The 144179-nt window shown below is 44.5% G+C and overlaps 4 protein-coding genes and 1 long non-coding RNA gene across 21 annotated transcripts in view; 3 read left to right on the top strand and 2 right to left on the bottom strand.

Moving 5' to 3' along the window:
- The first annotated feature begins 34302 nt into the window (after window positions 1–34302).
- Window positions 34303–38242, top strand: LOC125449342 (zinc finger protein 436-like). The gene is made up of 2 exons (XM_048525059.2): window positions 34303–34364; window positions 35035–38242. The coding sequence occupies exon 2, from the start codon at window positions 35144–35146 to the stop codon at window positions 36020–36022; it is 879 nt and encodes a 292-aa protein (XP_048381016.1). The 5' UTR covers window positions 34303–34364; window positions 35035–35143; the 3' UTR covers window positions 36023–38242.
- Window positions 38243–72953: 34711 nt separating this feature from the next.
- Window positions 72954–89239, bottom strand: LOC125449334 (zinc finger protein 239-like). 10 transcript variants are annotated; one of them, XM_048525036.2, is made up of 3 exons: window positions 83492–83755; window positions 75985–76180; window positions 72954–74803 (listed from the first exon to the last, which is right to left on the bottom strand). In XM_048525036.2, the coding sequence occupies exon 3, from the start codon at window positions 74529–74531 to the stop codon at window positions 73515–73517; it is 1017 nt and encodes a 338-aa protein (XP_048380993.1). In that variant the 5' UTR covers window positions 74532–74803; window positions 75985–76180; window positions 83492–83755; the 3' UTR covers window positions 72954–73514. The 10 variants fall into 10 exon arrangements, with proteins under 10 accessions (XP_048380993.1, XP_059497514.1, XP_048380994.1 ...); XM_059641531.1 differs by lacking the exon at window positions 83492–83755 and adding an exon at window positions 80253–83437 and having other exon boundaries at window positions 75985–79107; XM_048525037.2 differs by lacking the exon at window positions 83492–83755 and adding an exon at window positions 80253–83437.
- On the top strand, window positions 88607–100890 carry LOC125449345 (uncharacterized). 2 transcript variants are annotated; one of them, XR_009443121.1, is made up of 3 exons: window positions 88607–89068; window positions 95778–96009; window positions 99530–100890. It is a non-coding gene; the product is annotated as an uncharacterized LOC125449345 (long non-coding RNA). The 2 variants fall into 2 exon arrangements; XR_007246890.2 differs by having other exon boundaries at window positions 88607–89262.
- Window positions 99830–118281, bottom strand: LOC125449332 (zinc finger protein 239-like). 6 transcript variants are annotated; one of them, XR_009443118.1, is made up of 4 exons: window positions 118253–118280; window positions 114175–116216; window positions 104444–104589; window positions 99830–103912 (listed from the first exon to the last, which is right to left on the bottom strand). XR_009443118.1 is itself a non-coding variant. In XM_059641530.1 (2 exons), exon 2 carries the CDS (start codon window positions 116128–116130, stop codon window positions 115084–115086), a length of 1047 nt encoding a protein of 348 aa, XP_059497513.1. In that variant the 5' UTR covers window positions 116131–116216; window positions 118253–118280; the 3' UTR covers window positions 113247–115083. The 6 variants fall into 6 exon arrangements, 1 of the variants encoding a protein (XP_059497513.1); XR_007246888.2 differs by lacking the exon at window positions 114175–116216 and having other exon boundaries at window positions 118253–118281; XR_009443119.1 differs by lacking the exon at window positions 104444–104589.
- Window positions 118282–136373: 18092 nt separating this feature from the next.
- The window catches only part of LOC125449336 (zinc finger protein 239-like), a 22840-nt gene continuing 15034 nt past the window's right edge, over window positions 136374–144179 (top strand). The window contains exons 1-2 of one of the 2 annotated variants that reach the window (XM_048525043.2): window positions 136375–136594; window positions 136782–137107. The gene's annotated coding sequence lies outside the window, so the exon portion shown is untranslated. Of the gene's footprint in view, window positions 136595–136781; window positions 137108–144179 lie in introns of both variants that reach the window. The other variant, XM_048525045.2, reaches the window with a different exon arrangement.

Raw genomic sequence — 144179 nt, 5'->3', positions numbered from 1 at the left:
TTTTACGATAGTTAAGTTATTCTAAATTCCTCATTCTCTTGTTGTATCTTAACTATAGTGCTTAAATAAATGTTTTTCTTAACGTCAAGTAGTTTGACAAATTGATTGCCTTTGGAACACAGCACATTAAGTTTGCCTTTAAAATAAGAAAAAGTAGGGTCTAAGTTACGTTCTTAGAATATTGTGAAGGGGTCTGGTTTGGTCCATAATGTAGGGACAGCATAAAAGCAGGGGTAAAAAACTGAGAATGTGGTGAAGATTAGTGTGAAGCCAGAGGGTTAGGAAGCCTTAAAAAAAAAACTAGCAGAGGAAAACTAAGAAAGCAAGTTAGAGTAAACCAGTTTGTAAAATAAAAGAAGATTGCAAGAGTTTTTTTTAGATTTCAAAAAGGTAAGCGAGAGGAACAGGTGGAAATTGGACTGGAGGAAAATGAGGCTGGAGAAGTAGCAATAGTGAACAAAAAATGGAGGATGAACTGAATAGGCAAAGTCTATTTTGCATCCGTTTTCCCCATAGAAGACATCAGCAACATACTAGACCTTCAAGAGAGTCGGGCACAGGGTTGAGTGTAATGACCATCAGTAAAGAGAAGGTGGATAGATCATGTGGACAGGGTGCATTACACCCCAGAGTTCTGAAGGAGATAGCTGAGGAAGTTATGGAGGCATAAAGTAGTGATCTTTCAGGATCATGAGTCAGGCAGACTATGAGGACTGAAAATGGCTAATGTAATATCTTTGTTTCAGAAGGGAGGGAGGTAAAAGACAAGATACTGCAGGCTGGTTAGCCTGGCCTCAATCGGTTTTTAGTGTACATTAAAGGTGAAATTACTGAGCACTTTGAAGTGCATGGTAAAATAGGGCAGAGTCATCATGGAATCATCAAGGTCATGCCTAACAAACCTGTTAGAATTCTTTGAGGAGGTAATGAACAATCAAGAGAAAGGAAAGCCAATGGACGTGACCAATTTGGATTTCCAGAAAGTCTTTGACAAGGTGCTATGCAGGAGGCTGCTAAATAAGATAAGAGGCCATGGTGCTCGGAGCAAGGTCCTGGCATGGATAAAGGATTTGCCAACTAACAGAAAGCAGAGTGTCTTTTTCAGGATGGCAGCTGATGATGAGGAGTTCGGGAGGAGTGGGTGTTGGGACCTCAACTCTTCACATTATATATTAACTATTTGGATGAAGGAACTGAAGGCATTGTTGCCAAGTTTGCTGATGACACAAAGATAAGTGAAGGGACAGGTAGTGTTGAGGAAGAGGGGAGGTGCCAGTAATATGTGGACACGCTCAGAAAGTGGACAAAGAAGTGGCAGGTGGAGTCCAATGTGGGAAGAAAAAATGAGGCTTTTTTTTTCTAAACAGGGAAAGAATTTGAAGTGCAAAGGTATTTGGAAGTCACTGTTCAGGATTATATTAAGGTTAAAATGCAGGTTCAGTTGGCAGTTAGGAAGGCCAATGTAGTATTAGATTAGATTACCTACAGTGTGGAAACAGGCCCTTCGGCCCAACAAGTCCACACCGCCCCTTGAAGCATCCCACCCATGCCCATCTATAACCCACATACCCCTGAACACTGCAGGCAATTTAGCATGGCCAATCCACCTAGCATGCACATTTTTGGACTGTGGGAGGAAACCGGAGCACCTGGAGGAAACCCACGCAGACACGAGGAGAACGTTTGAACTTCACACAGACAGTCGCCTGATGCTGGAATTGAACCCAGGTCCTTGTTGCTGTGAGGCTGCAGTGCTAACCACTGAGCCACCGTGCCAACCTAAATGTTGGCATTCATTTCAACAGAACTTGAATACAACAGCAGACATGTATGCTGAGGCTTATAAGGGTCTAATCGGATTGTATTTGGAATATTGTGAGCAATTTTGGGCCCAAAATATAAGGACAGATGTGCTGGCATTAGAGGGGATCCAGTGGAGGTTTACGAGAATGATGCTGTGATGAAAGGTTGTCCTGTGAGGAGCAGTTGAGGTCTTTAGGTCTGTGTTGATGGGGCGTAGACGTTTCTGGAGGATCTGATTGAAACCTATAGAACTGAGGGGTCTGGATAGAGTGAATGTGTTTCCACTAGGAGAGAGTAGTACCTGAAGGCACAGACTCCAAGCGAAGGGATGATCCTTGAGAATGGAGATGAGGGATTTTTTCAGTCAAAGGGTGGTTAATCTGTTGAACTTGTTTTCACAGAAAGCTGTGGGGCCAAGTTATTTAGTATATTTAAGACAGATTAATAGGGGGCATCAAGGGTACAGGGAGGAGGCAGGAGAATAAGGTTGAGAAACCAATCAGCTCTGATCGATTGGAGGACCAGACTCATTGGGCTAAATGGCCTAATTCTGCTCCTATATCTTATGGAGGTACTGTACAGTTATTGCAGAAAATAAAAGCTCAGTGTCAGGGGTAACATATTGGCAACGATTAGTAAATCAGCTGGCTATTAAGAAGCAATAGACTGACAGAAATTAAGTCATTTTTTTTGTTTGGCAAGACAATGTGATGTGCCACAGGGATACAGTGATGGGTCCCTGACCTTTCACAATTGATAAAAATAGCTTGGATGATGGAACCAACAGCTTGGTTGCTAAATTTGCAGATGCCACAAAGATAGGAAAGCAAGTTGCCAAAGATAAAGGAATATTACAGATTGACAAAGAGCTACAGAGTTTAATTCTGTGGTCCGGATCTGGTAAATTAAGTATAATTTACGGTATAAAGAGAAGTTGTCTATTATGGCAGAGAGAATAAAAGATAAATGATGAGAGATTGCAGAGCTCTGAGTTACAGAAGGATCTGGGTGACTTCCTGCATGAATTGCAAAATGTTGGTTTGCAGGTACAGAAAATGACCAGGAAAGTTTAAAGAATGCTATTGTTTATTATAAAGGAAATTAAATACAAAATTGGGGAGTTTATGCTTCAGCTGTAAAAGGTTACATCTGGAATAGTGTACATTATTGGGACCCTTATTTAAGGAATTATGTAAATGCACTGGAAGCAGATCAGAAAACATTTCATCTAACAGCTGGAATGGACAGGTTGTCTTGTGAGGAAAGGTTGAGCAGGTGATATGTATATCAGCTGGAATTGAGAAAAGTTACAGGTGACGATCAAAATAATATGCAAGATCCTACATGGTTTTTACAGATGGATGTGAAGATGGTGTTTCCTCTTGTGGGAGAATTAGGTGATACTGTTTAAAAATAAAGGGTCTCCTACCTCAGACAGAACTGGTTGAAGCAGAATCTTTGAATTATTTCAAGACAGAAGTAGATTCTTGTTAAGCCAGGTAGGGAAGAAGCTATCGGGGGTAGGTGAGAATGTGGAATAAATTGAAAAGCCATTATCCTATTGAATGGTGGATCAGGCTCAAGAGATTTACTAGCCTGCTCCTGCTCTTAATTTGCATGATAGTATAAAATCACATGAAAATCAGGGCTGCTTTAATGCTGTATCTGATGACGTTTGGCATAATATTGGGATACCAGTGCAACAATACAGATGTGACGTATTACGTATATAATTAACAAGCAGAAATGTGTTTTGAAGAGTGGGTCCCAGCTGTGCTCAGTAACATGAAAACAGAATAACACTGAGAGATTCTGAGAACAGCAGAATGAAACAACATTTTAAATTATCAAGGCATTGACACTCTTTCTGTCTTAAAGTCAGTTTCTCCAATCAGGAGAGAATAAACCACATTGGTATCTACCAGAAGCTGGAAATTTCAAGAGATAACAGAATCTAGATTGTGAAAATATCCACGAAGTGTATGTAGTTGGAAAGAAAGCTGGAGAAAGACAAGCTTAAAGGCTTTGTGCCTTAATGCGCAGAGCATTTGAAATGCAGTGGATGAACTAATCAAGCAGATAGATGTAAATGAGTATGATATAATTGGGATTACGGAGACATGGCTGCAGGGTGACCAGGAATGGCAACTGAACATCCTAGGGTGTTCAGTATTTAGGAAGGACAGGCAAAAGGGAAAAGGTGGTGGAATAGCATTACTGGTTAAACAGGAAATTAACACAATAGTGAGAAAGGATATTTAGTCTGACAGTGTACAGTCTGACAGTGTACAGTCTGTATGGGTAGAGTTGAGAAATACTAAGGGGCGAAATATATTTGTGGGGGTCATACATAGATCTCCAAACCACAGTGGTGATGTTGGGAATGGCATTAAACAGAAAATTAGAGATGTATCTGATAAGGGAATATCAGTGATCATGGGTGATTTTGCTCTGTTCATTGGTCAAATCAAATTAGTCACAATCCCACAGATGAGAAATTCCTTGAGTATAGACAGGATGGTTTTCTTGACCAATATGTGGAGGAACCAACAAGACAGCAGGCCATCTTAGACTGGGTGCTGTGTAATGAGAAGGGAATCATTGCCAATCTAGCTGTGAGAGACCCCTTGGGGATGAGTAACCAGATGGAAAGTGAGGTAGTTGATTCAGAGACTAGGATTCTGAATCTTAGGAAATGAATCTATGGAGATATGAGGTGTGAGTTGGCCTTGGGAGATTGGGGAGAGTTACTGAAAGGGATGAAAATGGATAGGCAATGCCTATCTTCAAGGAACACATCTTCCACTGATCGAACCCAAGCTCTGGATCAGGTATGTGAATGACATTTTTGTAATAATGAAAAGAACAGAAATTGAGAACACCCACCAACTCATCAACACCATACTCACGGATCAAATTTACTACAAAAGTAGAAAACAACAAACTCCCCTTCCTGGACGGGATGGTGGAAAGAAAAGAAAACAGTGACTTCACTACAAAAGTGTACAGGAAAGCCACTCCTACTGACCAGATCTTAAGCTATCACAGCAACCACCCCAACTTACATAAGCAGAGCTGCATTAGGACCCTGAACAAAAGGGCTGCTACACACTGCAGCATACCCGATCTACAGAAGGAAGAAGAAGAGCACCTGTACAAGGTCTTTACTAGGAATGGATACCCCTGAAGCTTCATCCACAGACGCCTAGCTAACAGACAACACAACCAGGACACACCAAAGCCCAAAACAATAACCACCATTCCGTACATTTTTTAAAAAAACACCTCAGAACTGACAGCCAGATTTCTCAGACCACTAGGAATCATGACAGCACTAAGATAGCAGCTGACCAGAGTTAAAGACCCAACAGGTACCATGGACAGGATAGATGTGGTCGACAAGACACCATGCAGAGACTGCACAAAACACTATGTGGGACAAACAAGCAGACAATTGGCAACCTGCACCCACTGACATCGGCTAGCAACTAAACGACACTTACACGTGTCCTTGGTTTCAATGTACACAGATGAGAAAAACCACACTTTCAATTGGGATAACAGTACTACCATCGCACAAGCCAAACAGAGGGACTTCTTGGAGACTTAGCATTCATCCACGGACTCCATCAATAAACGCATTAAATTAGACCCGATATACTAACCATTACAATGCACAGCCAGAACTGGCACCTACTGGAAGCAGCAAAAAAAAAGACTATATAAATTTGAACTGGCACAAGACAACAGCGCTTGACAGGAGGGTCCACAGCACTGAGGATGTCACCTAGTAAGGGGATGAAATTTTAAACCTCCTAGCTTGGCAAACACACCAACATCAAAGACCTAGAAACTATCACTTCACTGAAAAAGAGTGTGTCGGGGAGGCTAATGGGTCTAAAGGTAGACAAATCTCCCGGGCCTGATGGAATGCGTCCCAGGGAACTAAAAGAAATGGCAATGATGACAGTAGGTGTGCAGGTGGTAATTTACAAAATTTGGTGGCAGAATGGAAAGCAGCAAATGTGATGACACTGTTTAAGAAAGGAAGTAGATAAAAGGCAGTTAAGTATAGGCTTATTAACTTAACTTGTGTAGTGGGGAAAATGCTTGAATCTGCAATCAAGGAAGAAATAGCAAGAGATATGGATAGACATTGTCCCATCAGGCAACAAAGCATGGATTCATGAAAGTCAGATCATGTTTAACTAATGTACTGAACCTCTTTGAGGACATTACAAGTGTGGTGGACACCGGGGAACCAGTGGATGTGGTGTATCTGGATTTCCAGAAGATATTCAAGCTTTTCTGATGAAGGATCTAGGCCCGAAACGTCAGCTTTTGTGCTCCTAAGAAGCTGCTTGGCCTGCTGTGTTCATCCGGCTCCACAACTTGTTATCTCGGATTCTCCAGCATCTGCAGTTCCTATTATCTCTAGAGTACTGTGTGCAATTTTGATCTCCCTGCTTAAGATTTACTGGCATTAGAGCTGGGTGCAGACGAGGTTCACTAGATTGAATCCCAATTTGAGTGGGTTGGCTTCTGAGAAGAGATTATACTCATGAGAATTTAGAAGAATGAGGAATCTTATTGAATCATAAAATTATGAAGGTAACAGATAAGACAGAAGCGGGAAGATTGTTTCCACTGATGGGTTAAACTGTAACTAGGGGGCGTAGCCTCAAAATAAGGGGGAGCAGATTTAGTACTGAGTTGGGGAGGAACTTGTTCACCCAAAGGGTTGTGAATCTGTGGAATTCTCTGCCCAGTGAAGCCATTAAGGCTGCCTGGCTGAATGTTTTAAAAACAAAGTTAGATTTTTGAACAGTAAAGGAATTAAGGGTTATGGTGAGTGGGAGGGTACCTGGGGCCTAATCCACAAAAAGATCAGCCATGATTGTACTGAATGGTGCAGCAGGCTCGACTGGCCAGGTAGCCAACCGATGCTCTTATTTCTTATTTTCTATACCACCTATAAAGAGACTGCAGCAACGTTCTCTGAAGCATTATGCCCCCTATAAATATGGCCATTGAGCATCCACCCAGTTCTATGTTGCCCTTATAAATGCGACCAATGTGCGTGTGCCTATTTGTACATTACCCCCTAACAAGATGACAGCTGTAAATGCTGGCAGAAAGCCAGGCGGTGGTCAGTGTGGCGTAAATGCAGCACCGCGACTCTCATATTGTGGTTTCAGACCTACATTGGGTTTTTTTTTTAGGGCGCCTCTCTGATCGGTCGGCTCTTTTTTGCCTCACTCACCTGATGTCTCTAGTGTTTTGCTGCTCTAATACAACCAGCCGACCCTTCCAAGGCTAGTGTCTGATACTGCCCATCATCAAGAAGAAAAGGCATTTTGCATATCCCGGTAAGAGCCTGATGCTGCGCGTGCATAATGATCCCCTACTTTTGAAGCCAGGACACTACCCCTGCTGAAAAGTTCTCTTGTTAACTCCAAAATATTTTTTCCCCACTGATCCCATTAGAATGTACGCCATAGATATAAAATGATTGAGTCAATGAATCAATCAAGTGCATGGGATTTGTGTCGCAGTCCTGTCCTGGATGTGATGCACAGAAGAGAGAAAACAAAATCCCAATATCAGATGTGAACAGACAGGAGTTTCAGCATGTAGTGGAATCAAGTGATTGTACTCCTCCATAGAGAACACTCAAATCCTTTCTCACCAGACCAATGCACCATTGGGTGTCAAATCCTTGGAAGTAAATTAATAGGAGAAAAGGGTGAACAGATCAAAGAACATAAAAATTATGTGTAAAATATAAAATTTAAAAAAAAAAGAACAGATCAAACAGAAAGAAACTAAGATGTGAGAAGTATTTGCAAGTATCATCATCCAGAAATGTCAAGGGAATGATCCACCTCAGCTTTGTGTTGATATTCTCAAATTCCCAGGTACCAGTCTTCACCCAATCAGTTTCAATCCACATGGTGTCAAGAAATAGTTGAAGGCACTAGAGACTGCAAAGGCTGTGGGCTCGAACAGAATTCCAACAATATTTCTTAAGATTAGTACTAATTGTCTCCCAGGTTAATCCATTCCAGGACAGCTACAACTCTATCATGAATAAAGGCAGCAATGTAGAAGTTCTTTAGGTTTATCCAATACACACAAAGTGGGAGAAATTCAATCTGGCCAATTTTCACCTTTTGGTCTAAATTATTTTTAATTGACCCTTTTGGATGTCTTATGACAGACCTCTGGGACAATAGGGACTTGAAATTCTGGCTCAGGTCGAGTCGCTATCAATGACCATAACACCTTTATCCTAGTGGTCAACTCTCCATCAGTAGCAAAGTATTGGAAGTTATTGGATTTCATATTTAGATCTCAAGGCTCAAAAATGCTGAAGTGGAAGTTTAGGTGTTGCTGTTATGCTAACATTCCTGTCCTCTGCCTGCTGCAATGCTCGAATGAAGTTCAGCACAAGCTTGAGTAACTAAATAGCCTTGAGGTGTAAATGTTTAATTAGGTAACTTCAGATCGCAATATGTCTGTTAAGCATTTTTCTAACATTCTGTTATCTTCCTTTCCCAACCTGTCTACCTCAGCTACTTTGTGTTAATTGTGTTTTGTTTTCTTTGTTCTTTATATTGAGGACCCACTCCCTCCCTTTCACCATTTTCACTCCACAGATTGCTTCTGGATCTGCTGAGATTTTCCAGCAATTTCTGATGTTTGTTCTATATTTCTTTCTCTTTTCTCCACCATTAACAACATAACTGACATTTGCCCTGAGCCTCTGCCTGTGTTAGAAGTATACGATACACATTTTATAATCCATATCAGCTCTGAAGAACTTAACATTAACTTTCTTTCTCTCTCCATAAACGCAGCCAGAGCTGCTGAGTTTCACCAGCATTCTCTGTTTTTATTTTGCCAGAATTTTTAAAAATTCATTTGCAGGAGGTAGGTGTCACTTGCTGACCGGCATTCATTGCCCATCCCTAGTTGCCGTTGGGAAGGTGGTGGTGAGCTGCCTTCTTGAACTGCCGCAGTTCCCCTGCTATAGGTTGGCCCACAATTCCAGGACATTGACCCAATGACAGTCAACAAATGGGGATTAAGTTTCAAGTCAGGGTGGTGAGTGACTTAGAGGGGATCTTGAAGGGGGTGGTGTTCCCATGTATATGCTGTCCTTGTCCTTCTGGATGGAAGTGGTTGCAGGTTTGGAAGGTGCTGTCCGAGGATCTTTGAATTTCTGCAATGCATGTTGTAGATAGTACATATGACTGCTGCTGAGTGGCGGTGATGAAGCAAATAGATGCTTGTGGAGTAATGCCAGTCAAATGTGTTACTTTGTCCTGGGTGGTGTCAAGCTTCTTGTGTTGTTGGAGTTGCCCCTTCCAGGCAAGTGAGGAGTATTCTATCACACACCTGACTTGTACCTTGTAGATGGAGGACGGGCTTTGGGGAATCAGGAGGAGAGTTACCCACTGCAGTATTCCTAGCCTCTGACTTGCTCTTGTAGCCTGAGTATTGCCTGAGCTGGAGTATTTGAACTATGAAGAGAGACGAGACAAGGTAGACAGCGAGCTGTTTTTCTTAGAGCAGAGAAGGAAGAGGGCAGACCAACTGAGGTGGGCAAATTTACGAGGAACATAGAAAGGGTTGATTGTAAGAAACATTTCTGCTCAGTAGAAGGATCCACTAATGGGCAAAAGTTTAAGGTTAAGGCCAGGAGGTTTAGGGGGAAAATTTTTTTTTTGCAAGATTGTGGTGGGAACCTGGCACTTGCTGTCTGAAAAGATGGTAGAGGCAGCAACGATTAGAACATTTAAGGGTTCTTAAATGATTTTTGAGGCATCATAGCACATCAGGCTACAGACTAAGTTCTGGGAAATTAGATGAGAGTGAATTGGTGCTTGATGACTGGCATTTACAAGATGGGCCAAAAGGCCTCTTTCAGTGCTGTAAATGCCCCAGTTTGAGAAACAAAGTGCACCAGCTATATAAATACAGTGGCTACAAGAGCAGATCAGAGTCCAGGATTTTTACAGCAAGTAACACACTTTGTGACTCCCCAAAACCTGACCATCATCAATAAGTTTTAAAGTCAAGAATATGATGGAATATTCCCTACTTGCCTGGATGAGTGCAGTTTCAACAACGCTGAAAAAAAAACTCCACACCATCCAGAATAGTGCAACCCAACTTATTAGGCCCATGTGGCTGACACAGCATTCACAAACATCCACTCCCTGCCTTCAACACCAACACTCGGAAATGGCAGTATGTACCATCCATAAAATGCACCAAGGCTTTTTAAACAGTATCTTCCAAACCCGTAACAACTCTCATGTAAAAGGACAAGGGCTGCAGATAGATGGGAACACCCTCCAAACCGCTTACCATCTTGACTTGGGAAATATATTGTCATTCCTTCAGTGTTACTGGGTCAAAAAATTGGAATTTCCTCCCTTATAGTATGGATCTACCTACAGCACATGGACAGTAGTGGTTCAAGAAGACTGCTCATCATCACCCTGTCAAGTCGAATTAGGAATGGGCAATGAATGCTGGCCTTGCCTGGAATGCCCATTTACCACAAAAGAATGAAAGCTAAATGCTGTGAGTGGTTTATTTTTTGAAGTTCGTTCTCATTTGTCATTTTGTTTCAATTTCAGAAATATTAAAGAGGATGATTTGCAATTGGGAAGCTGAAACCAAGCATCACATCAAAATCTAATGAATTGCTCTATTTAATGTGGCCTGAAACTCTTTAGCTTTTGAACATGAAAGGAGAAAGCTCTATTCACAGTGGAGAGAAACCATTCACATGTTCTGGCTGTGGATGAGGCCTCAGCCAATCATCGGGCTTGTCAAGACATAAATGTACTGGCATTGGAAAGAAACTGTGGAAATGTGGCGACTGCAGGAAAGGATTCAATCACTCATTTGCTGTGAAAATAGTTCGGTGCAGTCAGACTAGGGAAAGGCCATATACCTCTTTTGGGTGTGGGGTGGGATTCACTCAGTTATGCAAACTGCTGAGACACCAATGAGCTCACACAGGAGAGAAACCATTCACCTGTTCCAAATGTGTTATGGGATACACTCACTTGTCCAACTTGCTGAAACACCAGTGAGTTCACATTGGTGAGAGACCGTTTTAAATGTCCAGAAAATGGGAAATGCTTTAAAGGTTCCCAGATACAGATGCACCGTCAATGTGTTCATACTGATGAGAAACCATTCATGTGCAGTCACTGTGGGACTGGGTTCAGGACGTCATCTGAATTCACTGTACATCTGTGAACTCACACTGGAGAGAGGCCATTCACCTGCTCCCTGTGTGGGATGTGATTCACACTGTCATCCAGCCTGGTGTCACACACGTTCATACTGGGGAATGACTGTTCACCTGCTCTGCAAGTGGGTAGAAGTTCACTCAGTTATTTTGTCTTCTGAGACAGCAGTAAGCTCTCAAGTCACTTTGCAGGTAATCACATCCAGTCCCGAACCATGTTCATTGGAGTCTGTTTCTGCAAATGTTCACAAATTCATCACAGTTGCAGGGGTTAATATTCTGGACAAAAGCCAAGTAAATCAGCTTTGTGTTAAATATAGTGTCTTGAGTCTTTTATAATTGCTGACAAGAAATATCACAGGTTGATTCCTTGTGAAGAGCTCTCCCTTTCCCTATTTTCTCCATCCTCGTGTCCAGTAACGTGTGAGAGGAGCTTGTGGAGCTACTTTGTCACTGAGATTGAGACAATCTGATCAGTTGTCTCTGTTGCATGCCTCCCTTTCAATAGACCATCATTCATCCCACTGTCCTTGCAAATTCATGGAGAGAGAGAGGCATGGCATCTGACTTGCTGGCAGTCAATTATAGGCCTGTAAGCCCATCTGTCATGTCTCCGTACAGCTGTGTCAAATTGTCACTTTGAACCGGTCCAGAAGCTGTTGCTGAGCAGTTTCTTTAGTTTCAACCTAAAGAACGCTGGTGCCATTAAACTCCAGCTTCTAAAATACCCCAATAAGTGACCAGTTCCTTTTGAGCTGTAGTAAAGCAAAACTGGCTCGTTCTCTGCTCGTAATGAGAGACCAATCAAATGCCCAGACTGTGGGAAGTGCTGTAAAAGTGATGGGTCATCAGTTCCCCACAAATGTGTTCTCACTGATGGAAAACTATTCATTTACTTTTGCTGTAGAACTGGGTTCAAGCAATCATCTGACCTCACTGCACATCAGCACACTCACCACTGGGGAGAGGGTCCCAGGGTGGAATGGTAGCTCAGGTTAGTACTGTTGCCTCACCGGCAGGTAATTGGCTTCAAGCCTATGTGGAGTCTGCATTGTTGTCCCAGTGTTTGATCAGGTTTTCATCAGATGCTGTGGTTTCCTTCCACAGTCCAGAGATGTGCAGTCTGTTGGATTAACTGTGGTAAATACGGGGTTATGGAGATAGAGTAGGGCAGGTTTTGGGTGGGATGATCTCAGGAGGGTCGCTGAAGACTCGATGGGCTAAATTGCCTCTTTCCAGACTCTACGGATGCTATAAGAAGCAGTTCCCTGTTCCATGTGTGAGAAGAGATTCACTCAGATACATAACTTCCTTAGTTACCAGGTCGTTCACAGTGGGGAGAGGAAAGTTACATGCTGCAAGTGTGGGAGGATTTAATTCAGGCATGTGTCCTTCTAAGACATCAACAAAGTAACACTTGGGAGAGAGCATTCAGTTGCTCAGAATATAGATAGTTGTTTGATGGCTGCCCTTGTGACCAGAAAACTGTTTCAAGTGGTGTTCGGTAAGACTTGATGTTGGGACACATGCTGTTTGTTTTATACATTTAATGTTTTGGGCTTGAATGTGGGGGACACAATTGGGAACTTCACAGACAACACAAAAATTCCTCAGGGGTTTACTCTCAGAAAGAATAATCTGACATCTGCAGCAATGATGGGGAATGGAGTTGTCAGGGAAGGTGACACCGCACCAATGGCATTCTGCTCAAAATGAACACAGAAAGCACTGAGTACATTAGGGAGAGATGTGTTTTTGTCCACGACCTTACTCTGCTTCATTATGTATTGCATTATGTTGTGGAAGTTTCGTCACAGGTGGCAAGTGTCAGTATGGTTAGTTTGGGCCTCTAACTTGGCCCATTACTGCCTCTCGGAATCTCGATGGCTTTGCAGAGGTCATATCTGAATTTTCTGTACACAGGTCCAGATTGTCTGACTTGAATGCCACCTGCCTGGTCTTAAGTGGGCAGTGGATTTTCCAGATATACTAGGAAATGCATTGCTGGAGAATATGAGATAACAAGGTGTAGAGCTGGATGAACACAGCAGGCCATTTTCTGAAGAAGGGTCTGGGCCTGAAACGTCAGCTTTCCTGCTTCTCTGATGCTTCTTGGCCTGCTGTGTTCATCCAGTTCTACACCTTGTTATCTCAGTGGATTTTCCAGTTCATCTAAGGTTTCTAGTTGGGAAACACATGGATGACTTCTTTGGCATGCAGTCTTCTACTGCTTGCCAATGAAGTCTGTGATGGTGGTGGCATACTTGCCTAGGTTGTCCGCCAAATCCTTGAATATGGTCCGGTCCACTAATTCCAAGCAGTCCCAGAGGAGCTCATCCACTGCCTCAGACCGGCATTGAACTACTTTCTGTGAAGGATCCTCCCATTTCACCTTCTGCTTGTAAGCTGGGAGGAAGAACACAATGTTGTGACCTGATTTGCCAAAGTGCGGACAGGGTGTAGAGCTGTAGGCATCTTTGCTTGTGTGGCAGTGGTCTAGGATGTTTGGACTTCTAGTGGGGCAGGAGATGTCTTGGTGGTATTTTGGTAGCACCCTCTTGAGGTTAGTCTGGTTGAAGTCACCAGCCATGCTGCATAAGGCCTCAGGGAATTTTGTCTCCAGAGGAATTGTTGTGGTGCAAATTTTATCCAGGACATTCTTCATTTCTTGCTGGGGTGCTATATAGACCCCTATCAAAATGGCAGAGGTGAACTCACACAAGCAGGTAGTAGAGACAGCAATTCACTGTTAGAAATTCTAGGTCTGGGAGCAGTGGCTGACCAGGGTTACATTGTTTCAGTCTCACCTGCAGGCCAGTGCGTAAGCCTGAGGAAAGCAATGGGTCCAGATGGAGTCCCCAGCCATGCACTTAGATCCTACCGGCTGGCAGAGGTATTTGCTGACATCTTCAGCCTCTCCTTATTACAATCTGAAGTCCCCACCTGCTTCAAGAAGACAACCATCATCCTTAGTACAAAAGAAAACACATGCAACATGCCTTAATGACTACCACCCAGTGGCTCTGACCTGCAAAATAATGAAGTGCTTGAGAGGCTGGTCAAGGCCCACATCAGCTTTGGCCTCCCAGCCTGCCTCAATCCCTTGCAATTTGCCTATCAGCAAAATGGGTCCACAGTGGACACCATTTCCCTAGCCCTACACTCATCCCTGGAACATCTGAATAACAAGGACACTCACACCAGACTCCTGCTCATCGACCACAGCTCTGCTTCAACACCAAAATCCCTGACAGACTAATCTCAAAACTCTGACCTAGGTATTAACTCCATCCTTTGCAACTGGATCCTCAGCTTCCTGATCCACAGACCACAATCAATGAATATAGACAACAGCACCTCCTCCACGATAATATTCACCACTGCAGCCTCACAAGAATAAGTTCTCAGTCCCCTGATGTACTCCCTATACATCCATGACTATGTAGCTATATTCTGTCTGAGGCAAGTTTGCTGATGACACCATGGTCAGACAGATATTAAACAACAATGAATCAGAATTCAGGAAGGAGGTAGAGGGCTTGGTGTCATGGTGCAATGATAACAAGCTCTCTCTCAATGTTGGCAAAACAAGAGAATTGATCATTGACTTCAGCAGGAAAGGAGGAGGACACGCCACTATCTACATCAATGCAGATAAGTTGCAGAAGTTTGAGACAGTCAAGTTTCTAGGAGTGACAATAACTGACAATCTGTCCTGGACTGCCCACATAGATATGATGGTTAAGAAGGCACAACAATGCCTCTATTTCTTCAGGTGGCTTAGGAAAGTTTGCTTGTCCATAAGGACCGTCACCAACTTTTGCAGATGCACCATAGAAAGTACTCTATCTGGGTGCATAACAGTTTGGTACAGCAACTGCTCTGCCCAGGATCATTGTGTGCACAGCCCAGACAATCACGGTAGCCAACCTCCCATCCATTTACACTTCTCATTGCCACAGAAAGGCCGCCAACACCCTGGTAATGCTCACTTCCAACCTCTTCCATCAGGCAGATGATACAGCAGCTTGAACACATGCACCAACAGGTTCAAGAAGAGCTTGTTCGCTGCTGTTATTCGATTGATAATTGGGCTCTAACTTCAAATAATGTGGATCTTGCTAATGTTGACCTTGTTTTGTGCACTCCTGTGCAATTGTTCACTATGTCTAAGCACCCTATAATCTGTATGTCTTTGTTTGCCATGATCTACCCCTACTGCTGGCAACTCAAAGGTTTTCAGTACAGTTAAGTACATATGACTCCAGTAAATCAAATCAAAGCCAATTGACTGTGTTGTGAATAGTGTAGAGGATAGCTGTTAAGCTCCAAAATGATAAAGATAGGTTTGGTGGAGAGGTCAGGCAAGTGGCAGGGGTGGAGCTAAACTCTGATAAGTGTGAGATAATGCATTTACAAAGGTTAAAAAGTAAAAGGGAATACACAATAAACACTGAGAGGAACTGATGAAGTGCACAGGTCCCTAAAGGTAGCAGTTCAGGTAGTTGTAAATTAGGCATATGGAATATGAATTGGTCAGTTCTAGTCACCACATTACAGGAAGGATCAAATTTCTCTGGAGAGAGTACGGAGAAAATTTACTAGAACTTTGGCAGGGCTGGAGAGCTGTAGCTACGTTGAAAGGTTGGTGTTGTTCTCCTTGGAACAAAGAAGGCTGAGGTGTGACACGATTGAGGTATACAAAATACAATCTCCCTATTTTTCATTTCTCTCCCTTGAAAAATGAAGTCATGGTTAATGGTCTAAGTAACCTATGTTTAAACTGCTAAATGTGATTAGGTTCTTTCGATGTTGGGTTCCCTTGGTTCCTCTGCCCCATGAAGACTTGAATTTTCTGAATACTGAGTTATCTCCCTATCCTTCCTATCAAAATGTTCTCTTCACATTTATGTGTGTGTCGAGTTCTACATGAAAAAAAAATTCCTGTGCCTGTGCAACCAATTTCACAGAACTTGGTGGCCACTTCCAGGGGGTTCTTATTTTGTGTGATGAAGGGTAGAAATGTCTCATAAACACAGTTTTCCTGACAGTTATAGTAAGAGGGAGCTTGGGATACGTAATCCAAGAGAAAGTAACACAGAAAGAGCAGGTCACACAAGGTATAGTGGTATATGGTACATGTTTACATATAAAGAATATATACTATTTATATGAAAGAAATATATATATTTCTTTTGTTGAATATTTTAGCTGGAATCCCTGCTGAACATTTGTTCAGGTGCCTTTGTTCGACTGAGGTGGTCAGTCAGAAGTCACATGATACCAGGTTATAGTCCAACAGGTTTATTTGAAATCACAAGCTTTCAAAGCACTGCCCCTTCATCAGGTAAAACTTCACCTCTTGGACTATAACCTGGCATCGTGTGACTTCTGACCTTGAACATTTGCTTAGCAAACAATGTTCTTAGTGAGCTCAACAGATGAGGTTTCATCATCAAATTTGACCTTGATGTGAAGCCATAGGGTAGAGTTTGAGAAAAGTCAGTCTTAGGATATACAGTATGGCCATCTATTAGCCTTATTATAATTCAAAATAGTGGCCATGGTAACTGACATCAGAAAATAAGCACTTTCCATCAAAATTCAAAATATTAGTTCAAGGAGTAATTAATGAGTATGTCTCCTTTGAATTCTGCATGTGTTCTCTAGAGGTATATAGTGCTTCACTGATTGTTCTCAGTATTATCGGCAAGCAGCTAAACTAATAAGGTGACAATAAAGCTTAAATCTAAAACTAAGGTGATCATAATCTTAATTTGAAGCTGCAAAGCTCACGAGACAATCAGATAACTCAGATGCAATCAACTAACTACTCAGTAATACGTAAGAGGCTTTTTCCACTTTGTTAGGATTGAGCCTATCTTTTGTCAAGGAGTTTATGAGGGCATCCCTCCCAAATAATATCCACTGCTCAGACTGATATCAGCAAAAAACGATTCTTGACAATGAATATACCCAAGGCTTCCCAGATGGTTCTAGAAACCAACATTTATAAGATAGCCATAAATCAAAGTCTGCTTTCAGAAAATTGCCAGACAGCTACAAACATGGAACCTGCAAGGTTTTTAATTCATGTTTTATGGATTCCACCAGCTTTTGTGAATTCTCTGTGGCCACCCCCCAGAGATTCTATACTTACCAGAGATCGTGGCTGATATGCATGAGTTTTGGATTTCACACTCACCAAAAATCTTTTATTCCTTACCCTATAAAAATATACCTGCCTCTGCCTTAAAAATATTCAATTACCCCACTTCCTGTGTTCAAAAGTGACACAATCCTCTGCCAGAAAAAGGTACTCTCACCTCTGGATGAAAAGAGTGCCAAGAATATTAAAACTGCCTTTGGCTCTGGCTTCACCCAAAAGAAAAACAGCCTTTTTGCATTCAGAAAGCATGTTGACCCATTCAGGATCTTTTATGCTTCAATCAAATCACTTCTCACCATTCTAAAATCCAAGGGACATGAGCCCAGCCTGTACAACTTGGCCATTTGAGCACAATTAGCCTGTTTACTGCTCAATAGGCTCATAATTGCTTTGGCTCTGGTCTCAGCTGCAAGGTCTGATCTGCAACCTATAACTGATGGCTCCTTTAAGAGCATTAGACATGTCACAGTTTGTTTTCTGCTGAAACTTTTGACATTTATTTACATGTCCTGGGTCTAATTATTCAATCAATGCCAGTAGGTTGTGGATCACCTTCCAATATAGAGTCAGAGCTGTACAGCACAGGCATAGACTGGTCTAGCCAGTCCACATCAACCATAATCCTAAACTAAACTAGTCCCACCAGCCTGTACTTGGCCCATATCCCTCCAAACATTTCTTACAGAATCACAGAATACCTACAATACGAAAACAGGCCAATTGGCCCATGAGTTCTGCAATGACCCTCTGAACAGCATTCCACCCAGACTCATCTTTAATCTTTAGTCTTTAAAAACCCCATACCCATGACATGCAGAACCAATATTATGAAGTACCATGCAACGACTGCCACAAACATTACATCAGACAGACAGGAATGAAACTAACCATCAGAATACATGAACGTCGACAAGCAGCAGAACAACACAACAAACATTTCCTAATATCAATACACTTGGACAATGAAGGCCATCAGTTTAACTGGGACAACTTAACCATAGCAGCCCATGCCAAACATAGACACGCATGGAAACTCCAAGAGGCATTGTTCTCAACCCACAATGCAATCAACAAAATTATAGAATTGGACCCTGTATATGAACCCATACAGAACAGAACCACAAATGACACAACTCACCATTACAGGCCATTCAGTATCAATTCCAAGCAGAGTAGAACATCATTGCTTCATCGGAGGCCCCACTGATGATGTTACCTTACATGGTAATGAAATGTCTGAATGAAAACAAACTATCTCGGTAAGCAAGTCAACAATCTCACCAACAACACAAGCTATAATAAAAAACCTTAAATCATCTCTCAATCTCCTGCGTTGGTGAAAAATGTTTCAATCCATCTTGCCTCTCCTTACATAACTCAAACCCTCCACTCCAAGCAACATCCTGGTAAATCTCTTCTGAACCATCCAAAGAAACACCTAGCCTGACAGATGTCTTCCTTGATTCAAATGAACCACTGCTGATGACTATTGTCTACCTCAATGCCATTTCCCTGCACTATCCCCATATCCGTTGATGTTACTGGGTTGTAAAAATGGATTGATCTCTGGTCTTGAACCCGCTCAAAGATTGAGCTTCCTCAGCTTTCTTAAGGTAAAAAAATCCAAAGATTCACCACTCTCTGAGTGAAGACTTTCCTCCTCATCAGTCCTAAGTGGCCTGCCCCTAATTCGGAGGTTGTGTCCCCGAGGTCTAGACACCCCTCTTCTACTGCGTCTATCCAGTCACAACCTATAAGACAATTTTTCCCAATTTTCAAAAGGATTACCTCTTGAGTAAGTTCTAGAATTAGTTTCTATCGATGTTATCTATTGACAATGAATTGTTTATTACGGCACCCCATCAGCGATACGGGAGAGCAATGGCGGATTATGTACCCAGAGACACCTATGCTACAGAAAGCGCCCTATCAGTGAGTACGGGAGTCCTGTGTGGGGCAGCGGGTTCTACACTGAGCATGCTCAGTGTCAGTCATGGTGTCAGCCCGAGGAGGAGCCGAAGGTTCGGGCGGAGGGAGGAGATTGTGAGATAGGGTAGGAAAGGAAACCGGGTATGGCAACTTTATCAGTGTCTCGGGGAAACCTAAGACCGCCAGTAGAAGACCATAGGCATGTTTAGACCGCTGCGGAGCCTGTTCCGGGGTAGCGGCCTCACTAACCGCCATCTTGAGAACCTCCGGGAGGCGGGGCTCTTCCCCGGAGGTGGTCCCGGGTCAGCCAGGCAACCGGCACTCCCGCCATCTTAGTAAAGGAATGACTCAGACACCGATGGCTATCTTGGTAAGGGATTTCTTTTGTCTCCAGGTTTAATTGGGTAGAGTTACAGAACAGCCGTGAGCTCATTGCAGGAAAAGCTTGAGGGGCTAAATCACCACCACCCAGCATCAGAAAAACTTTTAACACAAAAGGAGGACATTCCCCTGTCTAAAGTCAGAAGTAACACTACACAAACTTAAAGTCCAACAGGTTTATTTGAAATTGCAAGCTTGCGTAGTGCAGCTCCTTCATCAGATGAAGTCAGGTGCTGGACTATAACCTGCTGTTGTGTGGCTTCTGACTTTGTCCATCCCAGTCCAACACCGCCACCCCCACACCATCCTCTATCCAACATACCCACTTTATGAATAAAAACCTGCTTTAAATCAGGAACAAAAACAAGGTTGCTGGAAACGCTCAGCAGGTCTGGAAGCTTCTGTGAGGGAGAAAACAAAGTTAATGTTTCGGGTCCGGTTCTGAGGAAGGGTCACTGGACCTGAAACATTAACACTGTTTTCTCCTTCACAGATGCTGCCAGACCCGCTGAGCTTTTCTAGCAACTTTGTTTTTGTACCAACTTTCTGCATCTTCAGCTTTAATTTGTTTCATGGATTTTTCCAGAAATTGTTTTTATCACTGATTCCCTCTATTCCTGCCACACACCCTGGCCCACTAGGTTTCTTTTTAGCCAAAGCACTGCTCACATTAGAGCTTTGCTTGTTGCTTTTCTGAATACTTTAACCATCCCTTTGCTTTCTCAGGCAATAGGTTTTTAAACAGTTTTGCCCACTCCCAGGCTGCAGGGAATGTTCACAGCCTAGAGGAGCCCTGGACCAGCCCCTGTCTAGTTATCTGATGGAGCTGCTCCTTAGCACTTGGTGACATTTCATTCTCAGGCTGCTAATCTTTGGCTCCCCATGGTAGAGGGGTCTAGGTACATTGAAGACTCAGAGAGTTATAGATCCAGGATCACTAAATCCCATGGTGAATGGAATTAGTGTGGCAATGGCCTCTTTTCCATGTCCTTTCCCATGCCCAACTCCACTTGCAGGGTGATCATATGGAGTTTTCTAGTACATTTGATATCTTTCACTTGTGAGTACCACAGTATCTTGACTTTTGGTGGGCCTTTGCTGCTGATTTGGCTCTTTTTATTTTGTTAAACCACATCTTTGGTGAAACAAGAGTGGATAGAATATTTCAAAAAAGCTAGATATATCAGTTCTGAAATTCTGTCCTCTGTAGTTCATGATACTGACACTGTCAATATCTTTTCCAGGGCATTAGAAGGAAAAGATTTACAAAAAACCAAATTCAATCCAACCATCAGATCAAGGTTTGACAGAGTCCCACGATTTACCAGGACCTGAATATTTTTGGCTTTTGAATGGGGAAGGAGAATTGTTCATCTCTTCTATCTGTAGGAAAACATTTCAAATATCAGTGTTACTGGGAAAGCATTGAGAATCTGTCACACCCAGTGAGGGTGTTCCAATGATCTATCTGGAGAAAGAACTTCAACCAGTTACACAGCCTGAAAAATCATTGCCTCACTCACAGCGGAGAGAGACCACATGTGTTCTAAGTGAATTGTACTTCATTGACCATCAAGCTGGAAGGACAAAACGAAAAGCTGTGGAGATGTGGAGATTGTGGGAAGGGATTCAAGTGCCCGTTGGACCTGAGAATTCAACACCACATTCACACTGGGGAGAGACTGTTCACCAGATCTGTGTGTGGAAAAGATCTACTCAGTTGTTTAGCCTTGTGTCACACTAGCATGTTTACTCTGATGAGGGACCTTTTAAATGCTCTGATTGTGGGAAAAGTTTAAGAGCTCTAAAGGTTTAGTTTAACATCAGTGAGTTCACACTGAGGTGAGATCATTTGGCTGTTCTGAGTGTGGGAAGGTATTCAGGCAATTATCTCACCTCACAGAACATCAATGTGTGCACACTGGGGATAGGGGCTTAACTTGCTTATCTCATCTCACTGAGCACATGCAGGTTCACACTGGAGAGAGACCATTCAACTGCACTGAGTGTGGGAAGGGATTTCCTACTTCATCTCATCTCAGTGAACACCAATGAATTCACATTAGGGAGAAAGCTTTTATCTGCTGTCTGTGTGGGAAAACATTCACATGCTTATCCTCTCAGAAGGCACAAAACTTGTACACTCCACTGAGAGATCATGTCAATGTTCAGACTGTAGGAAGAGCAGAAATGATTGGATGTTACAAGTTCACACTGGGAAGAGACCATTCACCTGCCCTGTGAGTGGAAAGGGGCTCACTCAGTATTCATAACTCAATAAAATCAACCAGTTCACACTGAAGAGAAACTGTTTTAATGTTTTGACTATGGGAAGAGCCTTAAAAGCACACATACCTGCTTAAACACCAACTCATTCACACTGGGGAGAAGCTGTTTACTTGAATTGTGTGGGACAAGGGATTTGTTCAGTTAAGCACCCTCATTTCACACATTTCAATACCTTTGAAGCTCCACAATGTGTTATCTCCGACTCCAGCATTCACAGTTCTTACTATGTCTGTACTTATACATGATGTCTTTCTCCACTAAAAACTTTTTCCTTCTACCTGGTATGTATCCCTCTATTCCCTGCCTATTCATGTGTCTGTCAAGATGCGTCTTAAATGTTGCTGTTGTATCTGTTTCCATCACCTCAAAGTATTCAAGGCATTTTCCACCTCTGTGTAAAAACCTTGCCTCTGTTGTCCCCTTTAAACTTACCCCTTCTACCTTAAACCTATGTCCCCTAGTAATTGACATTTCTATCCTGGGAAAAAGCTTCTGACTATCCATTCCATTCATGCCTCTCATTATGTTGTAAACTTCTGTCATGTTGCTCTCACGTCCTTGACATTCAAATGAAAACAACCAATTTGTCCAATCTTCCCTCATAGCTAATACACTCAAAAAACAGGTAACATCTTGTTCAATGTTTTCTATTTAATGATCTATTTAGTGATTCTATTTAATTTTCTATTTAGTGATCTATTTAATGTGTTACCTAATATTAAGTTTCAGGCCAGTCACAGGGAGATCTATGACCAGACCAGTGATGTTCCACAGGGTTCAGTGCTGGGACCTGCCAATTATTGTACTCCATGCCCTGACCACGCACGCCATATGCCTTCTTGACCATCTTATCTACTTGTGTTGCCACTTTCAGGGAACTATGGACCTGTATGCCTAGATCTCTCTGTATCCTGATGCTACTAAGGATTATGCCATTTACTGAATACTTGCCTCCTGCATTGATCTTGCAAAATGAATAACCTTGCATTTCTCCAGATTAAAGCCTGGGCATCCTGTTGCATCCTCTGGGAATCCTCAGTGTCTGCAGTTCCTCCAATCTTTGTGTTATCTGCAAACTTACTATTCAGACCACATAATTCTCCTCCAAATCATTTACATATATTCCAACACCAGAGGTCCCAGCACTGAATCCTGTGGAACATCACTCGTCATAGATCTCTCTGTGACTAGACTGAAACTTAATATTAGGAAATACATTAAATAGATCAGTACATGCCAGACATATAGCATTGAGTCCTTAATTTCTCTGCAAGAAGAGGAGACTGGCCCAGGTTAGGAGCTTGTCTTCTGTCTTCAGGACATGTATTTCATTACATCAAGATGACCCAATGCACTTTGCAGAAAATACATAATTCTTTAAAATGTCATCACTGTTGTAATGTAGAAAATGTGCCAGTGAAACACTGCTCAAATGGAAAAGTGAATCAAGATGATGAGTTAATGTGTTCATTGAGGGATAGGATCTATTCCCATTTGGAAGAAAATGGGCTTATCAGTGATAGGCAACATGGTTTTATGCAGGGAAGGTCATGTTTTACCATCTTAATAGAATTAAGGAGGACGTGACAAAGTTGATTGATGAGGGAAAGGCTGCAGATGTCAAATACATGGACTTCAGTAAGGCATTTGATAAGGTTCTCCGTGACAGGCTAATGAAGAAAGTGAAGTCACATGGTGCCCAGGGTGTGCTAGCTAGATGGATAAAAAACTGGCTAGGCAACAGGAGACAGACAGTAATAGTAGATAGGAGTTTCTCAAATTGGAGACCTGTGACTAGTGGTGTTCCACAGGGATCTGTGCTGGGACCACTGTTGTTTGTGATATACGTAAATGATTTGGAGGAAGGTGTAGGTGGTCTGACCAGCAAGTTTGCAGATGACACTAACATTGGTGGAGTAGCAGATAGTGAAGGGGACTGTCAAAGATTACAGCAGAATATAGATAGACTGGAGAGTTGGACAGATAAATGGCAGATGGAGTTCAATCCGGGCAAATGCGAGGTGATGCATTTTGGAAGATCTAATTCAAGAGCGAACTATACAGTAAATGGAAGAGTCCTGGGGAAAATTGAACAGAGAGATCTGGGTGTTCAGGTCCATTGTTCCCTGAAGGTGGCAACACAGGTCAATAGGGTGGTCAAGAAGGCATACAGCATGCTTTTCTTCATCGAATGGGGTATTGAGTACAAGAGTTGACAGGTCATGTTACAGTTGTATAAGACTTTGGTTCGGCCACATTTAGAGTACTGTGTACAGTTCTGGTCACCACATTACTAAAAGGATGTGGACGCTTTGGAGAGGGTGCAGAGGAGGTTCACCAGGATGTTGCCTGGTATGGAGGGTGCTAGCTGTGAAGAGAGGTTGAGTAGATTAGGATTATTTTCATTAGAAAGACGGAGATTGAGGGGGGGACCTGATTGAGGTCTACAAAATCAGGGGTATAGACAGGGTGGATAGCAAGATTTTTCCCAGAGTGGGGCACTCAATTACTAGGGTTCATGAATTCAAAGTGAGAGGAGGAAAATTTAAGGGAGATATGCATGGAAAGTTCTTTACGCAGAGTGTGGTGGGTGCCTGGAATGCGTTGCCAGCGGAGGTGGTAGACGCAGACATGCTAGCGTTTTTTAAGATATATGTCGACAGGTACATGGAAGGGCGGGGAGCAAATGGGCACAGACCCTTAGAAAATAGATGACAGGTTAGACAGAGGATCGTCATCAGTGCAGGCTTGGAGGGCCAAAGGGCCTGTTCCTGTGCTGTAATTTTCTTTGTTCTTTGTATTCATGTTCATAATGATGATCAAGTTTTTCCAGAACATTACACCTAGAACCAGTATAAAATAGTGAACATTATCCCTCAGACCCCAATGTAAATCCATGCACACAATCCTCCACAGCCCAATATAAAATGATGAACATTACCCCTCAGACCCCCAATGTAAAACAATGAACATTAAACTGCACATGCAAATATAAAACAATGAACATTATTCCCTAGACCCCAAAATAAAACAGTGAACATTAAACCCTAGGACCCCGCATGAAACAGTGCTCATTAACCCCCAGACCCTGGCATAGAATCGTGAACATTATTATATTATTAACCTAACATCAACAAGCCATTACTTCAAGTTGCTGCCCAGCTTGAATCAGCTAAGACTTGCTCAAAAAGATTTGCATTTCACATTGCTCCTGCAATTTGAAGCAGCAAAGAGATTCAAAGAACATTTTGTCTCCTTCCTACCGACACAGTTTTTAAAAGTCAGGCTCACTGTTAATGTGAAGATGGACTATTAGGCTCAGTTTCTGCTCCTGATATTGAATCAACATCACTTTAACTGTGTCCAGTAAGAGGAAACAAACTGCTGTTGTTTAGAAATATTTCTTTCTGCACTTACTACTGCTATAATAGGAGGAGCCGGAATTTCCTGAGAGATTGAAAAATAAAGTTGGGTGTCTATAGATTAAATAATGAAGTATGAGTATGATGTTAGTAACATCACGCTGTCACCAACTGGATGAATCATCTGAGCAGACAGAGGCAGCTATGTGTTTAAATCCCAAGATGAAAAGTTTTCTCTTTTAATTCCTAAAGCGGGGGAGGGCGTGGGGATTGGGAATTGAAATTTTACCCCAACAGTGGATTTACCACATCCCTGAAATATCCCCTCAATTAGGTCCTCCTATCTTCCCTGGAATGCCCCCACCATGGCACATCTGGCTATGTTTCCAACATGGTCATTGACCTCATTTCATCTGGTGATCTTCCTCAATGTTTCCAAGCTGATAGTCCTCCAGTCCCACACAGGTCACTTCTGCCTCCACAAGCAGGACTACCTGGGCAGACCCATTGTTTCAACCTGATCCTGCCATACAGAACTCATCTTTTCCTACCTTGATCCAGTCATTTCTCCCTGGTCCAGTCCATGCCCACATACATTCATGGTTCCTTTGATGCTTTACATCCATTTCAGAATTTCCAGTTTGCAGGCTCCAACTCTTTACCATGGATGTGCAATCCTTTTACACATCTTTCGCACACCAGGAGGGTCTCAGGGCTCTCCACTTCTTCCTGGAGCAAAGACCTAAAATGTCTCCACCCATCACCATCCTCCTCCGCTTGGCTGAGCATGTCCTCACCCTCAAAAACTTCTCTTTTAACTCCTGTCATATTCTTCAGGTCAGAAGAGTGGCAATGGGTACCTGCATGGGCCCCAGTTACGGGGTACATGGAACAGTTAGTGGGGTACATGAAACATTCCTTTGTTCCAGTCCTATTCTGGCCCCCACCTGCAAATCTTTCTCCGATATATCACTGGTATTATTGGTGCTGCTTTCCTCTATCATCCAGAATTGGAAAAGTTCATCAATTTCACTTCCAATTGCCCTCATTTTCACTTGGTCTATCTCTGACTCCTCCCTTCCCTTCCTTGACATCTGTTTCCATTTCTGCAGATAGACTAGCCACTGATATCCAGTACAAACCCATTCACTCCCACTGCTATCTGGACTGTACATTCTTGCACCCTACTTCCTGTAAGGAATCCAGCCCATTCTTTCAGATCCCCCACCTCCATCACATATGTTCCAATGAGGCCAACATCAACAAGTGAGCATCCAAAATTCTTCCCCAGCACTGTTTTCGACAGGGCCCTCAACCGGGTCCAATTCCTCTCCCATGCAGCTGCCTTCACCCCCACTGTTCTCTCCTGCAACAGAAATAAGGTTCCTCTTGTCCTTACCTACCATCACACCAGCATCCACTTCCAGAAGATCTTCAGCCACTATTTCCACCAAATCCAGCAAGATGCCACCACCAGATGAGTATTCCCTCCCCTCCCTTGTCCTTCTGCAGAGACCGTTCTGTATGGGACACGCTGGTCCACACTTCCTTCATTCCCAACATGCCTCTCCTTCCCCCTCCCCCAACCACAGCACCTTCCCCTGCAACTGCCAAAGGTGTAACACCTGCCCATTTACCTCCTCCCTCCCCAGTATCCAAGGGCCCAAATATGCCCTCCAGGTGAAGCTTCACTTTACCTGCACTTCACTACTGCATTCACTGCTCACAATGTGGTCTCCTCTATTATCGGGAAATGAAGCATAGACTCGGTCTCCACTTCATGAAACATCTACATTCTGCCTTCAAAAAAGACCGTGAGCTTTCAGTTGCCTACCACTTTAACGCACCACCCACTGCTTGCTGCAGTGTAAGCTGGAAGAACTGCATCTCATTTTCCACTTGGGGATTCTGCAGTATTCTGGATTCAATGTCAATTTTAATTTTACAGCCTGAGCACCGATCCTTACATCAACACGCACATGCCAAGCCTTGCTTCTTGTCCATTTCCAAGTTTCGGATTGTGCCACAGTGGAGGTTCCATTTGAATTCCTAATCTTTCCATTGAATCCTGGTTATTTCACTGTCTCAGAGAGGTAATGTCACCAAGAACACCAGAGTCAATGTCACAGCATATTAAAGAAGCAAAAGGTGCCTTGACTAGCTCTGATCAATTGAACAGTTCACCTTCACTCTCCCCTGAGTCTGGTACACAAAGACTTTTGAAAGATTTACAAAGCTAGAGATTGGCTTTTTGCTTTGTTTCTTTTCCATGTGTCAATCTACCAAGTGGCCTTTCTCTTCCTAAACACCACTGCAATTCTACAGTTTCATTGCCTCCAGGGAAAGAGGAATTTGATTTTTGCAGAAAGAGCCGATAGTGAGCAATTCTTCCCACAGACCAGGGTCAGTTATCTGAGTACATGGATTTAAGGACATTTAAGAAAGACGTGTTTACATTTATATCGCACTTTTCACCACAAGTGTTGAAGGTGGATTGTCATTGGCAGACATTCATTAACAGTTGATTTCTTTTTCTCCAAATGTGATATATTCACTGAAAAGTGGGGCGGCACAGCACTGAGGTGGCTCAGTGGTTAGCACTGCAGCCTCACAGTGCCAGGAACCCAGGTTCAATTCCAGTCTCGGGTAACTGTCTGTGTGAAGTTTGCATGTTCTCCCCGTGTCTGTGTGGGTTTCCTCCGGGTGCTCCAGTTTCTTCCCACAGTCCAAAGATGTGCAGGCTAGGTGGATTGGCCATGCTAAATTGCCCATAGTGTTCAGGGGTGTGTGGGTTATATGGGGATGGGTCTGGGTGGGATGCTTCAAGGGGCAATGTGGACTTGTTGGGCCAAAGGGCCTGTTTCCACACTGTAGGGAATCTAATCTAATCTAATCTAAAAGACCCAACTGGGATCTGAGACCATGGATTTCATTAAAAAAAACTTCACATGGTCTCGAGGTTCTTTTTTAGATGCACGCCAAACAATAAACAAATGACAGAGTTGGAAATAACTAGTGTTCATCTAGGATTGAACCCAGGACCTCTTGCAACTCCTACAGTCACCTGAAGCAAGGATCATACCACTAGATCAACAAACACCATTGTCAGGGCCCACTTACCAATAAACCAGGTGACACTCAGGCAGGTTCAAGTTCCATCTGTTACAGGAGTTTGTAATAACATCTCTGAACACATTGATTAGAAACAAATACTATTCCTCATTGCTGAGGGGCAGTGAAAGCAGCAATAAAACACTTCTTCCCATTTTGCCTCCCTGCTCCCAGGAGGCTGCTCTTTGTTCCCTTCCCCTGGGACTGGGTTCTCGCCATTGGCAGATTGATTAAACCATTTCTCTCCATGTGCCGGCAGTGCTGGGAGATGGTATATGCCCTGCAGCTCTCTCTCAAACACTGGAAGAAGGCAATGGCAAAATCTGGTTTGTGTAGGAAATTATAACTGGCACTTCAGAACTTTCATCAAATGACATTTATCAGAGATAGACAGAAGGTTGAAGAGCTACAAGGAAAGGGAGAAGTCGAAACCGGAACTCCTGCAGCAGAAACTCCTTAGCAATGCTGGCTGCAGACATAACAGGAGTTAATATAGAGCTATTATGCCAGGCTATGACTATCACCAATAAGAGACCGTCTAACCACCATGCCTTGACACTCAATGGTGTTACCATCACGGAATCCCCCACTATCAACATCCTGGGGGTTATCGTTGACCAGAAACTCAACTGGAATCACCATATAAACACAAAAATGGCTACAAGAGCAGGTCAGGAACTAGGAATACTGTAGTGAGTAACTCACCTCCTGACTCCTCAAAGCCTATCCACCATCTGTAAGGCACATGTCAGAAGTGCGATGGAATACTCCCCACTTGCATGGATGAGTGCAGCCCCAACAACACTCAAAAAGCTTGACACTATCCAGGACAATGCAACCTGCTTGATTGGCACTACATCCACAAGCATCCACTCCTTCCATCCCCAACACTCAGTAGCAGCAGTGCGTACTAGCTACAAGATGCTCTGCAAAAATTCACCAAAGATCCTCAGACAGCACCTTCCAAACCCAAGACAACTTCCATCTAGAAGGACAGGGGCAGCAGACATATGGGAACACCATCACCTTCAAGTTCCCCTCGAAGCCACTCATCACCGTGAATTGGAAATATATCGCCATGCCTTCATTGCTGCTGGGACAAGATCCTGAGATTCCCTCCCTAATGGCATTGTGGGTCAACCCACAGCAGGAGGACAGCAGCAGTTCAAAAAGGCAGCTCACCACCACTTTCTCAAGGGCACCTAGGGATGGGCAAGAAATGTGGCCAGCTAGCAACGCCCACATCCCACAAATGAATAGAATAAAAAAAACTGACAGCAAGAGTCCCAGATTAAAAGAATCCAAGTGAAACACTCACTGAGAGTCATTCTCATCGGCCCTGAGTTACGGGGCTGCAGATAGTACAATGGGGAAGGGAGGGTTAAAAATGATCCATTATTTCTCACTCAGCTGCTCCGTCACAGAGACAAGGGAGTGTGACGTCATAAACCCACGGCGTCACTCCTGCGCAGAAAGAAGTCGTTCAGCCCATCGACCCCACGGGGACTCACTGTCGCTTGTTTCTCTCTATGGGTTTCTTTTTTACAGTCGGTGATAACTGTCCTAATAATGGTGAAATACATGTGTCATGATGCTCTCTCCGACATGCTGATCCTCTTGTCATTCATGGCTTTTCCCTGAAAAGATGCTCCTGTCTGAAACAGCGTGGAATTACTGCAGGGGATCCTTCAACAATTTCTTATGGATGATTCATTCATTCATTCGGGTTGCGTGGGCAAACATCCTGAGACCTTTTACTTTCAACAAGCGCTTTCCTTTACCGCGTTCGCTGCAACGGTACCTCTACCTTATTCCGACTTCAAGAAGTCCGACCTCACCGAAAACAGTTTTTTCGTAAAACTAATCGGGTATTGGCAAAACTGAACACGAGAAAGCAGGGATCATTGGGGATTTGAACCCGGGACCTCACGCATGTTTGCAATGTATAATGCTTTAAATGAGAATCATACCCCCAGACCAATGAACATTTCCCAAATCAAAGGCGACTCACTCAGAGTGATGTATATTTCATGCTGCTTCAGGAATTCGAAGTAGCAAAAAGTTTCAAAAACATTTCCTCATTCTGTCTCCCTGCTTCCGGTACAGTTGATAAAATTCAGCCCCACTGTTAATATGAAGAGGGGCCATCAGATTGCGGTTTCCACTTCTGCTGTTGAATAACTGTGTATGGTGAGAGAAAAGAAATTGCTGTTGATTGGAAACATTTTTCTGATTACAGTTGATAACTCTTATAACAGTTGGAGTTGCAATGACCCGATAAATTGAAAAATACAGAGATAATGGGAACTGCAGATGCTGGAGAATTCCAAGATAATAAAGTGTGAAGCTGGATGAACACAGCAGGCCAAGTAGCATCTCAGGGGCACAAAAGCTGACGTTTCGGGCCTAGACCCTTCATCAGAGAGGATTTCGAGCGGGTAACTATCTCCACGGTCAAAGGAGTTGAGCTGCCGTGATTTGTACACGCAACATTCCGTTCGAGAGTCAGACGCGCAACAAGGCACAGCAAAACTGGGAAGTGATCGTACTGCACTGGGGTTAACTTGCGCCAAAGGAGGTCAAACGTGAGTGTCTCTTTTGTCTCTCTCCCCAGCTTTCCTCCCCTCTCTCTCTGCTTTTTCTCTCTGCCTGTCTGTCTCCCTCATTCCGCTCTTCTCCACTTTACTGTCTCAACTTCCCTCTCCTTGACCTTTCTCTTTATCCCCCGTACACTCTGGACTTGACTCTGGAAATGCTGATTCCAGAACGGATTCCAGAACATCACAGAACGGATCGGGGACTTAGTCTCCGTCTTCCGTCAGAGATGAGAGAGAAAGGATTTGGGAGGGGGAATCAAACAGGCTGGATTCCAATCCCATTTTCTGGTTAATTTTCAGTAAATTCAGGCACCAAGAGACAGACATTTCTCGAACTTCATCGTATCAGAAATAAAAAAAATTGTTGCAGAAGAGCGCTTAATTTGAGACCAGACACTGTGGTTGTAACGTACAAATGTAAATACCTAGAGACGCTGTAACATTTCATGAACGCTTCAGTACCACGTGACCCTGGACGAATTAATATTCATATTTCCGGAGCCAGCATCATTATTGCGTTCCAATAGTTGAACGCCATCACAGCTCGTGTCATATGTCCCATGGTGTAGTTGGAAGCACCAGGGACAGTTTATTAAAGATGCCTCACTGAGGATGAGATAGCCCTGCACGGGAAGGCGCTTATATGGCCAACCATAATCGTTTCGAGTGAGTGCAGATCTCCAAATCAAACAGCCAAGAGGGAAACCTTCCTTCCTTCTATTTAACGTTCAAGATACAAGAAACTAAAATCCTTCATCTATGTTTGGAAACATTTTTTCCAAGTGTTAGGTAATTATTTATGTGGGAACCGGATTGAAGGCTGAAATGGTGAGAAGCGAAGTCAGCATGATTTAAACCTAAGATAACAAGGCGTGGAGGTGGATGAACACAGCAGGCCAAGCAGCATCTTAGGAGCAGGAAAGCTGACGTTTCGGGATTAGACCCTGAAGGTCTTCATTCGTCTCAATCTGTTAGTGTTCCTAAACAGAGATTCAAGTGATTCCGCAATTGAAACCGAAGAAATGGCAGATTCGCTTTGCATGTATCCATACACACAGCTCGTTCCTGGTGACATGGATTTGTTTGTAGCAGCTGGGATCAGACTGTCCCCATTGTCTCCACAATTAATATCCCAGCCTTTATTTTAGAAGATTAAAACTGATAAAGGAAATTGCTGATACTAAAATGGCAGTCTGAAGCTTGAACTCATTGATGTTTAACAAGTTTAGGGGATCTTACAGGTTTCACATCAGACTCTGTGGTGCACTTAGTCAACGCATTCAGCTATTAAGCAAAGTATTTGAGAGTTGAAATGGCACATAATCTGAAAATTACAGCCATACCATCCAGGAGAGATGTTAGGAAGCATTTCTACACACAAAGGCTTGAATGTGTTGGAACTCTCATCCACCAGCAGCAGTGGATACAGGAGCAATTGTTAACCCGAGGTTTTTTTGTTAAGGAGATAGTAGGAACTGCAGATGCTGGAGAAACTGAGATAACATGGTGTAGAGCTGGATGAACACAGCAGGCCAAGCAGCATCATAGGAGCAGGAGAGCTGATGTTTCAGGCCTAGACCTTTTTTAAATAAAGTTATTAAGTTATTTAGCTGCCTTTGGCCCAAATCGAGTCAGGCCACAGATCACCCATGATTTCATTCAGTGGTGGAGAGGTTGAATGGCCAATTCCGGTTCTTATGTTGCTAATAATCATTACTGTTTTCTTGTCACACATTTTTGGCCAATCAATGGGGACAATGGCTGAAAGAAAATGTTCTCCAAACAGTGACCATTCTGCAAATATTCAGTATATCCACTTCCAGGCATCTTACAAACAAAATGCCAAATAAATTAATGCACCATATTCCTACACTTGAACTATTAGAAATCTGTCAGTTCTTCATTTCAAACAAATCCGATCATGATTGCATTTCCTCAGAAGTACAGTGAGCAACAAGGGGAGAAGTAGAAAATCAGCAATATTCCAGCCTGACACTCACTGCCAGTGAACAGTAATAACTGCAGCTTCAGTCAGTGGCTACCGCCCATCCATGGTACACAAGATTATGCAGACCAGGCCAAACCTACCAAAACACTGAGCACAGGCTCAGGAAATTGGAACATTATATCCTGATGACTAAACCTCTAAGCAGCATTTACAAAGTCCCCTGGTGAGTCAACTCACCAACAATCTAAATATTTTCAATTGCTTAATCCCTTCATTTCATTGAAAGACTGTTGTTAATCTGAACATCAGTACTGGGGATATGTGTTCATGAGTGGCTCATTTTCTGTTGTTTGTCCATCAGTTTTGTCATTCGTTTTGTAGGTGACTGAAGCGAACCTGAGTTCGAAATGAAGGCACACAACAGGTGAATATCAAATCCAGAAACAGATGATGGAAATAGATGTCAGTGTTGAGAAGGAGAAGCAAAGCAGCACCTCAATGATTTTACAGATTATTGAGCAGAAGGTGATGGGGCCGTGGCCTCTGGTGGACAGTTTAATTTTTGCATGGCTTTTCAGCAGTTATCTCACCTTGGGAAAAGCTATGGTTATAACCTGTGTGTTCAGCTACATCAGTTGGTAGAGGAAGTGACTATCAATCTCAGGTCGTGTGTTTCTCACATACATTGGACAATGTTCCTTTGGAACCTTGCTTTTTGAACTGAACCAGCAGTGTCATCACATTCAAAGCGAGACTTTGCTTTCTTGCTCCTCTGATGCTGCTTGACCTGCTGTGTTCATCCAGCCCTACACCTTGTTATCTCAGATTCTCCAGCATCTGCAGTTCCTACTATCTCCGAGACTTTGTCCTGTTTGGGTTTATTAATGTCCTGGTTGCTGATGCAGTACACTGAAAAACCAACATTCACCACCAGAAATTGTGTTATTTGTCATATTGCATTACCCGCGGTTCGCAATTTTCATAACAACATCTGAACCGTTGGGTGAACACAGATAGGATACAGAAGCATGAGACAAAACCTGAAAACAAAAAAATACTGATTTATTAAAGCTATTGAAATAAATTAGTCTGGCAGACGATCAGCTTCAGGATATTCGAATTACATAAATAAACTGTAAAAAACAAACTACATGACCAATTCTGCTTTATGGTATAGGTTAATGCTGAGGCAAAGGATCTGCCATCTTGTACTTATGGGCTATAATGTGATGAACAAGTGAACAGAAGCAATGGTAAGATATGTATTTTCTAATTTTATGACTTTACTCTCCATCTACAGATACGGAAAAGTAAATTCCTACAAAAGACTTCGACACTTCAACGGCGATGTTTTTACCCAGCAGAACGCGCAATTGTGAAAGGTCCCCTATCTACAAAACAGAGAAAACCAGTGCGCAGGCGTAGTATTGAAGAGTGCACGGAACATGCGCGGAAAGTGCAATGGCGACGGAGGCATGATCACTCTTCGGATCCACGAACGGTAAAGTTATGGCGCGGTGAAGAAAGCGATGAATCTGGCACGTGCGCAGCAAGCTTAGTAAACATATTGTGTCAGTCTGTTTCAAACCCCAATCGCGAATTTATCTCTCTGTCCCCCGATGTATGAAGAGCGGGGTCGCAGCTTCCAGCGTTGGGCCTGCGCTAATTGCCGCCATCTTCCTTAGGGGCAATGAGGCGCGATGAACATGTGCAGCAGCCATCTTTGTAGGGGGTGAGGTTCTCAATGGCTGAGAACTATCACGAACAATAACAGAAGTTGCTGGAAAAGCTCAGCAGGTCTGGCAGCATCTGTGAAAAAAAAAATCAGAGGTAACGTTTCGAATCCGGTGAATTCGGTGATAAGATTGTTAACATACACCTGCCGCCAGGACTGTTAGAGAAAGTTCACGACAGGAACCATGACAACTCCAACTCTCAGTCTCTTCGCCTCTCTCGAATCCAGGCCAGATTCGGTTGTGGGTCCAGAACAAGTGACGTGTTTCCCTCCCCGAAGGACATTTGTCAACCAGTCGATTGTTAACAATCAGGCAACTTTAAGGCTCACCAATTTTATCTCCAGAAATCGTTGAAATTCGTTGAGTTCAATCTAAATTTCTGTTTAGGTGGGATTTCTCTCATTCACTCCTTTCTGTTTTCAATCACTTTTGCAGGATTCTAGAAGGGGAGAATTTATCAACAGCAAATTTGAATGGAACATCACATCAGGATCTGACAGTATCACCCAGTTTCTGGTAACCTGAATGTTTTTAGATTTTGAACATGGAAACTAAAGTCACCTTTCACAGTGGGGAAAAACCATACTCGTGTTCTGTGTGTGGACGAGGCTTCAGCCGATCATCTGGCCTGTCCAGACACAAATGCAGTCACAGTGGGGAAAAACCATGGAAATGTGGGGATTGTGGAAAGGGATTCAATTATCCATCTGACCTTGAAACTCATCGGCGCAGTCACACTGGAGAGAGGCCATTCACCTGTCCTGAATGTGGGAAAGGATTCACTCAGTTTTCCAACCTCTTGTGTCATCAGAGAACTCACACTGGGGAGAGACCATTCATCTGTACAGAATGTGGGAAGGGATTCACTCAGTCATCCCACCTGATGACACATCAGAGAGTTCACACCGAGAACAGTTCATTCACTCGATCAGAGTTTGGGAAGGGAAACACTCAGTCATCACATGCACCAAAACATCAGCGAGTTCACAATGATGAGAGATCATTCATCTGTTCCGAGTGTGGGAAGGGATTCACTCAGTCATCCCACCTGCTAAAACACCAACGCGTTCACAGTGATGAAAGACCATTTCAGTGCCTGCATTGTGGGAAATCCTTTAAAAGTTCTGCAGAACTGGTCACCCATCAACGTGTTCACACTGATGAGAAACCATTCAGATGCTCTCATTGTGGGACTGGATTCAGGAAATCATCTCACCTCATTGTCCACCAACGAATTCACACTGGGGAGAGGCCATTCACCTGCCCCGAATGTAGGAAAAGGTTCAATAATTTGTCCAATCTGCTGAAGCACCAGCGTATTCACACTGGGGAGAGACCTTTCACCTGTTCTGAGTGTGGGAAAGGATTCACTCAGTCATCCAATTTGTTGAGACATAAGCAAGTTCACAAGCAACTACCATAACTGGGTTTTGCTGTTACTCACAACAAGGAATGAACTCTTTTACTGGGGTCTGTCTCTGTTGATTGATCATCACCACAAGACCAGCTATTGGTGGTTTACATTCTGGATAAAGTGAAATCAATCAGGTTAACTTATAAGCAAAGTAATGCAGATGATGAAGGTCTGAAATACAAAGTGCTGGAGAAACTCAACAGGTCTGGCAGCATCTGTAGAGATTAGCTGAAACTGGAAAAGGAAGTTCCACACAAGAGGAGCAGGCATCTCGGGCAGGACTTAGACAGAATCAAACTGTGATGCAAGGAAGCAAGTGAATAAAGGAGTATGTGTTCAACAATCAGACATTTTCTGCAGTTTTCAAGATATGGTGGCAAAAATCAGTTTTTGTCAATCTCCATTTATTTACTGAGCTGCTGCCTCATCAATTGTGACTTATTCGGATATAAACTGTCACATATTAACTGTATTAACCTCATTTCAAATGATTATAGAGAAATTAATGGGGTTAAAGGCTGACAAATCCTGAGGGGCTGATAATCTTTATCCCAGAGTACTAAAGGAAGTGGCCCTGGAAATATTGGATGCATTGGTGGGCAACTTGCAGAATTCAGTAGACTGTGTTCCTGCGTATTGTAGGGTGTCAAATCTACTCCATGATTTAAAGAAACAAAGGGACGGAAAACACAGACAATCACTGACAACTTATCTGAACATGGGTGAAATACTAGATTCTGTTATAAAAGACACAATAACAGAACACGGCCTTTGATAACTTTCCACATTTGACACTGGTGGGCAAATTTACTGGCATGGATTGAGAACTGGTTGACAGATTGAAAACAAAGTGGGAATAAATCGATCGTTTTCTGGGTGGTGGACAGTGACTAGTAGTGTACCACAGGGATCATGAGCGCTAGCTATTCATCATATATTTAAATGATGTGGCTGGGGAAAGCAAATGCAATATTACCAAGTTAGCTGAGGTCACAAAGATTTGTTAGTTAAGATTGAGTTAAGATTGAGTTGTGAGTACAATGCAAAGAGGCTTCAGGGTGATAAATTGAGTTTGTCAGAACACACGCAACAGACACTGTGCGACATGGATAAATGTGCAGTTATACACTTCAATGTGAAAAGCAGATTATTCATTAAAGGGTGATATGTTGAGAAATGTCAGTGTACAAAAGGATCTGCATGTACTACTTGTACACCAGGTGCAGCAAGCAATTTGAAAGGCAAGTGGGATACTGGCTTTCGTTGCAAGAAGAGTTGAGTTCAGAAGTAGGGGTGTCTTACTACAGTTATACAGGGCCTTGATGAGACCACACTGGGAGTATTATGTACAGTTTTGGTCTTCCCACCTAAAGTGGGGATGTACTCGCCATGGAGACAGTGCAATGAGGGTGTGAGAGCCTGATACCAGGATGTCAAGACTTTCAGATGAGGAGTGGTTGGTTCGACTGGCCCTATGTTCATGATAGTTTAGAAGAATGAGAGAGGATCTGATTGAAACGCATAAAATTATCAAAGAGATAGACAGACAAGATGCAGGGAGGATGTTTCTCCTCAACGGGGAGTCGAGAACAATAAAGTCACTGTCTCAGAATATGGGGTAGGCCATTTTGTACTGAAATGAGATAACATTTCTTAACTGAATGGTCAACCTGTAGGATCTGCTGCCACAGAAGATTGTGTCGGACGGATTACTAAGTACACTCAAGCTGTCAATGTAAATATGAGACAGTTATGATCCAAATATTTTACCATATGAATGCATGAAATAGGTGCTGAAATGAACCAGGCAGGTCCTCAAGGCTATTCTACAATTTTGAGATCATGGTTAAGCTGCTGTGTTTTGAAATCCACATTTCCACTTAGCCCTTATAACTCTGGATTTGTCTGCCTAATAACTATCTGTCCACCTCTATCTTAAAGAAAAAAACAATGACCCTGCTTCCACTGCCTTCTGGGGCAGAGTTCCAATGTTGCACAACCCTCTGACACAACAGATTTCTCCCTATTCATGTTCCAAAAGGATGACTCTTAAAATTAAAGTGTCCCCTCGTTCTGGACTCACCAAAAAGTAGAGGCTTCCTTACCAAGTCCAACTTGTAAAGACTATTCAGAGTATTTTGCACTTGAATCATGCCTCCCCTCATTTTCAGAGACAAGGATGGAAATTGTTGGAGGGGCTCGACATGTCTGTGAATGTTTGTGGGGAGAGTCGGGGTTGGCATTTTGGGTTGAGTGACCCTTCCTCAGAACTCTGTGGCGGGGGGGGGGGGGGGGGGGGGGGGGTGTTGCTTGGCCTGGGGCATTGGCTCTAATTCTCTCCATGGATGCTGCCAGGTCTGCTGAGCTTTTCCAGCTATTTCTATTTTTGTCTCTGATTTACAGCATTTGCATTTCTTTTCGTTTTTATTTATATTTAAACTCCACCCCTGCACTTCCAGTGGAAATATGGAAACAAGCTCAGCCTGTCAAACCTGTCTTCTAAAACGACCCATTCATTCCAGGCATCCTGTGAACCATCTCCAATGCATTGACATTTTTCCTTAAGTTATGGTACCAAACTGCATACTATATTCAAAATGCTTGAAGGTAGGAGACAGAGGGTGGTTGTGGAGGGTTGCTTTTCGGACTAGAAGTCTTTGTTGAGTGGTGCGCTGCAAGGATCGGTGCTGGGTCCATTGCACTATGTGTCATTCATATAAATCAATTAGACGTGAATATAGGAGGTGTGGTTAGTAAATTTGTAGATGACACCAGAATTAGTGGTGTAGTGGACAGTAAAGAAGGTTATCTCCATTCAGTGGGATCTTGATCAGATGAACCAATGCACTGAGGAGTGGCAGACGGCATTTAGATTAATATGAAATGTTCCATTTTGTTGGGACAAGTTAAGGCAGGAATTACACACTTAACAGTAAGGTCATGGGGAGTGTTGCTGAACAAAGAGATGCAAGTTCCTAGTTTCTTGAAATTGGAATTGCAAGTAGACAGGGGTGTGAAGAAGGCATCTGGCACACTTGTCTTTATTGGTGAGTGCATTGAGTATAGTAGTTGGGAGGTCATGTTGTGGCTGTACAGAACATTGGTTAGGCCACTTTTGGAATACTGCATGCAATTCTGGTACCTGCTAATGGAAAGATGTTGTGAAACTTCAAAGGGTTCAGACAAGAATGTTTCTGGAGTTGGAGAGTTTGGGCTATCTGGAGAGGCTGAATAGGCTGGGGCCATTTTCCCTGAAGCATTGGAGGCTGAGGGGTGATCGTATAGAGGTTTACGTGATGGGCATGGATTGGGTAAATAGCCAAAGTCTTTTCCCAGGGTACGGGAGTTCAAAACTAGAGAGCATAATTTTAAGGTGAGAGGGGAAAGATTTAAAAGGGACCCAAGGAGCAATTTTTTAACGCACAGGGAATGAGCTGCAGAAGAAGTGGTGGAGGCAGGTACAATTACAGCATTTAAAAGGCTTTTGGATGGGTACATGAATAGATAGGGTTTAGAGGGATATGGGCCAAATTCTGGAAAATTGGACTAGATTAATTTAGGATATCTGGTTGGCATGAGTGAGTTGGACAAAAGGTCTGTTTCCATGCTGTACAACTCTATGATTCTATGAGAGAAAATTAATTAATGTTTTGAGTCTGATCTGACTCTTTGGCACAGAAGAGCACTGGAAAAGTAATGGTGTTTTTGGTGTAGAAAAGGGGGAGAAAGAGGAAGTGAAAGATTGTAACGGTGGTAGGAGGAGGAATACATGGCAAGGAGGTGCTAGCGGGAAGTTTATAGCCGAAAATAGGTTAGCTCTGCTAAGAGCAAACCCGAGTAAACAAGACACTGGGTAACTTGCGGGGGGAGGGAAGTTAATCCAAATGGAGGACAGAGTTACTGGTGTGTCATTCTTGAACTCAGTGTTGAGTCCTGAATAAGCAGAAATTAAGATGTTATTCCTCCAGTTTGTGTGTTAAACAAAAAAAACGATGAGTTTTTGTTTGTATCTTGGATGATAGTATGTCTCTTTTGAAGGGCTGTCCCTGTCTCCTCCATCCTCACCCCCAACAAGTGAAAAGAGCTCATGGTGCATTTTTGTCACTGAAATTGAAACAATATTATCAGCTGCTTCCCTCACCTCCTCTAATCATCAAGCCAAACTGTCTCTAAAGTTCCTTAAAAATACAAAGTTCTGGAGAAACACAGCAAGTCTGACGGTATCTGTGCAGTGAGACAGAGATTCAATGAAGAGTCATACTCAACTTGAAATATTCCCTCTGTTTCTCTCTCCACAGATGCTGCTAGACCTGCTGAGTCTCTCCAGGACTTTGTGTTTTAATTTTAGATTTCCATCACCTACAGTATTCTGCTTTTATTTGAGTTTCTAAAGTTCATTCTTTTCAAAGCTGTGAACTTTCATCTTTCTCCAGTGTCTCTCTGATATCCTGCTCTGCCCTATCAGCTCTCACCTTGCCCAAATTGAGCTGATTTGCCTTCTTCCCATTAAGCTACCAATGATCCAGCTCCCCAAAGTTCACTGATATTGTAATGGTCCCCCTCTCCTTTAGATTCACTGTGAATACCCTTCCTCAGAAATAACCCTGTACCCTGCCATCCACACAGACTACTGACCCATTGGGGACCTCCCTTTCCTCTCTATGTACCCGGTGTCCCCAAGGATCTATCCTTCATTATCCTATTTCTCATCAACATGCTGCCACTGATGGAAACATCGAAAATCAATGTTAGTTTTCACACGTCCACTGACAGCACCCAGATTTACCTCATCACACTCCCTCTCCATTCCTCCAATTAAAAGTTAGCAAAACCAAAGCCATCATCTTCAATTGCTGCTGAAAATTCCATTCCCTAATTTCCAAGTCCTCTCCTATCCCTGGAACAGCCTAAAGCTGAACCATTTTGTTTATAATCTTGTATTTGACCCCAAATCAGTTTGTGATCTTATCTTAATAACATCCCTGACACCAGATCGGTCAGTCTCTAGAATACCACCTTTAACCACCCACACAATTGCTGAAACTGTAATCCATGCCTGTGTTACCTTTATGTTTAATGATTCTAATACATTCCTGACCTGCCTCTCACATTCACCTTGTCTCCAACCAGAACTGGGGTGGCACGGTGGTTAGCACTGCTGCCTCACAGCGCCAGGAACCTGGTTCGATTCCAGCATCGGGTGACTGTCTGTGTGGCGTTTGCACATTCTCCCCGTCTCTGTGTGGGTTTCCACTGGGTGCTCTGGTTTCCTCCCAACAGTCCAAAGATGTGCAGGTTAGGTGGATTGGCCATGCTAAATTGCCCACAGTGTTTAGGGATTTGGCTGGGTGGGATGCTGTGAGGTTCGGTGTGGACTTGTTGGGCCGAAGGGCCTATTTCCACACTCTGAGGTTCTACGGTTCTAAATGTAAGGCCATCCAAAACTGAGCTGTCCATTTGCTTTCTCACATCACGTCCTGTTCACTCAATACCCCTGCTGCTAACTGACCTACATTAGCTCCAGGCCCTTCCACCTCTGTTCTGCCTACTGTATGTGATAAAGGAGTGTTCAAGTGGGCAGAGAACAAACAAAGTCAGGGATTTAAAGAAATGGTGAAGATCAGCCCACCATGGTCAGAGAGGAGCTCATGACCTCTCCCAGGTTCCTTCTCCCACCGAAATTGAGGCTCAGGGGGAAGAGAACATTAATGCTAATTAGGACTTCATTAAAAATCAAAGAGCTGCCATGAAGAACCTAACTGTGTTCACACAGACCTCTCCACCAGAATCGTACACGATCCTTACCCTGACTCTACGAAGGATGGCCTTGACTAAGTTGAGAAAATCCCTTACATTTGAGTCAATTCACTGTTAAAGCAGGCTATTGTTCACAAAGGTCAAAGATTCAATAAAATTGGCTTGAAGGGTAACTTACAAAGTTTGGAAACAATTAACATTAAGGCTGTGAAATTGGTTTAAGTTCTTTCCACAGTCTGTTCACTGGAACACTCTCACTAGGTGTCTCTGTGTTAGTTCTTTTTGCAATAACACTGATGTTTGGCATCTTTTTCCACTAACAGATCAGATGAAAGCATTGAAAAGTAACACTCGACCAGATGAATCAAGTGACTGTCTCAGATCTTGGCATGATGTATGATTTGAGCTTCCCATCAGTAAATCCTCTCCAATCCACTCGAAACAGAATTTACAAAATTCAGCTCTGTACGTACAGAACAGAAATTCTGCCCATGCAATTCCAGTTTCTGTTGAACGTTTTTCCTTTCTTTTTCCCTCAAAATTATAAACTTCCCCCACTCTCACATTCTTCCTCCTCCTTCTGCCAAAATCCAAATTCAGCTTTGAATAATTCTTCTTGAAACTTTTTTAAAAATGTGCATCTAAAGACAGCAATATGTTTGATAAATCACTTCAGTCATTAATCATCACAAAACATTAATCTGATCATCCTTGAGCAACCAGACAGATTTGCAGACATTAGTCTCATGTTAATAACTGTGTGGAGATTCAATGAACAATTGTGATTCACAGAATTGTTAATGGCAAAGGAGGCTATTCAACCCATTGTGTCAGCATGGTTCTCTGAATCAGCTTTCTGACTTTGTGCCATTTCCCCGACTTCTCCCTGTAATCCTGTATATTGCTTCTTTTAAGAATCATTTAATGTCCTTGACTGAACCTACCTAAACCACAGTGCCATGCAACGTATTTCAGATCTAATTACTAGCTGTGCAAAGTTTCTTTCTCACATTTCCTTCTTTTGTAATTTATTTGAAATTTGTACTCTTATACTCAATGTTTGTACCATTGGGAACAGTTTCACAGTATCTACTCTGTATAAACCCCACATGGGCTTTGAAAACTTCTTTTAAATCTCCCCTCAGCCTTCTCCAATCTAAGCTTATGGTTGAAATTTCTCACTGCTGAAGCCATTTGCCTGAAGATGGTTTCTCTAAAACTTCCAGTGTTCCCTTTGTTCCGTCTCTCTGGCTCAAATTACATTAAACCCGGAATCAGTCTCACAGCCCATTCTGGTTTCTGAGTCTCTTCATGCCAATAAATTAACTCCAGTTAAACATTGGGAATAATTAAGCCACTGTTTCCAAACTTTATTCCTGAGCTACCAGCTCCACCTCTCCATTTGACTCAAATTTAGTCAGGCAGTTCACAACTTGATATCACACCTGACACTGACAGGAGCTCTACCTCACATGTCTGTGCCATCACTACAACCACCTGTATCCATCTCTATCATCTCATTCAAGTCCATCCTTATCTCGGAGTAGCTGCTTCTGAAAAGCTCATTTGTCCCTTTCTTACCTCGGGCTCAACTATTCCAATGCTGTGCCCAATGATCTTCTATGTTCTGCCCTCCTGTAAACATGAAGTCATTCCAAAACTTTGCTGTCGAGTCTCAGTCCTCTGTCACTCCTGCAATTCAATGACTTACACTGACTCATATTTAAAAATTCTCATCCTTGCCACCAAAATCCTCCCATGACTTCACTCCTGTATCGCTGTAATCTTCCAAACCCATAAGTCTCCGCGATATCTGGTTCCTCTCATTCTGGCCTTCTGCACATTTTCAATTTTCATTGTTCCATCATTCCTGACTGCATCTTCAGCTGCCACAACCCCAAGGTCTCCTGGAATTCTCTCTGCACCTCATTTTCCTCTTTAAAACATACTTCTTCGCCCAAGTGTTTGGTCACCTGCCTAAATATCATCACAGTGCAACTCCATGGAGGCAGACTGTGATGTTTGTCTTTTTCTAATTTACTTCTGATTTTTCAGACCTATAGCTATACGCTGTATAGATGTAATGTAACTTTTTTCATTTCTCCATTCAGTAACTAAAGACTGTACCGAGGTACTCTGAACCTAAGATGGTGCTGTGTTGGTGACATAGACTGTAACTAATCGTGTAACTGAAGAAGCTGTACCTAAGATGGCGGTGTAGGCGGCGACTTATAAACTTTCCACTCTACTCCCTTGAGTAACTATGACATTAAGCTGAAAAGCGCAGCAGGTTTTAAGCATTAGAGGACCAGGAGAGTCAACGTTTCGAGTGAAAGGGTTTCGGCTTTAAACGTTGAATTTCCTGACCTCCCTGATGTCTGATCTGTTGTGCTTTTCCAGCCTCACACCTGGAGACTCTGCCTTCCAGCATCTGCAGTCCTTATCGTCTCCATGATACTTTTCAGCTAATTGCATTCAAGTCGTGCAAGAAACTTGGTTTACCTCCTTCCTGTGAAGTGCATTGGGATGATAATATTATGTCAAGGACTAAAACTAAAAGGTGTTCCTAACTGTAGTATGGCCTCTTGTTTTACAACGACCCATTTTCTCTTGTTTATTGTTCCAGAGAATTTCGTCATCCGGGTTTGGCAGTTTCCTTGACGATAGGACTGCGCATGCGCGCTGCCCTAATCAACATTGGAGCCGCGCATGCGCTATGATTAGCTGAGCCCGGACTGCCACGCCTTGGGCCTGTTTTCCGAAGAAATCTGCAGCTGACTCCCACACAGAGGAAATGCAAAAACATCTTACTTGTGGTTTTTAGACCACCACTAGGTATTTCTGAAACTTCCAGTCCCACCGAACTGCAAGCTCCAGTCCGTTCCACTCAGCCGACGGCTTGTAACGCCGCTAACGCGAATTTCCAGCCAAGGGCCAGAGTTCCGCTTCAATCGCGCAGTGCGCATGCCCAGATCAGCGCCTTCACCCTCCCAATCACTGGTGATTGACAACAAGGCCTGACCAATAGGAGGATAGGGCGGGATGGCTAGTTATCCAACCACAGATTGAACAAGGGATGATTTTGATTTTTTTGTTGTCACTTGTAGGAAAGTACCGGAGTACAGTGAAAAGTGTGTAATATTACCGCACAAGGTACCATCTTCGGTACCAGTCCCTATGTACAGAACCTTAAGAACAAGGGAGAAAGAAAGTACACGGCACAGCGCCCGGTTCAATTCCAACCTCAAACGACTGTGTGGAGTTTGCACATTCTATCCCTGTCTCCGTACATTTTCTCCTGGTACACCGGTTTTCTCCGAAAACTAAAGATGTGCAGTTCTGGATGTGAGTTTGCTCGCTGAGCTGGAAGGTTCGTTTTCAGACGTTTCGTCACCTTTTTTTTTTATTTGAAAAATATACTTTATTCATAGAATGTACAAAAAAATAAAACATTTATACACCTACCCAGTCATGCAAGCCACTCCGGGTTACCCGGGGGTACGTACACCAACTAAAGGAAAAAAAAACAAAACAGAGAAAAAAATACAAAGCAAAGAAAACACCCCGGCAGTCGTCACCCCGCACAGTCCCAGTTGGTCCCCTGACCAGTTGGGGAAGGTGCCAGCTGGGCCCAGTTACCAGATAGGATTCTTTTCCCTTTTCTGGACGAGGGGGCTCATACGGTGGTCTTTCCCCACCGCGCCTTGGCGGCGGCTGCCCCAAGCTTTAGCGCGTCCCTCAGCACGTAGCCCTGGACCTTGGAGTGCGCCAGTCTGCAACACTCGGTCGGGGTCAGTTCTTTCAGCTGGCAGACCAGCAAGTTGCGGGCAGACCAAAGAGCGTCTTTCACCGCATTGATGGTCCTCCAGGCGCAGTTGATGTTGGTCTCGGTGTGCGTCCCTGGAAACAGCCCGTAGAGCACGGAGTCCCACGTCACGGAGCTGCTCGGGACGAGCCTCGACAAATACCACTGCATCCCCCTCCAGACCTCCTGCGCATAGGCACACTCCAGAAGGAGGTGATCAACAGTCTCGTCCCCCCACACAGCCACCTCGAGGGTAGCGTGCAGTGGTGCAGAGATTCCGGGCATGCATAAAGGATCTCACTGGCAGAGCCCCTCTCACCGCCAGCCAAGCAATGTCCTTGTGCTTGTTTGAAAGTTCTGGCGATGAGGCATTCTGCCAAATGACTTTGGCAGTCTGCGTGGGGAACCACACGACGGGATCCACCCTCTCCTTTTCCCGAACGGTCCTGAGGATACTACGTGCTGACCACTGCCTGACGGCCTTGTGGTCAAAGGTGTTTCCTTTCAAAAATTTGTCCACGAAGGACAGGTGGTACGGAACGATCCAACTACTCGGAGCGTTCCGCGGCAACGACGCCAGGCCCATCCTTCGCAACACCGGGGACAGGTAGAACCTCAGTAAGTAGTGACACTTGGTGTTTGCATACTGAGGATCTACGCACAGCTTGATGCAGCCACACACAAAGGTAGCCGTCAGGGCGAGGGTGGTGTTCGGTACGCCCTTTCCCCCATTTCCCAGGTCTTTGTACATGGTGTCTCTGCGGACCCGGTCCATCCTCGACCCCCAAATGAAGTGGAAGATGGCCCGGGTGACTGCAGCGGCGCAGGTCCAGGTAATAGGCCAGGCCTGCACCACATACAACAGTACCGAAAGCCCCTCGCACCTGACAACCAGGTTCTTACCCGCGATGGACAGGGACCGGAGCGTCCACCTGCCCAGCTTCTGCTTAAATTTGGCAATACGCTACTCCCAAGTCTTAGTGCATGCCCCAGCTCCACCAAACCAAACCCCCAGCACCTTCAGGTAGTCTGTCCTGACGGTGAAGGGGATGAAGGAGCGGTCGTCCCAGTTCCCGAAGAACATGACCTCGCTCTTACCCCTGTTGACTTTGGCACCCGAGGCCAGTTCAAACTGGCCGCAGATGTCCAACAGCCTACTCACCGACCGACGATCGGTGCAGAAGACGGCAACATCGTCCATGTACAGGGAGGTCTTGACCTGAAGGCATCCGCTGCCTGGGATAGTCATGCCCTTCAGGCTCACGTCCTTCCTGATGGAGGTGGCGAAGGGCTCCACACAGCGCACGAACAAGGCAGGAGAGAGCGGGCAGCCCTGCCTGACTCCAGATCTAACAGGAAAACTGTCTGATTCCCACCCGTTGATCGAGACTGCGCTAACGATATTAGCGTAGAGCAGCCGGATCCAATTGCGGATGCCCTCCCCGAACCCCAATTTGGAGAGGACGTCCCTCATGTAAGCATGAGAGACCCTGTCGAAGGCCTTCTCCTGGTCCAGGCTGACGAGGCAGGTGTCCACCCGCCTGTCCTGTACGTAGGCGATCGTATCCCTGATGAGCGCGAGGCTCTCAGCGATGTTCCTGCCCGGCACAGCACAGGTTTGGTCAGGGTGAATCACTGACTCCAGGACAGACCTGACCCGGTTGGCAATGACCTTGGCCAGGATTTTGTAGTCCACGTTCAAAAGTGAAATAGGTCGCCAATTCTTAATTTCTTCCCTCTCCCCCTTCCTCTTGTAAATGAGGGTGATAATGCCCTTCCTCATGGACTTGCACATTTCCCCTGCCCGAAGCGCACTATCGTACACCTCCAGCAGGTCCTGGCCGACCAGGCCCCACAGAGCGGAATACAGCTCGACCGGTAAGCCGTCACTTCCGGGAGTCCTATTCCTCTGCAAGGACTTGAGGGCTCTGGCCAGCTCGTCCAGGGATATCGGCTGGTCCAGCCACTCCCTCGTGCCGTCGTCTAAGACCTCCGTGATAGACGACAGGAACGACTCGGAGGCCGTGGTGTCCGTGGGCTTCGTGTCGTACAGTCCGGCATAGAAGGATCTGCTGATCTTCAAAATGTCGGGCCGAGACGATGTCACCGAGCCGTCGTCCTCCTTCAGCCAGCTATGCACAGAGGTCTCTTTGTGCACCTTCTGAAAGAAGAAACGCGAGCACGTCTCGTCCTGCTCCACGGAGCGGACCCTGGACCGGAAGATTATCCTGGAGGCCTCCGCGGCGAAGAGCGAGGCTTGCTGGCCCCTCACTTCGCGGAGGTCCTCCGTGACATCGACCCCCATCAACTGCAGAAGGAGCAGGTTCCGCACCCTTTTCTGGAGTCGCGACAGCTTTCCCCGCCTCTCTCTTGCCTTCTGAACACCCTTGAGGACAAAGAACCTCTTGATGTTCTCCTTCACCGTCTCCCACCAGTCGCCCGGAGACTCGAAGAGGGGTTTCACGGTTCTCCAACCGGCGTACTCCCCCTTAAGCTCCTCGACGTTCTCTGGGGTCAACAGAGTCGTGTTGAGCTTCCACGTCCCCTTGCCGGCCGGCTGGTCGTCCTGTAAGTGACAGTCGGCCAGCAGGAGGCAGTGGTCAGAGAAGAACACCGGCTCGACACCGGTGGACCTGACCGAGAACGTCCGTGACACAAACAGGAAGTCTATCCTTGAGCGGATAGACCCGTCTGGCCGCGACCAGGTGTACCTCTGCTGCGCTCCGTCTGCAGGGGTGCTGAAGACGTCGAGCAGCTTGGCGTCCTTCACGGTGCCCATCAGGAATCTGGACGTGACGTCCAGTTGAATCCCCCACCCGCTGTCCCCACGACGGATCTTCCATCTGCATCAATGATGCAGTTGAAGTCTCTGCCTAGGATGACCGGCCTGGACGTGGCCAGCAGGGATGGAAGCCGCTGCAGGACGGCCAATCGCTCACTCCGTACCGCTGGGGCGTACACGTTGATCAGCCTCAGGGGAGCATTCCTGTAGGTGACATCAGCCACTAGGAGGCGCCCCCCCACCACCTCCTGAACTTGAGAGATGGTGAAGTTGCGCCCCCGCAGCAGAATAGCCAGGCCCGAGGAGCGACAGTCGTTACCCCCCCGACCAGATCGAAGGCCCACAGGTCCAGGCGCCAGACCATTTCCCGTACCTGCCGAGGTGCGGTATCCCGCACTCCTGCAGAAACAGGAGGTCCCCCTTGATGGTGGTCAGGTAGGCCAACGTGGACACACATCTCGCGGTTGACTTGACGCTGCGCACATTAATGCTCGCAATTCGTACCCCCATTGTGGGCAGTGACCGCAGTACCCTCCCCAAGTCCAAGGTCCAGCCCCTCCATCTGTCCCTTCATGCCCTTTGCCCGGGCTAACTGCTGGATGCTCTCCGGGCTCAGGAAACCGTCCGTGCTGCCTTCCGGGTGGCATCCCCCCGTCAGGGGTGCGGAGGCAGGAGGGTCCGGCTCCGGGTCAGGCTGGGGACGCGCTGTTTCCTCCTTCCCGCCTGGAAGTTCCGGGGGGCCCTCCAGTGCTCCAGCGGCACTTGACTGGGTGTCGGAGTGAGCCTCAGGACGCCTCCCATCACCTGGGAGCGGGGTGCTGCTTTCCTTCCCCCTCGAGACCTTTAACTTCTGCTTCGGGTGGGCCCTCTCCGAATCCTCCTCGTCAGAGGAGCTCTTATAGCCCCCCTGTAGCTGCCTCTTCCCGCCTGATTGTTGCGGTTCCTGGGCCCGTCGACACACCTTCCTCCTCGCTTTCCGGACTGTTGTCCACTCCCCTGGGTCGCCTGTCGCCACCTCCATTGGCTCCGGGTTGTCGGGGGGGATTGGAGCCTGCAGGGGTGCTTTGCTGGCCTCGGGCCCATCCTGCACGGCCTGGCCCTCCTGCACATTAGTGGGGTCCTTGCTGGGCCCTGGTGCCTTCCTCTCCTCCGGGGGGGCTGGCCCCGCATTTCCCCTGCCGGCGACCTGGGCGTAGGTGGCACCGTGCTGTGGGCATGCCCTATAGAAGTGGCCCGCTTCCCCGCAAAGGTTGCAGCTTCTCTCTCGTGGGCAATCCTTTGCAAGGTGTCCCTCCTCCCTGCAGATGGTGGCTTTGCAGTCGGCCGCCATGTGACCTGACCTACCACAGGCATGGCAGACTTTAGGTTGCCCTGCATAGGTCAGGTAGCCCCTGCTCCCGCCGACCACGAAGGTGGACGGTGGATGTGCGACATTCCCGTCTGCGCCCATCCTCAGCGTCACCTTGACCTGCCTCTTACTCGTCCAGATGCCAAAGGGATCCACCATGTCAGTTAGGTCCCATTCCACCTTCACATACCTTCCGAGGAAGGTCAGGACATCAACTGCTGGCACATGCGGGTTGTACATATGTACAGTCACCATACAGCTCCTCTGTGCTGGCATCACAAACAGTGGGACAGCGGTCAATACAGAGAGGGGGCCCTCACCTCCTTTCTCCTTGGAAACCTCCAGGAAGCGCTCGCAAAGCTTGGCACTCCGGAAGGTCACGTCGTAAAAACCTCCTCCGGGGAAATCCTGCAGGCAGTAAATGTCCGCAGCAGCGAACCCACAACAGTCCAACAGGACCCTCTTCACGAAGAAGGTGCGGTCCGCAGGTGCAACTTCATCCACCTTCTTTACGGAAACACGGATGGTGTTCCGGACCCCCTGACCTGGGGCACGAGCACTTGCCGCAGCCATCGTTGCAGGTTGGCTGCTCCCCTGAACCAGCGTTAGGCCGAAGCCAGCATTAAGATCCACTGGTCGCAAGGGTGCACAGCCAACCCGACGTCCTCCTTTCACCTCCAAGATAGCACTCTCGTCCTCTCGGTCCACAAGAGAGTGGGTCTTTGTTGTGTTCGAGATGTAAGCTGGTTCACTGAGCTTGCCGGTTTGTTCCCAGTTGTTTTGTCACCATTCTAGGTAACATCATCAGTGAGCCTCCGACGAAGCGCTGGTGTTACGTCCCGCTTTCTATTTATCTGGTTATGTTTCCTTGGCTTGGTGATGTCATTTCCTGTTCTTTTTCTCAGGGGATGGTAGATTGGCTCCAAACCAATGTGTTTGTTGATGGAGTTCCGGTTGGAATGCCATGCTTCTAGGAATTCTCGTGCATGTGTCTGTTTGGCTTGTCCTAGGATGGATGTGTTGTCCCAATCAAAATGGTGTCCTTCTTCATCTGTATGTAAGGATACTAGTGATAGTGGGTCATGTCGTTTTGTGGCTAGTTGATGTTCATGTATCCTTGTGGCTAGCTTTCTGCCTGTTTGTCCAATGTAGTGTTTGTCACAGTTCTTGCAAGGTATTTTGTAGATGACGTTCGCTTTATTTGTTGTCTGTAGAGGGTCTTTTAAGTTCATTAGCTGCTGTTTTAGTGTGTTGGTGGGTTTGTGGGCTACCCTGATGCCAAGAGGTCCGAGTAGTCTGGCAGTCATTTCGGAAATGTCTTTGATGTAGGGGAGAGTGGTTATGGTTTCTGAGCCCGTTTTGTCTGTTTGATTGGGTTTATTGCTGAGGAATCGGCGGACTGTGTTCATAGGGTACCCATTCTTTTTGAATACGCTGTATAGGTGATTTTCCTCTGCTCTGCGTAGCTCCTCTGTGCTGCAGTGTGTGGTGGCTCGTTGGAATAATGTTCTAATGCAGCTTTGTTTGTGGGTGTTGGGATGGTTGCTCCTGTAGTTCAGTATTTGGTCCGTATGTGTTGTTTTCCTGTAGACGCTGGTTTGAAGTTCCCCATTGACTGTTCGCTCTACTGTGACATCTAGGAATGGCAGTTTCTTGTTGTTTTCCTCCTCTTTTGTGAATGTTATGCCAGTAAGGGTATGATTGATGGTCTTGAATGTTTCCTCTAATTTGTTTTGTTTAGTGATGACAAAGGTGTCATCCACATAGCGGACCCAAAGTTTGGGTTGGATGATTGGCAGAGCTGTTTGTTCGAGTCTCTGCATTACTGCCTCTGCTAAGAACCCTGATATCGGAGATCCCATGGGTGTACCGTTGGTTTGTCTGTAGGTTTTGTTATTGAAAGTGAAGTGGGTGGTGAGGCATAGGTCCACTAGCTTGATGATGCTGTCCTTGCTGATGAGGTTGGTGGTGTCTGGTGTATGTGTCTTCGGTTCTTCTAATAGTGTAGTCAGTGTTTCTTTGGACAGGTTGATGTTGATGGATGTGAACAGGGCTGTTACGTCAAAGGAGACCATTATTTCATCCTCTTCTATCTTGGTGTCTTTGATGTTCAGGAATTCTTGGGTGGAGCGAATGGAGTGGTGGGAGTCTTCTACTAGGTGTTTTAGTCTTTGGTGTAGTTCCTTGGCTAATCTGTAGGTTGGTGTTCCAGGTAGCGACACGATGGGCCTGAGGGGGGCTTCTGGTTTCTGTTCACTAAACGAAACAAATTAGAGGAAACATTCAAGGCCATCAATCATACCCTTACTGGCATAACATTCACAAAAGAGGAGGAAAACAACAAGAAACTGCCATTCCTAGATGTCACAGTAGAGCGAACAGTCAATGGGGAACTTCAAACCAGCGTCTATAGGAAAACAACACATACGGACCAAATACTGAACTACAGGAGCAACCATCCCAACACCCACAAACAAAGCTGCATTAGAACATTATTCCAACGAGCCACCACACACTGCAGCACAGAGGAGCTACGCAGAGCAGAGGAAAATCACCTATACAGCGTATTCAAAAAGAATGGGTACCCTATGAACACAGTCCGCCGATTCCTCAGCAATAAACCCAATCAAACAGACAAAACGGGCTCAGAAACCATAACCACTCTCCCCTACATCAAAGACATTTCCGAAATGACTGCCAGACTACTCGGACCTCTTGGCATCAGGGTAGCCCACAAACCCACCAACACACTAAAACAGCAGCTAATGAACTTAAAAGACCCTCTACAGACAACAAATAAAGCGAACGTCATCTACAAAATACCTTGCAAGAACTGTGACAAACACTACATTGGACAAACAGGCAGAAAGCTAGCCACAAGGATACATGAACATCAACTAGCCACAAAACGACATGACCCACTATCACTAGTATCCTTACATACAGATGAAGAAGGACACCATTTTGATTGGGACAACACATCCATCCTAGGACAAGCCAAACAGACACATGCACGAGAATTCCTAGAAGCATGGCATTCCAACCGGAACTCCATCAACAAACACATTGGCTCCAAATCAATCTGCCATCCCCTGAGAAAAAGAACAGGAAATGACATCACCAACACAGGAAATGACACCACCAACCCAAGGAGACATAACCAGATAAATAGAAAGTGGGGCATAACACCAGCGCTTCGTCGGAGGCTCACTGTTGATGTTACCTAGAATGGTGACAAAACATGGGAACAAACCTTACAGCTCAGTGAACCAGCTTACATCCGGAACAAAATAAAGACCCACTCTCTTGTGGACCGAGAGGACGAGAGTGCTGTCTTGGAGGTGAAAGGAGGACGTCGGGTTGGCTGTGCACCCTTGCGACCAGTGGATCTTAATGCTGGCTTCGGCCTAACGCTGGTTCGGGGGAGCAGCCAACCTGCAACGATGGCTGCGGCAAGTGCTCGTGCCCCAGGTCAGGGGGTCCAGAACACCATCCGTGTTTCTGTAAAGAAGGTGGATGAAGGTGCACCTGTGGACCGCACCTTCTTCGTGAAGAGGGTCCTGTTGGACTGTTGTGGGTTCGCTGCTGCGGACATTTACTGCCTGCGGGATTTCCCCGGAGGAGGTTTTTACGATGTGACCTTCAGGAGTGCCAAGCTTTGTGAGCGCTTCCTGGAGGTTTTCAAGGAGAAAGGAGGTGAGGGCCCCCTCTCTGTATTGACCGCTGTCCTGCTGTTTGTGATGCCAGCACAGAGGAGCCGTATGGTGACTGTACACATGTACAACCCGTATGTGCCAGCAGTTGATGTCCTTACCTTCCTCGGAAGGTACGTGAAGGTGGAAGGGGACCTAACTGACATGGTGGACCCCTTTGGCATCTGGACGAGTAAGAGGCAGGTCAAGGTGACGCAGAGGATGGGCGCAGACGGGAATGTCGTACACCCACCGTCCAGCTTTGCGATCGGTGGGAGCAAGGGCTACCTGACCTATGCAGGGCAACCTAAAGTCTGCCATGCCTGTGGTAGGTCAGGTCACGTGGTGGTCGACTGCAAAGCCACCATCTGCAGGGAGGAGGGACACCTTGCAAAGGATTGCCCACAAGAGAAAAGCTGCAACCTTTGCGGGGAAGTGGGCAACCTCTATAGGGCGTGCCTGCAGCGGGGGACCACCTACGCCCAGGTTGCCGGCAAGGGGCAATGCGGGGCCAGCCCCCCCCGGAGGAGAGGAAGGCACCAGGACCCAGCAAGGACCCCACTAATGTGCAGGAGGGCCAGGTCGTGCAGGAGGGCCCAGCCTCGCAGGATGGGCCCGAGCCCAGCAAAGTGCCCCTGCAGGCTCCAATCCCCCCCGACAACCCGGAGTCAATGGAGGTGGCAACAGGCGACCCAGGGGAGTGGACGACGGTCCGGAAAGCGAGGAGGAAGGTGTGTCGATGGGCCCAGGAACCGCAACCATCAGGCAGGAAGAGGCAGCTACAGGGGGTCTATAACAGCTCCTCTGATGAGGTGGATTCGGAGAGGGCCCGCCCGAAGCAGAAGTTAAAGATCTCGAGGGAGAAGGAAAGCAGCACCCCACTTCCAGGTGACGGGAGGCGTCCTGAGGCTCCCTCCAACACCCAGTCAAGTGCCGCTGGGGCACTGGAGGGCCCCCCGGAACTTCCAGGCAGGAAGCAGGAAACAGCGCTTCCACAGCCTGACCCAGAGCCGGACCCTCCTGCCTCCGCACCCCTGACAGGGGGATGCCACCCGGAAGGCAGCACAGACGGTTTCCTGAGCCCGGAGAGCGTCCAGCAGTTAGCCCGGGCAACGGGCATGAAGGGACAGATGGAGGGGCTGGACCTTGGACTTGGGGAGGGTACTGCGGTCACTGCCCACAATGGGGGTACAAGTTGCGAGCATTAATGTGCGCAGTGTCAAGTCCACCGCAAGATGTGTGTCCACGTTGGCCTACCTGACCACCATCAAGGCGGACCTCCTGTTTCTGCAGGAGTGCGGGATACTGAACCTCGGCAGGTACGGGAAATGGTCTGGCGCCTGGACCTGTGGGCCTTCGATCTGGTCGGGGGGGTAACGACTGTCGCTCCTCGGGCCTGGCTATTCTGCTGCGGGGGCGTGACTTCACCATCTTTCAAGTTCAGGAGGTGGTGGGGGGGGCGCCTCCTAGTGGCTGACATCACCTACAGGAACGCTCCCCTGAGGCTGATTAACATGTACGCCCCAGCGGTACGGAATGAGCGGTTGGCCATCCTGCAGCGGCTTCCACCCCTGCTGGCTACGTCCAGGCCGGTCATCCTAGGCGGAGACTTCAACTGCATCATCGATGCAGATGGAAGATCCGGCGTGGGGACAGCGGGTGGGGGGAGTCAACTGGACGTCACATCCAGATTCCTGATGGACACGGTGAAGGACGCCAAGCTGCTCAATGTCTTCAGCACCCCTGCAGACGGAGCACAGCGGAGTTACACCTGGTCGCGGCCAGATGGGTCTATCCGCTCAAGGATAGACTTCCTGTTTGTGTCACGGGGGTTCTCGGTCAGGTCCACCGGCGTCGAGCCGGTGTTCTTATCTGACCACTGCCTCCTGCTGGCCGACTGTCACTTACAGGACGACCAGCCGGCCGGCAAGGGGACGTGGAAGCTCAACACGACTCTGTTGACCCCAGAGAACGTCAAGGATCTTAAGAGGGAGTACTCCGGTTGGAGAACCGTGAAACTCCTCTTTGAGTCTCCGGGCGACTGGTGGGAGATGGTGAAGGAGAACATCAAGAGGTTCTTTGTCCTCAAGTGTGTTCGGAAGGTGAGAGAGAGGCGGGGGAAGCTGTCGCGACTCCAGAAAAGGGTGCAGAACCTGCTCCTTCTGCAGTTGATGGGAGTCGATGTCACGGAGGACCTCCGCAAGGTGAGGGGCCAGCAAGCCTTGCTCTTCGCCGCGGAGGCCTCCAGGATAATCTTCCGGTCCAGGGTCCGCTCCGTGGAGCAGGACGTGACATGATCTCGTTTCTTCTTTCAGAAGGTGCACAAAGAGAGCTCTGTGCTTAGCCGGCTGAAGGAGGACGACGGCTTGGTGACGTTGTCTCGGCCCGACATTTTGAGGATCAGCAGATCCTTCTATGCCGGACTGTACGACACGAAGCCCACGGACAGCTCGGCCTCCGAGTCGTTCCTGTCGTCTATCACGGAGGTCTTGGATGACGGCACGAGGGAGTGGCTGGACCGGCCGATATCCCTGGACGAGCTGACCAGAGCCCTCAAGTCTTTGGAGAGGAATAGGACTCCCGGAAGCGATGGCTTACCAGTCGAGCTGTATTCCGCTCTGTGGGACCTGGTCGGCCGGGACCTGCTGGAGGTGTACGATAGTGCGCTTCGTGCAGGGGAAATGTGCAAGTCCATGAGGAAGGGCATCATCACCCTCATTTACAAGAGGAAGGGGGAGAGGGAAGAAATTAAGAATTGGCGTCCCATTTCACTTTTGAACGTGGACTACAAAATCCTGGCCAAGGTCACGGCCAACCGGGTCAGGTCTGTCCTGGAGTCAGTGATTCACCCTGACCAAACCTGTGCTGTGCCGGGCAGGAAGATCGCCGAGAGCCTCGCGCTCATCAGGGATACGATCGCCTACGTCCAGGACAGGCGGGTGGACACCTGCCTCGTCGGCCTGGACCAGGAGAAGGCCTTCGACAGGGTCTCTCATGCTTACATGAGGGACGTCCTCTCCAAATTGGGGTTCGGGGAGGGCATCCGCAATTGGATCTGGCTGCTCTACGCCAACACCCTCAGCGCAGTCTCGATCAACGGCTGGGAATCAGACAGTTTTCCTGTTAGATCTGGAGTCAGGCAGGGCTGCCCGCTCTCTCCTGCCTTGTTCGTGTGCTGTGTGGAGCCCTTCGCCGCCTCCATCAGGAAGGACGTGAGCCTGAAGGGCGTGACTATCCCAGGCAGCGGAGGCCTTCAGGTCAAGATCTCCCTGTACATGGGCGATGTCGCCGTCTTCTGCACCGATCGTCGGTCGGCGAATGGACTATTGGACATCTGCGGCCAGTTTGAACTGGCCTCGGGTGCCAAAGTCAATAAGGTTAAGAGTGAGGTCATGTTCTTCGGGAACTGGGACGACCGCTCCTTCATCCCCTTCACAGTCAGGACAGACTACCTGAAGGTGCTGGGTGTTTGGTTTGGTGGAGCTGGGGCGTGCACTACGACATGGGAGGAGCATATCACCAAATTGAAGCAGAAGCTGGGCAGGTGGACGCTCCGGTCCCTCTCCATCGCAGGTAAGAACCTGGTTGTCAGGTGCGAGGGGCTTTCGGTACTGTTGTATGTGGCGCAGGCCTGGCCTATTCCCTGGACCTGCGCCGCTGCAGTCACCCGGGCCATCTTCCACTTCATTTGGGGGTCGAGGATGGACTGGGTCCGCAGGGACACCATGTACAAAGACCTGGGAAATGGGGGAAAGGGCGTATCGAACGCCACCCTCGCCCTAACGGTTACCTTTGTGTGCACTGCATCAAGCTGTGCGTAGATCCTCAGTACACAAACACCAAGTGTCACTACTTACTGAGGTTCTACGTGTCCCCGGTGTTGCGAAGGATGGGCCTGGCCTCGTTGCCGCGGAACGCTCCGAGTAGTTGGACCGTTCCGTACCACCTGTCCTTCGTGGAGAAATTTTTGAAAGGAAACGCCTTCGACCACAGGCCGTCAGGCAGTGGTCAGCACGTAGTATCTCCAGGACCCTTCGGGAAAAGGAGAGGGTGGATCCCGTCGTGTGGTTCCCCACGCAGACTGCCAAAGTCATTTGGCAGAATGCCTCATCGCCAGAACTTTCAAACAAGCACAAGGACATTACTTGGCAGGTGGTGAGAGGGGCTCTGCCAGTGAGATCCTTTATGCATGCCCGGAATCTCCGCACCACCGCACGCTGCCCTCGAGGTGGCTGTGGGGGGGACGAGACTGTCGATCACCTCCTTCTGGAGTGTGCCTGTGCGCAGGAGGTCTGGAGGGGGATGCAGTGGTATTTGTCGAGGTTCGTCCTGAACAGCTCCGTGACGCGGGACTCCGTGCTCTACGGGCTGTTTCCGGGGACGCACACCAAGACCAACATCAACTGCGCCTGGAGGACCATCAATGCGGTGAAAGAAGCTCTTTTGGTCTGCCCGCAACTTGCTGGTCTGCCAGCTGAAAGAACTGACCCCGACCGAGTGTTGCAGACTGGCGCACTCCAAGGTCCTGGACTATATGCTGAGGGACGCGCTAAAGCTTGGGGCAGCCGCCACCAAGGTGCGGTGGGAAAAGACCATGGTATGAAACCCCTCGTCCAGAATAGAAAAAAGAACCCTATCTGGTAACTGGGCCCAGCTGGCGCCTTCCCCAACCGGTCAGGGGGCCAACGGGGACTGTGCGGGGTGACGACTGCCGGGGTGTTTTTCTTTGCTTTGTTTTTTTTCCCCTTCTTTTGTTTTTTTTTCCTTTAGTTGGTGTATGTACCCCCTGCATAACCTGGAGCGGCTTGCATGACTGGGTAGCTGTGTAAATATGTTTTATTTTTTGTACATCTCACGAATAAAGTATATTTTTTCAAATAAAAAAAGTGAGAAAACGTCTGAAAATGAACCTTCCAGCTCAGCGAGCAAACTCACATCCAGAACCTCAACCTGAGCTACAAATCTTCTCAAAACTCGCTAGATGTGCAGTGTTGGTGGATTGGCCCTGCTAAATTCCTACAGTGTCTAGGGAAATGCAAGGATAAGGTAGCCGGTGGGTCTGGGTGTGACTCGATGGGCTGAATGTCCTGCCTCCACACAGTAGGGATTCTAAGGAAAGTTAAATATTGCAGTAATTATTGTATAATGTAAAGCATATGAAATAAGGTTAAAAGTTACACACTGTAGACCTTTTTAGTTGTAGTTTTAAGCAGACAATTGTGATTTGATAGAGGTGTTCAAAATGATCAGAGGTATAGATCGAGTGGACAGCCAGAGACTTTTTCCTAGAGTGGATGTAGCTATTACGAGGGGTCATAGTTTTAAAGTGAGTGGAGGTAGATATAGGGGAGACATCAGAGGTAGTTTCTTTACTCAGAGAGTGGTCCGGGCGTGGAATGCATTGCCAGAGAGGCTAGTGGATTCGACCTCATTAGGGGCATTTAAGTGGCTATTGGATCGGCATATGGTATAAAGTATAAGGTAGGGGTGGAGGTTAAATAGACCTTTGGGATTAGGGTAAAAGTTTGGTCCAACATCGATGGCTGAAGGGCCTGTACTGTGCTGTACTGTTCTGTTGTCTATAAACAAATAAAGCTGATGGTTCAAACATTACCTTGCTTTTTAAGTTCTTAACTACAGTGGGACCACACTTTGAGGAATCACCACTAGAAATGAAGAACACTCTGGAGGCCACATCAGGCCAAGAGACAACTACATACTGCTGAAGCATCACCACATGGGGCTGTAAGTCAGCGACGCTGGTCCGGGAGGTTGCCTTGGGTCTGCACTGAGTTCGTGTCCAGGAGAAGAAAGAAGAGAAATGAAGGTAGGTTTTAAAAAAAAAAACAAAAGAAAAGAAATGGACAAAGTGGATGAGTCCTGTCTGAGGTGTCCTACTCAGCTACCATCTTGGAAGGGTTGGAGCCAAGTCTTGATGGCAATGCGGACCAGTTAATGAGAAGGTTCACACTGTCTTCATTAAGAACAAAACAAAATGTAAAGGAGCAACTTATCTGTAAAACTATCTGTGTCACATGTGAGTTGGGGAGATTCCAGCACAAAACGTCAGCCCAAAACATTTCTAGGAATCTTCAGGCAAAAGCTCAAAAGAATGGTCAAGGCACAGAATCCATGTGCTTTTTTTTCTGTGCAAGAGATCTGGACGATTTGATATGAATATCCTGCAAAGTGTACTACAAAAAGGTAAAGAAGTATTGTTGCAATTATATGAGATGTTGGTGAGACCACACCTGGAGTATTGTGTCCAGTTTTGGACCCAATGCATGAGGAAGGACGTGGTGGCACTGAAAGCAGTTCAGTGGAGGTTCACCAGGTTGATTACAGCGATGAAAAGGCTGTCACATGAGGAGCCAATGAATAGCTTGGGCATATATCCATTAGTTCAGAAGAATGAAAGGGAATTTGATTGAGGTAAAGAAACTGTGAAAAGGGATTGATGAGGTGCAAATTGAACATATGTTTCCTCTTGTGTGACAGTGTTGAACAGGAAGTCAGATATGTATAGTGAGAGGAGATAGGTTCAAAACACATGAGGAGAAACTACTTCTCTCAGCGTTGTGAATCCTGTGGAATTCCCTGTTCTAGAATGCAGTAGAGGCAGATTCAATCAACAAATTCAAGATCAGAGTAGATATATTTCTGATGAAAAATAGGATAAAGGGTTATGGGAAGCAGCCAGGAGAGTGGGGTTAAGACCAGGTAAGATCAGCCACAATCATGTTATATGGTGAAGTGAGCTCAAATGGTTGAATTGCCGACTCCTGTTCCTAATTCTATGTTATTCCTCCGAAGATCCCCAGAATAGAAATATTGGAACAGTAGTTGGCAGGTATTGGCCCTTGAGCCTGTTCTGCCATTCAGTATGTTGGATGATCATTATACTCACTACCCTGCTCCTGCTTTCACACCAGCCAAGCTGCTTCGGTGTAACTACAAAACTTAGAATGACACAGCTAATTAAAAGCAAAGCTTAGCTAGGTTGAGTCTGGAAAAGCAGGACAAATCCAATCCTAACAATTATCATCCTGTCAATCCTCCATCATCAGCAAAATGATGGAATGGGTAACAACAGTGCTCTCAGTTCCTACTCACTCAGCATCAGGAATGGGTAACAACAGTGCTCTCAGTTCCTACTCACTCAGCATCAGTGTTCTCCACCAGACTCAGCTCTTGACCTCAACACAGCAATAGACATAGCAACATGGACAAAATGCTGAACTCGAGTGGCAAGGTGAGACTGACTGTCCTTGGACATTAAAATGGCATTTATCTGATGAAGGTATCAAGGAGCTCTTGCAAAACTAGAGTCAATTGGTATCAAGGGAAAGAGTCTCCACTGGGCAGAATCATCCAGCCCAAATGTTTCTAGTTCTTGGTGATCAATAATCCCAAGCCCAGTGCATCACTGCAGGAGTTTCTCAGGGTACTGACCTAGGCCAACTATTTTGAGCTGCTTCATCAATGACTTTCTTTCAAGCATGAACTCAGAATTAGTTATTTGGTTGCACACTGATCAGCACTGTTAGAATCTCCTCAGATACACAAGCAATCCCTGTCCTAACACCATTTTAAAAAAAAGTTACTTATCCAATTACTGTTAGAAGAATCATATTTTGTACAAATTGGCTGCTGTGATGGAGGAATAATATGTATATTAACACATGTTTCATGTAACAAAACATCAAAGTGTTTCAGGAGAGTTTGACATGGACACATTGGACATTATCTGCCTAAATGGACAAACTTTTGATTGCAAGGGCACATTTAAACAAATACCTCGGACACGAAGAGAGGTGGACAAGTTTGGGGATGGAATGTCAGATCTTCCTGCTGAGGCTAGGCCATATTGGAGTAACAACAATCAGAGATTCTAAAAAGAGGGCAGAATAAAGAGGAGTGCAGGTATCTCAGAGTGAGTATGTGGAGATTACAGAGGCAGGGAGGAACACAGCTAAATGTGCAGATATCACAGAGTAAGGGGTGGGAGATTACAGTGATCAGGAGGGATGAGGCCACGGAGGGACTCATAAACCAGATATAGATTTTAGTGTTTGTTCTTTGCTTGACCAGGAGAAAATCTGTTCAGTGAGCATATAGTTGGTGAGTGAATGGGCTTGGGGGCAAGCGAGGGTATACAGCAGCAGAGTTTTGGGTGATTTTGTGTTTCTGGGTGGGTGGTAGGTAAGTACAAGATGCGAGACAAGAATATATTGAAATAATCAAATTAAAAAGGTAACACAGGCATGCACGATAGTCTCAGAAGCAGCTGACCTCGGATGGGTGAAAACATGAAATCATGGAAATCTGGAGTTTGAGTTGGTGTGGAAACGTGGCGAGAAACTCATTGTGTGGTTAAACATGAGACTCACATACAAACAATGTGGCTCAGCATCAAATCCCAGTAGTTAGAGAGCAAAATTAAGTGGTGATTTTCACAATTTTTAACTGGAGCAAGTTTCTGCACATGGAGGCGATGGTTTAGTGGTATTATTGCCAGACTATTAATCCTGAGACTGAGGTAAAGTTCTGGAGACAAAGGTTTGAATCCCAATGTGGCAGATGGTGGAATTTAAATTGAATAAAAATCTGGAATTAATAGTCTAATGACTATGAAACCAGAGTTAATTGTTGGGAAAAGCCCTCTTGGTACACTAATGACCTTTTAGGGAAGGAACCCCTGTCCATACTCGGTCAGTCTACATGTGACTTCAGATCCACAGCAATATGGTTGACTCTTAACTGCCCTGGATGTGCAACCAACGCTAGATGAGCCAGTGAAAGCCACATGCTGTGAATGAATAAATAAATAAAACATCCACGGATGAGGAATACACATGCCCATAATTAAGTAATAGTGGTGTAATGGAGACATTGGATTATGTTATGAGGTAGAATTGGGTATTGGCATTGGATGTGTGAAAATTAATGCAGTGCCTTTTAGATGATGTCACCTATTGGTGGTATCTGGGTGAAAATAGGAGGAACAATGGATAGGGTCCTTCGGGGTTACCAGGTTCCAGGTCTTTGGAGAGGAGAAGCAGTTTGGAGATGATGACAAGTGTTTTAACTGGATGGATGATAATAGTGGATTTAAAGTGAGAGGGACCGTACCAGACCAGACCAATAACTGTTAACAATATCAATGAACAGGGAAATTGGATGCTCAAATGATTGAATGGAAAAGGTGTCAAGGGGCTAGGAGATGGGTCTCATCGACACCAAGAGCTCTGAGGTAGCAGAGGAACTTGAAAAAGATATGGGTTCAGGGTTCAGTCGAGGTAGAACTTTAGAGACAGTTTCATGGAAAGGAGGGGCATGGAGGAGGCAGCTGCTCAGATCGTCTCCATCTGAATGACAAGGAAGCTCCATGAGCTGTTCAAAAGATGGAGGAGATAGAAAGGGAAAGCACTTCAAAAGAATGTGCTGAGAATACTGAAGAGTTTCAGCCGATTGTGTCCCTAATCAAATCTGTCTCATTACCCTTCACTAAATCCAGAATTGCCTGTTCCTTAGTGGGCTCTGCCACAAGTTGCTCCGAAATAAAATCTTGCAGACAATCTGCACATTACTTTTCTTGAGATCCATGCCAACCTGATTTTCCAAGTCAGTCAATCTGTCCATTGAAGTCCCCATGATTTTTACAATGATTCTCACATGTCTTTCTTATCTCCTGATTTATTTTCTTCCCCACATCCTGACCACTGCTAGGAGGCTTGTATGCAACTTCCATCAGTGTCCTTTTTCCTTTGTGGTTCCTTAACATGACCTACACCAATTCCGTGCCTTCCACTCTACCCCACATTTTGCTGTCGGTTTAATTTTATTTCTTACTAACAAGGCAACACCAGCCCCTCTCCCCATGTGCCTAACTTCTTGATGACAGGTGTATTCTTGGATACTTAATTCCCAACCCTGATCCCCTTGCAGCCATGCCTCTGTGATGACCACAAAACCAAATTTGCCAATTTCAGTCTCGGCTACAAGCTCAATTAGCTTCTTTCATATACTGCATATGTGTAAACACAACATCCTCAGTCCTGTATTCACTGCCCCTCTTGTCACAGTTGACCCTTTATCTCCTGTGCCTGAAGTTTGATTCCTGATCCTTTCCACAGTTTTTGTTCTATTACTTATTGTGGAAACTTTAACCTATACCGACCCCTTCACCAACTTCAACTTTTTCGTGCAACTGAAACCAACTGCCACAATTTAGTTTAAATCCACAGACCCTCATTATAGGATTTGCCAGGACACTGGTCCCAGTATCATTAAGGTAAAGCCCATCCCATTGGAATGGCTCCATTCTTCCCCAATACTGATGCCAATATCCATTGAATTTGAACCCTTCTCTCCCACACCAATCTTTCAGCCATGCATTTACTTGTTTAATCTTGTTGATCCTCTGCCAATTTGCTTGTGGTTTAGGTAGTGATCCAGTGATTATTACCTTTATTGGTTCTGTTTTCTAATTTAGCCCTGAGATGCTCATATTCCTTCAGCAGAATCTCCTTCCTTTTTCTACCTACATCGGCAACTGGACCATTCATGTCCCACTCCTAGTTTCACTGCAACCCAGATGGCAGATCCTGAACCCAGGTACTAGTTTATCAATACAGCCTTTGGGACTCTTCATTCTGGCAAGAGAGAGGAGTGCCTGTTTCCCTGATGACACTATTGACGATTATGACTACGTCTCTTTTCTCCCTCTTCAATGGCTTCCGCTACCACAGTGCTGTGGCCAGTTTGCTCATCCTCCCGACAGTCCCCACGCTCATCCATGCAGGGAGCAAGAATCTCAAATCTGTTAGACAAGCTGAAGGGTATTACCCTCTACCTGCCTCAGTCATACTCGCACCCTTCTGTCCCTAACCACTGACCGAATTTGAGTGGTTAATCTAAGGGATGTGACTGCTTCTTGGAACGGAGCATCCAAGTAACTTACACCTGTCCATCCCCGAATTGTGGCAGTTTACAAAGCTCAGATTCCAGCTCCTATCTGAGCCAGCAATCCTCAAGCGACTAACACTTACTATTACAAACCACAATGGGGTCCACCAGCTCTCACAATGCTGTTACAACAAATCACCCAGCCAGCTCCGTCTCTACTTTTATACTTTACTACTTAATTTGATTTTTAAAAATTTTGTACTGAAAGAACATCCACCAATGGTGGAGAAGATTAACTGAACATGTTCAAGAGGCTAGAATTAGGTGAATGCATATATCTTGAAGGATTGTAAGGCTAGCAGAGATGACAGAGATGGGAACAATTGCTATCATGGAGGTGTTTGAAAACAAGGACAAGAATTTTTCTAAAAAGATGCTTTTTTTCTCAATTGGCAAGGTGTTCCGGTCAGTGAGCTCAGGGTCAGGAGAACAAGACTCAGTGTGAGTGAACACATGGGCAGAGTGTTGGATCAAGTCAAGATAATAGAGAAGTTGAAAGTGGAAGGAGTGTGTTAGCATCATTTAGTTTCAAGCTTACAAAGGACTGAATGACATTTTCAGCACAAGGACCCGAGACTGTGCTGGAATTGACCCATAGCACTGAAATCGAAATAGTATCATGGTGAGGATCTGGCACTGTGGTTGACAGCTGACCTCCAAGTCTGATATTCTGCCAACGTTGTCAAGACCCTGATTCAGATAGTTTAAAGAGTGAGTGATGCCATTGGAGTTAGAAACTTTGTAACAGGGACTGAAGTCACTAGCTTCCAGTGAGCAAAGGATCAGGAGGAGGCCATTCAGCTGTTCTGCCATTGAGTGAAATCATGGCTGATCTGTGGCCTAACTCCATATGCCTATATTTGGCTCATAACCTTGAATACTTTTGCTGAACAAAACTTTATCTATCTCAGGTTTAAAATTTAACACCTGAGGGACTGAGCATCAACTGCCATTTTGGGAAGAGAGTTCCACACCTCTACTATCCTTTTTGTATAAAGGTGGTTTGTACGCCTCTCCTGATCAAACAGTGTTCTGTTCATACAAGTTCCGAATTAAATTGTGGAAAATTTCTATTCATCCAGCTCTGGATGGTGGGACATAGTGTGACTTGGAGGGAGCTTTGAGGTGGTGATGGTCACACATGGCTCCTCCCTGGTCTTTTTATGGTGGTGGAAGTGGCTGGTTTGGGAGGTTTTGCAAAAGTTATGGTTGAGTTGTTGGTCGATTAGAACCCCTCTCATTCACCACCATCTCCTCCCAGCCCTCTGACTTCACCCTGCCACCACCCTAAGCCCCACCATCTCAGAGGCCAGAATCTCTATGACTAGACTGAGTGGCAGGTTCACTCCTGAAGGACATTAGTAAATCATTTTGGTTTTCATGATAATTGATAGCTTTCATAGTCACCTTTTGAATGCTCTGACCTACAAATTCAGCTCAATTTCACAACTGACTCTGTCAGGGGAAAATGTTCAAGTCTCTTATTAAAGTTAGAACAATGGCCCATTTAGAACTACATTATAAAATCAAAGAGAGTCACCATGGTTTAGTGAAGAGGAAATCATAACTGACAAGTTTGTTAAAGTACTTTTGAGGAAGTAACAAGCAAGATAGATAAAAGGGGAAACTAGTAAATCAAGTATATTTAGATTTCTAAAAGCCATTCAGTATGGCATTTTATATAAGACTATTTCATACGATAAGAACCAATGAACCCACACTGTTGGGGGGAGGGTATATATTAGTCAAGAACATTGATCAAGGATTGGGTAATGAATTGAAGGCAGAGAGTAGTGAGAAAGATATCATTTTTTATGATGCCAAACTGTAACTTATGGAATCCCACAGCGATCAATACTGAGACCAAATTATTTACAATATGTACCAATCACCTAGATGACAGAAGTGAATGGACTGTTGCCAAGATTGCAGATGATCCAAAGTAGATAGGGAAGCAACTAATAAAGGATGGCACAACCAAACTACAGAGGGATAGAGATAACAAAGTGTATAGCTGGATGAACACAGCAGGCCAAGCAGCAGAGGAGCAGGAAGGCTGACATTTTGGGCCAAGACCCTTCTTCAGAAATGGGGGAGGGGAATTGGGTTCTGAAATAAATAGGGAGAGAAGGGGAGGTGGATAGAAGATGGATAGAGGAGAATATAGGTGGAGAGGAGACAGACTGGTCAAAGAGGCAGGGATGGAGTCAGTAAAAGATGAGTGTACATGGGGAGGTAGGGAGGAGATAGGTCAGTCCAGGGAGGACAGACAGGTCTAGGGGGCAGGATGAGGTTAGTAGGTAGGGAATGGGGGTGGGACTTGAGGTGGGAGGAAGGACAGGTTAGGGAGGCAGGGACAAGCTGGGCTGGTTTTGGGATATGGTGGGGGGGGGGGGGGGGGGGGAGGGGAGATTTTGAAACATGAGGTCCACATTGACACCATGGGGCTGCAGGGTTCCCAAGCGGAATATGAGTTGCTGTTCCTGCAACCTTTGGGTGGCATCGTTGTGGCACTGCAGGAGGCCCAGAATGGACACGTCATCTGAGGAATGGGAGGGGTAGTTGAAATGGTTTGTGACCGGGGGTGGGGTGCAGTTGTTTAGTGTGAACCAAGTGGAGGTGTTCTGCAAAGCGGTCCCCAAGCCTCTGCTTGGTTTCCCCCGATGTAGAGGAAGCCACGTTAGCAGATGTGCAGGTGAACATCTGTTTGATGTGGAGTAGGCCGCTCGTTTTGACAGGAAACTTCAGAAACATTCAGTATAGACCTCAAACTCCGTATCAGAAGCACCCAGTTCGGTGTTTGCTGTGAGCAGGAGCCAGCCGCAGCGTTTCTTCAGAAAACAGATCCCGAGTTAACATTTTCTGAAGAAGTGTCCCGACCCGAAACGTTACCTTTCCTGCTCCTCTGCCTGCTGTGTTCATCCAGCTCTACACCTTGTTATCTCAGATTCTCCAACAATCGGTAGTTCTTGCTATCTCCATCAGCATTTCTGTTCTTCAGATGCTCTTGATCTCCCGTGCTGTTCCAGCTCCACACTTAGTTATCCTGAAATAACAGCCACCCAGGGCTTGGGAGAGCAAGGCTTATGTGCGGCCACCATGACGGTCCTAAAGAGTGCATGTGCGGCCCTCCACTGGCTAGAACGCATTAGAACATAGCACAGAGATAGTAGGAACTGCACATGAACATAGAACATAACAGCACAGTACAGGCCCCTCGGCCCTCGATGTTGTGCCGACCTGTCATGCCAATCTCAAGCCCATCTAACCTACACTATTCCATGTACGTCCATATGCTGGAGAACCTGAGATAACAAGGTGTACAGCTGGATGAACACAGCAGTCCAAGCAGCATCAGACGAGCAGGAAGGCTGACGTTTCAGGCCTCGACCCTTCCTCAGAATCAAGCTCTTTGGCCCACAATGTTGTGTCCTATTATCCTACTAAGATCAAACTAACCTGCATAGCCTACATTTTACTATCAATGTGCCTATCCAAGAGTCACTTAAAAGTCCCTAATGTATCTGACTCCACTACTAATCGCTGACAGTGCATTCCACGCACCCACCACTGTGTAAAGAATCTACCTCTGACATCTCTCCTATACCTTCCTCCAATCACCTCAAAATCTTACACCACCTCGTGATAGCCATTCTCAACCTGGGAAAAAGTCTCTGGATATCTGCTCTATTTATGCTTCTCATCATGTACACCTCTACCAAGTCACCTCATCCTTCTTTGCTCCAATGAGAAAAGTCCTAGCTCCCCCAATCATTCCTCATAAAACCTGCCCTCCAGTACAGGCAGCATTCTGGTAAATCTCCTCTGCACCCTCTAAAACTTGCACATCTTTCTGATAATGAGGTAACCAGAACTGAACAATACTCCAGGTGTGGTTTAACCAGAGTTTTATACAGCTGCAACATAAACTCGTGGTTCTTAAACTTAATCCCTCTGCCAATGAAAGCCAACACACCATAGGGTTATTTTTTAAAAAATAACCCTATCAACTTGGGTGGCAACTTTGAGGGATCTATAGATGTGGACCCCAAGATCCCTCTGTTTCTCCACACTGCCAAGAATCCTCCATTAACCCTGTATTCTGCATTCAAATTTGGCCTTCCAAAATTAATCACTTGACCCTTGACCGTGTCTCCCGCATTTCCTATGACTCATCCCTCACACTCCCTCACTGCAATAACAACCAAAACAGAATTCCCCCCCCCACCCCCAACAATCCTCATGTACCACCTCACCAACTTCCGGATCCAATGCATCATCCTCCGACACTTCCGCCAACTGCAATCTGACACCAAAGACATTTTTCCCTCCCCACCCTTATTTGCTTTCCAGAAGGACCACTCTCTCTGGGACTCCCATGTCTGCTCCACACTCCCCTCCAGCCCCATCACTGTTCCCTGCAACTGCAGGAAGTGCTACACCTGCCCCTACACCTACCCTCTCACTCCCATCCCAGGCCCCAAGATTACTTTCCACATCGAGCAGATGTTCATCTGCACATCTGCTAATGTGGCATATTGCATCCGCTGTTCCCCTTGTGGATTCCTCTATATTGGGGAAACCAAGTGGAGGCTTGGGGACGGCTTTGCAGAGCACTACCCCTAATTCACACTAAACAACTGCACCTCCCAGTCGTGAACCATTTCAACTCCCCCTCCCATTCCTCAGACGACATGTCCATCCTGGGCCTCTTGCAGTGCCACAACGATGCTACCCAAAGGTTGCAGGAACAGCACCTCATATTCTGCTTGGGAACCCTGCAGCCCAATTGTATCAATGTGGGCTTCACAAGCTTCAGAATCTCCCCTCCCCCGATCACATCCTAAAACCAGCCCAGCTTATTCCCGCCTCCCTAACCTGTCCTTCTTCCCACCTCCAGCACCACCCTCATCTCCTCCCTACTAACCTCATCCTGCCCCCTTAACCTGTCCATCCTCCCTAGAATGAAATGGCCAATCCCCTCCCTAACTCCCCACCTATACTTCCCTTTACTGGCCCCATCCCCACCTCTGACCCGTCTGGCTCCTCTCCGCCTATCTTCTCCTCTATCCGCCTCCCCCTGTTTATTTTAGAACCGCCTTCCCCATTTCTGAAGAAGGGTCTAGGCCTGAAACATCAGCCTTCCTGCTCCTGTGATGCCGCTGGGCCTGATGTGTACACTCAGCTCTACATCTCGTTATCTCAGTTTCAAGGTGGCAAGCGAGTTGTCGGGAGAGAATTCCTGACCTTGGAGCAGATACAACTTAGGGTGCAGCCAATGACTGAGCAATGCAAATTAGGTAAGTATAAAGGCTGGAATCGGAGCAGCCCATGTATCTTGGATCGCGAGATTAGAGAAAAAGACAGGAGAAGTCATGGAGAAACTTGATGACAAGATGAGAATTTTAAAACCCAGACCTTGCGTGAATGGATGCCAGTGTAGGTCAACGAGCATGAGAGTGACAGAGGAATGAGAATTGTTGCAATGCACCAACAGTGAAGTGTTGGATTATTTCAAGCTTATAGAGAGGAGAATGTGGAAGATGATTGAGCACAGCATTAAGTTAGTCAAGACTGGAAGAAAGAAAAGGATGAATGAGGGTTTCAGCAGCAGCTACACAGAGAGAGAGAGAGAGAGAGAGACAGGCTCAAATGAGATGACAGAGGTAGATACAGATGATCTGTGTGATGACACAGATATAAGATCAGAAGCTCCTCTCAGAATCAAAGTGCAACACCAAGTTTTGAACAGACTGGCTGAAATCTCAGTTACAAGAGAGAGGGTTGGAGGCATAGCTCAGGAATGAAAACCAAAAGAACTGTGGAGGCATGATGGGGCTGTACAAAACGGTAGTGCGGCCTCACTTGGAACATTGCGTGCAGTTCGGATTGCCCCATTACAGGAAGGATGTGGAAGCATTGGAAAAGGTGCAGAGGAGATTTACCAGGATGTTGCCAGGTCTGGAGCAAAGGCCTGATGAAGAAAGGCTGAGGGACTTCAGTCTGTTCTCATTAGAGAGCAGGAGGCTAAGAGGGGATTTAATAGAGACATACAAAGATGATCAGAGGATTAGATAGGGTGGACAGTGAGAGTCTTTTTCTGACAATAATGACGTCAGCTTGTACAAGGGGACATAGCTACAAATTGAGGGGTGATAGATTTAAGACAGATGTCAGAGGCAGGTTCTTTACTCAGAGTGGTAAGGGTGTGGAATGCCCTGCCTGCCAATTAGTTAACTCAGCCACATTAGGGGCATTTAAACAGTCCTTGGATAAGCATATGGATGACGATGGGATAGTGTAGGGGAGTGGCCTTAGATTAGTTCATCGGTTGGCGCAACTTCGAGGGCCGAAGGGCCTGTTCTGCACTGTATTGTTCTATATTCTACTTTACACATATTCAAATGATTAAGCTGTGAAGTGGGTGTACAGACACAAATGTGGGAGGGACAATATTTGGGGAGGTCAAAAATTGGGAGGGGTTGAGTGCCTAATTTGTAGGCTGGGCGCACAATTTTTGGAGCTGCAAAATTTGAACGAGGCTCATTATGTGGGGTGGGGAAAATTTGGGGGCATGAAAATAGGAATGTGAGCGCTTGCAGAATGTATAAGCTGCAAAATTGTGTGGGGGGGGTGCATAATTGGGGCAGATGCAACATTTAGGGAGGTACATAATTTGGACAGGCCCTTAATTTGAGGTGCCGCAAAACCTGGGGAGAGTCACAAACGGGGGCCACAAAATCAATGGGAGGATGCTGTAGAGGGTTGCATAATTTGCTGGAAGTGCTGCAAATGAGGGAATGCAATATCTTGGGAGAGAAATATGTGAAAATTTGGCTGGGGCACAAAACTTGGAGTGGGCAAAACCTCGGCGAAGGGTAGGAAAAAATAAAAAAACCACACAATTTGGGGAGTGCACAGAAAAATTCAGGAATGCAAAATTGGGCTGGGGTCACAGCAAAAGTAGAGGTTGAGATAACAAGGTGTAGAGCTGGATGAACACAGCAGGCCAAGCAGCATCAGGAGCAGGAAGGCTGACGGTTTAGTCTAGGCCCGAATCATCAGTCTTCCTGATCCTAAGATGCTGCTTGGCCTGTTGTGTTCATCCAGCTCTACACCTTGTTATCTCAGATTCTCCAGAATCTGCAGTTCCTATTATCTCTGAAACAAAAGTTAGGGGTTTAAATTGGGGGCAGTTGAAAACATGGTGTGTTCAGGACAATATTTGGGCAGGGCCAGAATTTGTTGAGTTGCATGTCAAATTTTTGGGAGTTGCATTGTGATTGGGGAGTACAATTTTGGCAGGGTGCATGCAAAACATAGGGGTCTACAAAATTTAGAGGGGCGGCACAATATGTGGATGCCTCCACAACTGGAGGGGGCCACGAAATTGGGGGGGAACCACCAAACTTAGGGGTGTAGAAAAATCTGGGGTACAAATTTGACAGAGGGAGCAACATTACAAAATTTGGTGAGGACACAAAACTTGGGGGAGGTCTGAATAAATTTCAGGGTACATAATTTGTGGAGGGCCAGCAAAACCCGGTGAGGGGTGTCTGCAGGGACAGGACAAAAAGGACAGCAGGGAAAAGACATGGTGGGTAGAGATAGGGTGGGAGAAATAGATGGGGGAATAAAAAGACAGGGAAAGAAAAGGAAAGACCTGAGGCAAAGTCAGAGATACAAAATGCAGAAAGAAAGGAGACAGAATGTAAGAGGGAATGAAAGAGGTGGAGAGAGAGGGGGAAAAGGGAGAAAGAATGACAGACAGAGACCGAGAGTGGGGGAGACCGAGAGCAAGTGACAGACAGACCAACGGGGGGGGGGGGGGGGGGGGGGGGGGGGGGGAGGAGGAGGAGAGAGAGAGCGAGGGAGCGAGAGAAAAAAGATAGATACTGAAAGGAGGCAGAAGGGACAAGAGACAGATAACTACAGCACGAGGAAAGGGAAGAAAAGTCAGGGACGAACAGGAGTCAAGGAAAGTAATGGAGAGACTGAGGAGGGAATACTCACTATTCCCATGGGCTCCAGCTCCCTCGATGGTTTTTCCACACTCCTGTCTCTAATGAGTGGCAGACCAGGCTCCTGGAGTTTGCTTCAGTCTGAATGGTTCAGGAGGGGGTCAGGGGATGATGGTGGAGGTTAAAGCATCGACACTGGTATTGCGATTCCAACTGTGTGCATGCACACACATCCTCTGATACTTATCTCCTGCTCTGTCCACACAGCAAAAAAGAATTGTGGCTGCCACGGCCTACATTAAATACCTTCAGGTAAGTCACTCAAAGACCCCTCTCTGCCCAAATCCAAACTCATCCAGTCAGGTCCCAGCTCCTTCTTCCTGAAGCACAGCTCCTCCATGTATGGAGCACTCCAAGAGGCATCTTTGCAAGATTTGAAGCAGGGTGAGAGAAGTGTGAGAGGAAAAATAGCAGCTCAACAGTTTTGCCTGCCTCTCTGTATCTCTCCTCCCCAACCTCCTTACTTCACACATACTGACCCCAGACTTACAATCCACACAAACAAAACTGCAGTTTCAAACTGACCGCAGCCACAACACAAGTTCATTTAGACAATGGGACACAGGCTTCTGCAACCAATAGACAAATTTATTTCACAAGGGAACGCAGGATTTTCACACAGAACAACACAAGGTGGGACTGAAAGGAACAAGTCAGCAAGTTTACTTTTAATGAGTTTGAGAATTCTATAACTGAATCAATCCACTTCATAATTAAATGGTGAGCAGAGATCTATTGTGCAAGTTAACAAATTTACTGTACAAGTTAACTGAAGTTTTAGTCTGCTCCCCGACCAGATGGTCCCTTTAACTGAACTGTGGTTCATTACCTTCTGCAGAAACAGATCACAATGAATGTGATTCAATCATCAATTAAGAAATGAGAAAAAAAACCAAACCGCTCTAACAGTTTTATAGCAGGTGGGACTTGAAACCAGAGTTTCTGGTTGAGGGGGAGGGATGACAGGACCCATTGAGACAGCAGTGAGCAAAACATATTGAATCTTGAACTTCATAAATCGAGATATTGTGGAGAAAATCAGGGAAAGATCTTTAAAAATCTCTCTTTAGGTCAGAACTAGAGTCCAGTTCTGTAATCAATGCTTCAAGTGTATTGAGTTTGAGGGGTTTAGGTGAGGTAGAGAAATAAAACATTGTTTCCATTCTGTGATGATCCAAGGACTGGGGAACTAGAGTTAAGGTTTTGGGAAAGAGATGCAGAGGTGATGTGAGGAAAAGTTTTATTAAGAACAACAGCAACTGATGCCTGCCCTGCAGTCACTTGTGAATGCACTGGTGTCTCAGAAGGTGGAATGACTGAGTAAATCCTTTCCCACGAGGGAGCAGGTAACAACTTCTCACCAGTGTGTGTTCGCTGGTGTCTCAAAAGGTTCTTTGAGTTGACAAATCGTTTCCCACACTCAGTGCAGGGGAATGGCCTCTCCCCAGTGTGAATGCGTTGGTGTGTTATCATTTCATGTCTGCATTTATAGCTCTTCTCACAATGCGAGCATTTGAAAGGTCTCTCATTAGTGTGAACAAGTTGGTGTGCCCGGAGGTTGGATAACAGTGAGAATGCCTTGCCACACTCAGTGCAGGGGAATGGCCTCTCCCCAGTGTGAAATCGCTGATGTGTCAGCAGGTACGATGAGTCACTGAATCCCTTTCCACACTCAGGACAGATGAATGGCCTTTCTCGAGTGTGAAGTCGCTGGTGTCTCAGCAGGTGGGCTGATTGAGTAAATCCCTTTCCACACTCAGGGCAGATGAATGGCCTTTCCCCAGTATGAACTCGCTGGTGTCTCCATAGACTGGATGAATCACTGAATCCTTTATGACACACAGAGCAGACGAATGGCCTCTCCCCAGTGTGAACTCGCTGGTGTGTTAGCAGGTTGGATGAGTCGCTGAATCCCTTCCCACACTCAGGACAGATGAATGGCCGCGCCCCAGTGTGAATGCCTTCATGTTTCTGAAGATCAAATGACCGAGCGAATCCCTTCCCACAAACAGAGCAAGTATATGGCTTCTCCCCTGTGTGAATGCGTCGATGAGCTTCCAGCAAGGATGGGTATTTGAATCCCTTCCCACAGTCCACACATTTCCATGGTTTCTCTACAGTGCAGCTGTCCTCACGTTTCTCCATACTGGATGATCAGCTGACTCCTTGCCCATACACAGGACAGTGATACAGATTCTCCTCACTACGAATGGTGTAATGTTATTCAGGCTGTGTAACTGGTTCAAGGCTTGTCCACAGAAAGTTCACTGGAACACATTCACTTGGATGTGTGTGTCTTGGTGCATTCCAGTCACACTGATATTTGAAACCTTTTCCCATAGACAAACGTTGAAAATCAAAGGGCTTTTAAGTCTTGTTGGGCTGTTTGTTTGGCATTCTTCCTAATAAATGTGCCCCTGTAAAACAAATTTAAAAATCAGGAAATGGTGAGTATGAGAAAGAAAACTGTTCAAGACAGTAAAAGAATCGTGAAATAGAGTTCATTGAATCCGATGATGTATGTCAAAGACACTCAAAAGTAGTGACAATGAGTTTTTATGACAACCCAATAAACTTAAGGATTTCACAAACGTCTTTCAGGGAAGGGGACCCACTGCCTGTCCATACATGTGCATGAGTGAGACAGATAGCACAGCTTGACTGTATGACAGTGAATACTGAAGTGTATGAGAATCTTAGTTTGAGAGATGTTGTCAGACTGTGTGATTGCGAGTATGTGCATGTCTGTTTGTGTGAGTGAATACATGGGAGAACACGTCTGTGTAAGACAGTGTAAACATGAGTATGTTTGCACGTAGGTGTGTGTATCAGTGTGACAGACACACTCATGAAGTACATGTACATATTAGATTGGTCATTTGTGTTGTATGTGTTCATGACTATGTGCCTGTGTCTACATGTAGTAGTTTTGAGCAGGAGAGGGTCAGTGTGTATGACTGAGTGTGACTGCAAGTATGAAAGAGTGTTAGTGTGTGACCGTTTAAGTGAGTGTGTGTAAATGTGGACATGGAAGAGGGTCCCTGACCTGAAACATCCACTTCCTGCTCCTCTGATCCTCCAGATCCACACTTATCTGACTCCAGCATCTCTAGTCCTTACTATCTCATATTAATATGATTTTTAGTTTCCTTTCTGAAAATCATCCTACAAAAGCCACTGAACAGAACGGTTACTGGATACAGGGGGCTGGATGTGGGCCAAGGTCATAGAAACTGGACGACGTAATCTGCCTCTTGCTTGCCTTTTCCACCACCTCTCCATCAATAAAACATTGGGTCTCAAAGACTAATGCCGCTTCAGGGAGAAGTTGTGGTCTATCTGAGCCTACTCCTTGGAATCTGTCATTGGGACAATTGCTCACCAAGAACATGGTGGCCGCGCATGCGCCCGGCCGTACTTGGCCCCCAGTGAAAGCGGCGGCCGTTAAATCGGCCTAACACGGAGCTGCGGCCTCGCTCTGTGCACACAACGGGACCAGAAAACCTATTTAGGGGTCTGGGGCTTACGCAACACATTTACGAACGCTCCCCATTCATTAAACGGATTCATCGCTCCCTCGGCCCCGTCTCATTCTCACCGTTTGTGGATCTGAGAAAAACACGTCCGCCCATAACTCTCTCAGTCTCAGCGCATGCTCCATAAACGGCACAGCATTGCGCATGCACACTGTGCTCCTGTTGAGAGGCTAGGAGCGTTTCAATACCGCCGGAAACGCTGGGTAACAGCCCTACCATTGAAGGCAAGAGGTCTTTTCCGTCATTCATTTTTCTGCACTAGAATACAGACAAGAGGCCTAAAAGGCTAAATAATAAAAATGTCAACAAATTTTACTGAAAGCCGTCGTAACGGTAACAATTGCATCGTGAGCCAGACACACCTTCTTTGCTCTGAAAAGTCTGACATGAATATATCTGTCGCAGCATCCTGAGGATGTCTTCAGTTTCACAACTGCACATCAGGATGCGACAGTGTCCAATTAAATATAATCTGAATAGCACAGCCTTTTCAAACTGTTAGGCAACAGCCAGTTCATAAGTGCCAATACACAGGAGAAACCCTGGACACCTGGGACTGAGGGTAGGGATTAAGTTACTCAACAAAGCTGGAAATATATTGATGCGCTCACACAGTGCACAGGCCATTCAGCTGCTGAGTGTGGGAACCGTTCACCCAGTTATCCATCCTGTTGGCACACCAGCAAATTATGAGGAGATAGCATTCACCTCTTCAGTTAAAATGTTGCCAATGGGGAGATGCTGTTTAGCTACTCCAAGTGTGTGAAACAATTCATTCCATCAGATAAACTGCTGAAACACCAGAAAGTTTGCAATGAGAATAGGCCTTTTAACTGCCCAAACCGTGGGAAATGCTATGCAGGTTCTGGGGACCTGATACCCCATCAATGTATTCTCATTGATGAGAAACCATCAATGTGTTCTCAGCAATGGGAGTGAGTTCAGGTGATCATTGCAACCACTGTACAATGGCACATTTCACACTAGGAAGAAGCAGTTCACCATTTCCATGCACAGGGACAGATTAATTCCCTTATCCAACCGCAAGACCTTGGAAATAATTAGAATGTGGCAGTATTTTAAATGTTCCAGGGAACTGATGTCCCATTAACATATTCAGACTTGTTTAGGCACTCTCATGAGGGTCTGTGTCAGGATTGAATGGCCATCTATACCCAAGGACCTGGGTATACGTACATGCAAAACCAATAAACGTGAGGTAATGGATTTCATCTGTTAGATACTTGTCAGTGGTTACAGCTTGATTGAAAATCATGAAGAGTGGTCAATGATTATTTTTTGAGGAGGAAGGTTTGTGGAGGTCCCTACGGCTATTGAGATCCTTTCTTTTCTGACAATGTTAATGATCTAGACCTTGCTGACCAATGCACAATTTCAACTGCCAGAGACAGCGATGGATGCAGGTACAGTTACAATGTGTAAAAGACATTTCAATAAGTTCATGAATAGGAAAGGTCTGGAGAGAAGCAGGCCAAGCAGAGGCAGATGGGTCTAGTTCAGTGTGGGAAAACGGTCAGCATGGACTGGTTCAAATAAAGAGTCTATTTTGATGCTGTATGACTGACAAGTTGGAGGAGGGGGTGGATAGATAAGACAGTTCAGAAGGAGCAAATAAAGGGTAACTACTCTAAAGCATGTGAGCAGAAGGACCTGGGTATATGTACGTGCAAAACCAATAAAGGAGAGAGTATGGGTAGAGACAGCCATAAGGAAGCCTGCAGTATTCTGGCATTATGATTAGGGATACAGATTAGAAGTTATGCTGAACTTGTGTATGCCACTTGTCAGAAATCAATTGGAGTATTATGTATAGTTCTGGGTTCCACTCTCCAGGAAAATGAGAACTCAGAGGGGGCAACAGAGTTTTCCAGGAATGTGTTATAAAGACAATGTAAAGAAATTGGGACTGTTTTCATGATAGAAGAAAAGGCTAAAGGAGATTTGATTGAAGTTTTCAAAATCATGCAGGATTTGCTTGCGTGAGATAGGGAGAAACTGTTTCTGTTCATAAATTGATTGAGAACCAAAAAGGGCAAAACTTGAAAGTAAAATGCAAAAGAAGCAAATGCAAGGTGAGGGAAAACTTTTCCATTGCAAATCGTTAGAGCCTGGAATGTACTGCCTGGAAGAACGGTAGCAGCAACTTTAACCAAGTGCAAATACAATGGGCAGATTGGTCTCTTTCTTCACCACAACAATTGTCTTGGTCTTTCCATCTATTCTGCTGCCTGCCTCTTCAGTCCACACAGCCTGATCAGGTTCATTTTGTGGATCAGTCATACTGTGATGGATGGTAAGCCAGAAGACACCACAAGACAGAAATCAGAATGTAACTGTTAAGTGTACCTACTCAAGTTAATCAAGAGTTAGGAGGTGGCATTCTATAGGTAGTAACACTGAACCCACTGTTATTTACAATTTGTAATAGTTCGGGTATCAGAAATCAAAACTCCAATTTTAAAGTCTGGGGGTAGAATGAGTAAACTGCAAACAGAAATTTACACTTAAATAAAACATAGTAGAATGGCTCATTAATCTCTAATTAATTTGCTGACTGAATGAGTCACAAGAAAATCATGAACTGGTTATTTATGAATTAACTGATTATCAAATTGAGAGGTAAAGCTAACAATGAGGAAACTACGACAAAGTCCTAACAATTGACACAACAAGAAAAAAACAGGGAATTCCTGGTAACACTGCAGACACTTTTATTTGGATAACAAACACTTGTTGTATTTGTACCAGCATTTAACAGCTCCTGTGAATCAAAACTGCTGTTTAAATGCACAGCTTAATCTTTTTTTCTTATTCATGGGCATTGCTGGTTTGTCCAGTATTTATTATCCATCCCTAATCGGCCTGCAGACTGTGATGATGAGCTGCCTGTCTGAACTGCTACAATCCATGTGGTGTGGGAGAACTCACAATGCTGTTACGGCAAAAGTTTCAGGATTTTGACCTTGCAACAGTGAAGGAATGGCAATATATTTCCAAGTTAGGATGGTGAGCGTCTTGCAGCAGAACTTACATGTGCTGAGGTTGCCATGTATCAATTACTGTTGCCCTTCTGGAAGAAGGTAGAGGTCACAGGTTTGAGGGTGAGAGTTACTCATTGTAGAATTCCCAGTCTCTGACCCCATTATTGCTTGATGTTAAAAGAGCTAAATAGAAAGTAGTTATTGATGGTTGCTTAAAGTGGTAACTTCAGGACTGTCACAGAAAGACATTACAAATTTCACAGAATAATCATCACTGGCACCTGAAGCTAGAAACCTAATCCTGCCATTTTGGTTTCAGTCACTCTTACAATAATCATTGGAGTCTTCAAAATACAGGTGGATTGGGAAAATTAGGTTGGTAGCAGATCAAGAAACGGAATTTGTGGAATGTCTATGAGAAGATATTTTCAGAGCAGAGATAGTAGGAACTGCCAATGCTGGAAAATGAGAGACAGCAAGGTGTAGAGCTGGATGAACACAGCAGGCCATGCAGCAGAGGAGCAGGTGTCGTTTCAGGTCTAGACCCTTCTCTAGAGTTGATTGGAAGGGGATCATAGCAGAAAATATCATGAAACAGCAATGTAGGGATTTCTGGGGGTAGTTCAGGAAGTGAGCAGAAATTCATCCCAAGGAAGAAGTAATATACTAAGGGGATGATGAGGCTACCGTGATTGACAAGGGAAGTCAGTGAGAGCATAAAAGCAAATGAAAAAGCATACGGTGTGGTGAAGACGAGTGGGAAGCCAGAGGATTGGGAAGCCTTCAAAAGCTAGCAGAAGAGAAACAAGTAATAAGGTTGCAGGGGGAGGAGCTTGGAAGATGAAATATGAGAGTCAGTTGGCTGATCAGATATTTAAAAAAAGTAACAGAGGCTAGAGTGGACATTACACTGCGAGAGAATAGAAATGGGGAAAAATTGGTGGAGGAACGGAATAAGTACATTGCATCAGCCTTCATGGTGGAAAACACCACTGGCCTATTCGAGAATCAGGGGGCAGAAGTGAGTGTAGTGGCCATCACTAAGGTGGTGCTGGGGAAGCTAAAAGGTTTGAAGGTGGATAAACCACCTCAAATCAGATGCTCGACATGCCAGAATTCTGAAGGAGATAGCAGAGGATTTTTAGTGGCATTGGTGATCTTTCAGGAATCACTGGTGTCAGGGAGGGTCCCAGAGGACTGGAAAATATCGTAACTGTCCTGTCTAAAGAGAGGGAGACAGAAGGGTTTGTAATGAGGAGCAGTTGATTACACTGGGTTTGAACCCAAGGAGTTTAGAAGGATTTTGGGTCAGGGTCATTTAAACTTACCGAATATTGAGAGGCATGGATAGAGTGGACATTGAGATGTTTCCACTAGTATGAAAGGCTAGGATCAGAGGACAGTCTCAGATTGAAGGGATGACATTTAAAGATGAGATGAGGAGGCATTTCCTTAACCAGAGGGTGGTTGACCTATGGAACACATTGCCACAGACAGCTGCAAAAGCCAAGTCATTGAATGAATGCATTTCATACAAAGATAGGTTCTTGATTGGTAGGGGAATCAGGAGTTACTTCAGAATTCTGCTTAAAGGTGGAGCTGTAGTCTACACCATAACCCCCCCAGACTGATCTCAAAACTCCAGGACCTGGATCTTGGCTCTGCCCTCTGCAACTAGATCCTCAGCTACCTGACCCATAGAATGCTGTTAAGATAGACAACTGCACCTCCAAGATAATCCTCAACACTGGAGACCCCCAAGGATGCCTTCTCCGCTCCCTACCGTACTCCTCCTACACCCATGACTGTATAGCTAAATTCTGAACAAACGCCATCTTCAAGTTTGCTGATGACACCACCGTGGTAGGTTGGACATCAAACAATGATGAGTCAGAATACAGAAAGGAGACAGACGTCTTGGTGTCAATGCGCAATGAGAAAAGCCTCTCGATGTCAGCAAAACAAAAGAACTGATCATTGACTTTAGAAAGAAAGGAGAACATGCCCCTATCTACATCAATAGAGCATAGGTTGAGACGGCTGAGAGCATCAAGTTCCAAGATAAATGACAGCCTGTCCTGGAGCTCAGGATATTCAGCACGTCCAAAAGGACCCTCACCAACTTTTACAGATGCACCACAGAATGCTTTCTAGCTGGGTGCATAATTGCCTGGTACAACAACTGTTCTGCCCACCACCAAGAATTGCTCAGCAACCGTATTACTGACCAAACTGGTTAGGTCCTAAAGGACATTGCTGTTAGACTGGGACTGCAGCAGGTAGTGAGGGAACCAACAAGTGGGAAAACCACACGACCTCATTCTTACCAATGTTCCAACAGCAGATGCAGCTGTCTGTGACAGTATCGGTAACAGCAATCAACATGCAGTTCTATGGAGACAAAGTCCTGCCTTCACATTGAGGCTAACCTCCATTGTATTGCATGGCACTATCACCATGCTAAATGGGACAGACTTCAAACAGATCTAGCAATTCAAGATTGGGCACCAGGAAGTGGTGTGGGCCATCAACAGCAGCAAAATTATACTCCAGCACAACCTGTAACCTCACGGCTTGGCATATCCCTCACTCAACCATTACATTCAAGACAGGGATCAAACTTGGTTCAATGGAGTCTGCAAGAGGGCATGCCAGGAACAGCATCAGGCATAATTAGAAATAAGGTGTCAACCTAGTGGAGCCACCAAAGAGGACTACTTATGTGCCAAACAGCATTAGCAGTAAGTGATAGACAGAGCTAAGCAATCCCACAATCAACAGATCAGATGTAGGCTTTGCAGACCTGCCACATTCAGTCGTGAATGGTGGTGGACAATTAAAAAAACTCACTGGAGGAGGTAGCTACACAAATATTCCCAACTATGATGGAAGATAAGGCTGAAGAAGTGTTTGTAATCTTTAGCCAGAAGTGCAGACTGGATGATCCATCTCAGCCTCCTGTAATGGTTCCCAGCATTACAGATACCAGTCCTCAACCAATTCGATTCACTCCATGTGATATCAAGAGACAGTTGGAGACACTGGATTCTGCAAAGGCTATGAGCCCTGGTACCATTCAGGCAATAGTACAGAAGATTTGTGCTTCAGAATTTGCCAAAATAGCCAAGCTATTCCAGTACAGTTGCAACATTGGGATATAACTGACAGTATGGAAAATTGCCCAAGTATGTCCTGTACATAAACGGCAGAGCAAATCCAACCTGGCCAATTACCACCCCAGTCTGCCCTTGAACAGTGAGGTGACGGAATGTGTCATCAACCTGCTTAGCAATAACCTTCTTATCGATGCTCAGTTTGGGTTCCTCCAGGGCCACATGTCCTGACCTCATTACAGCCTTGGTTCAAACATGAACAAAACAGCTGAATTCCAGAGGTGACAGTGACAACTTGTGACATCGAGGCTGCATGTGACTGTGTGTGGCATCAAACAACACTAGCAAAATGGAAAATCAATGGGCCAACTCTCCAGTGGTTGGAATCAAAGTGGACACATAGGAAAATGGTCATGGTTGCTGCAGGTGAGTCAACTCAGCTCCAGGACATCGCTACAGGAGTTCTGCAAGGTATTGTCTTAGGCACAACCATCTTCAGATGTTTCAATGACATTCACTCCACCATAAGGTCAAAAGTCCGGATGTTCGCCAGTAATTACATGATGTTCAGTATTATTTGCAACACCCAAGGTACTAAAGCAGTCCATGTTCAAAAGCAACAAGACATGGACAATGTCCACACTTGGGTTGACAAGGGGCAAGTAACATTCACACCACACAAATGCCAGGCTATGGCCGTCACCAGCAACTGGCAATGTAACCACCACCCCTTGACATTCATTAGTGTTACTTTTAGTGAAGCCCCCACTATCAATATCCTGGGGATTATCATTGACCAGAAGCTTGCCACAAAAATATAGTGGTTATAAGAACAGGTCAGAGGCTAAGAATGTTGCGGAGAATTACCCACCTCCTGAGCCCAGAAAGCCTGTTTTCCATCTACAAGGCACAAGTCAGGAGTATGATGGAATACTCCTCATTTATCTGGATGACAGCAAATCCAACAACACTCAGAAAGCTTGACACCATTCAGGACAAAGCAGCCTGCTTGATTGGCACATCCACAAACATCCACTTCCTCCACCACTGATGCTCAGTATATTGACAAGATGCACTGCCGAAATTCACCAAAGATCCTCAAACAACACCTTCCAAACCCACAACCACTTCCATCTAGCAGGACAAGGGCAGCAAGCATATGGGAACATCATCTTTTCAAGTCCCACTCACAATGCTGACTTGGGAATATATCACCATTCTCACTGTCACTGGGTCAAAATCCTGGAATTCCTTGCCTTACAGTATGTGGATCAACCCACAGCAGGTGGACTGCAGGCGTTCAAGAAGGCAGGTCACCACTACCCTCAAGGGTAACTGGGGACAGGCAATAAATGCTGGTCATCTTGCGCCACGCATAGCCCACGAATGAATAAACAAGCATTTCTGTAGAAGGACCCCGAACCGAAACGTCAACTTTCCTGCTCCTCTGCTACCTTCTGTGCTCCTCCAGCTCCGCACCGTGTTACTTCTTAACCTTAAACGACTCCCTTTGAGCAAGGACTAACTCCAGGCAGAGATTTCCTCCCAATGATTTTAATTTTACTGGGTCTCTTGATGCCACAGTCAACTGCTGCGGCGGCATTAGGACGTCACCCTCAACTCTGAAACTGTCTTTGCCCACGTTTGGCTCGAGGTTTACTACATCCCTCTGTCTCCGGTACAAGGCCTCTCCCGTCCTCCCCACCGCTTCCGCCGAGTCCAACTCACAAAAGGAACTGCCCACAATACCCCGCGCCCATCCCCAGAGCACGCGCATTCTCAGCAGCTGCGTAAAGAAGCCGACAGACAGAACACATTTCTGACCGCCGGGTATTGTGGGAAGGGACACCGCCATTGCTGTGGAAAATTCTACGGCGCAGCACGAAAGAAGGCTATCATGCCCATTCAGAAAATTGCTCGAAGAGAAAATAGAATAAACATTCCAAAGTACTTGTCCCACGAACCAGGCGTTTTTGTCATACCTTAAGCACACTTGCACAGAGAGAATCAAAATCGCTTACAAACTGAACCAAACAATACATTCCTGTCCGCAGATGACCATATACGGGAATCATCTCTACTTCCACTGGTGCAGTAAAAAAGAAAATGGTGCCAGTTTTACGGGAGCAAGATGAAGCGTATAACATTGCGTTAAATAAAAATAGAACTGATTCTGTAACTATCCCAAATCCTTCTGTCACATCATCACAAGCATGTTGATTGGTCTAGCCATTGTGCGTGCAAAAGTGCATTCAATTAAGAAAGATTCTTCTCTCCATATTTTGAGTGATATTGGAAATTATTTTTGAATGAATTTTTATCGCATAAAACTCAAGTTTAATTCACAGAGACAAGAGGAAAAAAATCTCCAACTTAATAAAATTTTAATACTATCTCCCAAACCCACAATAATCAGAATGATAACAGCAGCTGGTGCACTGGAAAACCATCACTCCCATGACATTCACCAAGCAGTTCACACGTGAAAAACAGGCTGTTTGCTTGCTCGGAGCATTTATGCAGGGATTTAATCAAATATCCAATCCACTGAGAACGAGTGGAGCTCTGCAGTGACTGCAGGGTTGGATTTTACTAATAGTCACATCTAGGACTGTACCATGTTCTCACGGAGTGTAAGGTTTATTTCTGCTGATACTAAAATAAAACTGGCATAGAATTTAGTGTTCTGATGGTTGTTTCTCTTTGTATTATAATATAGAAAAATATTCTGAGAAGATTTGTAGCTCAGGTTGAGGTTCTGGATGCGAGATTGCTCGCTGAGCTGGAAGGTTCATTTTTAGATGTTTCGTCACCATTCTAGGTAACATCTACAGGAAAACAACACATACGGACCAAATACTGAATGACAGGAGCAACCATCCCAACACCCACAAACGAAGCTGCATTAGAACACTATTCCAACGAGCCGCCAAACACTGCAGCACAGAGGAACTATGCAGAGCAGGAGGAAAATCACCTATACAGCGTATTCAAAAAGAATGGGTACCCTATGAACACAGTCCGCCGATTCCTCAGCAATAAACCCAAACAAACAGACAAAACGGGCTCAGAAACCATAACCACTCTCCCCTACATCAAAGACATTTCCAAAATGACTGCCAGACTACTCGGACCTCTTGGCATCAGGGTAGCCCACAAACCCACCAACACACAAACAGCAGCTAATGAACTTAAAAGACCCTATACAGACAACAAACAAAACGAACGTCATCTACAAAATACCTTGCAAGAACTGTGACAAACACTACATTGGACAAACTGGCAGAAAGCTAGCCACCAGGCTACATGAACATCAACTAGCCACAAAACGACATGACCCACTATCACTCGTATCCTTACATACAGATGAGGAAGGACACCACTTTGATTGGGACAGCACATCCATCCTAGGACAAGCCAAACAGAGACATGCACGAGAATTCCTAGAAGCATGGCATTCCAACCGGAACTCCATCAACAAACACATTGGCTCCAAATCAATCTGCCATCCCCTGAGAAAAAGAAAAGGAAATGACATCACCAACCCAAGGAAAGCTAACCAGATAAATAGAAAGCGGGACATAACACCAGTGCTTCATCAGAGGCTCACTGATGATGTTACCTAGAATTGTGACGAAACGTCTGAAAATGAACCTTCCAGCTCGGCGAGCAATCTCACATCCATAGAAAAAATATTTTACAAGAAATATTTATAATATAATTATGTAACCCAGCCTGCAAATAAAGGGCATTTCCTATGGCTTTTCACCATACCTTTTTGAGATGAAAGTAAAAAGTGATTCGATTGTATTTCATGTAATTTAGTGACCAAGCCCAATGCTCAATGTATATTGGGAAGATCAAACACAGATTGGCTGATCACCTTGTGGTAAACATTCATGCATTCTGCACGCTGGGCCCTTAGCTTCTGATTCCTTGTCATTTTAAAATCTCTGACCCACTCTCACTCTGACCTATCTGTCCTCAGCCTCCATTGGTATTCCTATGAAGTTCAGTGGGAACTCATCTTCTGATCTGGCATTTTACAACCTTTGGACTCAAAATGGAGCTCAAATGTTTCTGGACCAACACAGTTGTCAAGATCTGGAATTCTTGGCCTGAAGATTCTATCATACCAGGAGTTGGTGATTTATTCCACTAAACGTGATCCACATTGCAATGAACTCATGGCTGAACCATGCCCTATGTCCCTGAGTACCTTGAGTCAGGGAAAGTCCATCCATGTCTGATTTTCTATTAACATTGACGTATCATGAAATGCTGTTTGAGGGAGACTGTTCCAAGCTCCAACAAATTTATCCAACAAAGTGTTTCCTAACTTTGAAAGTTTTGGCTCAGAGATTGCTGGGCCCTTTGCGGAGATATTTGTATCAACAATATCCATAGGTGGAGGTGTCAGAAGACTGGAGGTTGGCTAATATGGTGCCGTTATTTAAGAAAGGCAGGGAAAAGCCAAGGAATTATAGACTGGTGAGCCTGACATTAGTTTTGGGAAAGTTGTTGGAGGGGATTCTGATGGACAGGAATTACATGCATTTTGAAAGTTAAAGACGGATCAAGGATAGTCTGCATAGCTTTATGCATGGGAAATTGTATCTCACCAACTTGATTGACTTCTTTGAAGAGGGTTCAAAGACTATCGATGAAGGCAAAATGGTAGATGTTGTCTATGTGAATTTCAGCAAAACATTCCACAAAGTTCTGCATGTTAGACTGGTTGGTAAGACAAGATCACGTGGGCTCTAGGGGAACTAGCAAATTAGATACAAAGTTGTTTTGAAGGCATGCAGAATTGAGCAAAAATCCCTATCATCTAAAATACTGGACCAAAACACTGGCCTTTTCACAGCTTTAAAAGCAACTGGGCTATGATCTGGGAAAAATACACAGTAACTGAGGTGGCTGCTTGGAATCTTTGTTCAGCCCAAAAATCCAATCCACACCTCAGCTCCAAGAGATCGACTAAACCCAACAATCTAGACTGAAAAAGTCTCCATCTCAGGCAACCAGCTTGTAACTGATGTCCATTTCAAGCCCACCGACTCCCACAGCTACCTAGAATACACCTCCTCCCACCCACCCTCCTGCAAAAATTCCATCCCCTATTCCCAATTCCTCTGCCTCCGCCGCATCTGCTCCCACGATAAGGCATTCCACTCCCACACATCCCAGATGTCCAAGTTCTTTAAGGACCACAACTTTCCCCCCCACAGTGATCGAGAACGCCCTTGACCGCGTCTCCCGTATTTCCCGCAACACATCCCTCACACCCCGCCCCCGCCACAACCACCCGAAGAGGATCCCCCTCGTTCTCACACACCACCCTACCAACCTCCGGATACAACGCATCATCTGCCGACACTTTCGCCATTTACAATCCGACCCCACCACTGTCTGCTTTCTGGAGAGACCACTCTCTCCGTGACTCCCTTGTTCGCTCCACACTGCCCTCCAACCCCACCACACCCGGCACCTTCCCCTGCAACCGCAGGAAATGCTACACTTGTCCCCACACCTCCTCCCTCACCCCTATCCCAGGCCCCAAGATGACATTCCACATTAAGCAGAGGTTCACCTGCACATCTGCCAATGTGGTATACTGCATCCACTGTACCCGGTGCGGCTTCCTCTACATTGGGGAAACCAAGCGGAGGCTTGGAGACCGCTCTGCAGAACACTTCCGCTCAGTTCGCAACAAACAACTGCACCTCCCAGTCGCAAACCATTTCCACTCCCCCTCCCATTCTCTAGATGGGATGTCCATCATGGGCCTCCTGCACTGCCACAATGATGCCACCCAAAGGTTGCAGGAACAGCAACTCATATTCTGCCTGGGAACCCTGCAGCCTAATGGTATCAATGTGGACTTCACCAGTTTCAAAATCTCCCCTTCCCCTACTGCATCCCTAAACCAGCCCAGTTCGTCCCCTCCCCCCACTGCACCACACAACCAGCCCAGCTCTTCCCCCCCACCCACTGCATCCCAAAACCAGTCCAACCTGTCTCTGCCTCCCTAACCGGTTCTTCCTCTCACCCATCCCTTCCTCCCACCCCCAGCCGCACCCCCATCTACCTACTAACCTCATCCCACCTCCTTGACCTTTCCGTCTTCCCTGGACTGACCTATCCCCTCCCTACCTCCCCACCTATACTCTCTCCACCTATCTTCTTTACTCTCCATCTTCGGTCCACCTCCCCCTCTCTCCCTATTTATTCCAGTTCCCTCTCCCCATCCCCCTCTCTGATGAAGGGTCTAGGCCCGAAACGTCAGCTTTTGTGCTCCTGAGCTGCTGCTTGGCCTGCTGTGTTCATCCAGCCTCACATTTTATAATCTAGACTGAAAACTAGCTTTTACCTCTCAGCTACCCCAAACCAGATACTATCAAGCCTATACAGATAGCACAACATTCAACTTCAAATCAATATTCATTCAGAGAGATATCGGGCATTCAACCTCAATCAAAATATATTTACACATACTCTTAACTGTCAGGAAGCCGTCTGACCTCAAACGGAACACCAGTAACACGAGGCGGTCCTGATGAAGGGTCGTGACCTAAAACGTCGACTTTACTATTCCTCTGATGTTGCCTGATTTGCTGAGTTCCTCCAGCTTCACACTGTATTGACCAGTAACCCAACGGCAAGTACAAATTTGCGCAAAGATAAGAGGCATGTAATTAGTATAATTGCAGACCCCGATCTCACTTGAGAGAGCTATCTCCCCGCTGCTAAACCCCGGAGAGGGATCCCAAGGAGCTACCATCCTGAGAGCGATCTCAACAGCCATCTCCAGGAAAGGAACCTGAAAGAGCTATATCACCGAGAGCTACCTGCACTGCTATCACTGGAAAAGGGATCCCAATAGCAAATCCGAAAACTCCTGACACAAGCTTGTTCCATACCAGAGGCATGAATGGTAACCGACCACGGCCTACAGACCAAACAACCGACAACGTCCAAAGACCACGGACCTGACTGACACCGCAAGGCCTCAGGCACATCTTCAGGTGAGAAGCGGTCCGCAAAACCAGCATGAAGTAAGGAAGACAAAGTACTCACCTGATAAATCCAAAACACGTCCTACTGCATCAGTGGACTCAACCCAGACTAAAGGCCGACACAGTCCAAAGCCTTCATCAAGGCACCGGTACGGCAAGCGAGAAGAGCCAGGTCTACTTCAAAATCGCATTTTTCCCCACTGGTGAGTTTAAACTCCCGAGACCCCAAAATATCCAACCTGGCTAGCGATTAAGAGAAGGCTGATGTTGACAGTGCAGGGTAGGAAGTCGGAATAAAGTTTCTGATTAGCTTCTAAAGTGTTTAACCTGTGTTCAATTTGATAGTGCATTTAATTACTGTCCTCTGTGTAGTTGATTACTCAATTTCACTGTTTATTACATTTGCCTTAATTTCATTTTACCTACCTTTTGCATTTAAATAAATGTAGACAGTCTTTAGCCCTGAAATATCTTCTTCGCTTCACATTCCTCAATAAGTCCAGTGTCAGAACCAGGGATCTGGGGATGATTTGAACTACCTAAAATCAGCAAATTACTGATCACAAAGCAAAATTCTGCAGGCGGGAGGCAGAGGATGGTGGTGGATAGTTGCCTTTTAGAATGGAGAACTGTGACCAGTGGTGTGCTGTGAGGATTTGTACTAGGTCCACTGTTTCTCATCATTTATGTAAATGATTTGAATGTGTACATTGGAAGTATGGTTAGTAATTTTGCAGACACTAAAATTAGTGGTGCAGTGGGCAGTGAAGAAGATTATCTGAGAGTTCAACAGGATCTTGGCCAGATGGGCCAATGAGCTGTGGAGTGGCAGATGGAGTTTAATTTAGGTAAATGTGAGGTGATGCATTTTGGTAAGGCAAATCGCGGCACGACTTATCTGGTTAATGGTAGGGCTCTGGTGACTGCTGCTGAACAAAAGGGGCCAAAGGGTGTAGATGCATAGTGCCTTGAAAGTGGAGTTGGAAGTTGACAGGTTGCTGAAGGTAGTTGTCTACGTTGGTCAGTACATTGCGTACTGGAGTTGGGACACCATGATGTGGCTGTATAAGACATTGGGTATGCCACTTTTAGAATACTTTTAGTGTTCAATTCTGCTGTCCTTGCTGAAGGGAAGATGTCAGACTTGAACAGGTTCAGAAAAGATTTAGAAGGATTTTCCAGGTTTGGAGGATTTGAGCTACAGGACGAGGCTGAATATGCTCAGGCTACTTTTCCTGGAGCATTGGAGGCTGAGGGGTGACATTAAACATGTTTATAAAATCATACGAGGCATGGCTAGGGTAAATAGCCAACGTCTTTATCCCAGTGTAGGGAAGGTCAAAATGAGAGGGCATAGTTTTAAGGAAAGAGGGGAAGATTTCAAAGGGACCAGAGGGGCAACCTTTTCACGTAGAGGATGCTGTGTGGTTGGAACGACCAGCCAGAGGAAGTGGTGGAGACGGGTTCAATTACAACATTTAAAAGGCATCTGGATGAGTACATTAGTAGAAAGGGTTCAGAGGGATATTGCCCTAATGCTGGCAAATGAGACTAGATCAGTTTGGAATATCTGGTCAGCATAGACAAGTTGGACTGAAAGGTTTGTTTCTGCACTGTGTAACTATTTGACTCAATCTAGTGAACCTTCTGTGAACTGCCTCCAAAGACAACTACATCCCTCTTCAAGTATAGACCGAAATTATACACGTTACTTCAGATGCAGTCTGACTAATGCCTTGTGCAGTTACATCAACACTCCCTACTGTAATAATCTACTCTTTTCAAAATAAACGCCAAATTTACATTTGCTTTCCTTCGAAACTGCTGTACCTGTATCAGAGTTTTCTGTTATTAATGCTCAAGGATACTCCGATCTCTCTACCCCAAAGTACCTTGCAATTGTTTTTCATTTACACGTTTAAGTTGCCTTTCTATTCCTTTGACCAAAATCAACAAACTTACACTTAGCCCCATTTACCTTCATCAGCTAAATTTTCATTTATTCACCTAACCTATCCATATCTATTTGTAAATTTCTTATTTCTTGTTGCAACTTCACTTTCCCAACATTTTTTTACATCATGTTCAAATTTATCTTCAGTTCTTTCGATCTCCATATCCAAGTCATTGATATCGATTCTAAATAGGTGGGGCCTGAAAACTGAACACTGCGGCACCCCACTAGTTACCAACTGGAAAAAGACCCGTTTATTCCAAGCTTTCTGCTGGTTTTTCGATCCTGCATCCTAGGTAATAAATTAGACCCCACTCTGTATGATCTTACTGCATATTAACCTTTTGTGCATATAGATATTGTAATTTTGGTTCAGATTTTGAGTTAATAACTGGTTTGCTTCTGTGTCTGAAGTTAATAATCAACTTGTATGCATTACTGTAGCCATGGTGATTTCTTTTAAATCAGTTTTTGAGGCCTGACTGTGGACTGAATATGTGTGCGCAAACTGATGAACTTTTTTGTCTATGTTCGATTGTCTTGTGATCCAGACAGAAAAAAAACAATGGGTTCTCAAGGTTTCGTGGAGATTTCAAAAACTCCTTTCATGAAACAATTAGGTAAAATGCCCATAGTTTCGAGAGGGGAGGTTTTAGGTTTCAGTTTTGAGTTTTAAGCAGTGCTGTGAGATATTTGGAAAAAGATGGCGGTGCAGAACAGTGTTCCAAAGACAGAAAGAGATATAGTGATCAGAGATAATGGGAACTGCAGATGCTGGAGAATCCGAGACAACAAAGTGTGGAGCTGGATGAACACAGCAGGCCAAGCAGCAGGTTAGCAGCAGGGATGTTGAAGTTCCAGGCCGAGACCCTTCTTCAGGAAAAGGTCCCATCCCAAAATGTCAACTTCCCTGCTCCTCTGATGCTGCCTGGTCTGCTGTGTTTCTCCAGCTCCACATTGTGTTATCTTAGACCATAGCCTGTGTCAGACTGTAATTGGATAAATGTAAATGGCCCAGACTTGCTGAAAAAGTAACACCATAAGCAAGTGGGAATTCATTGGCCACCTTCAGGTACGTACAATCCCTCTAATGTACTGATTGGGCAACATCTGGAGTACTGTGTTCAGTACTGGTCACTGTACTTATGGAAGGTTGTTAATACATTTGAAGCAATTCAGAGAAGGTTTAATGGACAAATGCCTGGAATCAGTGGATAGTCTTATGAGGAAAGACTAGACAGGCTAGGTCTGTATCCTCTAGAGTTTAGATGAGAAAGGGAAGACTAAATTGAAACATAAAAGATCCTGGGGGGTCCTGACCAATTGAATGTTGAAAACATGTTTCTTCTTGTGGGAGAATCTAGAACTTGGAATCACTGTTGAAAAATAAGGGTGATTGTCTTTAAAACAGAGATAAGAAAACATTTCTCTCAGAGGGTTGAGAGTCTTTGGAATTCAAAAGCAATGGGTGTAGAATCTTCCATTATTTTTAAGGCAAAGGGAGATAGATTCTTGATGACCAAGGTGATGAAAGATTATTGGGGATATGCAGGCATATAGATTTGAAGTTGAAATCATATCTACCACGATCCTACCTCGAGCAGGCTCGAAAGATTGAAATGCATACCCTTTTTCCTCATTTGTATGTTTGAATAAACATTGAACAAAGAAACTCGAGTTTTGTCTAATTATGAAGAGTGAGGAGAGTGTTTGAGCTCCCACTTCACCTACCGAGTGGAAATAATTCCTATCTATCTTCCCAATCAGCTTCAATTAATATTTTGAAAATTCTAATCAAATCATTTATAAATTTTCTAAATTGCAGGAAACCCAACATTCCTGGTGAGGTGATGCATGTTAGTAAACAGGGCTAGAGAATATACAAAACAGGGAGGGAAGTTGTCCATTTGGCCTTGAATATCATAAAGGTTATAACTGATTGATTTAGGTTTGAAATGCACATTCCCACTTTGTCTCAATAATGCTATTTTTAAAATTCACTCATGGGACATGGGCATCACTGGCTGGTAAGTGTTTATTGTCTGTCCCTACTTGCCCTTGAGAACATGGTGGTGAACTGCCTTTTTGAACCACTGCAATCCATGAGCTGTTGGCAGACCCACAACAGTGTTAAGGAAGGAATTCCAGAATTTTGACCCAGCAACACTGAAGGAACTGCGATATATTTCCAAGTCAGAATGGTGAGTGGCTTGGAGGGAATTCATGTCTAACAAAGAGTCTCACATATCTACAGTACAGAGAAAGCCATTTGGCTCATCACTCTAGGCTGGTCAAAAACAACCAACTAACTGTTCTAAGATAACAAAGTGTGGAGCTGGATGAACACAGCTGAAGGGTCTAGGCCTGAAACGTCAGCTTTTGTGCTCCTAAGATGCTGCTTGGCCTGCTGTGTTCATCCAGCTCCACACTTTGTTATCTCAGATTCTCCAGCATCTGTAGTTCCCATTATCTCCGATCACAACTAACTGTTCAAATCCCATTTTCCAACACTTGGCCAATTGCCTTGTATGCCTTAGAATCACAAGTGTACACCTAAATACTTATGAAACTATACAAGAGTTTCTGCCTGTCCCACCTTTACAGGCAGTGAATCTCAGATTTCCAACACACTGGGTGAAAAAGATCTTCCTCACATCTCACCTAAACCTTCTGTCACTTACCTCCGGCCAATCTGAACCTCTGGCCATTAATCCGTCCATCAAGGGGAAAGGTTGCTTCCTTTCTATCCTATCTATACTCCTCATAATTCTACACATCATGCCCCCTCTCAATCTCCTCTGCTATGAGGAAACAACTCTAGTCTGTCCACAACTGACACTCTCAAGCCTGGGCGACATCCTGGTAAATTGCCTCTGAACCCTCTCATTCCCCCTTTTAGTGTGGAAAACTTGGAGATGTGACACATGCTTTTCTGATCTAAATCACTTTCAGTGTGAACAGCCGGGGCCCAAGCTATCCCTGATTCCTGCGGTACCCTTCTAGTCACTGCTTGCCACTCAGAAAAAAAACCCCTGATCTGTCACCATCTTCCAAACAGTCTGCTATTACCTTATACAATGGACTCTAGCATTCTTCCCACCACTAATGTCTTGCTAACTCCCTGTTTTCTCTCTGCCTCCCTCTTTAAATGCTGGGGTATGTTAGCTACTCTCCAATCCATGGGAACTCTTCCACAGTCTATATAATTTTGGAAGATAACCACTAGCACCTCTGCTACTTCTTGGGCCACTTCCTGAGATACCAGGTATCAATGCAATAAGCCTCCTCTGAACTATCTCCAATAAATGTACATGCTTCCTGAAAGATGAAGAAAATCGCACACAGTGTGAGTTGCATTCTCACCAATTCCCTATACAATGAAGCTGAACATCCTTACATTTATGTTCAATTCTTGTCATAAAAAGATGGTAGCCCATAAGCTTTCTTCACTAAATATTGTTTCTAACCCTCTGTGACTCATGCGTTAAATCTCTCTATGCATTGGAATTCTGGGTAATCATTCTCCATTTAAGCATATTCTGCACTTCCTGCGTAAGTGAATGACTTTCCCATAATATACTCCATCTAGAAGATATTTTGCCTCTTCACTAAACCTATCTCAGTGGTTAGCAATGCTGCCTCACACCTCCTCAGGTAACTATATATGTGGAGTTTGCACGTACTCCCTGTGTCTGCATGAGCTTCCTCAAGATGCTCAGGCTTTCTCCCACAATCCAAAGACGTGCAGGTTAAATGGATTGGTCATGTTAAATTGTCCATAGTGTCCAAGGATGTGTAGGCTAGGTGGATTAGCTGTGTTACAGGGATAGGGTGGAGTGAAGGTTGTGAGCATAAGTGGATCTAGATGGGATGCTGTTTGGAGGGTCGGTGCGGACTCGATGGGCTAATTGCCCTGCTACCACACTGTAGGGAGTCTATGATTCTATCCATATCTGTCTGCAACTTTATTAATTCCTCATTATAACATGTTTTTTTTCCATCGTTAGCTACCTATTTAAGTGATTAATGAACATTCTAAAATGTTGCATATGTACTAGATCCAACCATTTATGAGATGGGCAAGAAACATGGAGTAATAAAGTTTTTCTTCAGAATGGGTGGTATTACCCAGTCCTCTGTGTTTATGGTTGGAAATGGAGAGAATCAATGACTTACATCAGTCAAATTACTACTTTCTGTGCCTTAATGAATTGAAGACTGAATTCTGCGGCCTCTGTTCAGAATATAATCCAGGGATCAAAGTGGTAAATCTGCACCACTCCCCAAAGTCCACAGTTCCTCCTTCCACAAGTTTAGCGCCTAGACCTGTACACATCCTCCAGAACTGCTCTGCATAACATTTTGATTTTCTCGGAGCTTTTCTAGTGATACTGATCTCGGAAATCTTTTCCAATAGACAAACGTTTTACTTTGCACGATTAAAGACCTTGATAGTGAGATGATGATGAATGGAGTCATTCTGTCAGATCTTGCTGTGATATCTTGTTGGCACTGATGATTTGGAAATGCTTTCCACTGAAAGTATTATTTTAAAAAAAGGCAAATAGAAAGTCCCCCGAGAAGTCTGGGACACTGCAAGAGCACTAGTACATTTCGGCGCATGCTCCACTCACTATGGCAGGCTCAGTCTCTGATTGGTTAGAGGACCACATCCACCACACCCCTCCCACCTCCGTAGGGTCCCATTTTCTCTGAGGAAGAGTCGCCGGACCCGAAACGTTAAATCTGTTTTCTCCTCCACAGATGCAGCCAGACCTACTGAGCTTTTCCAGCAACTTTGTTTTTTGTTCCCGTTTTCTCTGATTGGTTGGGGCATCTGCCCCTTGCTTACTATTGGTCGTGAGACGTCAGCAATCAGGAGGATCGGTTGCTGGAGCATGCGCACAGTGAATTGGAATCGTGAGCGAGGATGGAATGTTGTCAATGCTGCGTGTGATGGCCTGAAAGAAGTGTTCGAATATCTCATGCACAGGCGGTAAGTAAAAATTAAAGGCAGCATTTTCGAAAGATTTCCGCAAAGAGGAGTAAAGGTTCAGCGGGAGGTGTAGTACGCATGTGATAATGGGAACTGCAGATGCTGGAGAATTCCAAGATAATAAAATGTGAGGCTGGATGAACACAGCAGGCCAAGCAGCATCTCAGGAGCACAAAAGCTGATGTTTCGGGCCGAGACCCTTCATCAGATAGTACGCATGTGTTGTGTTGTGACGTTGCTGTATGGGCGGTTCTGAGAGTTACCCCGCCTTCCCACCCCTCCGTCTCAATCTCCACCAGTTTCTCCACTCCTTTGCAGTTTTGTTTGATAACTACCGTTCGGAGGTTTTACTACGGTAGAAGTGCAATATGAAGTTGGATATGATAAGAAGTAGCAATCCCGTTAGAATCCAACTACTACAACCTTGCAGCTGAATTTCTGATTGAATCCTTCCTGCACGTGGAGCGGGGGAACGGTCTCTGTCTTCGGCGTGACTGCATCATTTTGTGGCCAGCTCAGGTAGGGAACTGAATCCCTGTCATTGTCCGAATAGTTCCACAGTGTAGGTATCTTTTGTTTCTCCTGGCTGGATATTCAAATAAAGTCTAATCGAATGGACAGAATATCCACATATTTGCTGTTAGTTGTAAACTGTGGTTTGTTTTCCCCTAGTCTAAGTTAAAACTCTCGTGCACAGTCAGTTCGGAAGACCAGATGTAATAAGCACGACAGTAGGCCATTCAGCCACTTGAGCCTGTCCTGTCATTCAATAAGATCATTCCTTGTCTCTCCTGCTAGCATCTTTCTTTTAACCCTCGAGCAACAATCGATCTATCTCCGCCTTAAATACGCACATGGTCTCTGCACCCACAGCTTGGTGAGGGAGTTTCAACTGAGAGGAAATTCCTTTTCGTCTCAATTTTTGAATTGGACCCTTTTATTCTGAGACTACACTTTCTAGCTTGAGTCTCTCCTGTTAGGGGAGACATCCTTTCAGCATTTAACCTGTCAAACCCCTTCAGAGTCCTATATCTTTCAGTGAGATAATCGCATGCCTCGTTGGTTTAAATTCCAACAGGTAGTGTCACACTCACTCAATCTGTGTCACTGGTTATAGCTCTTTCCAGTCCGCGCGCTGTATTAGAACGCTTGTTGACTTTTTGAAAATCATTTTTGGTTTGAACCTGAGAGCTAAACGGTGAGTTTTGGACCGTGAGTAGCAGTTTGTGTTTTTAAAAAAGCAAGTAAACAAGTCGTCTGTATTTGAAGTTAATTGATTCTTGTAGAGTTTGGAGTGTGGCTGTGTGCTTAAAAAAGATCGCAGATGTTTGGTCATTAATGAGGTCAGTTTCTGGGAACTGGTGCCAGCAAATCTAGCAGAGAACATGATCAAACAGAGGGAAGGGCTGGAGTGTTTTGAACTGAGATTTTCTGGAAATGAAAGGAGTTTGGCTGTTGAGGCAGCATGAAGATTTGACAGTCCCATGCACCTGTGAAACAAAGCATCATGGAAGCTACTTAAGTAATCTAGTCAGTTCTTTTTTTTTTACTAAGTTAAATTTATCCCTGAACCGGTCGTTTGTCTGTCTTTTGTGTGAATGGGTTGTAAACAAAAGTTCTTGGGTTTAAATCATTGCTGTATTTAGAACATAGAACAGTACAGTACAGTGCAGGCCTTCGGCCAACTATGTTGTGCCAAATTTTGACCCTAAACCTAAGGTCTATCTAACCTCCACCCCTACTTAGGGCAGCACGGTGGCTCAGCGATTAGCACTGCAGCCTCACAGCACCAGGGACCCAGGTTCGATTCCAGCCTCAGGTAACTGTGCGGAGTTTGCACATTCTCCCTGTGTCTGTGTGGGTTTCCTCCGGGTGCTCCGGTTTCCTCCCACAGTCCAAAGATGTGCAGGCTAGGTGGATTGGCCGTGCTAAATTGCCCGTAGTGTTCAGGGGTGTTGTGGTTCTAGGGGGATGGGTCTGGGTGGGATGCTTCAAGGGGCTGTGTGGACTTGCTGGGCTGAAGGGCCTGTTTCCACACTGTAGGGAATCTAATCAACTTTATACCATCATCCATATGCCTATCTAATGGTCACATAAATGTCCCTAATGAGGCCAACTCAACTACCCTCTCTGGTAATGCATTCCACAGCCCTACCACTCTGAGTAAAGAACTTACCTCGGACGTCTCCCCTATATCTACCTCCATTCACTTTAAAACTATCCACCCTTGTAATAGCTACCTCCACTCTCGGAAAATGTCTCTAGCTGTTCACTCTATCTGTGCCTTTGATCACTTTGTACAAGTCTATCGTCAACTCTCATCCTTTATCCTTCTAAACAGAAAAGCCCTAGTTTTCTCAACCTTTCCTCCTAAGACCTTACCTCCATTCCAGGCAACATTCTGGTAAATTTCCTTTGCACCTTTTTCTGATGCTTCCATAGCTTTCCTGTAATGAGGCGACCAAAACTGGACACAGTACTCCAGATGTGGCCAAACCAGGCTTTTGTATAGCTGGAGCATAACTTCACGGCTCTTGAACTCAGTCCCTCTATTAATGAAAGCCAACACCCCATGTGCCTCTTTTACAACTCTATCCACCTGGGTGGCTTTCAGGGAACTGTGGACATCAACCCCAAGATACCTTTGCTCCTCCACACTGCCAAGAATCTTTATATTAAGCCTGTATTCTGCTTTCTGATTTGTCCTACCAACGTGATTCACCTACTTTTCAGGGTTAAACTCCATCTGCCACTTCTCAGCCCAGCTCTGCATCTTATCAATGTCACTTTGTAACCTAGAACAGCCTTCTATACTGTCCACAACTCGACCCACCTTAGTGTTGTCCGTGAATTTGCTAATCCACCTTTCTACTCCTTCATCCAAATTATTGACAAAAATCACAAATAGAAGAACACCCAGAACAGATCCTTGTGGTACACTACTCGTAACTGAGCATCGTGTTGAATAATTTCCGTCCACTATCATCCTTTGGATTCAAAACTGGCTGACCCTTAGAAGACAATGTGCCACATTTCCACCTATCCCATGCCTCCTTACCTTCTACAATGAGCCTACCATGGGGAACCTTATCAAATGCCTTACTTAAATCCACGTATACCACATCCACTGCTTTACCTTCATCCATGTGTTTAGTCACCTCTTCAAAGAATTCAATAAAGGTTTGTAAGGCATGATCTACCCCTCACAAATCTATGCTGAGTATCACGAATCAAACTGTGCCTATCCAAGGGATCATAAATCCTATCTCAGAGAGAGGTTGAGGAGACTGCAGTCTGCTGTAGGGAGATGCTTGAGCATCCCTAATGACTGAGATTTTGGGAAAGGTGTCCACACATCTTTCTCACTGGGCCGGCGACCAATTTGGTAGAAACTGAAATACAGATAAGGGAGTTATGGGGTTGGGGGTGTGGGGTACATTTGAAGCTTATTCTCTTCCTCTGCCCTTGTGAATGCCTGGCCCATTATTTGTTTCACTGTCCTCATCTTCTCCCACCCCAGCATCAAGTGGGCCAGTAGCGTGGACTCATGGCGGTGTCACCAGAGGTGAATTTCGGTTCCCAGCAACTTCTGCATTGATGAGGTAGTCCTTGCATTGACTCATGGCTGCTGCTAAGGAGGCACGTTTGGGTTCCCAGTAGTGTCAGTGCTCTGTGCAGCCTCATGGAGGCAGAGGCAAGTCTGAGGCCCAATATGAGACCCAACAGCACCAGCAGCGGCTGCATCGGCGAGGTGGACTTGAAATGGATTCATGGTGGCAGTCGAGTTTCAACTAGTGTGGTGCCCAGCAGAATTGGTGGCGTCTGTGTTGTTGAGATCCAAGGAGGACTCCCAGCGGTGAAGTCATCAGTGGAGTTTAGATGGTGTGGAAGAATGGCAACTTCCATTCCAACAACTGTGGCCAGCTGAAGGGAATGCATATTTGGCCACCAGGCCCATGACACAGCACTTGACAAGAAGGACTGTAAAGTTGGATATTTTCTTTATTTCTTCATCATTCTGCATTTATATTGTATGTTTGGTTTACTTTTCTGTTTTAGGATGGTGCTGGAGAGTGGCAACTCTAGCATACTTTTCACACTGTTGTAACAAGATACATGTGACAATAAACAAATCAAATGCTTGCAGAACATGTTTTCCCTGGAAGCAGAGACGAGGACTGTAGGGCACAGCATCAGAACCCTTTATAACTGAGATGCAAAATTTCTTCAGCCAGAAGCTGGTGAATTGCCACCAGAAGACTGGTGGCCAAATCATTTGGTGTATTTAAATACAGAAATAGGTTCTTGATTAGTAAGGGGATCAGGGGTTATGGGGAGATGTCAGGAGACTTGGGTTGAGAAATAACAGCCATGATTGAAAAGGGGAACTGAATCAGTGGGCCGAATGGCCTAATTCTACTCCTTTCCCTTTTATGGTCCTATTTGGCCAATCGAGCCTGTTCTGTAAGATTGTAGCTGGTCTGATTCAGACTTCAACTCCACTTTATTTCCAATCTCCTGGGACCCCGACTTTGCATTTCTAACCTTGACTGAAACTTCTGATTTCTGTCATCTCCTTCCCCAGGGATTTATAAAATTTGAGGGCAGCAAGAATTTATTTTCCTGGCTTCTGATATCTTTCCAGCTGCAGGCTCCAGCAGGAGTTTTCAAAACAGCTAGGTTCTTTGGCAGGTGAGTATTTTTGAGCATTCATCTACAATTTCAATATTTCTGAGCAGTGCTGTGGCTACTTGACTGTGGATCTGAATCCATGTCCATATATTGCTCTGTTTTACCTCCTGATTTGATTTGATTTATTGTTGTCTTGTCCACTCACCTCTCAGCCTTGAATGATGGTTAAAATAAAAATCTTGTTTGGTATTTTGTTGTTGTTTCTGCTGATTGTGTTTGAGATTTCTGTTGCTTCTTATCTCTGGTTATGTGCCTTTGTGCAATTCTTGGATAATGAGTTGTTCACAGGTACATGGAAACTAGATCAGCTTTTAAGACAGCAGTGAATACCAACAGTTTCAGCAAACATCCATAAATATTTACTTATTTCATACATACTATGTGTCCTTTCTCAGAACATTCAACAATTGATAACTGGATAGAAAATGAGATTGCTCCATTTTGCACATTCAGTCACAAAGCTTTCAAAATCACTCTGCCCCTCCTTGATCTTTTTGAACTGATGCAGTCCATGTGGTGAAGCTGCTTCCAGATTGTAACTCACTACTGAACAGCAGAATATTCTTCGACAGGAGTAGGCCTTCTTGATCCTGCTCCACTATTCAATGCAATCATGGCTGATCATCCCACTCGGCCTATTCCGCTTTTGTCACGTTCCCTTTGATCCCTATCCATCATCTTCTTGGAAACATTCAATTTTTTTTGCATTTACTAAAGCTTGGGCCACTTTTACTCTGGGGTTTAGATTACCAGGTGCTGTGATTTGTTGGCTTTTAATCCCATCAACTTCCCCAACACCATTTCCCTACTAAAACCGATTTCCTACAGTTCCTCCCTCATGTGTTTCCCAGCATTTTAGGGATATTGTTTGTGTTATTCTTTGTGGTCAACTGGTCTGCCATTTCTTTATTCCACATTATAACCTCTCCTAATTCTGACTGTAAGAGATCTACATTAGTTTTCAGAAATCTTTTTGTCTCTCCCTATACCTTTTAGGAGCTCTTACAATTAGTTTGTATGTTTCCTGCAAGGTCACTCTCAAGCTATTTTTCCCGTCTTAATCAATCGCTTAGTTCTCTTATTGCTGAAATCTGAACTGCTCTGTCTTTTAGATCGGCTGCTGTCTTTAGCCGATTTTAATGCCTCTTGCTTGGATCCAGTACTATCACAAATATCCCTTGTTGGCCAAGAGAATCACAGAACCCCTCTCTAGAGAAAGAGAGAGAGGGAGAGAGAGGACTAGTTGTGCTTTAACCTGTGGGTCACCAATGTATTGAGCAAGGGGCAAGGTGAAGAATGTGGGACCTTCATGGTGACCTCAGCTGGTTGAGCACATGATGTTAAAGTCACTCTGAATTGCAAACCAGCCATCTAGCCAAATGAGCTAATCCACCCCCTCCCCCAGCCATTTACACAATACACAGGTGAAGATGACTTGTCCTCCATTTGGGTCCTCAACGTATCGATCGAACAACCATTTTGTGCATCCTCTAGAAATTTGTCTGATATTAATGATTTGATTTGCTCAGTCTATACACAGATTGAAGTCATCCATAAGACCACCAGATGACAGGAACAGAAATAAGCTATTCAGCCCATCGAATCTGCTCCACAACTTGATCCTGGCTAGTGTTTCTCAACCTCATTCTCCTGCTTTCTGCCGTAAACATTGATCCCCTCACCGATCAAGAACCTAAATATTTGTGTCTTGAATATACTTGGCCTGCTCTGAGTTCCACAGAATCACCACCCTCTGGCTGAAGAAACTCTTCATTTCAGTTTTGAAGGGTTGTCCGTCTCTCTGAAGTTGTGCCCTTGGGTTGTAGTCTCTCTTCACATCCACTCTATCCAGGCCCCTCTGTTTTTTGCAAGTTTCAATCATCTCCTCCTCATACTTCTAAACACAATCAAACACAGGCCTGGAGTTCTCAACTGCTCCTTGTATGACAAATCCTTAATCTCTGGGATCAGTCTTGTAAATCATCTCTGGATCCCTTCCATCACCAGCACATGCTCCTGCTGTCAATAGTGCAAATGCAGTCTGACTACAGCTGATATATCCTCAGCAGTACATCTGTTCTTGTATTCTAAGTTTCTTGAAATAAATGTTGAAGTGGCATTTGCCCACCAAACTGCCAACTGAACCTCCGTTTCAACCTTTGGAGAATCCTGAACTAGGACATTCAAGTCTCTGCACTTACTTCCAAAGTCCTTCCCTAATTAGAAACTAGTCTACACCTCTGCTCTATCTGCCAAACTGCACAACCTCACACTTGTCCACATGTTCCATCTGTCACTTCCTTGCCCATTTGCCTACCCTGTCCAAGTTCTTCTGCACCTTTCCCCCCCCCCCAACTCCCTCAACACTACCTGTCCCACCACCTATCTTTGTGTCAGCTGCAAGCTCAGCATAATCTTCAGTCCCGTCATCCAGATTGTTCACATATAACATGAACAACTGTGGTTCCAACACTGACCCCTGCAGTAGTCACCAGTTAACATCCTGGCAAAGTTCCCTTTTATTCCTACTCTTTGCCTTCTGCCAGTCACCCAATTCTCTATCCATGCCAGTACCATTGCCACTTATACTATGGGATTTTTGTAGCAGCCTTTACGCAGCACTTTGTCAAAGGTCTTGTGGAAATCCAATACATCACATTCAGTGGCTCTTCTTTGTCTAATTGCGCTTTACCTCCTCACAGAATTCTAACAGATTTGTCAGGCATGACCTCCCACTGACAAAGCCATGCTGACTCTACCCTATTTTACCACGCACTTACAAGTATTCCACATCAAGCTGTCTGTAGACCATCAGTATGCAAAAACCAAGTGCCACTACTTACTGAGGTTCTACCTGTCTACGTTGTTATGAAGGATAGGTCTGGCCTCCATATAGCTGGACCATCCTGTATCACCTGTAATTTGTGAAGAAAAGCCTCTGCAAAGGAAGTGTGCAGAAAGATGCAATGGTTTTTGCAGCGGTTCGTCTGTGACGCAGGACTCTGTGCTCTGTTCGCTGGAATATACGCCAAGACAAACATAAACTGCACGCAGATGACCATCAACTTGGTGAAAGACGCACTTTGGTCTTTCAGGTGAAAGAGTCGACTCCAACCAAACATTACAGACTGGCTCATTCCAAGGTCCTGAACTACGTGCTGAGGGATGCTCTGAAGCTTAGGACAGCTGCAACCAAGGCAGTGAGGTCTTCCTGCAAAAGGTAAGGGTGTCCGTTCAGTTTTCAGACCTCCTGATGCCTCAGATACATGTAAATAGTTCCTAATACCCAGCATAATTAAGAAATGCATTTAGATTAGTTATAACTGAGAAAGACAAACTCCCAATTTTTTTTTTTCTCTGTATGCAAAACTGTATTGATCTGAACTGCTTTAGTAACAATGAATATAAAGATTTCCTTGTTAACGTGCATTTTTGCAAATTAAACTTCAAGAACAATTCTAACCCATTTACATTGAATTTATGACTGGGACATGAGCAAGGCTAAAGAGGCCAGCATTCACTGCTGTGAGTTTTTTTTAACAACTGTTCAGTGAGTAGTTAAGGATTGTTAGACAGCAGCTACAAAGAAACAGCAATATGTCCACAAGAGGACAGTTTTTATGACAATGAGTAACTTCATCGTCACTACATCTGAGTTATTTCTCACAAATTAACATATTCAATAAACTCCATTTCACAACCTCCTTTCGTGTCTTAAAACAATGCTCTTTCTCATACTCACTTTTTCCTGATTTAGATTTGTTTTGCTGAGAATCACAGGCACATTTATCAGCAAGAATTCCAAACAAACATCCTGTTAAGATCTGAGAGTGAGTCAATCCACCAGGGCTTGTAAACTATTGGATTTTCAAAGTTTGTCTGTTCTGTCTGTGGGAAAAGATTTCAAACGTCAGTGTGACTGGAAACGCACCAAGATGCATCTACTCAAATGAATGTTGCAGTGAACTGACTGTGGAGACAGCTTTCGCCAGTTACACAGCCTGAATAACATCACGCCATTCACAGTGTGGAGAAACTGTATCGCTGTCCTGGGTATGGGCAATGGGTCAGCTGATCATCCAATATGGAGAGATGTGGAGCAGAAATGCACCATAGAAATCCCGGAAAAATGCAGACTGTGGGAAGTGATTTAAACATTTATATCTGCGAAAACTCATCGCAGTCACACTGGGGACAGGCTGCACACCTGCTCTGTTTATGGAGGGGGATTCACTTGAACATTTGACCTTCTGAAACCTGAATGCACTCACACTGAGGAGAAGCTATTCATTTGTCCTGAGTGTAGGAAGGGATTCAATAACTCATCCAACCTGCAAAAACACCAGCAAATTCACTCTGGGGTGAGGCCATTCATCTGCCCTGAGTGTGGGAAAAGATTCATTCAGTCATGTAATTTGTTGAAACATCAGAGAATTCATACTGGAGAAGGCATTCCCCTGCTCTGAATGTGGCAAGGTATTCTCTCGGTTAACCCTCCTTAAAAGTACACCAATTGGTTCACACCGACGACAGACCTTTCAAAGTCTCAGACTGAGAAGAGCTTTAAAAGCAGGCATGATGTGTTGACACACCAAAGCATTCACACTGGCCAGAGGCCATTTCCTTGCTCTGAATGTGGGACATGATTTGTCCATTCAAGAAACCTTCTGAGACACCAGGGCATACACTCTGGTGAGAAGTTGTTTACCTGCTCTCTCTGGAAAAGGATCTACTCAGTCATTTCACTTACTCAGACACCTGCGAATTTACAAGTGACTGCAGGGCAGGTGTCCATTGCTGTTGTTTGAAACAAAACTTTTCCTCACCTCAACTCTGCATCCCTTTCCCAAAACCTTTACTCTAGCAACCCTTGTCCTCGGACCATCACAGAATGGAAACAATGTTTCACAGCTCTACCTCACCTAAAAGCTGTCAAAATCTCGTACACAAACATTGTGACTAGAACTGGACTCTAGTTCTGTTTTAAGGAGAGCTCTTTAAAACATCAGCATCGTTTCCCTGATTTTTCTCCTCAATTGCTTGATTTATGGAGTCCAAGGTTCCCTATGTTTGCTCACTGCTCTCCCAACGTGCCCTGTCGTCTGCATAATGCCCCTCTCTCTCAGCCAAATGCTCTGGTTTCAGGTCCCACCTGCTATGGAGCTGTTAGATGTTTGATTTTTTTTTTCTTATTTATTAATTAATTTTTGGACCATGTCCATTGGGCTCTTCCTGCTGAAGATAATGACTTCCAGCTCAGTTAAAGTGACTGCTATTCTCTGACTGACTTTGTCTTAAATGCACTGTATCAAGTCTTGATATCCAGTTCTCCAGGGTGGGATCAATCTCCAATCACATCAATCACCATTTAGTGCCCATGGGGGATTGATCCAGCCCTCTGGTGGTTTGAGAGATTGATTATGTCGGGGATTGTGTGCACACACAAACACACACTTACACAGGAACTGTTTTTCTCTGCTGAGAATGTTGTGATGTTTCTTCAGGCTGTCCAAACCGGTTCAAATTCTTTCCACAGTCAGTGCCCTGGAACACACTGGTTTAGTGTGTTTCTCAATGCTCTTCCAGTGAAGGTCATACTTGAAATCTTCTCCTACTGACAAACATTTGTCCTACCTCATTCAATGGCCAATAATATGAAGATTGTGACAAGCTGTGTCTCATCTTGACAAAGGCTTGAGTTAGGATTCCTGGCTACCAATCCTCCCTTAAAGTAACTAAAACCAAAAGTACTGTGGATGCTGTAAATCAGAAACAAACAGAAATTGCTGGTAAAGGTCAGCAGGTCTGGTAGCATCTGTGGAGAAAAATCAGAGTTAACATTTTGGGTCAAGTGACCTTTCCTCAGAACTAAGGCCTCCTGATCTTTTGAACAATTTCTGTTTTCGCTCCCCTTGTAAAATCCAGTGAAGAGGTATCACTTACAAAAGGTATCATTAAGTGTGAGATAGGAATTCAGGAAACAGAATTCAATCATTCTTTAACTGTCCTGCTCCTGGCTCCAGTGGAAAACTGGGGGATTGATCGCATGTATACATACACACAAAACCAGACACACTCCTATACACAGACAGGGAAACACAGACACACACGTTTCCCTCTAGGACAAAGTGTGTCCTCTTGCCAACAGAGATGGTCACAGTGACACACAGGCCGAGAAAGAGAAAGAGAGAGAGAGAGAAAGAAAGAGACAGATATTCGCAAACACATCCATACAGACGTAATGTCCTTGGTATATTGTCAGGGTTGATCTGTCTAATAAACTTGGATTCATTTGTACAATACATCTGTGTAATCACTGTTCATTTGTCAAATAGATGGATTTATTTATTTGTGGAATTTGCAGAAACTTATTAAAAAGAAACTCGCTGACTTGTTCATTTCAGGCCCACTTACACTTTGTGTTGATGTGTATGAAAATCCTTGTTCCCTTGTGGAATAAGTCTGTGCTGTGGCTGCTGTCTGTTTAAAACTGCAGCTTTGTTTCTGTATGGATTTTAAGTCTGGAGCCAGTATGTGTGAGGTAAGGAGGTGGCCAGCCAGAGGCATCCGGACTAAATAATTAAGGTGCTGCTTTCTCTCCCACCTCCCTCCAATCTCATAAAGCTGCCTCTGAGTGCTCCATACTTGAGGGCGGTGTGCCTCAGGTAGAGGAAGTTGGGAGCTGACTGGATGAGCTGGGCTTTGAGTGACTGACCCGAAAGTATTTAATAGGTCCTGGCAACTATTGTTCCTTTTGCCATGTGGACAGAGCAGGAGGTGAGTATCTGGGGCAACACAATGTTGGATACAAAGTGAAAGCTCTCTTTACACTGTCCCCATCATCCACTCCCTTGGACAGGTAAAATGTTGCATTTGATACAAATACACAAATTCATCCCTGAACTCTTGATTGTGATACCATAGGGTCAATACTCTCAACGAGAATGGAACCACTCCGCAAATTCAACACCAAGCTCTTTGTATGATTTTTCTCTGTCCTGTTCCGTTTCTCTGTCAAATGCCTGGTCTTTAACATCCTCATGAACTGATCTTAATCCATGTGCCATTTCCTGCTCCCAAACACAGCATCTGATTCCAATGTGCTGAGAGAGTCAGGAACCTCTGTGTCATGGGGGTGGTGAGTCTTGACCCTGATTCAGCTGTGTGATTGTCCTCTGTTATTTGATGTTCAAGGATTGTTTGGAGTTTTAATATTTGACAATCCTAATATTAATTTTTCATTCCGTGTCCTTAACTGTGTGTATCTGTGCACCACCAGGGCACTATATTATTGGGTCATGTACTCCTTTACTCACTAAGTTATTAAACATTATTGTGTGGATCCTTGCAGACAAATCACAAAAAGCTAATATGAGGAAGTCTTGCTGTGGTTGTAGAGGGGTCATAGTCACCTTGAACCAAGTCAAAAAGGCTAATCGATGAATGTGGCAATTTATAAATATTCCAGAGAGAGGAGTGAGAAACTGACAGACACATTCACTGACCAAAGGACATACAGCAACACAAGGATATTTGGATTTTCAACAGGCTTTAGTGCAGGTCAGTCTTTGATTTAAAAATGGAATGTTTTCTTGCTGAAAATAGTTATTGAGGTAAATTGTGAAGGAGACTTAAAGGGTATTCAAATCGAGCGATATGAATATGGTCAATGAGTGGATAAAACATTGTTCGATGTAGTACAAAGTGGACAGCATGATGTTTGTCGGGAAGAATTAAAAGGAGAGATGTTACAGGACTCTGAGGTACAGAGGGATCTGAATCACAGTTCGTCTGCAGGGTTGGAAATTAATTAGGAAGACAAAGGCATTGTTTTTGTTTCTCATTCATTCATGGGATAACAGCATCACTGGCTGGGCCAGCATTCATCTCCCATTCCTTTCAGCTCTTGAGAAGGTGGTAGGGAGCTGCTTTATTGAACTGCTGCATTCCATAAAAAAAATACTTTTGCATAAAAGAAATGTAGCAGAAATTTAACTGCAGCTTTCTCTTTTCCTGCTCTCAGTTTAACATTCAACCAATTTCTACTGAGTTAGAGATTGAAATCTCATTGATCTCAGCAAGTTAGTAAACAGCAAAGCATATTGGGGAGTGAGTTACAGTCTGAAATCTAATCGAGCAGATTGGGGTTGTTTTATACACAGAATAACATACTAAAGTGTCAGTTATAGCATGAAATAAAATCAAAGGGTTTGAGGCTGTTTATGTACAGAATCATAGATACCCAGGAGTGAGTTACAGTCTGGAATCTAATCAAGGCAGTTGGGGTGGTTTATATATAGAGTAGCAGATACCCAAGGGCGAGTTACAGACTGGAATCTAATTAAGGCATTCGGTGTGGTTTATATATAGAAGAATAGATGCCTAAGTCTGTGAAAGTCTCCTTGAAGCCTCCCTGCATGCTCCTCACAGCATGGTGTCATCAGCAAATTTGGAAATATTACAGTTGGTCCCCATATCCAAATCACATATAATGATGGTGAACAGCCAGGGCTTAAGCACTGATCATTGTGGTACTCCAGTAACATCCTGCCATCCTGAGAATGGCGCTCTATTCTGTGCTTTCCAACTGTTAATCAATTCTCAATCCACACTGGGATATTTCTCCCCAATCTCGTGCAATCTCATTTTATTTACCAACCTTCTGTGTGACACCTGATCAAAAGCCATATTTACTAGGTCTCCTTAATCTATGCTCCACCCAACAACCTCAAAATCTTCATATTTCAGCCATGATTTGGCTTTCATAAATCCATGTGGACTCTGCTCAGTTCTACCATTTGTTTTAAAAAATCTAGTAACCACATTTTTCATTATAGATCGTTACTGTTACTGATGTCGAACTAACAGGTCTGTAGTTCTTTATTCTCTCTCTCATTTGCCATGTTGAAACAGTGGGGTTCCATTTGTTACTTCGACTCCACAGGAATCCTTACAGAGACTACAAAATTTGAAAGATAACTGCCAATGTATCCACCATCTCTCTATCTTCTCAACACTTTAAGATGAAGCCCATCTGGTCTACAGGATTTATCAAACTTCAGTTCAGTTAATTTTACAACTACCATCTCTTTACTGTTAATTGCTTTTTTTTTGTCCCCCCACTTTCACAAATTGGTCTCCTTATATATCAGCGACATTGAATCTTCTTCCATGAAGACACTGCAAAGCCACTGTCTAGTTTATCTGCCAATTCCATGTTTTGTAATATAAATTCTCTTGTCCCAACCTATAACAAACTCAAATCTACCCCTGCTAATCTTTTACTTTCATTTATCTAATGAAGCTTTTGCAATTTCCTTGCCAGATGGATTTAAATTTTTTTTCCGTTTTTTAATCAGTGTCTTGTTGCTCCTTTGCTGGATTCTAAATTCCTTCAAAACCTCAAGCTTTTCACTAATTCTGGTGTCCTAATGTTTTAATTTCATTAACTATATACATGGTGGCACAGTACCTCGGTGGTTAGCACTGTGCCTGATAACGCTAGGAACTTGGGTTTGATTCCAGCCTTGGGTGACTCTGTGGGTTTCCTGTGGTTGCTCCAGTTTCCTCCCACAGTCCAAAGATGTGCAGGTTAGGTGGATGGCCATGGGAAATGCAGGGTTACAGGGGACTGGCTGTTTGGAGGGTCCATGTGTACTCGATAGGCTGAATGGCCTGTTCCCATATTATAGGGATTCTATTCTCCGCTGCAGACTTCCACAATTGTACATCTCTGTCCTGTGTAAGAGAAGGTGGCCCTACCACAGTTAACAAAGGAAATCAGGGCTCATATTAATGCCAAAGAGGAGGCATATAAATTGGCCAGAAAAAGCCCAAACCTAAGGACTGGGAGAAATTTAAAATTCAGAAGCGGAAAATAGAAAATGAAAGTAGGCTTATGGATAACATAAAAACTGACCACAAAAGCTTCTACATGTATGTGAAGAGAAAAAGGCTGGTGAAGGCAAATGTAGGTTCTTTACAGTTAGAATCAGGAGAATTTATAATAGACAACAGAGATGGCAGATCAGTTGAACTGATACTTTGAAGCTGTCTTCATCAAGGAGGACACAAACAACCTTTAGGAAATGCTAGGGGGCCAAGAGCCAAGTATGAAGGAGGAACTAAAGGAAATCCATTGTAAACAACTGGTATTAGGGAAAGTGATGGTTTTAAAACCTGATAAGTCCCAAAAGCCTGATGGTTTGCAACCCAGAATACTTAAGGATGTGGCCTAGAAATAGCAGGCATATTGGTGATCATTTTCCAGCTTTCAATAGACACTGGAAGAGTTCCGATGGACTGAAGGGTAGCTAATGTAACACCACTTTTTTAAAAAGGAGGGACAGTAAATGGGGAATTATAGGCTGGTTAGCCTGACATTGGTGGTGGGGAAATGAAATAATCAAGTGTTTGGAAAACGGTGACAGAATTGGTCTTAGTCAGCATGGACTCACGAAAGGAAAATCATGCGTGACAAATCTTCTGGAATTTTTTGAGGATGTGACCAGTAGAGTGGACAAGGGTGAATCAGTATACGTTGTGTATGTAGACTTTCAAAAGGCTTTTGACGAGGTTCCATACACAAGATTAGTGAGGAAAATTCAGGCTCGTGGTATCAGAGGTAATGTGTTGACACTGGATAGAGAATTGGTTGATAGACAGGAAGCAGAAAGTTAGAATAAACAGATCCTTTCCAGAGTGACAAGACAGTTGCGGTGGTGCAGGGCTCAGTGCTGCAATCTCAGCTGTTCACAATATACATTAATGATTTGAACAAAGGAACTGAATGCAATTTATCTCCAAGTTTGCAGATGACCCTAAGCTGCATGGCAGCATGTGCTGTGAGGTGGATGCTAACAGGCTGCAGGGTGACTTGGACAGGCTGGCTGACTGGGCAAATACTTGGCAAATGCAATATAATGTGGATAAATGTGAGGCTATTCACTTTGGTTGCAAAAAGAGGAAGGCAGATTCTTATTTGAATGGTGGCAGTTTAGGAAATGGTGAGGTGCAACAAGACTTGGGCGTCACAGTGGAACAGTTGGTGAAGGTGGGCATGCTGGTGAAGCAGGCACTGAGAAAAGCTAATGGCATGCTGGCCTTCATAGTGAGAGGAATAGGCATGTTTTGCTGCAGTTATACAGAGCTTTGGTGAGGCCACATCTTGAGTAGTGTGTGCAGTTTAGGTCTCCTCATCTGAGGAAGGACATTCTTGTCCAGTGAAGGTTCACCAGACTGATTTCTGGGATGGCTGGACTGACAGTTGAAGAAAGACTGGATTGACTGTTCTTGTATTCACTTGAATTTAGAAGAATTGGGGAGGGGAGGCAGAATCTCATAGAAATATGTAAAATTCTAATGGGACTGGACAGGCTAGATGGGGGAAGAATGTTCCCGATGTTGAAGTCTAGAAATTGGGGTCATAGTCTCAGAATAAGGGATAAGCCATTCAGGACTGATGAGGAAGAATTTCTTCACTCAGAGTTGTGAACCTGTGGAATTCTGTCCCACAGAGAGCTGTTGGGGTTGGTTCATTAGGTATATTCAAGAGTGAGCTGGGTGTGGCTTTTACAACAAAAGGAATCAAAGGGTATGGAAGAAAGGGGGAATTGTATACTGAGATTGTATGATCAGCTATGATCGTACTGAATGGTGGTGCAGGTCTGAAGGGCCGAATGGCCCACTCCTGCACCTATTTCTATGTTTCTGTATTTTCTACCATATGGAGTTTGTTCAAATTAACCATGGCCGACTACCTTCAAACCATTTTTGCATTTCTCAATCTACCACGGCAACTTGCACCCAGTGCCTTCCTCATTTCATTCCTTCAGATTTAAGACCTTTGTTTCAGACTGAACTTTAACACATTTAAGCTTCATGCAAAATGGTCACTTTGTCCTGAAAGGCTGCTTTACAGCAAAGTTATTAATAAAGTGTTTTTTTTTCCCCACAACAACACATTAAACTCGAAATAGCCCAAAATCTAGTTTAGTCAATAATGCAGTGCCTCAGAAACGCATTTCATCCATATTAGGAATTCAAACTCCATAGCATTAGTGATGATTTGATTAATACCGTGCCACCGTGGGCAGCACGGTGGCTCAGCGCTTAGCACTGTAGCCTCACAGCGCCAGGGACCCAGGTTCGATTCCAGCCTCAGGCAACTGTCTGTGTGGAGTTTGCACATTCTCCCTGTGTCTTCGTGGGTTTCCTCTGGGTGCTCCAGTTTCCTCCCACAGTCCAAAGATGTGCAGGCTAGGTGGATCGGCCGTGCTAAATTGCCCGTAGTGTTCAGGGGTGTGTGGATGATAGGGTTAGGTCTGGGTGGGATGCTTCAAGGGCAGTGTGGATTTGTTGGGCCGAAAGGCCTGTTTCCACACCGTAGGTAATCTAATCTAAAATTACCATAGACAAAAAGATAGAACTCCTTCGATGCTGCCACATCTGCTGAGTTTTCCCACAGTTTCTTTTTTTTGTCTCTTAAAATTACCATGACAGTCTGGTGGCTGATAAGCAACTCCCAATAATCATTTTGCTGTCCCTTGCTGCTTCTTAGCTCCACCAAAATTGATTTTACATTTTGATCCTTCAGGTAGGATCCTTTCTTAGTGATGTACTAATCTCATCCTTATAAAGTTGTCCACACGACCTCTTCCTTTAAGTTTATCTCTTCTAAATGCCAAATATCCCCAGATGTTCAGTGCCTGATCCTCTTAACCTTGTATTTATGCTTTTCATAATTACAATTAAACGATACTCATTTACCTCAATTTGCACATTTAAATCGCCAATCTTTTGAGACTGCCATGTGGATTCAGAGAGAGTCATAACTTTAAAGTCTGTCATCTGATGCTGCTTGGTCTTTGGCTGCTTTGCCTACATTTCAGACTTCTATTTTTGCTTTCTACTTTTCTATTTCCGGTTGTGCTGAGCTTCATTTGAATCTGAGATACTTCCCAGGTTCCCACTCTGAACATCTACAACAGCTTTAGCAAATCACCCCTGGAGGATGCCAGCCCATGTCCTGTTCAGATGCAACATGCCCATCTTAAAAAGATCCCACCTACTCCAGAACTGGTCCTGCAAATTTGCAAGTTCATTATTTCAATGATCACTGATTCTCACAGTAGCAATGGGTCTAGATCACCACAATATGGTGCCACAGCACAGATGGCTGTGACTCACAATGTCAGCTAAGTACATGGTCACTACATTACTATCTATATGGAAGTTGCATATGGTCTTTGCAAAAAGGAAATAAATTTTTTCTGGTGTCACTGGAAAAATTACTCAACACTTGTTGTAGCAGTTCACCCAATTACTTGGCTGTCTTATTTGATGCAGAACGGGTCAGAAATAGAACAGAACATAACATAACATAAACGGGAAAACACTTAATGGGAAAACTGCCTTGGGCAGCCCATACATATGCAGATGCAGTAAACTATGAGGACAAAGTGAGATACCAACCTGTATATGCCAACCTATATGGAGCAACCTCTGTTCTTTAGGGAAAGAAAGAGCATGCACTGCACCTGTACCAACTCAACAGAATCAGTGACAGCCATTGTCTAGTTCATTCAAAGGGCATTGCCTTGACCAATCAGCGTCAGTCTGTCTGATGCAAAATCAAAACAAAGCCTGGCAGTTAAATGTCAATCAATCATTGTTAACTGGTGTATTCTTTGTAGCAATGCCTTCACTTGAAAACCAATCAGCAGTCTCTTCTCCATTAAATTTACATTCTTGGGAAATCTCCTGATGAGCGTAAAAGAAAAACATTCACCAAGATCTGGCTCTTTGCAGCAATACTCAGGTACTGTACGACCATAACTGTTTGTGAACAACTTTTAGCTGACTGATTTCAGTGATTAAAAGCTATTATTGGGTTGGAGTCAATTTACATCAACAGAAACTGGCATCATGAACAGGGCTCCCCCTGGATGGAATTAATAGCAAAATTCAAAGTGTCATTAATGATGAAATCACTGATGGCTCAGCATGTTGGATGACAGAGTGAAACCCTTCCTACATAATTAGCTGAATGACCTCTCATGAATGCATATTTGCTGGTTCATATTGTGTTGAGATGATCATCAGAACACAGTCTCGCAGTAAGAGCACTTTACCAGTCTCTCATCAGTGTGAACATGTGGATAAGATATCAGTGACCCAGAATTTTTGTAGCTTCCCACGCTCTGTGCATTTAAATCATCTGTTGTAAGTGTGAACTCACTGCAGTACAAGCATCCTGAATGACTGAGTAAACCCTCTCCCACAGTCAGAGTAAGCAAGATCCTTCTTCCCAGAGTGCATTCCCTGGTATCTCTGTGGGTTGGATAGCTGGGTGAACTGCTTCCCACATAAAGATCAAGTGATTCATCTCTCCCTGGTGTGAGTTTGCTGGTGCCTGGTGAGTTCATATAAACGCTTGAATCCAGACCCACAGAGGGAGCATCTGAATGGTCTCTCATCACTGTGAACGTGCTGGTGCGTGCGCAAGTTGGATGAATCAGTGAATCCTTTCCCACACTTAGAGCAGGTGAATGGTCGTTCTGCTGTGTGAATTCGCCGGTGTATCAGCAGACCAGATGACTGAGTGAATCCCTTCCCACACTCTGGGCAGGTGAATGGTCTCTCCTGAGTGTGAATCCGCTGGTGTCTGGTGAGGTCAGATAAACGCCTGAACCTTGTCCCGCAGTGGGAGCACCTGAACGGTCTCTCATCAGTGTGAACACGTTGATGGGACATCAGGTTGGACGAATCACTGAATCCCTTCCCACATTGAGAGCAGATGAATGGTCGCTCACAAGTATGAACTCGCTGGTGTATCTGCAAGTTGGAAGAATTAGTGAACCCCTTCCCACAATCTGAGCAGGTGAATGGTCTCTCCCCACTATGAAGTCGCTGGTGTATCCGCAGGTTGGAAGAATTAGTGAATCCTTTCCCACATTCTGAGCAGGTGAACAGACTCTCCCCAGTATGAACCGGCTTGTGTTTCAGCAAGTCTGACGAATTAGTGAATCCCTTCCCACAGACCAAGCAGGTGAATGGTCTGTCCCCACTGTGAACTCGTTGGTGTATCTGCAGGCCCGATGACTGAGTGAATGACTTTCCACACTGAGAACAGGTGAATGGCCTCTCTCCAGTGTGAATTCGTTGGTGTGTCTGCAGATCAGAAGAATTTGTAAATCCTTTCCCACATTCAGGACAAGTGAATGGTCTCTCTCCAGTGTGACTGCGTCGATGAGTTTCCAGCTCAGATGGGAATCTGAATCCCTTTCCACAGTCCTGGCATTTCCAGGGTTTCTCCTTGTTGTGACTCCATTTGTGTCTTGACAGTCCAGATGATCGGCTGAAGCCTCGCCCACACACACAACACGTGTACGGTTTCTCCGCGCTTTGAATGGGTTTGTTTTGTTTCATGTTCAAAATTCAATGATATCTTCTGTCCGATCCTGCTGTGACTTTTCATTCAAATTTCCTGATTCCAAATTAATCCTTCTAACATCCTGTAAAATTTATTTAAAGCAGAAAAAAGTAACAGAGAGAACCCGCAAAAACATGTTTGGACATCTGCCTGCGTGTCTCCTGATGTGGCTCAGTGTCAAATCTCACTTTCTCACAGTCCTGTCAATCATCTTGGACATTGTATAGCAGTTTTCATATAACAAATACAATTTGATGTTGTTGATTTGAACGTACATCAGTTTTTCTTCATCACTGCTAGGTGGATAATCTGTAACTCCTCACCTGACACTAATCTGGGACCACCTTCATCACACAGACTGCAGGGGTTCAAAAAGATAAAATATCATCTTCTCCACAGCTGACTGGACATTGTACAGGAAAGGGCTGGGGAGCGGAGTGAGCTGATCTACACTTACAGAGAGCCAGCACCAGCAAGATAGCCTAAATTACCTCCTTCTGTAATCAATAATTCTGACTCAATTTTAAAAAGCACTCATGCTGGAAGCTTCTGCATCTAACACTCACCCTGTTGTAGAGCAGCTTATCATTGGTGTACTTGTGCTTTAACTCAGTGCTGTGACAAATGTCTGCAACAAAATAATAACAAAATAGTGCAGCAGCTGGAAATCTGCAGGAAAAATAACAGAACATGATGGAATAACTCAATAGGTCAGGCAGTATCTGCAGTGAGAGAAAGAAAATGAAAGTTTTAGGGCGTTCAGAATGAAATCAGGAAATAAAAGCAAAGCAGAAGTTGATGCTAATTGTGATCTGAGAAGCAGAAAAAGGGAGGGGAGCTGTGATAGTCACAGGTTCTGTGGATGGGCATCGGTGGAAAACTCATTGAGTTCAGCAGTAGTTAGAATAAAATAACAAACATGGCTATCTAAAATTCTTCACCATCAACCCAGGAAAGGAATTCAGAAGAGACAAACAACATAGAACATAGAACAGTACAGCACAGAACAGGCCCTTCAGCCCACAATGTTGTGCCGACCATTGATCCTCATGTATGCACCCTCAAATTTCTGTGACCATATACATGTCCAGCAGTCTCTTAAATGACCCCAATGACCTTGCTTCCACAACTGCTGCTGGCAACGCATTCCATGCTCTCACAACTCGCTGCGTAAAGAACCTGCCTCTGACATCCCCTCTATACTTTCCACCAACCAGCTTAAAACTATGACCCCTCGTTCTAGCCATTTCTGCCCTGGGAAATAGTCTCTGGCTATCAACTCTATCTATGCCTCTCATTATCTTGTATACCTCAATTAGGTCCCCTCTCCTCCTCCTTTTCTCCAATGAAAAGAGACCGAGCTCAGTCAACCTCTCTTCATAAGATAAGCCCTCCAGTCCAGGCAGCATCCTGGTAAACCTCCTCTGAACCCTCTCCAAAGCATCCACATCTTTCCTATAATAGGGCGCCCAGAACTGGACATTGTTTGAGTTTGCTGTGTGGAAATGTTCTCCTCCTAATCCCCTGTAAATGGAGTTTCTCAAACCAACCTCTGTCAGTCCAGGAGAGATACCACAACATTGTGGGCCAGAACCTTTCGTCAGGATAGGAAAGCACAGAAATAAATAGAGTGGAGCCGGGGGGAGGGTAGTTCAGATGGAGATAGGTGGATGCAGGTCTCTCCTTCTCAGCTACCCTGCCCGCAGTGCCATCCACATCTCTGTTTATTTTTGGGCTCCCCTCCCCAGTTCTGATGAAGGGTTTCCGTCCTAAAAATTGACTTTCCTGCTCCCTGGTTGCTTTCTGATCTGCTGTACTTTCCAGCTCTACATTTATTGACTGTAGCTTACAGCAGCTGCAGTCTTCGCCGTCTCCAACCTACAACAGCGTCCCGGTCAGAATCTCCGCGCATGCGCCCTGCAAAGATGACCGCCGTTATCCCAAGCCCCAACGATTCTGTCTCGGGGACTAGAAAGGCCGAGAGCTTTCAAGTCCCACACTTGCAAACAATGAGTGATAGCTTCTAGTCTGCGAGCCTGCCGCACAAACACTATATTTCCAAATCCTCCCCCTTAACCGGCCGGACGCCTGGGAGGTTTCCCGCCGCCATCAACTCACCTCCCGTCAATCCAAGAACCATCAATCCCCGCCTCACCCACCCCGCGCATGTGCAGGACATGCCTCCGTATTGCAGCGTGGGTACACTGCTGTGTGTGTGTGTGTGTGTGTGTGTGTGTGTGTTTCTGTCTGTCTCTCTCTCTACACAGCACCCCCTCCACTGGGCCCAAACTGCCCCCTTCTCTCTCGCGCGGTGTGGACAGAAGTCATTCTCCACCTTGGTGAATGCTGGGTGAGATATTGCACCATTAACTGTTTTCATGGGAGTGTTGTGACTTCGGTTTTTGGTTAGGACGGAGACTGGATCGATTAATTAAATAATAAAATTAGGAATCAAATTATACTGAGACGACGATCATTGAGATTTGCATTATTCATCACAGAGAAAGAAAATGATAATTCGAATCGTGAATTAACAAAGCAGAATCAAAACAGCAATATCCAACGGCTTATAGATTGACGTGGAACAAAAAAACACAAGTTGCTGGAAAAGCTCAGCAGGTCTGGCAGCACCTGTTGGGAAAAAAAAGTCAGTTAACGTTTCACGTCCGGTGACCCTTGAACAGATTTCTATGACTTCTATGGATTTATGTGAACTCACTGCTCTCCCAGCAGTGATTTACTGCCGCTCACAGAACATTTAACCAGCTTCTCCCTGCTACGAGTGGCTGATCATGCCTTCAATCCATTAAGCCTTGAACCCTTGTGGTTTTGTGAGGGTTGGAAACATAGAAAATAGTATCAGGAGTAGGCTATTTGGCCCCTCTGCCATTCAATATGACCATGTTTGATCTTCTATCTCTGAGATACTCCCAAGTTCTTTCAAAATGCCTTGATACATTTACTATCTATAAATCTATTGATTTATTTCCTAAATATTTTCAGTGACTTGGCCTCCACAATCTTAAGTGGTAATGAATTCCACGAGTACACCACACTCCATTTGAAGGAATTTCTCTCGTCTCAGTCCTTAATAGCTAATTCTGTATCCTGATGCTGTGGCCCCTTGTTTTAGAGCCCGGCCACCCACGTCCCCACCTCCAGCTATGGTAGCATTATCCTTACATCCAGTCTTCATGCCTGTCAAAATTTTACATGTTACTGTTCTTGTTTTAAACTTCAGAAATTAGCAGAATAAGCTACACAGTAACTCCTATATGACAGCTGTCTTCACAGATATCAGCTTGATGACCTTCACTGTACTCACTCGATGACAAGTATGCATTTTCTTAGATCACAACTGCACATCATACTCCTGTACAACTGCAGTAAGACATCCTTGCTCGAGCTCCTTTTGCAATTCAGGTCAATATACCATTTGCCTTCAATTCCTACTAAAGAGCTGATTGATGTCCACATACATAAATGTATGAATTAGGAGGAGGGGGAATGCCATGTTTATTGACATTATTGATGGTACATTCTCTTCAGATACTGTCCATTCTCTTTCAAATCAGTTGTTGTCGCCCTGTACCGAAACCAAAATATTTGAGTATTCTTGCAAACTATTACCCAATCTCCAAATATCTGTAAAATACTCGAACATTTCACAACTTTTCAAATACTTCTCCATCTTTCTCAGGACTCGATGTTTGACTCCTTCCAATGAGGTTTCTGCCACATGCATTCCCCTGCCACATTCCAAAAATGATCTTATCACAGCCGTAAAGGAGAGAGACTGTGTGACCATGAAAAAGGGAAACTGTCCCTTGTCGTCTTTTTTGAAGTCAAAACTGTGAACAATGTTGATGACTATGTCTAAGGAGTGATATACTAGTGTTAAATGAAGCCCAAAGAAGGTTTGCTTGGTTGATCCCAGTATGGAGGGAGGGCTTTCCTTCTGAGGAGAGGTTGAACATGTTGGGTCTGAACTCAGGGAGCTTACAAGAATAGGACGTGACCTTGTTGATACGTATAAGATTCTTAGAGTGATTGAGAGGGTAGATGCTGAAAGATTGTTTCTCCTTGATGGAGAATCTACAACCTGATGGCAAAATCTCTAAAATACCCAGGTTGCCCATTTGCAACAAAAGTGAGGAGGAATATCTTCTCTCAAAGTGTACTGCATCCTTTGAATTCTTTACTGTAGAGTACTGTAGATGTTGTGCCATTAAGTAGATTTAAGGCTGAGAGAGATAGATTTTTAATCAGTAAAAGGACCAAGACTTACGGGGAAAAGGCAGGAAAATGGAATTGAGGTTTATCAGTTCAAATTTGATCTCATTCCATGGCACAGATGTGATGTCTCTTTTTAAAAACACTATCCATGATTCTTCTGCAATTACAAAATTCCCCTGAACTTGATTACACCACTGTTCTGAACTTTGAACAATTCTGACTGACTTGCACATCCTTCACAGTGATCCCGTCATTGTGAACTGAAATTATCAAGGACCATGAAATAGAATAGTAAAATATTTTCTAGGCACATCGATATTTGCTCCATTAATCAATATTGATATTGATGAAGTTTGGAAGTTGCTGGATTCATTCATTTAAGACAGATTTATAAATATTTGGTAAAGGTGGAACTCACAACAAAGACCGGTTTCGGATCTGCTCAGCCAAGATAGCGTCAGTCATTGAAACAAGTCCCAAAATCTGCCTGACATACAATGTTACTCTAACAGCTACAATGCTGCATCACATGGAATGAGCCAAGACAATCAAGTATACTGCAGGGAGATACAGTGCAAATAAACATTGAGTCAATCCGAGCAAAGAAATCCAAACTGCCTTTGCTGATGGAAATCTACATGCTGTGTGCGATGTGATCAAGAGAGAACTCGGTACATCCTTCACCAGCATTACTTCTGCCTGAAATTAACAGAAGGTGAAGTACACGGGGATGGAAATAAATAGATGCTCCATTGCACTGAACATTACTCCGAACTGTAGTCTTGTGAGACAGGCATCCCCCAGTCTCCATTTGATGATTTCCTGCAATTTCCTGTTGTGATTGAGTTGAATGCTGATCCCTCCTCAAATGACCTGAGAAAGGCCAATAAATGGACTATATAACTTCTGTAAGTAAGCAAAAATGAAAAGATTGTCAAAATAAATTGTGAGTCTATTCCAGGCAGAGACAGGAGGATTTATAATCGGAATTATAGAAACAGCAAAGAATCTAAGTACTTGTGTTCTGTCATCAAACAGGAAGATAGAAGAAGTCTACCAGAAATAATTATGATGGAAAGTTCTAGTATTAGTTAAAAAAACAGTTGAATCAGAGCAATGAATAGGACTGTACGTTGAACAATTTCCAGGACCATCGTCCTCGAACATTGAAAGTGTTGGTTGTGGAGGCTGTAGATACATTTGTAATCATCTGTTACAATGATTACTTCTGCAGATTGAGAGGTTGTAAATGTTGCTGAACTGTGAAAGAAGGGAGAGGGAAAATGGGGACCTACAGACTTGCTGAAAACTGGTGAAAAATACTAGTACCTATTATAAAGGATGTACTTACTGGATATTTAGAAAAAAAGGCAGAGAACGTTGAACAGGCCCTTCAGCCCCTGATGTTGTGCTGAACACGCCGCCAAATGAAACTAATCCCTTTAGCCTGCCCTTGGACCACATTGCACCATTCCTTGCGTATGCGTGCGTTTATCTAAATGTCCCATAAGTGCCCTTATCACATCAGCCTCCACCAACATCCCTAGCAGTGTGTTTCAGACTCCTGCCACTCTTGTTTAAAGAAAACTGCTCCTCACGTCTCCTATTAGTTTCCCCCTCGCATCTTAAATGCATACTCCCTCGTATTAGATACTTCAACTCTGGGAAAAAGATTAGGACCGTCAGACCTGGCAGTCAGTTTTTACATGAGAATATTCTACGAGGTGATGATTTTGTTCCTTCAAAGCCCTGCTCTCTCACATGTCTGCGTTTCATATATTGGAATTCAGACCTCCCTTTCCTCAAAGATTACTCTCCCTGCCAAAATCACTAACCCTCCTTCACACCCTTAGTCCCATTATTCTGAGACATTGCACAATCTATCACACACTTTTGTAACAACACTGTTCAATGCTGCGGTCACAGTTGTTGGGTGAACGTGGCCAGTCTCACCATGAGGACATGAAAACCATTCGATCTGTTTATATACCACGGTTGTGAGATCAAACCTCATGTAGTAGCTTTTACTGACATGGTCCAGAGATCATTTGAGCATTAGACCCAGAAAAAGGACAGAGAGTCAATATTGAGCAAGAGAGACGTAATTGGAAAAGACCAGTTCCTGTTGGTTTCTGCACGATTTATTTCATTTGTTCATTCAGCTAAAGCAAGAGTACTGTTTGCAGTTCTGCAATTCATATTATTGGAGGGATGTGATAGCACCAGAAACTATGCAGAAGAGATATACCAGGATATTTCTGTGCTGAAGAGTTTTATTTATGAAGAGAGATTAGGCAGACTTAATAAAAGCCGCTTTGGGTAAGGCTTGTTCTCACAAACTGGGCATTTCACACACCGTTTTCTGAATGTGTTCTTGCAAAATTAGTTGATCCCTTACTGTGCTACTTTAGCATATATTAAGAGGACTCGCAGTCCAGCCGATGTTGTTACAGCCACAGCACAGAGCAGTAATCACAACACCATCATGGTGCCACATAGCAAACCACACCAGCAGCAAAAATAAGTGCGATATTAGAGGGCGTGCCAGGAGCAGCATCAAATGCACAATATGAATACTTGCCAAACAGCGGGCTGAGATGAAACACAGAATGGGGAGAATCTTTGCAATTCGTGGTCCCCAGAGATTATGAAGGATCCATATTGAACCTGTAAAAGGCTGAGTTTAATAGATTTCTGCAGGTAAAAAACATCAAGCTCAGGGGTAGTGCAGAGAGATGGTGTTCTATGCGCAGGATGCGATGCAATAATAATCTACGCAGCAGTCAGCAGTGTCCTCCCCGTAAAAGAAAATGTCATGAATGATTGGAGGATCACCATTACGACACAGATGCAGTTCATCATTATTAGGACACAGAACACAGATTACGAAAAGCCACAGAGAGATACAAGCGACAGTGTGTTCCCATGGATTCGATGTTCTGAATGGCTTCTCTCTGCACTGGAATCACTCCATGAGTTTCCTGCGCATTAGTCAAAACTTGGAAATCACTTCACTCTGTATCTTTACTAAATGACACTACTTTGACTTTTGATTTGCTATCATTTTGGCTGCAGATCAGTTTCTCCCTGTCATAAAATCTTTGCAATGTGATAAAAGACCCATTAACTATATCTCTCCAACCTGAAAAAATTGTGCTTTGTTGAGACAGCTTTTCAGGAGTTTGAGCCTGATTCTCTGTCTTTTGCGTGATCAACAATTGTTAGTCCATGTTCGTTTATTAACCAACACTGTGAACTCGTATTTTGTGCAATGATTTTTTATGTGGTGCTGCAGTGAGTACCTACCTGAAATCCAAATACACTTTACCTACTCGTTCCCTTTATCAGCTCTGCTTCTGGTATTTTCAAAGATCTAACCAACTTATCAAATGTGATTTCCCTTTCAGCAAACAATGCTAACTCAGTTTCGTTGCATTAAACTTTTCCCAATGTCCTGTTGTTGGTTCTTTATCAATGGTTTCAAGCATTTTCTAAATGACAGACATTGAGCTCAGACCACAAGACATTAGAGCAGAAGAAAGTCATTTGGCTCATCAGGTCTGCTCCACCTTTCAAAGAGGTCATGGCTGATTGGATAATCCTCAGCTCCACTTTCCTACCTTATCTCCTTGGCCCTTTAAACCCTTACTGTTTAAAAACCTATCTATTTCAGCCTTGAATGTACTAAATAACCATGCCTCGATAGCCCTCTGCTATAAAGCATTCCACAGATTCACTACCCTCTGAAAGACAGAAAGTCCTCCTCATCCCACTATTAAATTATTTGGGCGGCACAGTGGCTCAGTCGTTAGCACTGCTGCATCACAGTGTCAGAGAGCTGGGTCCGATTCCACCACAGGTGACTGTCTGTGTGGAGTTTGTATATTCTCCCTATGTCTGCATGGGTTTCCTCCAGATACTCTGGTTTCCTCCCACAATCCAAAAATATGCAGCCTAGGTGGATTGGTCATGGTAAATTGCCCATGGTGTTCAGGGATGGGTAGATTAGGTGGGTGGGATGCTCTGAGGGTCGGTGTGGACTTGTTGGGCCAAAGGACCTGTTTTCAAACTGTAGGGATTCTATGATGATAATCCTTTCTTCTGAGATTAGGCCATCTGGTCCTAGACTATCCTGAGTGTAAATCAGAACACAACAAACCCCAAAAACTTACATGTGAACTCTCTGGCATCTGAAGTGCCAGTTGTGAATATTTGAAACATTTTCTGTTTTGATCTCTGGTTAAACAAACTGCCCTGATTTACGCATTCATTGTGCCAGTGGCTCATCTGCTTCAAAAGTACTTTATTGACTAGGATTCAGGTGGTGGTGAAAGGCACTATAAAAATACAAGGACATCTTTCTCGATCCAGCAGCTTGATTAGTGACCTCTCTGCTCATGGAAATAGATTCTCCCATCCTCTCTACCTCTCATCAATGTATACAACTCAATTCAATCTCCCATCAGCTTCCTCCGTTCTGATCAATTGCAGGGTAACATGAAATAGTGCAGTCATGGCACAGACAGGACAAACCGAATATCTCTCCTGCTGAGACCATTCCATTAGAAATATTAAGGCTAAGTTCAGGGGCATTAGTCACGAATGAGTGTTTCAGGAATCCATTGGAGCTTTCCCACACAGGTGTGAATCCTGCTGACTCTATCTTGTTATCTTGCAGAGTTTGAATGATTTCCTGGTGGGCTAGTTATTGCTCAAACTCCAGAAAATTAGTGTCCACAACCCCGCATTTTCTCAGATCCAGTCATTTGTTGACATTCAGGCAACTTGAGTTCTGAACACGAATCTTACCATCCTCAAAACTTAACTGTTTCCACGGATTCTGCCAGACCTGTTGAGTTTCTATAGCATTCCCTGTGTTTATTCCATGTGCATGCTGTTTTTCATCAAAGATCTTCAATCCCGGTCCTATGGTAACTCACCCTGATCAATAGAAATGTTTTCTCCCGATCTGCTGAATCAACCCACCCATCTCCACTCTTCTCTCCTCCATTGTTACAAAAAACACCAGAAAATCTCTGGTTAACCTTCTTTGCTTCAGAGAGAACATTCTCAACCTCTAGAATCTCTCCACAAAACTGAAATTTGCTCATCCCTGCACATGCAAAAAGTGGAGGAATGTGAAGAGAATCTGGCAAAATGTTAGTTGGCGGTGGAAAACTTTTTAAGGAAACAAAACAGAAAATCCAGTCTTCAGCTTTACAAATCTTTAGCAACCGGAATCAGAGGAGAATGAAGGTTAAAACGTCCTACTCAGCAGAGACAGTCAAGACATCTCCCATGTGTATAAGGCACTGAGTCATTGACTCTGATGTTCTATCATGACATTTACTGATCGAGAAATTGCACATTGCACCCAGGCCAGGGCAATTGCTATTCTGGAAGGGGCAATCTCTGTTGTCACTCCATCAGCTTTATTTGCTGCACAGTCCTGGGTTGTTAATGGAGTCAGGGAAATACTCACCAAACAGAAGTCAAATCCAGTCAGATAGCGCAGAGGGGTTTCTATGTTGTTTTAATGACCAACATAAATAACTGTGGATGCTGGAAATCTAAAACAGAAGCAGAAACTGCTGGGGTAAATCAGCAGGTCTCACAGCATCTGTGGAGAGAAAGCAGAGCCTTGATTAGGGATTGGACTGATGAATCTGCTTTCCTCTCTCCAGATGCTCCAAGACCTGCTGAGTTTCTCAAGAAATTTTGTTTTTTGTAATGAATGTTGATTTCAACTATCATGATGAAACAACCAGACCCAATATGGGCTGACATTTAACTCTTAAGTACACGAATGGTGGGAATCTGTAACTCACTGCCTGCGAAGGTAAAACAGGCAGAAACCCTCGTAACAGTTAAAGAGCATTTAGGCGTACACTTGTTATGCCATTGTATATAAAGCTGTGAGACAGGTGCTAGGAAATGAGAAAAGAACAGTCAGGGACTTGCGTTCGACTGGCGCTGACTTGATGGGCTGAAGGGCCCTTTTCTGTGCTGTAGACCTCCATGTCCAGCTGTGCTGTGCTGAGTTTGTGAAGTGACAGGACAATGTTTGCAAAATGCATCCAAGTCAGAAAGAAGTAGAACCGACTCTCCCCTGATCTGTCTGTCAGATGCATTATCTATTGGGACATTGGGACTGGTGGTAACAGGCACTGTGCACTTTCCTGGAATCAGTATCTGGGATAACCAGGAAGAGGAGATCCTGGTGTTTCTTTACCCAGCCGTGGGCAAGCCCATCGCTTCTCAATACCTTGTGTCTTATAATTCCTGGCCCTGCTTTCCAGGTAAAGTTTGGTTTCACAATATGCCTATGATTGTCAAAGCAGCTCACTGACCTCTGAGGTGGACGGTCAGAAGGAGCTGGAGGTGAGAGAGACAGAAACAGAAAGAAATGCGACATTGAAATCTTCAGAGTTTGCCATGTGTCAATAGTTTGTCGTGAGGAATGTCCAAGGGACACTGTCTGGTCAGATTCTTAGTAGCTGCAGTGAGTTTTGGGAAATTGAAAGTTGCACATGAGCAGCTTGTGGGACTATTCCAGCTCACTGTCCATTTCATAACCCAGCTCATGGCAACAGTTCACATTGTCAGGAGAGTTTGACTGCGTAGCATCTAAAGCTGCCTTTTGTCTGAGAAACTTGTGGATTTGAATCACGTTGGAGCGGGTATAATCCTGAGGCCTCTGTCATTCTCCGGGGATGTGTCTGTGTGTCTCACTCTGTGGTTGAAAACGCCAAGTTCCTCAAGTGGGATTTTTCACAGTTTTACCATGTCAAACGTCATTCTCATTTGATTTGCTGTGTCATTTGCAATGACAGAGACGATTGTGTGCAGTTTTGGACTCCATATCATTTTGTGTAGTTTTTGTCTCCATATCTATTGTGTGCAGTTTTTGGCTCCATATCTCAGGAAAGAAGTGCTGGCCCTGAACTGGCTTCAGAGGAGGTTTAGAAGAATGGTCCCAGGAATGAAAAGCATAACTTTTCACAGGGCACAGCTTCAGAGTAAAGGGAAGACCTTTTAGAACAGAGATAAGGAGAAACTTCTTTAGCCAGAGAGTGGTGAATCTATGGAATTCGCTACCACAAAAAGCTGTGGAGGCCAGGTCATTGAGTATATTTAAGATGGTGACAGATATGCTCTTGATTGTCAAGGGGATTAAGGGTTACGGGGAGAAACCGGGAGAATGAGGTTGAGAAACCTAACAGCCATGATTCAATGGTGGAGCAGACTTGATGGGCTGAACAGCCTAACTTCTGTTCCTATGTCTGATGGTTTTATGGATAATCTAATTGATACTTGCCCTCGAAACGTCAAAACACACAAGGCTATGGGCCAAATGCTGGAAACTAGGATTAGACAACGTGGATGTGTGATGACCTGAACTGACATGATGTGCCCAAAGGTTTTCTTCCAGGCTGCAAAGGTTCAATGACAGGGAGATACTGATCTACAGCCAAAATTGCATCAATTCAAAAGTCAGAAACAATGTCATCCAGGAAAGATAGGCATATGCGCAGCGCTTTCCCTGATACTATAGTTATTAAGGTTGAGGCTTTCATTGCTGCAGTGTAGGTTTGATCCTTGGTTAAAGACTGATGGTTCTACTCTATGCCCGTGCCTCCAACTGATCTATATCCTGCTGTATCCTCTGACAATCTTCCTCACTATCTGTAACTCCATCAATCTTTGTATCATCCACAAACTTACTAATTAGACCTGCTGCACTTTCCTCCAAATCACTTATGTACACCACAAACAGTAGAGGTCGTAGCACTGATCCCCGTGAAACACTACTGGTCATAACTCTCCATTCCAAAAAGAGTCCTTCCACCACTACCCTCTGTCTTCTATCACTAAGCCAGTTCTGCATCCATTTTGCTAGCTCACCCCTGATACTATGTGACTTCACCTTTTGTACCAGTCTGCCATGAGGGACCTTGTCAAAGACTTTACTCTCGCGCTGTTGTATTCCAATTATTATATTGTTGCTAATTGTTTGTTGCTTGGTTTCATTTACTTGTATAATGGTTTGTAAACCTCACCACGTATTAGGAACTTGCAGCTATCGAATAACACACACATGCTTATGTAAGGTTTCAATCATCTGTTTTGGAGATATCAAAGGTGGGATGTAGTGTACGAGATGCTGCCATAATTGCTGGTGTGTGTCATTTAAAGCTGCTCTACATGAAGCTTGATCTCACATCTAAGTGGATCGGCTGGTTTAAAGGCCTCGATGGTGAGATTGGGGCACATTAACCCAGCAACAGAGACAGCAGTGGAACAGACGTAACGGTGTCCATGTGAAAGTGAATGTGAGATTAGACATTGCTGCCAGTGAAGTTGCCTGACAGACACCCTCTGCCTGTTAATTTCACTCCTTCTATATTTGCTTGTGTTTTTTCAACAGGACTCTTCTTACATGTTCACAGCCTTTCATCAGAAGCAGGAGCCATAGTGTGAGGAAGTGAAGAAAATCCACCAGTTGTCGTTTGTGATGTTTGGCCATGCAACGTGACGTTGAATGAATCTTCCATAATAAATGGGTGAAGCTGAAATACATTAGTTGTGCTGTGTTTGATACATAGGAGGCCCTGCAGTAATTTGTGTCACTGGTTTATACAACAGCAGCCTTTTGATGACATGGGAAGGTGTGAGTGACAAGAAGGTCATCGTGTCAGAGGCAGCATCTTGACAGACATCATTATTAGGACAGATACCATCGACTGTGAAAACCACTGAGAGATACAAGCCACAGAGAGTCTACACAGGAGTGACGCCATGGGTTTATGACGTCACTCTCCCTGTCTCTGTGACGGAGCAGCTGAGTGAGAAACAATGGATCATTTTTAACCCTCCCTTCCCCATTGTACTATCTGCAGCCCCGTAACTCAGGGCCGTTGGGGATGACTCTCAGTGAGTGAGTGTGAGTGTTTCACTTGGATTCTCTTGATCTGGGACAGTTGGTGTCAGATATGATTTCCTATCTGGTCGCAGCAAATAAACCGAGTTCCGCGTTGCAAGGTCTTTCTGCAGGATTGCTGTGTGAAGATGGATCCTGAACATCAAACAGGCTGCATGAAACAAACTTATATTAATTTATTTGAGAGAAGAGTTTCCAATGTCCATTTCTCTCTTTCCCATCAGCTCTGTATCTTTCTTTCTGTCTCGGATGACAGACATTTGAAGCAAATTCATAATCAAAGTTGCTAACTTCCACTGCATGCGTGTAACTAACCTCTCCCTCCCATTGTATATGCTAGGGACCAGGAAAGCGTATGTGCGCTGCCCTCTCCCATCACTGCTTGCAAGTGGAGCAAAATTGTTTATTAATCCACCAGTGGATAGAGCATGGACCCAAACGAATAGAAAATCAGCACCCTACAGTACGAGAAGAAAATGTTCTTGAAACTGTCTTCTGATTCACACTTGGTTCCATTGTAGAAATGCAAGGGTGTTACTGGCTCGTTGATCGAGAAGTATGATTCAATTAGCATGTGAGAGGTCCTGGATTCAAACAGCGGATGAGCTCTGGTTGTTTGATCTTAGTTTTGCCAGGTTGCCCAATCAGCTTTTTGAAGAAAGAGCTGCACTTCATGAGGTCGGACTTCTGGAACTAGGAATGAGCTTCGGGAATAGAGGTGTCATTGTAGCGAGCATGGCGCAGCAACACACGTGTTGCAGGTTTGAGTTATAAAGAAAGGTTGGATAGTCAGGGACTTTTTTCACTTCAGAGGTAAATCTCTTCTGAACTCTCTCCAGCTTAATAATGTCCTTCCTATAACTGGGAGACCAGAACTGGACACTGTATTCCAAAATAGGCCTCACCAACGTCCTGTACAACCTCAAAATGACATTCCAACTCCTATACTCAAAGGAGTGAGCAATGAAGCCAAACATCTTAACCATCCTGTCTATATCAGATGCAAACTTCAAAGAATTATCTCCTCCATGAGGAAGGAATTTACCAGTGAAAGTCTATGAGTGGATGGAGAACAAATTCGAATTTCTTTGACTTCATGTGTAAAGAAATCTATTGAACACGTGCAGCTGAAAAGGGTTGAATATGAGAAAATCTCATAGTTTTGTAAAGTGTAGCATTCCCCCCCCCGCAAAGCATGATAAAAGGAACTGAATTTTTTTGTAAAATTGGAAAGTAAAGTCAGACCCTTATGAGTTGGGAGAGAGATGGTTTAAGCTGGTACCTTAGTGATGTGATCACATTCACGTGATGTTCGGCCTATTTCATAGTTTCTGATCTCCATCCAAGAAATCCACAAATAGGACTCTTTTTTTGAATTTTGAACTTTCTCTTCTTCTCAGCAGCTCTTTATTTTAGCTGATAAAAGTTAAAATCAAAGTTGAATGCAACATTTACTTGTTTCAATGAAATAAATCTAATTCCTTTTTTATCATTGCAATGCCCTGTGCGAGTTTGCAGCAACTTGAATAAATTGAAACAGGCTAAGCAGCTTTTTCTCCACAATTTAACTCAGTGCAGTCAGTCATATGAGAAATGTCTTCAAGCTGGAAAAAAATCACCTTCTGTACTCTCTCTACAGATGTTTCTTCATGTTTTGGATATTTGAAGGATGTTTGTTGATCTTTGAGCCATTTCCCCAAGAAAGGTCGTCTCTCAATTCACAAAAACTTGTACTTTCCAATAGACTTGACTTTGCTCAACATTGCTTTTCATCTTTACCCTCTTGTCCCATGACAAATTAAAACTGCTCCAGGTGACGGTCAAGCTCACAACTTCTGCATTCCACATGCCACTATACTGTTATAAAAATACTGTGTGCTGATTGATTGCAAGACTGGAGCTGCATGCCCTCGATTAGCTCCATATTTCTGGCAATATCCTAATGTCTGGCAAATTCTCTAATTCCTGACCTGTGAACTGGGATTAATGATTGTCTTCACCAGTGGTTCCTAACTTATTTGAGGAAATTGCTTAACTACAGAGTGCCAAATTGGACTGACCATTGAAATATGCATTTTCAATATTTTCCTCCACTATTCCCTGAGCCCTTGATGTTTTTATTCTGTAAAAATCTGCCAGTCAATCTCATTCTTGAATAGCCTCAATGGCTGACTTCCATGGCGTCTGGGGCACTGAATTGCAAAGGTTGACCTCTTGTCCACTCTCAGTCCACTGTTTGGGAAGTGTTCTTGTTATGGGAAATTCACTTTGTCATGTATCTGGTATTGCTCTTGGCATGATCTCTGGGATTGCACTCATTTCCTTTTTACACTTGCTTGCGTGTTGCCCTGATTGTCTTGTGGCTCTGTGTTACACAGCAATGTCAAGCAAGAAAGACTTTATTGGTAAAGTACAGTTTCTGTGTCTTTCTGCCTTGTTTAGTTTATTTGCGAGTTTCGCGTAATTTAGTATTTTGAAACTGTGCACTCTGTACACAAGAGCGGGTCATTAATATCCTACCGGAAGAGAGGTTGGTGTCAATACTGACTCCTGAGAACAACACTGTGCATGCTGCTTGAGTCTGGAAAACATTTCCTCAAAGACAAAATTACCTGACCAGATGGATAGTGAAGAAAATGTTTCCTCTTGTGGGAAACTCTAGAAGGGGGTGCCATAGTTTAAAAATAAGGGTTATCCCATTTAAAACAGAGATGAGGAAATGTTTCTTTTCTCTCAGAAGGTAGACTGTTTTTGGAACTCACTTCATCAAAAGACAGTAAATGCAGAATCTTGATGACTGAGATGATGAAAGATTATGGAGGGGGGGGGATATGCAGGCACAGAGAATTCAGGTTGAAGTCAGATCAACCATGATCTTATTGAATGGCAGAGCTCGCTCAAAGGGCCAAGTGGTCAACTCTTGTTCCGCAGTCATATGTTTGAACAAGCCAGTGAACAAAGAAACGCAAGTCTTGGCTGATTACTGTGGGTGAGGAGGATATTAAGTTCCCACTTCACCCACCCAATGGAAATAGTTCCTCTCTTTCTCCCTGACCAGCTTTAATTAACATCTTAAATGTTAATGAAATCACACCTTAATCTTCTAAATTCCAGGGAATACAACACTCCATGCATTTTGGTAAAAGGATAGAGAACATACGAAAAAGGAACAGAAGTAGTCCATTTGGCTCCTTGGCCCTCAAAAAGGTCATAGCTGACCTATTTAAGCTTCAATTCCACCTTAAGCTTGACTTCAAAAATATGTCTTTTTTCAAAATTTGATCATGGGATGCGGGCATGAGTGGCTGGCCCCAGTTGCCTTTTTGAAGATGGTGGTGAGCTGCCTTCTTGAACTGCTGCAGTCCATGAGCTGTAGGTAGACCTACAACATTGTTAGGAAGGGAATTCAGGATTTTGACCCAACAGTGAAGGAACAGTGATATATTTCTAAGTCAGGACGGTGAGTGGCTTGGAGGGAATTCATGCCCAGCAAAGAGTCTCAGAGATCTACAGCACAGAAGAAGGCTCTGCTGACTCTGTCTGATCTTGTCACTATCTTCCAAGTACTCTGTTCTTCGATCTTTTAGAGTGGCCTCTAAAATTTTTCCCATAATCAGTGTCATGCAAATTCACTGTTTTCTCTCTGCCTCCCTTCTTAAATATTACAGTTATGTTAGCTACATTTTCAAGCCACAGGAACTCTTTCAGAGAGTCTGTAGAATTTTGGAAGATAACCACATCTGCTATTTCTCGGGCCATTTTGTAAAATACTCTGGAATAAAAGTTATCAATGTCTGGTAATTTATCTGCCTTTAAATACCATTATTTTACCCAACATCATTTTCCTACTGATACTAATTTCTTTCAATTCCGCCTTTCCATTGGATGTTGTTATTCCTCTTATTTTGGGCATGTTATTTGTGTTCTCCTTTTTGAAGATATGAAGACATATTTAATTGTTCTGCCATCACTTTACACGCCATTTTGAAATTCCCCTTTCTCTGACCGTAGGAGACCCTAAATCCATCTTCACTAATGTTTCGTTATCAATCTTTAATTAAGAGTTTTTTGATGACCATGAAACCATTGATTGTCATGAAAATTGCATGTGGTTCGCTTTACAAACATGTGACTCCAGACCAACACCAATGCAGTTGACTCTTGGCAACCTTCTAAGCAATCAGGTTTGGGCAAGAAATTCTGGCCTAGCCAGTGATCCCTACATTCTGTGAATGAAAATAAAATTATTGGCTTATATGGTCCCTGCAAGCGTACTCTCATACTCTATTTTCTCTCTTTTTATCAATCCCCTTTGTCTCCCTTTGCAGAAGTCCAAACTGTTTCCAATCGTCTTGTCTGTTGATTTATTTAGCCAATTGGTATATTATTTTCTTTAAATTTAATATTAATCATCACTTCCCTTTTTTGCCAGGGTTTGACCATATTTCCCACATTGTTCTTTTGCCAGACTGAGATGAATAACTTTTGTACATTGTCCACACTCTCTTTAAATGTTTGCCATGCCCTCTCTCCCATTACTCATTTAAATACTGATCTATGACTTATCATGGCTAGCTCACACCTCATGTCATTATAATTTTCTTTATTTAATTACAGGACCCAAGTCTCAGAAACATCTCTCTCCGTCTTAATGAAGAATTATATCTTTCCTAAGGGCCCATGCTCCTCTTGACTATCAATTATTCCTTTCTTATTACTCAATAACTAGTTGCTTCTTCAATGTATTGATTCATAAAACTGTTACATATACAAGTTAAGAATGTGTCCTCTATCATGTTGCTACTAATGTGATTTGCTCAATATATATGCAGATTAAAGTCACCCATAATTGGTGCCCTAACTTTATTATGTGCATCTCTAAATTCCATTCTAGTACCTTCCCCAATATCGTTCCTGCGTTTTGGAGTCTATGTTCAACCTTACCATCATTTACTAACGATTAGTGTTTTTAAACTCAACTCATACATATTCCACAAAAACCAAAAGAACTGCAGATGCTGTAAATCAGAAACAGGCACTGAAATTGCTAAATAAGCTCAGCAGGTCTACTGGCAGCACTTGTAGAGAGAAATCAGAGTTGACATTTCCATTCTGAGGAAGGGTCACTCAACCTGAAACTTTAACTCTGATTTCTCTCCACAGATGCTGCCAGACCTGCTGAGCTTATCCAGCAATTTCAGTTTTTGTTCTGCATATATTCAACTTCACCAGAGCCTATATCCTTGTTTAATCAACAGTTCTTAACCACCTCCTTTTCCTTTTTGCCTGTGCAACCTATCCTCCTTTGACAACTCACTGCTTCCAAGATTCAATCTCATAAACCTCCAGTAAATTTACAGATGACCAAAACCTGCACAATTTATTTCAGTGGTCTCACCAATTCTCTTTACAAATAAAGCAGAACATTCTTACCTTTATGTTCAATTCTTGTCATAATAAAAGGCACAGTCTATTAGCTTTCTTGATTACAACGAAATCTTGATCAATTGGGTCAATGGGCTGAGGAGTGGCTGATGAAGTTTATATCTGCAAGCTAATGTATTCCCAAACTGAGCTATTCAGCAACAACAGATACAGAAGGAAAAAGCTCTTTTTCCTCTCAGAATGAGTGGAACTACACAGTCCTCTCTCCTTACGGATGGAAACAAAGAAAATCAACGACATCACAAAGAAAATTAGATAAGCATTTGAGTGAAATAAACTTGCACGAGTTCGGGGAGGGAGCAGAGGAATTGGACAGATTGCATTTCTGTACAGAAACATTGACATTGATGAAATAGGCTAACCTGCTTCTTTCTGTGCCATAATGAATCGAAGACTGATCTCTGCAACCTCTGCTCACAATAAAACCCTTCAGCCCAGGAATCATTGGGGTAAGGTAAACCTGCGCTGCTCCCCTAGAAAGGTTGCTGTGCGCACGATACCGAATTTCTCAGAATTTTCCCGGTGACACTTTTCCGGAAATATTTTCAAACTGCCACTTTAGACAAACCTTTTACCTTGCATGCAGAAAGACCGATGATAGTGAGATGCTGCTGAATGGAGTGACTCTATTAAATCTTGAGAGAAAGCTTTCTTGCTCCGCTGATGCTGCTTGGCCTGCTATGTCCATCTTGTGCACCTGAGATGCTGCTGTGTTCATCCAGCCTCACATTTTATTATCTTGGATTCTCCAGCATCTGCAGCTCCCATTACCACAGCTCTACACCTTGTCATCTCTATTAGATCTTGCCATGATATCTGGTTGGAATTGTCGATCTGGAAATACTTCCCATTGAATGTGCTGTGAAGAGAATGGACAGAAAGCGGTCCTCCCGTTAGTACAATGTCACTGTTCCAAACCCGCCTTCTCTTTCAATGATTGGCCCGCGACTCGCTCCCACGGGTGGCGCCGTTTCAGCCTCACGATAATAAAATGTGAGGCTGGATGAACACAGCAGGCCAAGCAGCATCTCAGGAGCACAAAAGCTGACGTTTCGGGCCTAGGCCCTTCATCAGAGACCTGCAAAGGACCTTACAGATAATAAAATGTGAGGCTGGATGAACACAGCAGGCCAAGCAGCATCTCAGGAGCACAAAAGCTCAAGATAATAAAATGTGAGGCTGGATGAACACAGCAGGCCAAGCAGCATCTCAGGAGCACAAAAGCTGACGTTTCGGGCCTAGACCCTTCATCAGAGACCTGCAAAGGACCTTACAGATAATAAAATGTGAGGCTGGATGAACACAGCAGGCCAAGCAGCATCTCAGGAGCACAAAAGCTCAAGATAATAAAATGTGAGGCTGGATGAACACAGCAGGCCAAGCAGCATCTCAGGAGCACAAAAGCTCCAAGATAATAAAATGTGAGGCTGGATGAACACAGCAGGCCAAGCAGCATCTCAGGAGCACAAAAGCTCCAAGATAATAAAATGTGAGGCTGGATGAACACAGCAGGCCAAGCAGCATCTCAGGAGCACAAACTTACAGAAACGTTTCAGCCTCACCCCAGCTTTTCTCTGATTGGTGGAAAAAATAATACCCGCCCCCTCACTCCTCAGGGACGTGTTTTGTTGGGCTTGCACTGCGCCCCGAGACTTCCTTGAATGGTTGGAGGACTAGCAGTGTGAGCTCGATCCTCCAGCCACGCCCCATGCCTGCCGTTGGCGCCGAAACGTCGTTAAACAGGCGGGAGAAGGGCTGGAGCAAGCGCATAACTTGTGAGCTTTTGTGCTGGGAGTCGTGGCCGGAATGAAATGTTCATCCATCACGTCCAAGAAACGGTGAGTGAAGGTAAATCAGGAAAGCAACGTCGGTGCTATATTGTGGTAAGAAGGCTTCACGATAGCCCAACTTAGGTCTTAAGCAGCGCTTTGTGGGTTTTCCGATATCGCGATTGAAGCCGCAGAGAGATTCAGGCTTCTTCCCAGAAATAGACCCCGGTTACAGGTCGCCATTTTGCTTTGGCAGTTGGGGTAGTACGCAGGCGCACTTGACGCGTTGACGTCACAGTCGGTGGAACCCTGTCTTGGTAGGAGGAACTGCTGATGCTGGAGAATCTGAGATAGCAAGTTGTAAAGCTGGATGAACACAGCAGGCCAAGCAGCATCAGAGGGGTGGAAGGCTGACGTTTCGGGCCTCGAATCTTCCTCAGAAAAATGGGAGCTGTGTGTTGCCCGATTCCCGATCTCCGTTTCCCCCTCCCCCACGTCCTCAATGCCGCCATGTGGGGCTCTGCAGTTTTGTTTGATTACGCCCGATGGGAGGGTTTACTGCGGTGAAAGTGCAACATTAAGGTAAGATGAAGCTGGATGTGATAAAAATAGCAGCAATCCCACCAGAATCCAACTCCTGTAAACTTAGTGGTGTCTGAGCAGTTGGATTTCTGACTGAATCCTTCCTGCACAGGGAGCAGGGGAATGGCCTGTCCCCAGTGAGACTGCACCATTGGCCAGCTCAAGTAGGGAACTGTATCCCTGTCATTGTCCTGATATTTCTGCAGTATCTGCATTGTATAGGGATCTTTTGTCTCTCCTGGCTGGTTGATCAGGCCAATTCTAATCCAGTGGGCAGAACATCCATACCTTCTCTCAACTGCATGTGTGTGATTTTATTTCAGTCTAAGCTAAAGCTGTTTCCACAGTCATTTCACTGGAACACTGCCTCTTGAGCTGTGTAACTGGTTGCAGCTGTTTCTACATTCTACTAGAAAACAATCTGTCATAGGAATGGGAGTAGGCCATTTGGCCCCTTGACCTGATCTGCCATTCAATAGGATTGTGCCTGACCTGGAATTTCTGCTGTCCACTTTCTAACGTTTTTCCCGTAACCCTTGATTTCCCCTGCTAATCGAGAATCTATCTATCTCCACCTTAAATAGACACAAGGACTTTGTCTCCACAGCCTTCTGTGGTATGAAGTTCCAATGACTCTCAACCCTGTGAGAAGAAAATTCTGTTCATTTGTGCTCTAAATTGGTTCCCTGTATTCTGAGACAATGCTTTCTGGTCTTACGCTGTCCAATAAGAGGGAAGATTCACTCAGCATTTACCCTGTTAAGCCATTTCAGATCCAATTAGAACAATGAGAGATGATCTCATTGAAGCAAAGCTCCAGTGCATAATATCCCACTCACACAAACAACTGCACCTCCCAGTCGCAAACCATTTCCACTCCCCCTCCCATTCTCTAGATGACATGTCCATCATGGGCCTCCTGCACTGCCACAATGATGCCACCCGAAGGTTGCAGGAACAGCAACTCATATTCCGCCTGGGAACCCTGCGGCCATATGGTATCAATGTGGACTTCACCAGTTTCAAAATCTCCCCTTCCCCTACTGCATCCCTAAACCAGCCCAGTTCGTCCCCTCCCCCCACTGCACCACACAACCAGCCCAGCTCTTACCACCCCCCCACCCACCCCCCATCTGTGTCAGTTACAATTATCTTGTTTTTATACCCCATCTTTAACAGAATAGAAACATAGAAATTAGGATCAGGAGTAGGCCATTGTGTTGTCGATCCCGCTGTGCTATTCAGTTTGATAATGGCTAATCATTCCACTCTGTAGCCTGTTCCAACTTTAGACCATGTCCTTTGATGCCCTTACCCCTCAGAACCACATCTGTCGTCTTCTTGGAAACATTCAGTGTTTTGGCCTTAATTGTTTTTTGTGGCAGCAAATTCCACAGGTTCTGAGTAAAGAAGTTTTTCGTCATCTCGGTACTAAATGACACACTCCATATCGTTAAATTGTGACCTCCTGGTTCTGGACTCCTCGGACATTGAGGGCATCCTTCCTGCATTTACCTTGATAGTCCTGTTAAGATTTTATTGGTTTCTGTGAGACTCTTCTAATCTCCAGTAATTTTTGTACTCCCCAATCCATTCTGATCTCAAGTTAGTCCTGCCATTTCAGGAATCTGTTTGGTAAATCTTTGTTGTAGAGGATCCATAGCCAGAAAATCCTTTGTTACATAAGTAATCCAAAGCTGCACACAGTCCTCCAGGTGTGGTCTCAGGAAGGCCCTGTACAACTTCAGCAATACATTGTTGCTCCTGTCCTCAGATGTCCACTGTGAAGGCATTTGCCTTCTTCACCTCCTGCTGCACCTACATGCTCAATTTCAGCGAATTGTGTACAAGAACACCAGGTGTCACTTCACCTTTCCCTTTCCCAACCTGTCACCACTCAGAATATAATGTCCTGTTTTTGCGGTTACATAGAACATAACAGCACAGTACAGGCCCTTCGGCCCTCGATGTTGTGCCGACCTGTCATACCGATCTCAAGCCCATCTAACCTATTCCATGTACGTCCATATGCTTATCCAATGATGACTTAAATGTACCTAAAGTTGGCGAATCTACTACTGTTGCAGGCAAAGCGTTCGATTCCCTTACTACTGTCTGAGTAAAGAAACTTCCTCTGACATCTGTCCTGTATCTTTCACCCCTCAATTTAAAGCTATGCGCCCTCATGGTCACCGTCACCATCCTAGGAAAAAGGCTGTTCCTATCTAGCCCTCTGATTATTTTATATGTCTCAATTAAGTCACCTCTCAACCTTCTTCTCTCTAATGAAAACAGCCTCAAGTCCCTCAGCTTTTCCTCGTAAGACCTTCCCTCCATACCAGGCAACATCCTAGTAAATCTCCTCTGCACCCTTTCCAAAGCTTCCACATCCTTCTTATAATGCGGTGACCAGAACTGTACACAATACTCCAAGTGCGGCCGCACCAGAGTTTTGTACAGCTTCACCATAACCTCTTGGTTCTGGAACTCGATCCCTCTATTAATAGAAGCTAAAACACTATGCCTTCTTAACAGCCTTGTCAACCTGGGTGGCAACTTTCAAGGATCTGTGTACATGGACACCGAGATCTCTCTGCTCATCTACACTACTAAGAATCTTACCATTAGCCCTGTACTTTGCCTTCTGGTTACTCCTACCAAAGTGCATCACCTCACACTTGTCTGCATTAAACTCCATTTGCCACCTCTCAGCCCAGCTCTGCAGCTTATCTATGTCTCTCTGCAACCTACAGCATCCTTTGTCACTATCCACAACTCCACCGACCTTAGTGTCGTCTGCAAATTTACTAACCCATCCTTCTACGCCCTCACCCAGGTCATTTATAAAAATGACAAACAGCAGTGGACCCAACACCGACCCTTGCGGTACACCACTAGTAACTGGTCTCCAGGATGAACATTTCCCATCAACTACCACCCTCTGTCTTCTTTCAGCAGGCCAATTTCCGATCCAAACTGCTATATCTCCCACAATTCCATTCCTCCACATTTTGTACAATAGCCTATTGTGGGGAACCTTATCGAACACCTTGCTGAAATCCATGTACACCACATCAACCGGTGGTTGCGCCAGGGCCACTCAGCTCAGAGGTGAGGTGAGAGTGATTGATATCAAAGCTGCATTCAACTGAGTGTGGCATCAAGGATCCCTGGCAAAACTGGAATCAATGGGTACCGGGGGCAAATGCTCCTGACACAGGAAGATCGTTGTGGTTGTGGGAGTCAATCATCCCAACTCCAAGATACCTATGCAGGAGTTCCTCAGGGTAATGTCCTAGGCCCAACCATCTTCAGCTGCTTCAGTAATGACCTACCCTTTGCCATAAAGTCAGAATTGGGGATGTTTGCCAATGATTGCGCAATGTCCAGCAACATTCATGACTCCTCAGATACTGAAGCAGTCCATGTTCACGTGCAACAAGATCTGGACAATATCGAAGCTTGGGCTGACAAGTGGCTAGGGACATTCACGTCGCACAAATGCCAGGCTGTGACCATCACCAGTAAGAGACAATCTAACTACTGCCCCTTGACATTCAATGATGTTACCATCACTGAGTCCCCCAGTATCAAAATCATGGGGGTTATCATTGACCAGAAACTCAACTGGACTCAGCACGTAAACACTGGCTACAAGAGCAGGCCAGAAGCTGGGAATTCTGTAGCGAGTAATTCACCTCCTGACTCCTCAAAGCCTGTCTGCCATCGACAAGGCACATGTCAGGAGTGTGATGGAATACTCCACACTTGCCTGGATGAGTGCAGCCCCAACAACACTCAAGAAACTTGACACCATCCAGGACAAAGCAGTCCGCTTGATTGGCACTACATCTATAAGCATTCACTCCCTCCACTGCGACGCTCAGTAGTAACAGTGTGTACTAAGTACAAGATGCACTGCAGAAATTCACCAAAGATCCTCAGACAGCACCATCCAAATCCATGACCACTTCCATCTAGAAGGACAAGGGCAACAGATATGTGGGACTGCCATCACCTCCACGTTTCTCTTCAAGTCACTCACCATCCTGACTTGGAAATATATTGCTGTTCCTTCAGCATTGCTGGATCAAAATCCTGCAATTGCCTCCCTAATAGCATTGTGGCTCCACCCACAACAGGAGGACTGCAGCGGTTCAAAAAGGCAGCTCTAGTGCCATAGTGCCAGGAGACCGTAGGACTGCTCTCTTAGGTGCGACAGAGAGACAGACAACTAATGCTGCTTTAGCCTGAGGCAAGGGGCAAGGCTAAGAATGTGGGACCTTCATGGTGACTTCAGCTGGTTATAGGAATTGAGCACGTCGTATTGACGTTACAAACCAGCCATCCAGCCAACTGAGCTAACCTATCCACAGCCATTACACAGTATGCAGTTGAGGATGGACTGTCCTCCAATTGGATCCTCATTGCATCAATCTCGAAAACCATCTCATACACACACACTTCAGGAAATTCTCCTCTATTGTGTTGTTACTAATTTGATTGGCTCAGTCTACGTGCAGATTGAAGTCACCCACAAGGCCACAAGATATAGGAACAGAGTTAGGCTGTTCACCCTATTGAGTTTGCTCCACCATTTGATCGTGACTGATATGTTTCTCAATCCCATTCCTGTGCCTTCTCCCGTAACCATTGATCCTGTTACCAATTAAGAACCTATCTATTTCTATTATAAATACTCGCAATGACTTAGCCTCCACAGCCCTCTACGGCAATGAATTCCATAGAATCACCACCCTCTGGCTGAAGAAATTCCTCCTTATCTCAGTTCTAAAGGGCCATCCCTTCACTCTGAGGCTGTACCTTGAGGTTCTAGTCAGCCTTACTGGTTGAAACATCTTCTCCATTCCACTCTATTGAAGCCACTCAGTTTTCTGTAAGTTTCAATCACAGAGTCAGACAGCATGGAAACACCCCTCGGTCCAACCAGTCCAAACTGACCATGTTCCAAAGATAAAGTAGCCCCATCTGCCTGCACCTCATCCATACCTTGCTTCATGAGCTTATCCAAATGTCTTCTAAATATTGTAATTTTACCCACATCCATCACTTCCTCTGGAAGTTCATTCCATACACGAACCGCTCTATAAAAAATGTTGCCCCTCATGTCTTTTATCAATCTTTCCCCTCTCACCTTACAACTATGCTCCCGTGACTTGAAATCCCACCCTGGGGAAAGCCTTAATTATACCCCTCAAGGGCAGGACCTACGCAATTAATTGGGTCCTGAGTAGTGTTGTGCCAAGGTACTTTTGTAGCTAAGATGGTGCCGTAAGTGACAACTTGTAAACTTTTCACTGTACTCATGTGAGTACATGTGACAATAAAGCTAATTCAATTCAATTCAATTGAAAATGTATCCCCAGTCTTTACGTCCCCACTACACGCTCGGGGAAAAGATACCTGCCATTCTCATTAGCTGTATCCCTCAGGATTTTGTAAACTTCTATCGAGCCAACCTCAGCCTCTTTCACTCCTGTGAAGGACATCCCAGCCTCTCCTTTTAACTCAATCCCTCTATTCTCAGCAACATCCTGGTAACTCTTTTCTGAACCCTCTCCAGCTTAATAATAATCTTGATATAACAGGGTGACCAGACTGGACACCAGTACTCCAAAAGAGCCCTCACCAATGTCCCGTACAACTTCAACATGACATCCCAACTCCTGTACACAAAAGTCTGAGCAATGAATTTAAAAATAATAAATACTGGCATAACCACCCTGTCTACATGTGACAGAACTTCAAAGAATTGGGTAACTGAACCCTGAAGAGCCTCTGTCCTACAGCACTACCCAAGTTGATGGGATACTGGCCTCTTGTGCAGTTATTTCAGGAAACGTGGTCAGCATGGCTGAGTTGGACTGAAGAAAGCTACAGAACTTGTAAATAAATTTTGTTGTTTTGAAAACAGTTCACATTGCAAGAGAGGAAGTGCTGGAGGTCTTACTTTTAATTGTATAAGTCCTGCCCTGCCCCAATTTGTTTTGTGAAAATGCAATACTTCATATTTATCCAAAGTAAATTCCATCTGCCACTCCTCTGCCCACTGACCCAATTGATTAAGGTGTCTTTGTAATCTTAGATAACCTTCTTCACTGTCCACTAGACCACCAATTTTGGTATCATCTGTAAATTTAGTAAAAGCCTTCTGTATTCTCAACAAATTCATTTCTATAAATGATCAACAAAAGTGGACCCAACAGTGATCCCTGTGGAACACACATGTCACGGGCCTCCAATCCGAAAATCAAACCTCCACCACCACGCGCTGTCTGCTGTCATTAAGTGAATTTGTATCTAATTGGTAAGCTCGCCGTGAATCCCATGTGAGCTAACTTTACTTATCAGTCTACCACGTGGAACCTTGCCAACGGCTTAATGAAAGACAAGTTCTGGCCTCATCAGTCTTCTTGGTCACTTCATCAAAAAACTCAAACAAATTAGCGAGACACAATTTCACCGTGCTCAAAATTGTGCTGACGATCTCGAAACATTCCTTGCCTCTCTAAATGCCATTTTTCAGAATCATCTCTGATAACTTCCCCACCACCAAAGTCAGACTCACATGTTTATAATTCCCAGCCTTCTCCCTAGAAGCCTTCTTCTACAAATGCACAACATTAGCCACGATCCAGTTGTGTGTCACCTCTCCCATATTTATAGATGATACAAATATTTCTGCAAGGAGCCCTGCAATTTCCTCCCTTGCTTCCCTAACCCTAACCCAAACCCATGTCTGGAATACACTAGATCAGTTACCAAAGATTTATCAACTTTTATATTTTCTAAGACCTCCAGCACTACCTCTCCTGTAATGTGATCTGTTTTCAAGACATCAATATATATTTCCCTGGGATTTGTATCCTCCTTTAGTCCAGCTTGTCCTTGCCAGTCAGGTTTCCTGAAATGACTGCACAAAGACCAATATCCTGTGACTAAGTCACCCTTTATTTACTTGTGCACACTACAATGGCTGTGGACAGCCGGCTTGGAGTCAGACCCCTGAAACTCAGGAGATTTTAAATCTCCTGTTAACATTGGTCTGCCA

This window comes from Stegostoma tigrinum, chromosome 42, assembly GCF_030684315.1.
Source record: "Stegostoma tigrinum isolate sSteTig4 chromosome 42, sSteTig4.hap1, whole genome shotgun sequence".
NCBI lineage: Eukaryota > Metazoa > Chordata > Chondrichthyes > Orectolobiformes > Stegostomatidae > Stegostoma > Stegostoma tigrinum.
This window is presented reverse-complemented; position numbering and strand designations above follow the sequence as displayed.

Bases quoted from the DNA above. Each gene is read 5' to 3' on its own strand.
- LOC125449342 (XM_048525059.2), top strand. From the start codon at position 35,144: ATGGAAACTAAAGTCACCTTTCACAGTGGGGAAAAACCATACTCGTGT.
- LOC125449334 (XM_048525038.2), bottom strand. From the start codon at position 74,531: ATGGAGAAACGTGAGGACAGCTGCACTGTAGAGAAACCATGGAAATGT.
- LOC125449332 (XM_059641530.1), bottom strand. From the start codon at position 116,130: ATGAAACAAAACAAACCCATTCAAAGCGCGGAGAAACCGTACACGTGT.